The 144,179-nt window shown below is 43.2% G+C and overlaps 3 protein-coding genes across 5 annotated transcripts; 1 reads left to right on the forward strand and 2 right to left on the reverse strand.

Moving 5' to 3' along the window:
• Positions 1-4,461: 4,461 nt before the first annotated feature.
• On the reverse strand, positions 4,462-72,685 carry MACO1 (macoilin 1). The gene is made up of 11 exons (XM_069575014.1): positions 72,281-72,685; positions 57,707-57,848; positions 56,009-56,135; positions 52,173-52,296; positions 50,263-50,441; positions 48,558-49,059; positions 23,040-23,198; positions 21,361-21,543; positions 19,073-19,193; positions 11,349-11,523; positions 4,462-6,352 (listed from the first exon to the last, which is right to left on the reverse strand). The coding sequence occupies exons 1-11, from the start codon at positions 72,358-72,360 to the stop codon at positions 6,150-6,152; spliced, it is 1,995 nt and encodes a 664-aa protein (XP_069431115.1). The 5' UTR covers positions 72,361-72,685; the 3' UTR covers positions 4,462-6,149.
• A 9,718-nt stretch (positions 72,686-82,403) lies between these two features.
• Positions 82,404-122,612, forward strand: LOC138434388 (RH-like protein). 2 transcript variants are annotated; one of them, XM_069578997.1, is made up of 10 exons: positions 82,404-82,622; positions 93,756-93,942; positions 98,763-98,913; positions 102,242-102,389; positions 103,329-103,495; positions 104,230-104,367; positions 107,208-107,341; positions 113,636-113,715; positions 118,396-118,469; positions 122,044-122,612. In XM_069578997.1, the coding sequence occupies exons 1-10, from the start codon at positions 82,475-82,477 to the stop codon at positions 122,068-122,070; spliced, it is 1,254 nt and encodes a 417-aa protein (XP_069435098.1). In that variant the 5' UTR covers positions 82,404-82,474; the 3' UTR covers positions 122,071-122,612. The 2 variants fall into 2 exon arrangements, with proteins under 2 accessions (XP_069435098.1, XP_069435099.1); XM_069578998.1 differs by lacking the exon at positions 113,636-113,715 and having other exon boundaries at positions 82,410-82,622.
• A 1,230-nt stretch (positions 122,613-123,842) lies between these two features.
• On the reverse strand, positions 123,843-139,276 carry TMEM50A (transmembrane protein 50A). 2 transcript variants are annotated; one of them, XM_069579000.1, is made up of 7 exons: positions 139,149-139,276; positions 136,876-136,980; positions 135,095-135,207; positions 133,934-134,001; positions 131,693-131,785; positions 129,134-129,194; positions 123,843-124,344 (listed from the first exon to the last, which is right to left on the reverse strand). In XM_069579000.1, the coding sequence occupies exons 2-7, from the start codon at positions 136,966-136,968 to the stop codon at positions 124,299-124,301; spliced, it is 474 nt and encodes a 157-aa protein (XP_069435101.1). In that variant the 5' UTR covers positions 136,969-136,980; positions 139,149-139,276; the 3' UTR covers positions 123,843-124,298. The 2 variants fall into 2 exon arrangements, with proteins under 2 accessions (XP_069435101.1, XP_069435100.1); XM_069578999.1 differs by having other exon boundaries at positions 139,036-139,212.
• Positions 139,277-144,179: the final 4,903 nt, after the last annotated feature.

The following is a 144,179-nucleotide window of genomic DNA, read 5'->3' on the forward strand; positions in this document are numbered from 1 at the left end:
GCAGGCAGACTTTACCACTGAGCCACCTGGGAAGCCCCAGACAGCTGTTTGGCCAGGTAAAAGTCCCTTCGGTCCTGGCCCAACCCCAGACCCACAAATGCCCATGAGACCTGTCTGAGGCCCCAGGCCCCAGCCATTACCCTCTAGTTCTCAGCCCTGGTTGTACATTAGAAACCCCTGTGGAGTTAAAACAAAACAAAGCCCAGGTTCCTCCCAGCCTGGTGAGATCCGGCTCTTTGGGGGCAGGCCCTGGGGATGAGAATTTTAAAGAGCTCCCCCCGTGGTGCTAACGAGTGAGGGACGAACTCCTGAGGCCTGTTTCCCACCACCCTCACCCCCTGCCACCAGACTCTGCAGTGCCTGGAGAGGAACGCCAGCCCCCCGGGATGCCAGATCTGTAGATTTTCGAAAAAAACAAAAAAACAAAAAACAAACAAAAATCTGGATAGTGTGAAATCTCTCAATTCTCAAATGTTGAGTTGTTGTTTTGGCTTTTAATTCCATTGAAAGTCTGTTTTAAAAAACATCTTATTATAAAAGTAATATTAGTTTATTGTGGAAAATTGGGAATATATATAGTGAGATACAAAGAAGGACAGGCTTCCCAGGCAGGACCGTGGTAAAGAAACCCCCTCTGCCAGTGCAGGAGACATGAGATGCGGGCTCGATCCCTGGGTTGGGAAGATTCCCCTGAAGGGAATGGCTACCCACTCCAGTATTCTTGCCTGGGAAATCCCATGGACAGAGGAGCCTGGCGGGCTATGGTCCATGGGTCGCCAAGAGTCGGACAAGACTGAAGCAACTTCACACACACACATAAAGATGAAAATGAAAGTCACTTCTAATCTTAAGTGCCTCTTAGGTTCTGAATAGGCAGCGATTCAGACCATTCTGAAAGAGTGTGCTGGGTGAGCGGGGCCCCCAGAGGTCTTCCTATGGAGACGGAGCTCCACATCTTGAAAGCCTGGCCATGCACCGCCTTAAAAAGCTGGCCCCTCAGGCCATTGATGCTTGTCAGAGACAGGCTTGGAGAACCTCCCCTGCTCTTCAGATCAATATTCCTTCTTCTTTATACATAATAACAAAAATTACATTTAGAAAGAAAGAAATCTTTAGGGCAGAACTTCTATCCAGTGGCGCTGGCTTGGAGGGGAAGCTCTCTCGCTAGGCTCGCTTGTGCCCCCTGGTGGCAGCTGGAGGGATGGCGTCACAGGGCTGGGCGCCAGGGCCCGCCCTGGCTGCTCTCCAGTCAGTGGTTCTCAAAGTGGAGTCCTGGGACCCAGGGTCACCTGGTAACCTGTTAGAAACAAAAATTTTCAGGCCCTAAACCTCAGTTCTTCTGCATAGAAACTCTTGAGGGTGGGGCCCAGCAATCTCTGTTTTAACAAGCCATTTAGGCACTTCTGATGAAACGTCCAAGTTTGAGAACTACGGTTCTAGATAAATTCAGGCCTGGTACCAGATACTGTGTCAAAATGGCCCAGGCTCTGAGGGCAAAAGGCAATGACCGTGCCGAAGGGGCTGGTGCTTGGTTAACACACCTCCTCAGCCCCATCTCCCTCTCGGCCCTCAGGTGTCTGGAGGCTGCAGAGCTGGGGAACGGGCGGAATGGACCACTGCCCAGAGTAAACCCATCCTGGCTTCTTGGACACAGCTCAAAAGACCACACCATGTTGTGTGATGCTAAACCTGGGATTCTTAGGACAAAGATCAGAGGTATAAGGGCAGGATGATTCCAGAACTCTCTAGCAAGCCCTTCCTGAGGGCAAGACTAAAACGTCAGCAGAGGAATGAAAAGAAACACTGAGGTAGGAATAAAGCAGAGACGAGGGAAGCCCAAGGGAGGAGACCAAGGAAAGTGCGGTCCCCTTGGGCAGATGGATCCGTCTTTAACCAGATACCTTCCAGGAAGAAATGCTTCATAATTCGATTACTGTCAAAATGAAAAAGCCACACATTGACTCAAGATGTAGCTGAACTGGCACCTGGGGAAATTTGATCTGGGTAAAAAACACCTAGGTCCCCAGCAGGTTCCCTGCAACAAGGCTTCCCTGACAGAGAAGTGGCTTTGCAGGGCATCGAGCAGTTAAGGAAATCTTGGCACCTGGAAAATTCAAGGAGTTTGTAGAGAAAATCTGACAAGAAAAACACGGTTTGAGCAAAAACCAGAGACAGGGAGATAGAAGAAGTCACAGTAAATATGCTACTTCAAATTTCCCCCTCTCCTAGAAACAGTTGTTTATACTGTCATTCTAACAGTAAATACTATTACAGAGATGTTCTGATTTAGTTAAGACATCATATTTCAGGTTACATGTCTCATCCAATAGTTAGCTTTATTCATTTAATAAGGATTCATTGAGCACCCGCTACGTGGCACTCATTGTTTTAGGTGCTGGGGTTACAGGGTTAACAGATGAAAATCCCTGCCCTCACAGAGTTTGCATTCTAATGAAGAGCGGGGAAAGGTAATACACACAATAAGCGAAAGGTGTAACACTCTGGGTTCTTCCTCTCCAGCTTGCCCCTCATCAATTAAGTTCTCATTCTGAATTTTCAGGGATGGACAGTGTTGAGGCTTTGGGTTGGGAAAACCGGCTCAGGTAGGGCAACAATTCACAAGCAACGGAATCACCTGGAGACGTTCGAGTGCGGGTTTAACTGGAGGCCTGGAGCAGAGCTCCCGGGTGCTGACGCTGCAAGCCCTGGGTGCAGACCATGTGCTAAGGAGCTCCCTTGGAAGTCAGGCTGTGGGGACAGAGTCCCCAGTGTGCCCAGTCAGCCCAGGATGCCGATTCCCAGCCAGGCTGGCCTCACGGCTACTCCCTGCGGCAGCTCCAGCTCCGGGCCTCGTCGGAGGCCCTGGCTAGTTCACGGAGCTCTCTTCTTCCTGATTCCCACAGTGTCTTCTTCTGGGCGGCTGGGCAGTCAGGAACAACGCTGCTGCTGTTTAGTCGACCTTCTTAAAGGTGAAGGAACAGCACCCACTGAGAGGCTGTGCTGGTGGCAAAGCTGAGAGCAGACTGCCCTCCCCAGAGCAGATGAGGGCTTCAGAGAGGGAGACGCTGCAGGCCTGTGAAGCCAGCTCAGCGCCAACCACCACTGAGTCACAGAAAACCAGGTGTTTATGGGGCTCAAGGGCCTTTAACCTAAACAGGTCTAGTTGCTGTGGGCCACAGTTGCCTAGTTTCCGCCTTCATTGAATTGGCTCTGGGGTGGGTTTCCAGTTTCCAGTTTTGTCTTCCTCTGGGATGATGTGAGTTTCGCAGGAAGCAATCTGAGAGCAGCTGTTAGAAATGTTCAGCATTCCAGGTGGCTTGCCACAGCTTTGTGGAAACAAACATGTGAGCCTGGGCAACTGGGATGGCAGGAGAAAGGACTATCCCCTTCCTTTTAGGCTGGGAGCCATGAGGAACTGTTCATTCTCGTTTTGTAGGGGGTCTTAGAAAGATGATCAGAGGGAATGGGCACACAACAGCTATTTCCTGATGTCACATTGGGAGACGTCAATAAAGACAGGTTATTCAGCCAATCAAAAGGCATGCAGGCCGCTTTTTCTGTAAATCATCATCCAGAATGGCAAACGTTATTTTTTGGCCTGTAACAAATGATACTGTACTAACATGGAACCATTTCATGATGGCCCTAGAATAACAAAGACCACTGGAGATATCCTTGGTGGAAAAGAACACGACAGTGAGAGGCTGTGGGCAGACACATTCCTTCAGGGAGGGTGAAGGCAAAAGCCAAGTGGAGGGGTCTCCCCTGGGGAACCTGGCTCGCGGAGTTAAGTGTGGTATGTTTGCAGCAGCCTAAGTGGCCGAGACTCAGGAAGGCTGTCCAGCCATAGGGCCAGGGCCGAGGTGCCAAGAGCAGAATTTTCCAAAACTGGAGCCAAGGTCAATTGTAACAATGGCCAAGAGAGGAAAGGAGCGGCCCAGAGGGGCAGGCAGCTGGCTACTCAGAGGATGAAAACAGGCGAAGCCCCTAGAAACAAGGCAGGACTACAGACGTGGTTACCCTGGAGATCAGCTCAGGATGCGCAGCAGAAAGGAAACCCCCACACAGCCGCCAACAAAACCCTGGAACATGGAGAGGCAACGTGCTCTTAAAAGTTTCTCACCAACTACCTACCTTCCGACTCCACCCCTAACTTGCTTTTTGTACCAGAAAACAAGTCAACTTTGTTTCTAATGCCACAGAGAAAGGAAAAGGCGGGGAGGGAGAAGGAGGGAAGGAAGAGGGAGGGTGAGGGGGTAAGAATGGATGCATCCTAAGTAAGACTAGAAGGGAAACCGCCTGAGAGCTGGGGTGGACTCGTCCCATTTCCTGCACCTGAGCCCCACTACACTTGCCACGGTCAGGGCGCAGAACCGAGGACAGGAGAGTGACAATCCAAGGCCCATTCAGAACAATCTACTTTGTGTGCCCTCCTGAAAAGTTAAAAAGGCAGAAAACTAGTTTTTATCTGTAAGAAAATGTTTATTCTTTTGAACCCCACAGGAAAAAAAATAAGAATGCAGCCAAGACCAAGTATTTAACCAAAGTAGTGTCCCAAAAGGCAGCAAAATGGGGGAAACCTCAACACAAAGTCAGCAACAATTTTCCATGTTTTCGCACAAAGATGAAAAAAATCTATGACAATTCCAAGTAACACTTTCATGGTGACAGTTACACAAGATGATTCAAAAATGCAAAATGGCAGCAACATGCACACCTGGCTAAAGCTAGAAGTTTTTAATCCCAAAATAAGATCTGTGATTAAAAGGATGATTCTTTTTAATACTTCTATTTTGCTGACTTGCTTGTCCTACTTAATTTGCTTTAAATGAGACGTACATGCCAATTAACAGGAAATTGTAGAACTATGTGCTTCCAGAATCCACGGCAAGGAAGCCAAGCCAATCTGTTTGGTTTCTGAATTTTCCTAGTTTCCAAATACAGTTTTGCTTTGCCCCTCCCTCTCCCAGACCCTCCCTCCACCCCCACCCTGATTCTTAAAACACTTCCAAAGGTTGCCAGTGCAAACACTTTTCTACCAATGTATAATACACACTTGAAATCGAAATCTTTGTGCAGAATTTTGAGTTTTAAACTCTTTAAAAAAAAAAAACCCTCCTTGGCACAAGAGCTGAGGAATTGTCAAGTTTCTTTTAAATCGTCAAACACAAGATGACGAAGACTGGAAAGCACAGTTAAAGGAAATTAAAACAAAAACCAAACCTAGAACTGCAGCTTTTATTAGCTGGCATTGCAGTCTCTCGAACACAACCACCACCCAGCTCCCCCTCCCAGGGTGCCTGCCTGGAGACCAGTTCAGAACACTGTGGTGCTTTCTATGAAAGGAAACAGAAGGTGTGGCTTGGCGGTAACAAACAGCCCAGCTACCCACCAGTTTCACAGCAGGATCCGTAGTGAGCTTGATAGAGAGAGAAGACAGATGATGGTAAAGGGGGAAATCGTTTAAAATCAAGTTTCCTCTTGAATGTCTTTTCCCAAGGCACTGTGAACAAGACTGCTGCTAGCTAGTTTCCAGGAGTAGACACACCGATGGGAATATACACATTTGAGACACGAACCCTGTGACAGTCTCACAGCTGGTCTCATCACCTGAGTCTCTCCCCTCGGCTGAAATGATACTCCTTGAATTTGTTTGGTCCTTGGAGGGGTCATCAATTTTTGTTTTCTGTAATATCTTCAATGCAGCTATGGGAACCTTTTCACACTAAAAACTAAAATTTTTCATTATCATCCCATGTGAACCCAATGTGCAGGTTTTGCTTGCTAATTTAAGAACAAAATTAAAGGGCTGAGAAGCAAAAACTCTTTTTTTTTCTTTTTCTTCAAGAGGAAACTGTAAGAATACATAAAAGGCAAAATTGGCTACTTGAAATCCAAGAATGGTTTTAATGTATTGGCCGAGAAAAATAAACTGCAAAGTTCTGTGAGGTCTTCTAAAAATTTACAAGAAAAACTGATGGGCAGTTCTAATCAGACTTGGATGTTATCTTCCCCCCCCCTTTTTAAAAACGACAACATATACAGTCCCACAAAATACAATATCAACTTTTTTAATCTTGACTGCCAGAGACGCTCCTTTGTGATGCCTTCTGATAACCAAATGGCTGAACAAAACACACTGTTGGCCTTCATTTCTTCAGGGGCTGGTAAACAGAGGCATTGGGGTCGAGTCCAGAGGGGCTGGTCTCCACGAATTTGGAAGAGTAGTGGGGGGAGACAGGGCTCAGGGGGCTGGCGGCAGCGCTGTATGCTATGCTGGGCATGACGGCCATGACTTCAGCTATCTTCTGTTTTAGGTCCTTGATTTCCTGGTCTTTCTGAAGAATTTGTCCTGGAAGATCAAAGACCCACCATTAGTGAGAAGGAAGGGCTCACCCAACACAGTGGCCTTTTGGGCCCATCAATCCCAAGTGGGTTCAACTCCAGCTTTGATGGTTTGCAAGGGGAGACACTTTTCCTGTAATGGGCCAGTAAATATTTTAAAAACTGTGAGCCACATACTGTTCCTGTCTTCTTTTTTCAAGACCATAGTAAAATGTAAAAACTATCTGCAGCCCACCAGTGGTACAAGAAAAGCTGGCAGGCAAGACGTGGCCCATGGGCCGTGGTGTGCGAGTAGAAAGCAACTGTGTCTAGGCAGGTGTGATGAAGCACAGAGCTCGGGCACCAGGAGCCACGTGCTGAGCTCGGCAGCAGCAGGGTGGCCTAAGAGGGGGCTGCTCTTGACTTACGGCTCTGCCTCGCGAGCTGAAACACTGCTCTGGGAGGACAGAGCATCTCTGAGTCAGGGCAAGCAAGGCACCCAGCTCCCGCCTGCCGCACGGCCGCTTCCCTTCTGTGCTCTGTGTTGTTGACTCCGGAGGTTTCTGTTTCCACTGTATCACAAAGCTGTCCCTGCTCCTCCCATCTAAATCAGACCCTCGCCCCAGCCCCCAACTCCTCGACTCTCAACACACCATAACTTCCCTTTCTGTCACTTTCTTCTTTGTAATAATGCTAATAATCACTATAGCTAACACATATGTGCCAGACACTGTTCTAAGTGCTTGCACAGACAAATTCATTTACTTATCAAAACAACCCTCTAAGGTGGGAATTATCATCATCATCCATTTTATAGATGAGGAAACTGGAGCACGGAGAGGTGAAGTGACAGATCTAGGATTGAACACGACGCAGTCTGGCTCCAGAGTGTGCATTCTGTCTCCTATGAGTGTTGAAATGGGCGATGGTTAGTGCCCCATCGGAGAAGGCAATGGCACCCCACTCCAGTACTCTTGCCTGGAAAATCCCACGGACGGAGGAGCCTGGTGGGCTGCAGTCCATGGGGTCACTAAGAGTCGGACACGACTAAGTGCCTTCACTTTCACTTTTCACTTTCATGCACTGGAGAAGGAAATGGCAACCCCCTCCAGTGTTCTTGCCTGGAGAATCCCAGGGACGGGGGAGCCTGGTGGGCTGCCGTCTATGGGGTCGCACAGAGTCGGACACGACTGAAGCGACTTAGCAGCAGCAGCAGTAGTGCCCCATACCTCTCCCCTGGCCCACGAGCTCTGTGAGGGCCAAGACTGTTCCCCCTTTTTCGTCTTTGCCAAAACCTTAGTGTCTGGGTCAGTGCAGAGCTGAGACCCTGCAAGGTATACATCCTACCAAAGTCATTCAGTTATCAATGGCTGAGCAGGATTTAAACCCAGGATCACTTGGTTCCAAAGCCCACACAATCTCCATCATGCTTTTGGTCCACTAGGGGAAGAACACTTAGGAGGAGCCCTTTTGAAATTTAAATGCTGAAAAAAGTAAGAGGTTGCATTTGAGTTGCACTCATTTTGAGTCCTACAGAAGATGGTAATGTATTCGAAATGTAAGAGAGTGTGCTGGCAGATTTTAAAAAATGATATAGTAGAGATAAAAGCCATTTTGGAACCAGGATGAATCAAATGATAGAGAAAGCAGGAGAAAGGCAACCAGGGATTTGATTTAAATTACAAAGTTGGGTTCCTATTAGAATATTCCGAGCATGACAGAAGAGAGAGGTAGTGGGGAAGGCAGAGGCAAAGAGCCGCAGACAGGAACTGCTCCCTCCGGCTTCCTTCACGTCCCCTCAGCTTCAAGTGAGCATCAAATACCCTCCTTCTCTTTGAACAAAGAAAACCTCAGATGAATAAAATACCTAATGGCATCTGATATATAAGCCACTGTATCTTCTTTTCCATGCAGATTTAAGCTTGGTTTCTTTAATCAGTAACGTACAAACATTCCCAGAGCTTTGGCAAAGACAGCTCTCTGCTTCTCTGTGGCTTTACAGGAATTTCCGGGCCAACAAGGAAGTATAATCCGTGTTGAGAAGCCAAGCTCCCCTTGGCTACTCTGAGACCAGGTGCTGCTTCCCTCCAGGAGGTAACCTCTTTCGAGTCTGTAATTCCAAGCAAACGGGAGGAGGCAGAGAGAGGGTGGCCACCTCTCAGGGAGCTGAGCCAGGCAGGCAGAAAAATACAGTGTGCGCTCAGAAGTCTGGCTCTAAAGCAGGATTCCCAGGAAGCTTCTTTTCAAATGTCTTTCCTTGAATCCGCAGATTCCTAAGTCTGATTCCCAACCCTCTTCTCTTCCTGCTCCGTCGCTGCCATCCCAAGCCTCTCCTATGGCTTCACTGACCCCGCAACCCCAAGGGGCCCCAAATTCCCACGGACTGATGAGGACCTTCAGCTCAGTGTCTGGGAGGCAACTTCAGATCAAAGCATCCCAAAGCAAACTCACTTTTTCTTCTCGTTCCTTAAATCTGTCCCGCTCTTCTTCCAAGGTTTTAGCAGCCCTGTTGAAACATGTCACCCTCTTCCCTCCTGAAAATCCAGGAGTTACATCCTCTAGTACTGTTTCATTCACGGTCCCCCTAATCCACTCTCTTCTTCCACATCCCTCAGCTAGAGGTCACTGGACTGCTCCCTTGGACGTTCTCAGCACTTTCTTTCCTTCGCTTACACTGTTCCCTCAGGTAACAATGGTCTTCCCTGCCATTCTCTTCTTTCGGAATTCACCCTTCAAGGTCATGTACCTACTGCTATATTCAAAATGGATAATTAACAAGGAGGCCCTATTGTATAGCACGTGGAGCTCTACTCAATTTTATGTGTCAGCCTGGATGGGAGGAGGGTTTGGGGGAGAATGGATATATGTATATGTATGGCTGAGTCCCTTCACTGTTCACCTGAAACTTCCACAACATTCAGTTCAGTTCAGTCGCTCAGTTGTGTCCGACTCTTTGCGACCCCATGAACCTCAGCACGCCAGGCCTCCCTGTCCATCGCCAACTCCTGGAGTCCACCCAAACCCAGGTCCACTGTGTGGATGAAGCTATCCAACCATCTCATCCTCTGTTGTCCCCTTCTCCTCCTGCCCCCAATCTTTCCCAGCATCAGGGTCTCTTCAAATGCGTCAGGTCTTCACATCAGGTGGCCAAAGTATTGGAGTTTCAGCTTCAACATCAGTCCCTCCAATGAACACCTAGGACTGATCTCCTTTAGGATGGACTGGCTGGATCTCCTTGCAGTCCAAGGGACTCTCAAGAGTCTTCTCCAACATCACAGTTCAAAAGCATCAATTCTTCGGTGGTCAGCTTTCTTTATAGTCCAACTCTCACATCCATACATGACTACTGGTATTAATTGGCTATATCTCAATACAAGATAAAAAATTTGAAGTATGAAAAAAAAAAGAATTCACCCTTCAAAGTCCATTCAACAGCCCCTCCCTTAGGAAGTTGCCTTGACCCCTCCTCTGGCCTTTCAAGCCGCCTGCCTCTACCGTGTGGTGGCAGGCCTTATGCGTGGCTTTCCCTGGTATGGCACGTCTCACAGAGTCCATGCTATCCTCGCCCTCGTACTAAGACATTATCTGCCTTCTTCATGTGCATTTCCTCATGAAACTAAGTGAAATCTTCCATAAACAACATGGAAAATGAAAGTACAACATACTGAATGTAGAAACACACTTGAAATACGCCTCCCTGGGACACTCAGTTTTAACACTTTATTGACTGGAGACAGTAACACCACAGGCATTAGTTCCTGCAGAAATCCCCTGGTCAATAATGTGTCAAGAGTGTAAAGAGGTCCCTAAGACCAAAAAGTCTGAGTGCCACTACCTGAGTGGAACCTCAACTAGAGTATGTCTTGTTTATCTTGTCTCCTTTTCACCTTCTAGTAAATGGTTCACGTAGAGCAAGTGTGAATGCTCTGCAAGTACCTGTTGAGATATTCTTTTCCTTCCACTAAGTCAACTGCTTGAAAAAACTTTTCTTTAGTCATCTATTTGTGGCTTATCAACTTCTGGAACAAAATCTAAATTTCTTTTCATTAGGTCATGTCAGGTCTCTATTCCCAAGCCTTCCAAAGCTTCCCAAGGCATTTGGAATAAAGTCCTTTCCATAGGCGGCAAAGCTTGGCAGAATGTGGCTCCTGCTACTTTTGATCCTAAAAACTCTCCCCGTCACTCAGGCTGCAGCCCCACTGGCCACGACGCAAGTTCCCTCTAGACACTTACCTGCTCCCTCTCTCTCTCCTCCCAGTCTCTGCTCAAACGCCACCTACTCAAAGGCTCTTCCACGTCCCCCATGTCAAACTGGCAGTGCCCCCTCCACCCCAGCACAGGCTCCCTTGCCACTGCTTTCTTTCCTTCACTGCACCCCGCCATGTTATACGTCTGCCTGTTACCATCGGTCCCCTCGGGGATGCTCACAGTGTTTGGTACACAGCGAGTTTCAGTAACATCTGCTGAGGAAGAGCCTGCCCTCCAGGCCCTCCTCCCTCCTGCCCTTATCTGCAACCTTTGCTCCGGTCAAACAGAGCCAGCAGCGCCTCACTCAAGCTGCTTCTTCCCTTTAGACGGCTCTCTTCCCTTTCCGCTCACTACACCGTTTCTTCACTGGGCTAACCCCTTCTCATCACTCAAGACCCAGGGGAGACATCAGTTCCCCTGAGAAATGGCCCTCTCTAACTCTAGACCGGCTGAGTACCTGCCGGTGTTCCCAGAGAGCCCGTGCATCCCGTTCCACTGGCAGCTTCTGGTGACCCCGCAGTTCTCTACACACTTCTACAGCACTCTGAGCCCCTTGAGCACAGAAACTCGTACTTTTCCCTGTGTGCCCTGCTGGACATGTTCTCATCTCAAAATACGTCTGCAAAATGAATTAATGTGATGATTCCCAGATGCTCATGATGGGCACTTATCAAGCGACTGGAACTGCAAGCGCAAATGCCCTTGGTTAGAGCTCTAAGGAAGCTCTGCTCTGTGTGTCCCCAGGCCTCCCTGACCTGGGCCTGCTGCTCGCCTACCTTGGGCAATCTCGAGCTGTCGCTTTGCGTCCCCCAGTGCAGAAAACAGGTCCAGCTTGATTCTTGTCTCTGCACTCAGGCTGTTCTCCAGGTGCTGTGTTTTATCTTGCATGGCCGAGAGGGCTGACATTAACACCTCAGTATCCTTCTCATTTTCCTTATACTTCCGAAGCTCCTATCAATATCATCAAAGCAGCAATGTTACAAGACAGTTTTGGCATCGATGTCTACAAATTAGCCTGAAGTCACAAATAAAATCCCACCATTACCGACCTGGCCCCTAGAACACAACATGCTGCTTCATAGGTTTAGACCTTACCCCTTAGAGGGAGTGCAAAATGTATTTACGCAGTGATGTGCACACACAGAAACAGTGACTGTGTTGGGGTATTTCGAGGTAACAGTGGACTCTGTCTCCACATAAAACACTTTCTTAAAATCCTAAATCAGAACCACAAAGACCCTGCTGCCAGTTGCAAATGGTGCTATAATGCTCCAGTTAAATTAGCCAAAACTATATTCTCAACTTAAAACTAAAAACTGTAAAAACCTTAAATTATTTTGATTGGGTATATTCCAAAATAAACCCACTTAAAACATCAGATGAACACACCCACACACATATACACTGATATTTTAATATTTTCATTTTAAGAGAAACTGAAACTTATTATAGTGAATTAAAAAATACTTAACAGTTCAAAGAAGAAAATAAAAGTCACCCAAAATCCCAATGCTGCAAAAAATTTGACATATCTTCTTCTAGTCTTTTTTAAGCCTATGTATCTTTTAGCATAATTGAAATCACACTAAATGTACAATTTTCTAAAAACTTATATGATCTACAGTTCTTTCAAAATACAATTTTTATTGACTAGATAATATTCCTGAATGTATCAGTTCAGTTCAGCCACTCAGTCGTGTCTGACTCTTTGCAACCCCGTGGACTGCAGCACACCAGGCTTCCCTGTCCATCACCAACTCCCGGAGCTTGCTCAAACTCATGTCCATTGAGTCAGTGATACCATCCAACCATCTCATCTCTGTCATTCCTTCTCCTGCCTCAATGTTTCCTAGCATCATGGTCTTTTCCAATGAGTTAGTTCTTCGTATCAGGTGGCCAAAGTATTGGAGCTTCAGCTTCAGCATCAGTCCTTCCAATGAATATTCAGGACTGATTTCCTTTAGGATGGACTGGTTGGATCTCCTTGCAGTTCAAGGGACTCTAAAGAGCCTTCTCCAACACCACAGTTCACAAGCATCAATTCTTTGGCTCTCAGCTTTCTTTATGGTCCAACTCTCACATCACATGATTACTGGAAAAACCATAGCTCTGACTAGACGGACCTTTGTTGGCAAAGTAATGTCTCTGCCTCTTAATATGCTATCTAGGTTGGTCATAGCTTTTCTTCCAAGGAGCAAGGATCTTTTAATTTCATGGCTGTAGCCACCACCTGCAGTGATTTTGGAGCCCAAGAAAATAAAGTCTGTCACAGTTTCCATTGTTTTCCCATCTATTTGCCATGAACTGTTGGGACCAGATGCCATGATCTTCGTTTTTCGAATGTTGAGTTTTAAGGCAGCTTTTTCATTCTCCTCTTTCAAGCAAAAGGCTCTTCAGTTCCTCTATGCTTTCTGCCATAAGGGTTGTGTCATCTGCGTATCAGAGGTTATTGATATTTCTCCCAGCAATCTTGATTCCAGCTTATGCTTTACCCAGCCCGGCATTTTGCAAAATGTGACAATATACCCAGCCCGGACGTACTCCTTTCCCAATTTGGAACCAGTCTGTTGTTCAATGTCTGCTTCTAACTGCTGCTTCTTGACCTGCATACAGATTTCTCAGGAGACAGGTAAGGTGATTTGGTATTCCCATCTCTTTAAGAATTTCCCACAGTTTGCTATGATCCACAAACAACTGAGACTTGCCTGGGGGTGTCCAGGAGTCTCTGGCGGAGGTGTGGGTCGACAGTGGCCTGCTGCAGGGTCAGGGCACTGAATACAACAGTGCCTGCACAAGTCCTTTCGAAGGAAGCCGCCATTACCCCTACCATAGTTTGGCCTCAGGCCAAACAACAGGGAGGGAACACAGCCCCTTCCATCAACAGAAAAACTGGATTAAAGATTTACTGAGCATGGTAACAGGCAAATTTGGCCTTGGAATGCGGAATGAAGCAGGGCAAAGACTAATAGAGTTTTGCCAAGAAAATGTACTGGTCATAGCAAACACCCTCCCCCAACAACACAAGAGAAGAGTCTACACATGGACATCACCAGATGGTCAACACTGAAATCAGATTGATTATATTCTATGCAGCCAAAGATGGAGAAGCTCTATACAGTCAGCAAAAACAAGACCAGGAGGTGACTGTGGCTCAGATCATGAACTCCTTATTGCCAAATTCAGACTTAAATTGAAGAAAGTAGGGAAAACCGCTAGACCATTCAGGTATGACCTAAATCAAATCCCTTATGATTATACAGTGGAAGTGAGAAATAGATTTAAGGGCCTAGATCTGATAGAGTGCCTGATGAACTATGGAATGAGGTTCATGACATTGTACAGGAGACAGGGATCAAGACCATCCCCATGGAAAAGAAATGCAAAAAAGCAAAATGGCTGTCTGGGGAGGCCTTACAAATAGCTGTGAAAAGAAGAGAGGTGAAAAGCAAATGAGAAAAGGAAAGATACAAGCATCTGAATGCAGAGTTCCAAAGAATAGCAAGGAGAGATAAGAAAGCCTTCCTCAGTGATCAATGCAAAGAAATAGAGGAAAACAACAGAATTAGAAAGACTAGAGATCTCTTCAAGAAAATTAGAGATACCAAGGGAACATTTCATGCAAAGATGGGCTCGATAAAGGACAGAAATGGTCTGGACCTAACAGAAGCAGACGATATTAAGAAGAGGTGGCAAGAATACACGGAAGAACTGTACAAAAAAGATCTTCACGACCAAGATAATCATGATGATGTGATCACTAATCTAGAGCCAGACATCTTGGAAAGTGAAGTCAGGTGGACCTTGGAAAGCATCACTACGAACAAAGCTAGTGGAGGTGATGGAATTCCAGTTGAGCTGTTTCAAATCCTGAAAGATGATGCTGTGAAAGTGCTGCACTCAATATGCCAGAAAATTTGGAAAACTCAGCAGTGGCCACAGGACTGGAAAAGGTCCGTTTTCATTCCAATCCCAAAGAAAGGCAATGCCAAAGAATGCTCAAACTACCGCACAACTGCACTCATCTCACATGCTAGTAAAGTAATGCTCAAAATTCTCCCAGCCAGGCTTCAGCAATACGTGAACCGTGAAATGCCTGATGTTCAAGCTGGTTTTAGAAAAGGCAGAGGAACCAGAGATCAAATTGCCAACATCCGCTGGATTATGGAAAAAGCAAGAGAGTTCCAGAAAAACATCTCTTTCTGCTTTATCGACTATGCCAAAGCCTTTGACTGTGTGGATCACAATAAACTGTGGACAATTCTGAAAGAGATGGGAATACCAGACCACCTGACCTGCCTCTTGAGTAATCTGTATGCAGGTCAGGAAGCAACAGTTAGAACTGGACATGGAACAACAGACTGGTTCCAAATAGGAAAAGGAGTGCATCAAGGCTGTATATTGTCACCCTGCTTATTTAACTTATATGTAGAGTACATCATGAGAAACACTGGGCTGGAAGAAACACAAGCTGGAATCAAGAGTGCCGGGAGAAATATCAATAACCTCAGCTATGTAGATAACACCACCCTTATGGCAGAAAGTGAAAAGGAACTAAAAAGCCTCTTGATGAAAGTGAAAGAGGAGAGCAAAAAAGTTGTCTTAAAGCTCAACATTCAGAAAACGAAGATCATGGCATCTGGTCCCATCACTCCCATGGGAAATAGATGGGAAAACAGTGGAAACAGTGTCAGACTTTAGTTTTTTGGGCTCCAAAATCACTGCAGATGGTGACTGCAGCCATGAAATTAAAAGACACTTACTCCTTGGAAGAAAAGTTATGACCAACCTAGATAGCATATTCAAAAGCAGAGACATTACTTTGCCGACTAAGGTCCGTCTAGTCAAGGCTATGGTTTTTCCTGTGGTCATGTATGGATGTGAGAGTTGGGACTGTGAAGAAGGCGCCGAAGAATTGATGCTTTTGAACTGTGGTGTTGGAGAAGACTCTTGAGAGTCCCTTGGACTGCAAGCAGATCCAACCAGTCCATTCTGAAGGAGATCAACCCTGGGATTTCTTTGGAAGGAAGGATGCTAAAGCTGAAACTCCAGTACTTTGGCCACCTCATGCGAAGAGTTGACTCAATGGAAAATACTCTGATGCTGGGAGGGACTGGGGGCAGGAGGAGAAGGGGACGACCGAGGATGAGATGGCTGGATGGCATCACAGACTCGATGGACATGAGTCTGAGTGAACTCTGGGAGATGGTGGTTAACAGGGAGGCCTGGCGTGCTGTGATTCATGGGGTCGCAAAGAATTGGACACAACTGAGCAACTGAACTGAACTGAGCATGGTCCCACCCTTCAGAACAAGACCCAGCTTCGCCACCCCCTCCCCGCTCCGTCCCACCCCAACCAGTCAGTCTCTCCCATCAGGAAGCTTCCATAAGCCTCTTATCCTTATCCATCAAAGGGCAGACAGAATGGAAACCACAATCACAGAAAACTAACCAAACTGACCACATGGACCAGAGCCTTGTCTAACTCAATGAAACTATGAGCCATGTCATGTAGGGCCACTCAAGATGAACGGGTCACGGTGGAGTTCTGACCAAACGTGGTCCACTGGAGAAGGGAATGGCAAACCACTTCAATATTCTTACCTTGAGAACCCCATGAACAGTATGAGAAGGCAAAAAGATACGACACTGAAAGATGAACTCCCCAGGTGCCCAATATGCTACTGGAGAAGAGCAGAGAAGTAACTCCAGAAAGAATGAAGAGACAGAGCCAAAGCAAAAACAATGTCCAGTTGTGGATGTGACTGGTGATATAAAGTCAGATGCTGTAAAGAACAATATTGCATGGGAACCTGGAATGTTAGGTCTATGAATCAAGGTAAGTTGGAAGTAGTGAAAGAGGAGGCAAGAATGAACATTGACATTTTTAGGAATCAGTGCACTACAATGGACCGGAATGGGTGAATTTAATTCAGATGACCATTATATCTACTACTGTGGGCAAGAACTCTTTAGAAGAAATGGAGGAGCCCTCATAGTCAACAAAAGAGTCTGAAATGCAGTATTTAGGTACAGTCTCAAAAATGACAGAATTATCTCTGTTCATTTCCAAGGCAAACCATTCAATATCACAGTAATCCAAGTCTATGCCCCAACCACTAACGCTGAAGAAGCTGAAGTTGAATGGTTCTATGAAGACCTAAAAGACCTTCTAGAACTAACACCAAAAAATGATGTCCTTTTCATCACAGGTGACTGGAATGCAAAAGTAGGAAGTCGCGAAATATCTGGAGTAACAGGGAAGTTTGGCCTTGGAGTACAAAATGAAGCAGGGCAAAGACTAACAGAGTTTTTCCAAGAGAATGCACTGGTCATAGCAAACATCCTCTTTCAACAACACAAGAGATGACTCTGCACATGGACATCACCAGATGGCCAAAACCAAAATCAGACTGATTATATTCTTTGCAGGCAAAGATGGAGACGCTCTATACAGTCAGCAGAAACAAGACCAGGAGCTGACTGTGGCTCAGATCATGAACTCCTTATTGCAAAATTCAGACTGAACGATTATACAGTGGAAGTGACAAATAGATTCAAGGTATTACATTTGATAGACGGAATGCCTTAAGAATTATGGATGGAGCTTCGTGACATTGTACAGGAGGCAGTGATCAAGACCATCCCCAAGAAAAAGAAATGCAAAAAGGCAAAATGGTTGTCTGAGGAGGCCTTACAAATGGCTGAGAAATGAAGCAAAGCAAAAGGCAAAGGAGAAAAGGAAAGGTATACCCATCTGAATGCAGTTTCAAAGAACAGCAAGGAGAGATAAGAAAGACTTCCTCAGTGACAATGCAAAGAAATAGAGGAAAACAATAGAATGGGAAAGACTAGAGATCTCTTCAAGAAAATTAGAGACAACAAGGGAACATTTCATGCAAAGATGGGAACAATAAAGGACAGAAACGGTATGGACCTAAATGTATATGTACCATAATTTATTAAATCTCCACTATTACGATTATTTTCAATTTTTTTTGCATTTATTAATATATACCACTGTGATGTACATCTTTGTGTATGAATCATCGGTGAGATTTAAAAATATTTACCTTAGGCTGGAATCTGAGGAAAATATTTTTAGAAAATACCTGGTCTTTCCAGAACATTATCCTTCCACCAGCAACATATAAGGCCTATTTCATTGCACCCTTACCCAGGCTGTTATCACTGTTTAAAAATTGCTTGCTAATTTCACAGACTATAAATGATACCCAATTTTAATCTGTCTTTGGTGATAGATAAGGACATATTCTTACATTGTTATCAGTCATTTGTATTTTTCCCGTGAATTATTTATTCATATCCTTTGCCTATCTTCTGTATATTTGAGCTTTTCTTGGCAATATTTATAAGCTATTTACATATTGAGAATATTAATCCCTTATTTATAACATTTGTTGCAATATCTGTATCTGCCCCAGGTGATTTAAAAAATTTTTTTTTCCACTTTGTGATTTATTTATTTATTTATTTTTAACAATTTTTTTACTATTCATTTATTTGGCTGTGCTGGGTCTTCACTGCTATGCATGGGCTTCTGTTATTGCAGTGTCTTCTCTTGTCTTGGAGTTCAGGCTATAGGGCATATGGAATCAGTGGCTGTGGTGCAAGGGATTCGTTGTCCCAAGACATGTGGGGTCTTCCCGGACCAGGGATCGAACCTGTGTTCCCTGCATTGGCAGGCAGATTCTTAACCTCTGGACCACCAGGGAAGTCCCCACTTTGTGATTTAAAGCAAAACGCATTTCTTTGCCTGTGGAATTTTGACTTTCTTTGGCATTTCTTTTTCTGTGCTATCAGGTGAGTGTCTAATTTTCTTCTTTCCCGTTGTCTAGCTCTTCCACAGCCCTCACTGATTCACCCTCACTGTTTCATCCATTTCTGCACACTTTAGGCTTTGTCTCTGGGTCATCTATTCTATCTGCCACTGATTTTTTATGAGTCCCCTATAACTCAAATTACTGTAACTTTACAACTTAAGACATTAGTTTTAAATGTCCCTTTAAAGACCAACATCAAATACTTTGTCAAGGTATACACAATCCCCAAACTGGCACTGTCCAAAGAACCGGCAGTTTTCCTCCACTCCATGCCTCGACTGACCATCTGTGAGGCTCAGAGCCATCCAGAATGATCAATTCCCTGGCAACTGATACAGAGTTAGGGCTAAGAAGAGGTGTATCAGTTCCATAGCACACTAATGTGGCCTGTAACCTGAAAAAGTGAAATGAATCTCTGGTAAACCAAATTCTGGTATAAAACATGTCAGGGATCAATATTTCTGGCTTGTCTTAGAATCCAGTTAAATTAAATGTAGCTTGAATGAGCTGGACAAGATGATAGCTTCTTCTGGTCACGTGGAGATTTTCAAATGCGATGGGGTTTGGCTTGTATTAGCAGGGACCATCTCCTCATGGCAGCACAGAGCACAAATCTAAGAGGAATTCAAGTGCAATGAAGTTGGCTGTTCCTCCCTTACCTGAACTTTCAGCTCTAATTCTCTGATCTGGTCTTCTTTAACCTTCATGTCCATTGTGAGCTTCTTGCCCTCTGCTTCTAATTCTCTGATCCGATTCCGTAAGGTTTCGGTGCATTCTCCCCTTTTAAAAAAGAAGAGAAAGGAAAAAGAATTCAAACAAGTATAGGTTTAATCATACTTCAAGACCGATATTTTTCTTGTACTCACAGACTCAGATTTCGGCTTTTGGCTCAGTCTGCTCATTCTCTCTATACTTTTATAAATTCAAAAATGACCTAAAATGATTACTAACTGGGAGTCTTAGATGAGCCAGATGCTAAGCTAGTACTTTTACCCATACTGCCTTCTTCTCCATTTTCCAGAGAAAAAAACTGAAGCTATTTAGATATAATACTGAAAAAGTGAACATAGTCCCAAGGTTGCCAACTTGTCGGTCACAGAACAAGGTGAGAGCTGAGGTTTTCCCACTTTGCCAATCCACCAAGCTTCCCATCAGGCAACATGACCTGGAACAATGCACACAAGCTGAGCAAGACAGAACCAGATGTCTTCTGTCTCCAGCAGAGGGCAGTGAGCTAGAAACATTTTCACTTTTGAGGAGCTATATACACTGCAAACATCACCTTTCTTTAGGCATGATATTTTGACAAGCCTGAAGTAAATAGAAAGAGAAGGAAGCAGCATTAGAGTTGCTTCTCAGGGCTATAATAAGGAAAAACTTAAAAAGATGATGATAACAGCAAGTTCAAAGCTGATGAACTGTTTAGGCCTGGTGGAGTAGGTATCCTTTGCCCACAAAAAGGAAGGTCCAGAGAGACTCTTTAAGGTTTGAGATTTATTTAAGAATAAAACAGCCTCTACATGAATGAGGGCCTTCCCTACTGGCTCAACTGGTAAAGAATCTGCCTGCAATGTGGGAGACCTGGGTTTGATCCCTGGGTTGGGAAGATCCCCTGGAGAAGGGCAAGGCTACCCATTCCAGTATTCTGGCCTGGAGAATTCCATGGACTGTATAGTCCATGGGGTTGCAAAGAGTCAGACACAACTGAGCTACTTTCACTTTACTACATGAATGATGGCAAACAAGAACCATCCAAGGGTCAGAGAGCAAAGGCAATAAGCTTAACTGAAAGCAGAAGAGATTAAGGACAGAGACTGAAACCAACATACTGATTCTCAGGCGTAAGAGACACTAAACAATATGGTTAAGAAAATGTCATATCCACCTAAAGGATTTTTTTAAAAAACAGTAACTGTTAGATGAATTAAGGAGAGCGCAAGCCACACCAGACAACTGTTCAGGAAAATCTCCTGCAATGCAAGTGCTTCAGAAATGCTTACAAATCTTTAAATGATGGACAAACAAAACTCGTCACATTCTAGGCAAGTTAGTAACGGGTCTTATGAATCGGTAAAGATGCTGATGGGCCAAGTCAGCTCAGCCAGCTGTAGTCCAGAGGCTGCCAGGGTAAGGCAGGATCACACAGGGGAAAGACTTCTCCATCCCACTGATACTTCCTAAAAGATGAAATTATGGTTTACCAAGTATTCTGCAAATGCCAGAACTGAAAAGAAGGCTATTAACGTGCCAAATACAAAAGAGCAAAAAGTAGAACTATATCACATAGACACAAATTTGGGGATAGAAATTTAAATGAAATAAATAATAATTTACCCTTATGCTGCATCTGTAAACCCATAACTGACCCTCACTATGCAGAAGAACTTCACCAGTCATTAAGATGAAGAAAAAGTGAAAAAGTGAAGTAGAAGCTAAAGAGAGACAGAGAGGGAGAAAAAGAGGCTCTTAACTCTTTCCCTATCTTTAAGGTCATTTGACAGTTTGCTGATGTCCAACAAAGACAGGAACAGTCAGGACACAGTGCCTGGGGAAATGAGATTTTATCTTTCTTGCATTTTAAGATAAAAACTCCAGAAACACACAGTTTAGTAATGACAGTTCTGCAGGGAACAAAAGTCCAGATAGGCTCTCTCAAAGTATGTAGTAACTATTAGTCTTACAGAAAGTGACTGGAACCGCTTTTTGAGCAGCATTTTGCCGTCCAGGTGTGGAGGGCACAGAAATTCCCTCATCCTGCTTTATAGAGGAGGTCACGAGGGATGAAGCGGTCATGAGCGCCTGAGCTTGCATAGACGGAGTTTAAACCAGTTAACATAACAGTACTTAACAGCAATCCACCCGTGCATGACTGTATTTCCAGACCTGCCCAAGGCATCCAATTCCCATTCTCAGTCCAAGGAAAGCCCGGCAGGCGGCATGGACCTACCTCGATGCAGCAGCGAATGCAACAGCCCGGGCAGCAGTAGCTTCTTCTAACTTCTTCCTTTTTTTCTCCTCCATTAACTGCTTTTCTACAAAACTTCGGGCTTCCTGCTCAGCTTTTAGCTTTTTCTCCAACTGGCTGATATTCTGCTTATCTTTCTGCTTCATTTGCACAGCATTATGTAATCTATATGGAAATGATTGTCATACAGTTTTACAATTAGAAGTGTTCACCATAAACCCTGGAAAGACATGGCTTCTCTTTATCATTTTAAGGCCAAACAGGAGATTTGAATAGCAGATCACAGATGTCAACTCCCAGAGGGCCCAGGGAAAATACAGTCATTATTATTTAACAATTCCTAAAAACAAATAAACAAGCTACTTTACAAAACACAGAATTGGACCCAGCCTCTGTTTTACTGGGCTTTTCTGGTGGCTCAGACGGTAAAGAATTCGCCTGCAATGCAGGAGACCTAGGTTGGGAAGATACCCTGGAGGAGGGAACGGGTACCCACTTCAGTTTTCTGGCCTGGAGAATTCCATGGATACAGTCCATGGAGTCACAAGAGATGGACATGACTGAGCGACTTTCATTTCACTTCTGCAAGTGATCTACAAAAGGCAATCCAAAAAACAGGATAAAACAAGTTTCTAAGAGAGGAGAAGATAACTGGAGAGCTAATTCTACTGCCTCGTAGAACTTCAGTCTGAGATCAAGGAAGAGCAGACGGAACCAGCCCCACTGAAACAGAGGGGAAGGGTGGGAGGGGCAGGTCTTTCTTTGCGTGAATACAATATGCCACAGCCCACTGCAGCCTTTCCTTCCCAGCTGGGAGGTGTTTTCTCCCAGTATCCCAAAATAGAACTCGTAGTTAGAATCACAGGATGCTTAATTTCAGACAGAAATTTCAGCCACATTCTCTGCCTTGCTACTCCTCCTCCTAGCTTTCTATATCAATATAGTGAGTTTTTCTCACTATATCAACAATGTTAGAGCCATCACACACATACATGGGTCAGAAACAATGGAAAGGCTATTTGTCCATAATGCTCTAGCTTTTGAGTTACATTCCCTGAAAATGAGGAAGGAGTCCTCTTTCAAGGGAAAGCCCAGACAGCTCAGCACCTACAGTAGCAATCACTACCCCAGACACCCAATGCTTAGAGATTAAAAAAAAAAAAAAGATAGACGCACATTGAGTCAGAAGTAATTCCAGAATGAATTAATGGAAAGCATAAAAGAAAAGCAGGCTTTTGGTCTGCCTCTTCAAATAAAATCAAAGTTCAATGCCATGTTTAGTTCCAGAAATCAAAGTAGACAGAGTCTAATCCTCTGGAAACTTTCACTCAAAGGAGTAAGAGCTTCAAATTGTGACAGAAATACTTCTGGTCAATTTTACTTAAATTGTCACAAAAGCTCAATGACTATTTTAAACTAAGAGCAGAAGTTATTAAATGAGAGAAGACAAATAGTATTATTAAACTGTTTTGTTAACATTAAATGTTTTTTATAGATTTTGTAACACATTAATATCTCATGCTCAATACTTTTAACATTTTATTTTTAAATAACCCCTCTGCTAGATTCTTTTGTCATCATGAACCTTGTACTCCAATCCCCGAAAACAAATGATACGAGGCTGCTTGGCTCTCTGCCGAAGGCCCACGAGGTGCACGTACTTGTTCTGCAGCAGCTCATTCTCCTGCCGGAGCTGGCCCATTTCTGAGCGGATCCCTCGCTCGGTGCTTGAGAGAGAGCTGATCTGACTGCGGAGCTCCTGTTCCACTTGCCTGCTGGCCTGCAGGTCGGCCTTTAACTTTTTAATGTCTTGTTCCAGCCTAGGAGAAGGAAAAGAGCAGCATCTTCGTCACTGAGGGGGCACCCCTGGGGCTCTGCGGGAGACCCTGGCTGAAGTCCTTGAGGGCTGGCTGGATGGTGGAGCATCCCGCCACCACTGCAACTCCCGTCTGCAATCAGCCTTTGAATGCTTCTGCCTGGGTCCCCATGCCTTCCCACCAGAGGGTAACTTTTGCTTCTCCTCAAACATTTGTGAACTCCGACAGGTGAAGATGGTGACTTGTATCTGAGCTGCTAACAAAGGAAGAGGGGAAAGCAGAGGGAGGGTGGCTGAAGGGGAAGGTCCCCTGCCCACTGGTGAACTCCGCATGCTCCTCAGACAGGAGATATGCTCACAGCAACCAGCTCAGGACCCACCTGCTTTGAGACATCCTGACAGGTCGGAATCTACTCTCTGAGACTCCCTCCCACCCTGGGCCAAGAAGACAAGTGTCTGAGACGAGCTCCTCAAGCTGCTGTCATCCTTGCTAAATGGCGCTCACACTCGTGGTGACTGTGACAGAAGAGCTCATCAGACTCAACAACAATGAAAAAGGGCCAAATCGCATGAGCTATGAGTCGCAAGGAGACTCCATCTGTGAAACGAAGCTCATCGCTTCAATTCTTCACTCCTGTTTCGTCTATTTTCTTTAAAACAGTCATAGTTTCATTTTAAGCGACCTGCACTGCGGAACTATTATGTGCACATGCAGGGCTGAAAGGGTCAACAAGAAGTATGATGCCAGGCCCCTTTCTTCAGGAGAGGACTTTCTGACTTCACTAGAGGCCAATAACCAGACATCTGAAATGATTAAACCGTAACACAGGGAGGCCACAGTTAGACGCATGCTAAAAGGAATGGCTAGTATCTCATGAGAACTTATGTGTCAGACGCTGTCCTGTAGATTTTAACGGCACGGATTCATTTAACCTGTCCAACTATGAGGTAAGCTGAATAACCCTGGCAATTATTAGTCCATTTTTAAAGATGAAGAAACCTAGATTCAGAAAAGTCTTCGGCCTAAGGGCACACAGGCAACCTAGCTCCACAGTCCATTCTCTTCTCCCGCTGGCCAAACTGTGGCTCTATCAGCCATAGTATGGTGTGGGGAGAAGTACCACATGAGTTCTGAGCAGAGAAGATGGGAAGTGAGCTGGGCCTTGAAGGTTGGGCAGGATTTGAAGAAGCAGAAGGGGAGGACAAGGCATTCTAAATAAGGGGAAACATGCTCAAAAGCACCACTAGCCGCAGATATCTGGGGATAGAGCAATCAGTCTGGCCTCTGAGGAAGGCATCTACTCTGGGAATAGAGGGAGAAAGGATAGAAGGGGTTTGGAGATTGGACTGTGGAGACCGGCACTGAAGGTCAGGCCAAGGATGACTGCCAGGGGAGACTCAGAAGACACCTGTTCCTACAAACTTACAGGTAGGCAGATGTCAGTTTACCCTGACAAGACTCCTGTGCATTTCACTGATCCAACATAGCAAAAGAACCAAGATTTTTGGAGGGTAACGGTGATTGCTCCTTAGAAATTGCCAGCTCCACAGCCTAGGGCCTTACGGATATGTTTCATGAAACATTAAATCCCCAGGGCCCATCAATCACTGTGATCAACACTTACTAAATACATGTATCTGTTGCCGGGTATTCCTTACAAAACCAAAGGGCAGCTTTATTTACTTGTCTCCCTTCAGCCACCTGAAACCAAACCTCAAAATCAAAAAGTCACGCAACATCTATTGTTATCTCCAGGTGCAGGAGCCGGGAGAGCACCAAGTAGAGAGCTTGTGTTCCAGAGGCACTGCCGGGTCTCCTGACACAGCTCGGTCCCCAGGGAAGGGTCACGAATGGACATCACGCCACACTTTCCCTATTGCCAGGGTTATTCCAGTTGAATGTACTCCCGAAACGGCTCTAAACAATCACCAACTGGCATTTATACCATCCCCACACCATTCCTCGTTCACCCAAAATAACCCAAGGGATATTTTCCAAAATAGGTCAATGCCATCAGGTTACCCCCACTAAGAAGTCTGGGTGAAAAACGTGTTAGGTAATTTATCTTTTTCAGAAGTCAGTTTCACTGCCTGAGGAGTACACTGCTTTAAGAAGAGACTAGGGACTTGGCATGTTTTAGAAATGGGATAGAGGATCAGGATTCTAGACTCAGCTATGGTGCCAACTCTGGGACCCTGAGCAAGACATGTCACCTTTCAGGACTCAGTTTCTCCATTTGAGGCAAAATGATCTCTAAAGTTCCTCTCAACTTGGTCTAGGATTTCTAGGCCTGACATACTTAGCACTGGCTGCTGATCTGCTCCTTCTGATTAGCAACCTAAGCTGCATCATATGTAGGGCCCAGGAATCAAGTTCCACACAACCTGTTACTGGGGCAAAGCATGTGCCACAGTTGGGAATGAGAGAAAGATTAAATACACAAACGCTGTGTGTGTGTGTGTGTGTGTGTGTGTGTGCGCTCTCAGTTCTGTCTTACTCTTCGCGACCCCACAGACTGTAGACCACCAGGCTCATCTATTCATGGAGTTTTCCAGACAAGAACACTGGAGTGGGTTGCCATTTCCTCCTGCACAGGATCTTCCCGACCCAGGGATCAAACCCATGTCTCTTGTGTCTCCTGCACTGGCAGGAATATTCCTTGCCACTGCGCCACCTGGGAAGCCCCTAACGTAAACATCAGATGTCGATAATTTTGAAGTTATTACTTTTTTGCAGTTTTTAATCTACAAAAACCAAACTTTCCCACCATGAACTAAGAATAACAATATTTTGAATGAAACTTTCAGAGTTCCTTGAAAAATGTAAAAAAAACAAGGGAGTTAGTGAAGTTATGAAAGCAAAACAAGCAGAAATATCAAGAGTGTAACTTCTGGAGATCACAGAATGCTAAACAATATCTTCTGCGTGGAGAGCTATGAAAATTTTGTCAAAGACATATAGCAGTACAACACAAGAGATAAAGAGATATGGTTACAAGGTTATGTTTACTTTGTAAAAATTCATAAGCTGTACAATTAAGATTTGTGCATTTTTGTGGATTGTGTTATACTTCAATAAAAGACTTATTTTCAAAAATTAAATAACTTAAGTTCACAAGGTATAGAATTAAAATACTTCAGGATTTTCATAACTGCTGACAGTAGTTCTGTAGAACTATGAATGACTGTTTTCCAAATCTGTTATTTAACACCAGCATCCCCCAGTTTAAGAAACCCTGGTCTACAGGAAACTATAACAACATGTAAGATAACTTAATGTGCTAAATGGTAAATTCTCAGTAGTTTTTTAAATTTATGAGGGGAAATTTTTCATTGTCTCTCTGCAGAAAGCATTAATTTAATGTTGAATATTCACTATATTCACTATATTTTAAATCTTTACTGAGGCAGGTGGTAAAATGATTTATAATCCCTTACTGGATTTATGTTTTTATTGGAAAAGTGATACCCAGTCAAAATAAAAAACTGCATACAACAGAAAAGAATAAAAATGTAAATAACTCATAATTCTTTCATCCAGACAGAACCACTATTTGCATCTGGTTTACTTCATTTTTGTATGCCTCTCTTTTCTTTCTCTTTCTTAACACACATAGATATTAATATTGCTGAAAGAGTACCACATGTATAGTTTATTTATCTTAAGCACCTTTCCACACTATTAGAAACTTTTCACAAACAACTGCTGCATAATATTACATTGCACAGATGTACTGTACAATCCTACTTTTAAAAATATACCTCAATCCCTGCATATACTCAATAAAAAATGTAAACATGAGTTTTTAAAGAATTATGTGCATTAGTAAATTGAACTGAATTGAGCCAGTCAAATGCCAGGGGCATTTATTAGAAAGGTAACTACCTGTTGTAATGGTATATTTAACCCTTTTGTGTTGAAGATCAGTACTTACTAGGTAAAATGCAGATATATAATTTACCGGTGAGAAGCACCAAGAAGTACTAATTAAATGGTGTTAAGAGGTTAATGCAAAAATCTTCGAATGTATTCATGGGACTGTATTAAAATGTCAATAGCTGCAACCTAAATTTGAAGCAAGTGGTCAAGAAGAAAATGAGACAGAAGTTAATAGTTTATAAACCTTAAAACTAATTTCAGTAAATAGGAGTCAAAAGAAAGGAGGATGCATGCTCTGCAGCCCCTGAGCCACAACTGTGGAGGCCCACACTCTAGAGCCTGAGCTCAGCAGAAGCAGCCTCCCCCCACCACCACCGTGAGGGCGCCCAACGAGAGAGCACCCCCCACTTGCCACAGCTAGAGAAAGCCCACGCGCAGCAGCGAAGACCCAGCGCAGCCACAGATAAAGAGAAATAAAGGATCACACAGATCTTAACCACACTTTGGAAAGGCTTAGGCAGCGTATAAATGCACTCCCTCCTTGCCCAACTCCTGTGGCACTAGTCACCCTTACAAAGGCTGCCCAAGAGTGCTGCCACTTGGGATAGAGACAGGGTAGATGGCAAAGCTGGAGTCTATGGGTTCAATAAATACACCCACTTGTGCCCCGTCAGACAAGCCAGGGGTCTAACCAACTCAAAACATTACTTATTAGGTCCAGGCACCTTCCGAGCCAGTTTATTCATAAATTTAAACTCAACTTCTAAACCTGTGAAGCTACCTCTGAACTCCAGCACACCACCTAACTCACAGCCCTTGACTTAAGGGCAAAACTGACACCCCAAACCTCAACTCTAGCTCCTCTTCTCCTTTAGCCCACTCAACTGAGGTAAATTATAATGTAAATGGTTAACAATTATGTAATTTTAAGGGGAGATTTTACAGTTTAATAAGGGGTAATTTCCTAGCCTACCAAAAAATATGAAGCTCAAACCTCAGTCTTTCAAGGCAAGCTAGGTAGAAAAAATATCTGTGAGTATCTTGAAGCACGCTGGCTGGTAAAAGTACAGTATTCAGGTGTCAGCTTTCAGATGAAAGAAGTATTGTTTTTAAGTATATGAAAAGGTAGGGAGATATCTGACTTCGCTGGTGGCTCAGATGGTAAAGCGTCTGCCTACAACGTGGGAGACCTGGGTTCAATCCCTGGGTCAGGAAGATCTCCAGGAGAAGGCAATGGCAACCCACTCCAGTACTCTTGACTGGAAAATCCCATGGACGGGGGAGCCTGGTAGGCTGCAGTCCATGGGGTCATGGAGAATCGGACACGACTGAGATATTTGTGTCTAAATGTTTGTAATCCTCATCTTTTGTGAATTACTTGAATTACAGCCACAGTACGGACTTCACTGAAAGTATAGAAGTCTCCAATGTGTACAGCCAGTACCTTCACATTTTAATAAAGCCTGAGGTGTTGTGAGGCCTGATTGTGAATACACAAGAACTTTAACACTCTGGGGCAGTAAATTTCTCCAGGAAGTGTGCCTACGTACTAACTCACTTCACTTGTGTCCGACTCTTCGCAACCCTGTAAACTGTAGCCCACCAGGCTCCTTTGTCCATGGGATTCTCCAGGCAAAATACTGGAGTGGGTTGTCATGCCCTCCTCTAGGGGATCTTCCTGACTCAGGGATCAAACCTGAGTCTCATGTCTCCTGCATTAGCAGGCAGGTTCTTTACTACTAGCACCACCTGGGAAGCAAGTCCTGCACAAAAGAGGGAGACCTTTTATTAGCCAGAACTTCACCTGGGGAGGACTAGGTTCCCCACATACTCTGAGTCACACTCCACATCCATTCCAGAAAACAACCTAAGTGTACATGTATGCCAGAACGAGGCATGGCCCCATGAGGCCATCAGGAAGACAAGGAGCCTTGGCTCTGATGGTTATCTCTGAATTCTAAGAAGCCTGACCGAGATGCTGTAGGCCCTGCAAGAAAACACAGAATTTACAATGCTGCTCATTCTGTAAGAAAAGGGGCTTCAAAGCTCATCTCCAAATTATGCAGCCAAGTGACAGAAAGATGAGTTTTTCACACACACCCATCAAACCAGCCAAAACGATTCACTCATTTCCAGACATCTCTGGTCTTTAATTATACCATTCCTCCTGGAGGAAAGGCCTCTAATTTTCAAACCTCACTCATTCAAGGCCCAGTTAAAAAATAAAAACAAAAATGGCAACAGAAACATAGACATCAACAATTACTTGAAATGTAAATGGATTAAATGCTCCAACCAGAAGACACAGACTGGCTGAATGGATTAAAAAACAAGGACCATATATATGCTGTCTACAAGAAACCCACTGTAGACCTCAAGACACATACAGACTGAAAGTGAGACAACGGAAAAATATATTCCATGCAAATGGGAAGCAAAAGAAAGCTGGAGCAACAATCCTCATATCAGACAAAACAGACCTTAAAATAAAGAATACTACAAGAGACAAGGAAGGACACTATATAATGATCAAGGGATCAATCCAAGAGGAAGACGTAACAATTGTAAATATCTATGCACCCAACACGGGAACACCTCAATACCTAAGACAAACACTAACAGACATAAAAGGAGAAATTGACAGTAACACAGTAAGAGTAGGAGGTTTTAACATCCCACTCACACCAACAGATCATCAAAACAGAAAATTAATAAGGAAACACAAGTCTTAAGTGATACATTAGATGAGATGGATCTCATTGATATCTTCAGGACATTCCATCCAATGCAGAGGAATACACCTTCTTCTCAAGTGCTTATTCTCCAGTACAGACCACATCTTGGGTCACAAATCAAATCTCACTAAGTATAAGAAAACCAAAATTGTATCAAGCATCTTCTCCAAACACAACGCTATGAGATTAGATATCAATGACAAGAAAAAAACTGTAAGAAACACAAACACACAGAGATTAAACAACACATTTCTATACATCTAACAAGTAATAACCAGTAATATTTATTATTAATAACTGTTGATATTTACACTATTGGTTATATTATTGATAATATTTTAATATTAATTAATATAATTAATTATATTAACAACATCAATATTATAATTGATTGGTATAATTAATATTACTACTAGTAATAACTAGTAGTAAATAACTAACTAAAGGTTACTGAAAAACATCAAAAGGGAAATCAAGAAATTTCTAGAAACAAATGACAATGAAAACATGACAACTCAAAACTTATGGGATGCAGCAAAAGCAGTCCTAAGAAGGAAGTTTATAGCAATACAATCCTACCTTAAGAAACAAGAAAAATATCAAATGGACAACCTAACTTTACACTTAAAACAACTGGAAAAAGAAGAACAAAACCCCCCCAAAATTAGCAGAAGAAAAGAATCATAAAGTTCTGAGCAGAAATAAATGAAAAAAACAACAGTAAAGATTAATGAAACTAAAAGCTGGTTTTTTGAGGATAAACAAAATCAACAAACCTTTAGCCAGACTCATCAAGAAAAGAAGAGAGAAGAATCAAATCAACAAAATGAGAAATGAAAAAGGGGAGATAACAATAGTGCAGAAATACAAAGGATTATAACAGACTATTATTAACAAATATACAGCAAAAAAATGGGTAACCTGGAAGAAATGGACATATTGTTAGAAAAATTCAATCTTCCATGATTGAACCAGGAAGAAATAGAAATTATGAACAACCCAATTATAAGCACTGAAATTGAAGCTGTGATCAAAAATTTCCCAAAAAAACAAAAGCCCAGGACCAGACGGCTTCACAGGAGAATTCTATCAAACATTTAGAGAAGAGCTAATGCCTAGCCTTCTAAAACTCTTTCAGACCAATATTACTGATAAACATAGATGCAAAAATCCTCAAAAAAATTTTAGCAAACAGAATTCGTCAACACATCAAAAAGCTCATACACCATGATCAAATTGGGTTTATTCCAGGGATGCAAGGATTCTTCAATACATGCAAATCAATCAATGTGATACACCATATTAACAAATTGAAAAAGAAAACCATATGATAATCTCAATAGATGAAGAAAAAGTCTGTGACAAAATTCAGCACCCAGTTATGATTAAAACTCTTCAAAACATGGGCACAGAAGGAACCTACCTCAACATAGTAAAGGCCGTATATGATAAGCCTACAGCAAACATTATTCTCAATGGCTAAAAACTGAAAGCATTCCCCCTAAGGTCAGGAACAAGACAAGGGTGTCCACTTTCACCACTATTATTCAACATAGTTCTGGAAGTCCTAGCTACAGCAATCAGAGAACAAAAAGAAATAAAAGGAATCCAGATCGGAAGAGAAGAAGTAAAGCTCCCATTGTTTGCAGATGACACGATACTGTAAATAGAAAACCTTAAAGACAGTATCAGAAAATTACTAGAGCTAAGCAGTGAATTTAGCGAAGTTGCATGATACAAAATCAATAAACAGAAACCATCTGCATTTCTATATACTAACAATAAAAAAATCAGAAAGAGAAATTAAGGAATCAATCCCATTCACCACTACAACAAAAAGAATTAAATATCTAGGAATAAACTTACCCAAGGAGACAAATGACACCACCCTTATGGCAGAAAGTGAAGAACTAAAGAGCCTCTTGATGAAAGTGAATGGTGCTGCTACTGCTAAGTCGACTCTGTGCGACCCCACAGACAGCAGCCCACCAGGCTCCCCCGTCCCTGGGATTCTCCAGGCAAGAACACTGGAGTGGGTTGCCATTTCCTTCTCCAATGCATGAACGTGAAAAGGGAAAGTGAAGTTGCTCAGCTGTGTCTGACTCTTAGCGACCCCATGGACTGCAGCCTACCAGGCTCCTCCACCCATGGGATTCTCCAGGCAAGTGTACTGGAGTGGGGTGCCATTGCCTTCTCCAAGAAAGTGAATGACGAGAGTGAAAAAGTTGGCTTAAAGCTCAGCATTCAGAAAACTAAGATCATGGCATCCAGTCCCATCACTTCATGGCAAATAGATGGGGAAACAGTGTAAACAGTGTCAGACTTTATTTTTGGGGGCTCCAAAAATCACTGCAGATGGTGACTGCAGCCATGAAATTAAAAGACGCTTACTCCTTGGAAGGAAAGTTACGACCAACCTAGACAGCATATTAAAAAGTAGAGACATTACTATGTCAACAAAGGTCCATCTAGTCAAGGCTATGCTTTATCCAGTAGTCATGTATGGATGTGAGAGTTGGACTATAAAGAAAGCTGAGCACCAAAGAATTGATGTTTTTGAACTGTGGTGTTGGAGAAGACTCTTGAGAGTCCCTTGGACTGCAAGGAGATCCAAGTCCATCCTAAAGGAGATCAGTCCTGAGTGTTCATTGGAAGGACTGATGTTGAAGCTGAAACTCTAATACTTTGGCCACCTGATGTGAAGAGCTGACTCATTTGAAAAGACCCTGATGCTGGGAAAGATTGAAGGCGGGAAGAGAAGGGGACAGCAGAGGATGAGATGGTTGGATGGTATCACCAACTTAATGCACATGAGTTTGGGTAAACTTCAGGAATTGGTGATGAACAGGGAGGCCTGGAGTGCTGCAGTCCATGGGGTTGCAAAGAGTCAGACATGACTGAGAAACTGAACTGAACTGAACTGAAGGAGACAAAAGAACTGTACACAGAAAATTATAAGACACTAATGAAAGAAATCAAAGATGACATAAACAGATGGAGAGAGATTCCATGTTCCTGAGTAGGAAGAATCAATATTGTGAAAATACAAAATGCAATCTATAGCTTCAATGTGATCCGTAGAAATTACCAATGGCATTTTTCACAGAACTAGAACAAAAAATTTCACAGTTCATATGGAAACACAAAAGACCCCAAATAGCCAAAGCAGTCTTGAGAAAGTATAGAGCTGGAGGAATCAACCTTCCTGACTTCAGCTTACACTACAAAGCTACCGTCATCAAGACAGTATGGTACTGGCATGAAACAGAAACACAGATCAATGAACAAGATAGAAAGCCCAGAAATAAACCCATGCGCCTATGGGTACCTTATTTTTGACAAACGAGGCAAGAATATACAATGGGTCAAAGACAGCCTCTTCGATAAATGGTGCTGGGAAAACTGGATAGCTAAATGTAAAAGAATGAAATTAGAACACTTCCTAACACCATACACAAAGATAAACTAAAAATGGATTAAGGACCTAAATATAAGACCATAAACTATAAAACCCTTAGAGGAAAACAGGCAGAACACTCGATGACATAAATCAAAACAAGATCCTCTATGACCCACCTCCAGGACTAATGGAAATAAAAACAAAAGTAAGCAAGGTGAAAAGACAACCCTCAGAATGGGAGAAAATAATAGCAAATAAAACAACTGACAAAGGATTAATTTTCAAAATACACAAGCAGTTCATACAACTGAATACCAGAAAAACAAACACCCCAATCAAAAAACGGGAAAAAGACCTAAACAGACATTTCTCCAAAGAAGACCTACAGACGGCTAACAAACACATGAAAAGATGCTCAATGTTACTCATTATTAGAGAAATGCAAATCAAAACTACAATGATCTATCACCTCATGCTGGTCAGAATGGCCATCATCAAAAAGTCTACAAACAATAAATGCTGGAGAAGGGTGTGGAGAAAAGGGAACGCTTTTGCACTGTTTGTGGGAATGTAAACTGATACAGCCACTATGGAATACAGTATGGAGATTCCTTAAAAAACCAGGAATAAAACCACCATATGACCCAACAATCCTACTCCTAGGCATATACCCTGAGGAAACCAAAACTGAAAGAAACACATGTATCCCAGTGTTCACTGCAGCACTATTTACAACAGCTAGACTGTGGAAGCAACTCAGATGTCCATCGACAGATCAACGGGGAAAGAAGCTGTGGTGCACATACACGGTGGAATATTACTCAGCCGTAAAAAGGAGCACATCTGAGTCAGCTGTAATGAGGTGGATGAACCTAGAACCTCTCATAGAGAGTGAAGTGAGTCAGAAAGAGAAAGATAAACATCATATTCTAACACATATACACGGAAGCTAGAATGGTTCTGAAGAATTTATTTACAGGGCAGCAATGGAGAAACAGACAGAGAATAGACTTATGGACATGGGGAGAGGGGAAGTGAGGGTGAGATGCATGGAAAGAGTAACATGGAAATTTACATTACCATATGTAAAATAGACAGCCAACAGGAACTCACTGTATGGCTCAGGAAACTCAAACAGGGGCTCTGGGTCAACCTACAGGGGTGGGATGGGGAGAGAGATGGGGGAGGTTCAAAAGGGAGAGGATATATGTATACCTATGGCTGACTCATGTTGAGGTTTGACAGAAAACAACAGAATTCTGAAAAGCAGTTATCCTTCAATAAAGAATTAAATAAATTTTTAACAACTAAAAACAAACAAGCAAACAAAACTCCCCAGGATGAGGTGCTGGCCTCTAAGGGCCCCGTGCTCTCTATCCTTCTCAAGTCTGAAAGCCCTCCCTGTCGCTGTTTCTCACCTGGCACTGAACCACTGCCCTGTGCTCTGCTTAGACTCGTTTTGGTTTTACTCTTTTCCTGTGCATGTTATCTTATTTCTAAAAAGCGTTTAAGTTCTCTGAAGCCAGGGACTGACAGCACTCTACAATTAGAAGCTGGAAGTGTATTCTCAAGTTTCTTTCAGCCTTTCCAAGACCGCGCCTCTAACCCTCACTCTGTGTGCGTCTCCCCAGTGCTTAGAGCAGAACAGGGTCAGTGTCGTGATACACGAGGCTCTGGAAACAACCTATCTGGAGCAGGCTGCCAGATTTTTAGTTTAAACAGTGGCTGATGGAGACAGGGGTAAAGGGGCGTTTGCTTATCAGGAAGGCAGGTGCACATGAAAAGAATGAGTGAAGAGCAACTGCTTCATCTCGGGAAGTACCTAATTCCATTAGGAGATCCCCAGCATACATTAATCATACAAGACAAGACTTGTTTAGGGACCACACAGCTGTCTCTGCAGGAAACTAAGCTCATAATCAAAGCTCTGTCCCCAGAAGAAATACTGTTTGCCCTCTCCACCAACTCCTTCCTTTCCCCCCTTTCCAGGTCATTCACCCTGACAGGACAGGCCGCACGGGTCATTCACATAAAGACACGAATGTCTCTCAACTTAAATGAGGCCTACACTGAGCAAGTGAAGCTGTTCCAGTATACCCAGTTAACCACAACTTTGGAAATAAGGAAATGAGGCTGCCTCAGGTTTCACTGTGATTACTACAATTGCTTACCAGGCACAAGTATCAAAAATAAGTAACAGCCTGATGACCTGACTGCTAGGTGAAACCATATTATAGAGTACCTTAGGTCTCTGCTCCCTAAGCTGTCCTTTTCATAAAAGAACAAAAAGAGACAGGAAAGGAAATCTAGAGGATTTCACTGGCCACTCAGGGAAATGGGAAAGTGAATTCTTGAAGCCCCTCAAGCATAAAGCTAGGGGTGCCATGAACTAGCGTTTTTAATAAGGTCCTTAAAGGATGTGGTCAGATATGACAGTTTGTATCAAAAGTCTTCAAAATGTTTGTATCTGCTGATACAGCATCCCATTCCCAAACTGGAGATACACACAAAGATTTGTATAAGAGTGTGTTTGTTGCAATAGTATTTATACTAAGAAAAAATCAGTATTCAACAGAAAATTGACTAAATAAATTGGACATTCATGTGTCTGACTGACACACAACAGGAAGAATATTCAATGACATGGGAGAATACTCATGACAGAATCAGTGGGAAAACATAATTATAAAACAGTATACACAGTATATGAGCTCCGTTTTGTGGAAAGAATAAGTATGTATGCAAAAGAAAAAGTCTGAGAGGACGTATATATAAGACAGTGGTCATCTCTACTCTCAAAGTTGGAAGTAATCAACATTTTTAACTTATTTTTAATATTTTAATTATTATTTTCTGATTGAGAGAAAAGTTTTGGGTTTTTTTTAAAAAGAGGAGGCTGTTTATTTGCTCTGCACGGTTTTTCAGCATTCACTGTTACTCTCAGATTTGCCCACATCACAGGCCAGTTTCAGAATAATCTGAAAGCCTTAGGGAAAACCCAACTGTTTTACTTCTTAAACTTTTTAGGTCATTCCAAAAAAGGGGAACTTGACTTTCTGAAGTAGAAAACGCCTCAGTTCCTAAATCTACATCAGCTATTACTTCCCATCCATCAGTCCCTATCAAAGCAACAGTTTGTCTAAGTCCAGATTCAAATCTAGCTGGTCTGTGAAATCTGTGAATAACCAGTCTCATGTCCCCTGTTTTGGTGTCTGCTCCAAGAATATGGCAGAAAAACACCCTGATGTGGAAGAAGTCACCATCCTTAGGCATAGGAGGCCTCTATACTGTAACATTTGAGGAACACCTCTGATAGCTCAGTTGGTAAAGAATCCTCCTGCAATGCAGGAGACCCCGGTTCGATTCCTGGGTCAGGAAAATCCCCTGGGGAAGGGACAGGCTACCCATTCCAGTATTCTGGCCTAGAGAATTCCATGGACTCCATGGGGTCGCAAAGAGTCAGACATGACTGAGCGACTTGCACAGAGACTCAAACTACCCCTTTGATCACAAGACTGCTCCCTTTCCTGCTAAGTGGCCTGAAAGCCCCCTGGTCAGGTGTCGAGGACTGCAACACAACAGGGAGCAGTCTTCGGACTCTGGAGGGGTGCTGTCAACAGGTGCGTGTTTTCCAGGAGCACAAGGAACTCAAGGACAGGAGAAGGTAAAAAACCCATTAATACATGGCAGTTAGCTTGTGGGACTGCCAGACAGCCCCTAATTCAAAGTCCTTTCTACAGAAGTCCAGTCTTGATTGATGTGATCAGTGGGGGATGGAACAAAATACAAGAATCACAGCAAGGGTCAGGTGCACAGGTTATAAACCGGGGAACCAATCTGGCCCATAAACATGTTTTGTTTGACCTTCTTCTACATGAAATAAAAAAAATATTTAACTGTGACATTTCACATAAAGATATCTACTTTTGGCATCTCTTCTAAATATCAGAATATTTAGCAACATTGGGCCTACAATCCCCCAGAGCAACAACTGGCTGTCCTGTCTGGAAGGGCATGTGCTTTCAAACTCCTGGGTGCCAGATACAGTACTGATTATGAATGATTCCAACCCTGGCCCCCAGCTCATGCCCTGCCTCGTTCCTAAATGTGTCTGTCTGCTCTACCCTCTCTAGAGTCAGGGGAGAGGAAGGACAAGGGCCTTCTCAGTTCGCTGCACTGTATTTCTATTTCAAATCTGCTTCAACACTCTACCAAGAAAGGAGAAAGGCACCTGAGAGCAGGGAGCTGTCATTCTTCTCACAAAAAAGAAACTAAGACTTGTTTTAATTCTGAGAGTCCCAGCTGGCTAGCAAAAAGGTTTCAGAGTTCCCCGAGAGATTTGCACAGACTGAAGTATACGCACACTGGCTGTCAAAGTATTCAAATAGCTAGTTTCTAAATGAGAGCGTGAGTAACATATAAAGACCACAGTTCCTTTCCGTTGGAGTTCCTCGCCTTCAGGGAATCCACCCGTAATCCTTAGCTGGTAATCTCAATTCATTATGTGCCAATGGGGCATACTGACTCAGAATTTAACACAAAATTTTATAGCAGTTCCTTCTGAATTCTAGGGAGCAAACTTTCTAATTGTCTAATCAGAAATTCCTATTGTTGGAATAAAATCTCACTACTCAACATAAAAGTGTTTCTAATGTGGACTCACCCCATCAAAAAATTTATGTGTTATTTCATAATTTTATCTATGCAACACAGACAATTATTTCCTTCGATCACCTGAATATGGAGACACTAAGTAAACCACTGGCTTAAATTCATTAATGCCTGGCTTCTGAAGTGCTGAGTGGTTTTCAAGCTGTAAAATAGGCCTGCTTAAGTTTAAAATTATCATGCTTCTATGACTACATTTATATCCCAGAATATTATAGTTTTAAATCACTGCAATGATTTAAACAAATTCAAACTATATTATGAACTAACATAATAAACAAAGCTAACCAAGTAAAACCTACAGGTGCCTTAAATACTATGAGCAAGGCAGAAAATGAAAACAATCACGTCTGACAACACGTTGGCTCAGAAACAATGCTAGACTAATATAAATCAGAAATGTGTTTCCACAGAGACACTTAACTTACTAAATAGAAATACACCCCACTACTTATTTTTTCCACTTAATCATTTCCAAATAAAATTTAGTAATAGCTCTCTTCAAGAAAATTAGAGATACCAAGGGAACATTTCATGCAAAGATGGGCTTGATAAAGGACAGGAATGGTATGGACCTAACAGAAGCAGAAGATATTAAGAAGAGGTGCCAAGAATACACAGAAGAACTGTACAAAAAAGATCTTCACGACCCAGATAATCACGATGGTGTGCTCACTCACCTAGAGCCAGACATCCTGGAATGTGAAGTCAAGTGGGCCTTAGAAAGCATCACTACGAACAAAGCTAGTGGAGGTGATGGAATTCCAGTTGAGCTATTTCAAATCCTGAAAGATGATGCTGTGAAAGTGCTGCACTCAATATGACAGCAAATTTGGAAAACTCAGCAGTGAAGAATTGATGCTTTTGAACTGTGGTGTTGGAGAAGACTCTTGAGAGGACACTGGACTGCAAGGAGGTCCAAACCAGTCCATCCTAAAGGAGATCAGCCCTGGGTGTTCTTTGGAAGGAATGATGCTAAAGCTGAAACTCCAATACTTTGGCTACCTCATGCGAAGAGTTGACTCATTGGAAGAGACTTTGATGCTGGGAGGGATTGGGGGCAGGAGGAGAAGGGGACGACAGCAGATGAGATGGCTGGATGGCATCACCAACTCGATGGACGTGAGTTTGGGTGGACTCTGGGAACTGGTGATCGACAGGGAGGCCTGCCGTGCTGCAGTTCATGGGGTCACAAAGAGTCGGACACGACTGAGCGACGGAATTGAACTGAACTAAAGTAATAGCTACATACAAAATATTTAATCTAATCTAACTAGAACCTCTAAGTGTCTAGTTAAAATCTTCTTTCTGAAATGTCACGTATTTTACTAATTTTACCTCTAGGCTGGAAATGATACTGTTACGAATAAATGATCAAATGCACCTGTAGAAATGGAAAGCCCTACTTTGGCAGCCATCACTCATGGGGACAGTGTCAGGCACGTCACTGGGCAGCACAGGTTGTCAGCACAGGCAACAGGCAGCACACGGACGGAGAGTAGTGAGGGTAAAGGCCAAAGCCCCAATCACTGTCTCCCAAGATCAGATTTTCTTTCACAAACTATTCCGGACAGAGCAAAATGTATTCAAATGAAATGTATTCAGAAGAAAACAAGCCAATGTACCACTTTCTCTCTGGCACCTAAGATGATATACAGGGCAGTCAACACATTTTCTAACCAAGGGGATTTCCTTGGAGGGAAGGTTCTGGAACAGAAATGTGGGATCTGAGTTCTCTCTCTCTAGCTACCACAATGACAAAGAGAACAGCTAGGACTAAGCGGGAAGAGAGAAGGCAAGAGCCAGCAGTAAAGTGGAATAAGACAAGGCAAACAGCCTTTCTCTACGTTCTTGGCTGACATGTGGTTTGTGCCTAGATTCCCTGGCCCTGCAGCATAATCAACCCACTGCCAGAAAAAATGGCTTTTTGACAACTGTCCCTTGGAGTTTTCTTCCCTTGCCCATGTAACTTCCAGAAATTCCTGAATCTCTTGCACAGCAAGGAAGGGGGCTTAAGAGTGGAAACTCTTTTTATTTTTTAGAAATAAAGTCAGTAGCAACTTACTCAAGAACAACAAACAGCTTGACACTAGACAGCAGGTCTCTGGCTTGGTCTAACGTAACACTGAGGTATCCCACCTTCAGAGCCTTTGAGTTACACGGCACTGGCACTGCACTGCAGTTACTGAGGCCCGCCTTTCTTCTCTTGGCCGCCTACCTATTATTTTTCCTGGACAAAGGGTAACATTTGTTCAGCAAGTATTTACTGAGTATCTACCGTGTGCCAATCACCATATATCATGGCAAAGGAAAAAAGAGGAAGACAAGAGCAAAGGTGGTCCCTGGCCTCACTGAGCTTCAGTTCAGTTCAGTCGCTCAGTCGCGTCCGACTCTGCAACTCTATGAAGCGCAGCACGCCACGCCTCTCTGTCCATCAGCAACTCCCGGAGTTTACCCAAATTCATGTCCGTTGAGTCAGTGATGCCATCCAACCATCCATCTCATTCTCTGTCATCCCCTTCTCCAGCCCTCAATCTTTCCCAGCATCAGGGTCTTTTCAAATGAGTCAACTCTTCGCATCAGGTGGCCAAAGTATTGGACTCTCAGCTTCAACATCAGTCCTTCCAATGAACACCCAGGACTGATCTCCTTTAGGATGGACTGGTTGGATCTCCTTACAGTCCAAGGGACACTCAAGAGTCTTCTCAAACATCACAGTTCAAAAGTATCAATTCCTCAGCTCTCAGCTTGCTTTATAGTCCAACTCTCACATCCACACATGACTACTTGGAAAACCACAACCTTAACTAGACGGACCTTTGTTGGCAAAGTAATGCCTCTGCTTTTGAATATGCTATCTAGGTTGGTCATAACTTTCCTTCCAAGGAGTAAGCATCTTTTAGTCTCATTGAGCTTACATTCTACTATGTGCATATAAGCCTGTGTAAAAATTCAAGGCATGCAGAAACAGACAATGTAGAAAGTAAACATCTACTACAGTCAACTATAACTGACCATTTGGCATAAACTATTTCAAATAATCTTCTGCGTATGTAAAGTACAATACTTACCCATATTTTGTAATGGGGTCATACTATCTGATCAGTTTTTCTACTTCCTCCCCTTTAACAATCCATCTTGAGGTCTTTCCATTACATTCTTTTTAAGATATGTTTCCACCTTTCAGGGCTTCCCTTGTAGCTCAGCTGGTAAAGAATCCGCCTGCAATGCAGGAGACCTGGTTCGATCTCTGGGTTGGGAAGATCCCCTCGAGAAGGGAAAGGCTACCCACTCCAGTATTCTGGCCTGATGAATTCCAAGGACTGTATAGTCCATGGGGTCACAAAAAGTCGGAAACGACTGAGCGACTTTCACTTTTCCACCTTTCAAGAGAATCCTTTGTAACATTCCCCACTTTAACTATTGTGATCCCCCATGTAGGACTCTTTAGGGACTTAAGAGAAGGCTGGAAAAGTCCACATAAGGCCGCCTTCCCCCGGGTACTTACCCCAGTGAATGCACAAAGGCTCTACCTCTGGAACTGACTGCACTGTCTTGTTTCCTCCTCAGAGTTGGGTCTCAGCTTTGGATTCTATCCTTGCTTTGTGCCTACAATCTCTAAGATGACAAAACAGAGGCTTCTTGGACTCTCTCTTTATTATGCTTTTTCTTCACAGCTATTCACACCAAAATCATACTGAATCCACTGATAATTAAAAATCAGTATCTAAAAATATGGCCCTTTCCTTTCAGTGGATATCTAACTTTAAATTGTCTGTAGATGTCCTAAAATGGGGCTTCCCAGGTGGCCTGGGGGTAAAGAATCGCCTGCCAATGCAGGAGACTCAGGAGATATGGATCCCATCCAGGGTCAGAAGGTCCCCCGGAGAAGGACATGGCAACCTGCCCCAGTATTCTTGTCTGGCGGGCTGCGTTCCATGGACTTGCAAAGTTGGGCACAACTGAGTGCGTGCGCACATCTTAAAAGGTGGGGAAATGGAAAACTGGCCCAAACAGCAAGACCACACTAAGGAGTCTTCTATAAGGCAGAGGTTACACAACAATTTAAACCACTGGTATCTGGAGACAAGATTTAGTTCAGACTGAGAACTGCTTAGTCAAACCACCTGGGCCATCTGTGCCACCAGCTGAGTCCCATCAAGGAAGAAAGTTGGCTGCTCTTAGCTTTTGCTATCTTTGTCCCTCATAAGAAAAACATAAAATCACAAAACATAAACATAAGATTTATAATGGCTAGAAAGTGGAATGAAGGCCAGTGACATTCTGCTCGCCCACCAGCTTAAATTAGAAAGAGATGAGTCACCAATGCTCATATCACAGCCTACTAAAACACAATACTAATCAATATAGTCACTGATGGACCAGGACATTATAAAGCCTATTTATCAACTATGTTATCATCAATCTATATGCTCCCAAAATATTTCCCTAAGACCCAGAAGTGGTAATATAAGTTAGTTCCTGGTATGAATGTAAATTAAACACTCCTCTGTGTAAGTGAATGGGTTAGAATTTCTTAGAGAGCTCCTCTACCCCTTCAAACCCCTACCCTCCCCCACCTCCGCCACCCCACCGCCACACCTTTGCTGAGGCAGGGCTACCAAACTTGCTTAGTGATTACTGGAAAAGTCCTAATAAACGTTCTCTACCTCTCCCCCAAGGCTCTTAAGTCTCCAACTATGCGGAACTGTGTGAACAAACTAAGTTATAACATTTTGGTATGCCTGAAATAGCCAAATGAATTTAGAGAAGAAAAAAAGAAAGAGTGACTATTCAATGAATTACAGCATTCCCCAGATTTCCATCTTCCCCTGAAGAAAAGCTACCCCCACTTCTGCCCTCAGAACCTACCACGATGGCCATGCCCATGCCTCAGACTTCTCAAGCAGTCACGGTGGCCTTTCCCCAGGGTTGAGCTTTACATCCCCTATCTTAAGTTCCCCAATTCGAGGCTCTCGGGTCTGCTCTGTCAAGGTAGGCCTAGCCCAGGTTTATTCCTAAAGAGCAAATTCCCTGCTAGGGGGCTCCAGGGTGTCTGAACTAGACTAACTCCCACAGAGTCCTAATGAGAGCTGCATTCTTAGAGATCCTATAAATTTTCAAACGGTGGCGGATGGCCACCATCTGTTCAGAAATAAATATACCCCTGTGTCTTTGGCAAGAGCATGAATTTTAAAAATTCTTAAAACAGCATCTCTCTGGAAAAAAGGAAAATTAAACAAATTCTAAAATTCTAAGCATTTCTTCTATACATTTTAGCCAAAAGAGCACAAAGTTTAGCTCTGGTGCCAACCCTTGTGCCAACTTTAGATGTATATATATTTGAAACAAACAAAAACACAAGAATTTGTAAAAAAAATTTAAAAACCAGAACAATAAAGCAGGTTGATATAACTTTTTTTAAAGCAGCACATTACTAACAGCAAAGGCAGAAGTCATGAAACTTTGGTTCTGGTCCTTGTAACTGTCCCTCCAGCTGGTTACTGCTAAGTCACTTCAGTCGTGTCCGACTCCGTGCAACCCCATAGATGGCAGCCCACCTGGCTCCTCTGTCCCTGGGATTCTCCAGGCAAGAACACTGGAGTGGGCTGCCATGTCCTTCTCCAATGCATGAAAGTGACAAGTGAAAGTGCAGTCGCTCAATCGTGTCCTACTCTTATCGACCCCATGGACTGCAGCCTTCCAGGCTCCTCCATCCATGGGATTTTCCAGGCAAGAGTACTAGAGTGGGGTGCCATTGCCTTCTCCAAGCTGGTTACTAGGACTAGTCATTTAATTTTCCAGGACTTGTTTACCTCACTGATGAAACGACAGGGCTGGGGAGGCTGCTCTAAATATCTCTGCAACATTCTAAATTCTACTCAGTTTCATTAAATGCATCCCTTCTAGGCAAAGTGTGGATACTTTTCCTTTATGACTCTTCACACCAAACATTATTCAACTACGTTAAAGAGTTGATATCTTACTAAGAGTAAGTATGAGAAACAAGAAAGATTAATCTGTCTTGAACACAAAAACAAAGAAAGAAAAAGGGGGATGGAAATAAAACAAAGAGACTTCTACTTCAACATTTCTACAGAATATGGATCACTTTACATTTTGGACCCAGTTTTAAATTCTCTCCCTTAACCAGGAAACTGAAACAAGTACCAAATCCCAAACAAGAAACCCCACAGTCTTGGGCTGTGTTTGAGAGGAAGCACTGTGCCAAGCACAAACAAAAGTGCTGGCTCTTCCGCTTGCGGGCCCTGAAACTACAGGAAAGCAGCTCAGGTGTTACGCCCAGACCTACTAGACCTCAGGTCACGGAATGATCACACAGACTGCCACGGAATATGCCACATCAAGTGAAAACCAGGGTTAGGCTAGGTTGGGAAAATGATTTCAATATAATTTAGGTGAAAAATCAGGATAAAAAAACTACACAAACGCTATGGCCACATCTATATAAATTCAGCTGATGAAAACACAACAAAAATTTAAGTGATTTGTGTCATTTATCTCCTTTTTTCCACCTAAATTTTCTATAATTTTTTGCACGCTTAAAATATTTAAAAACTGACCACTGGAGGAAAAAATTGAGCAAACCTCAGTCTAATTTACATGATTCCTTTTTAATCTGCCAGCACGTAGTTAAAATAACTGATCTTTCTCATTGCTTTTTTGTTTATATATAGAATTTTTTCCATGTCAAAATTAAAAATATTTTTGGCTACCAACATTATAAGTCTGTTTCTAAATAACTTGGGTAAAGAATTCAGAAATCAAGCTGGCAGAAATTGGGTCATTTTGTAAGATACTTATTTCTCAAATCAAAAGATGCTTTAGCAAGTTCCCAAACTCTTCCTGGAAAGTGGCCTACAAGCAATGCTTACTGCCAAGTTCCTCACCTTCCCCAACCTGAGCAATCTACCAGCATGCTTTTTAGTTGCTGGCTAGGAAGATCTTTGGCTTGGTAGGCAAGAGAGTTTCTGTCACAACTACTCAACTCTGCCACCATAAACCAGCCACAGACACTACACAAATGGATGAGTGTGGCTACGTTTCAATAAAACTTACTTTACAAAAACAGGCAGTGGGCCAGCTTTGGCCTGTGTGCAGTCATTTGTCAGTCTGTGGTATACAGCACTCTAGAGAACATCCTTGGAGTTTGGAGAGACAATGAAAAGACCCGAAGGACTGCTTGCTCCTTCACAGGGAATGACCATCAGATCTTACTTTGACAGCCATACCAATCTTTAAGACTTCTCTTTGAAAGTGGTATATTAATGAATTCCCCCTGCAAAGACAATGAATTGGTTCCTCAAATATAGCAGTTTTCAACCATGATATTGAGACACACATAGCTATGTGGAATGTGTTGCATTTACTAATACAACAACACTGGTTTTCAAGTGATTTTTAAAAAATTTACAAAAGGGACAATCAGTCTTATCCCTCTTATCCCTCTAGCCAGCCTGGACCTGTACACAGCCCTGGATGTACCTGGAAGAGTGAAGAACTCATGTACAAACTGTTGAAGAGACTTCAAGCCCAGCCTTTTCCATCTGAAGATAACAAATCCACTCTCTGGCTAACAGCTCAAACATGTCAGGTTTGGATCCATTAAGAGTCTTAATATTCATCAAAACATATATGAAGTCAAGCAAGATGTATTTTCCTTTCATAAACTTTCACTGTTATCACAAAAAAAACTTGAAAATGCATGAAAGATGAAATAAAAACTAAAAGACCCAATACTATCAAGGAGAAATTACTATCATCGTTTTGGCTCCTTTCTCGTCAAACCCTTTCTCTGTGTGTATCAGAAAAACAATGCTTTCAGTAAGATTCCTCTCTACTTTCTTCATGAAGTATTATATTATAAGCACTATCCTATATTTCTAACTGTCTCAAAATATGATTTTTAACATCTGTATTAAAAATCCATCAAATAGATGGACTATAAGTATTTAAGTTTCTCACCTATTGTTGGATATTTAGATCATCTATTTTTTATAATATTACATGAAAAGTTGAAAATAATCCCATGGAAGCTTATGAAACTATTTAATATTTTATATTTATGTATTTGACAGCAGGTATACTTGGAGGAATTGGGGGCAGGAGGAGAAGGGGACGATAGAGGATGAGATGGCTGGAAGGCATCACTGACTCGATGGACATGAGTTTGAGTGAACTCCGGGAGTTGGTGATGGACAGGGAGGCCTGGTGTGCTGTGATTCATAGGGTCGCAGAGTCGGACACAACTCAGCGACTGAACTGAACTGATTCCTTAAAACAGAGTAATACTCTGGAGCCCTTCAGATCGAGGCACATCAGAATACACATCAGTGACCACAGGAAGAGGTATATACCCCAGGAGCGGGTCAGGAGCACTGGACCCACGACTAGAAAACAGGCCATCTGAGTTCTTGAAATTCCTTATTAAAGGCAGATGAGGTAGTAGAGATCACTGACATGACAAGTGGGGCCCAAGTGAGATGGTATCACAGAACTGAGCCTTGATTGCTCTCTCTGTAACACCCAACAGAGGAAAATTGTTTTGACTTGACTGCTATTATTAAAATTGTGCAGGAGAGAGGATGTTAAAAAGCTGGTGGCAGATGTTTCATTTATAGCATACAGTAAATTTGTGAGATATTCACTTTGACATAGAAGGTCAACTAATTGGTCTTTTTCCCCTGAGCAAATGAAAGACAGCTATCTGCTGAGAATTTTCTCCGCAGGGCACGACGGGGCAGAATGTCAAAAAAAAACCACATGTGAATGTCAGCCTGGTAACAGCAGCAGCATGGTATGTTTCCAATAGTGGCCAAGGGTTATGAAACCTCTAGAGCCTTAAGGAGTAGAATCCACCTGTATTTCCCTTTATCTAGCTGCCAATCAGAAAACTAAAACAAATTATTAATCTAATTCATATAATTTACAATACTAGAAACTTTCCCTTATAAATGATCTGCTCTGAAACAAGCCAAACAGGAACATGAGATAACTTAGAGGAGAGAAGGAGTCACAGCAGCCCTCTTGAGCTATGTACTTTTTGAAAGGTTCATGAAATAATGCCATTTACAATAATATGGATGGAGATAGAGATTATTACGCTAAGTGAAGTTAGAGAAAGACAAATACCATATGCTTTCATTTATATGCGGAATCTAAAATATGGCAAAATGAATTTATTTGCAAAACAGAAAAAGACACACAGACACAGAAAACAAACTTACAGTAATCAAACAGGAAAGGGGGTAGGGGGATAAATTAGGAGCTTGGGATTAGCAGACACCAACTACTACACATAAAATAGATAAACAACAAAGTTTTACTGTATAGCACAGAGGACTATATTCAATATCCTATAATAAACCATAATGGAAAAGAATATGAAAAAAATATAGAGATATATGTATAACTAAATCACTTAGCTGTATACCAGAACCTAACACAATACTGTAAATCAATTATACTCCAATTTTAAAAAATACTAAAGAGAGAAAAAAAATATAAAAGCTCCACTTCAGATCTCAGTTTCCAAATTGAAAGATATGAAGTACAAGATTCTTGAGAGTCCCTTGGACTGCAAGGGGATCAAACCAGTCAATACTAAAGGAATCAGTCCTGAATATTCATTGGAAGGACTGAGGCTGAAGCTTCAATATTCTGGCCACCTGATGCAAAAAACTGACTCATTAGAAAAGACCTTGACACTGGGCAAGATTGAGGGCAGAAGGAGAAGGAGATGACAGAGGGTGAGGTGGTTGGATGGCATCACCAACTCGATGGACATGAGTTTGAACAAGCTCCAGGAGTTGGCGATGGACAGGGAAGCCTGGCTTGTTGCAGTCCATGGGGTTGCAAAGAGTTGGACACAACTAAGCAACTGAACTGAACTGATGAAGTAAAAGGAACGTATGTGTATTTTATAAAATATATAAAACACAGCAAAATTAAGTCTGAGCCAATCAAGGTAATACAACAATGTTCATCTTTAACTTAAACATGGGAAAAGGAACATTTCTAATTAAAATCTGTATCTAACACTGAACAGTTGACCCTTGAACAATATGCAGATTAAGCCCAGTATAATTTATAGTTGGCCCTCCATATCCATGGCTCCTCCACATCCACAAACTCAGCCAACTAGGGGCTATGTAGTACTGCCATATTTACTATTGAAAAACACGTATAAGTGTTCCCACACAGTTCAAACCCGTTATTCAAGGATTAACTGCATTTACCTATGGAATTTTTAGAAAGAAGATTTTTTGTACCTGTCTGACAAAGATTTGCACGAACAGGCCACAAACTCTTCTTTTCGTGTCTATGCCACATGATCTTTGGATATGCAAATTGAAAAAAGACTAAAGATACGCCTCTCAAAACCACAAGAAAAATCAAGTCGTGTGTAAATTTGTCAAATGTGGGAAGTAACCACTATCACCTCACACTGAGCACACTGGGAAGAGCTTTAGTCAATGCTTCTGGATGGTGCGGGCGACCAACAGACCCGTGGGAAAGAAACACTCAGTGTCCAGCACCACAGAGTTAACTGTCACAGAATCTGATCACAAACAACCCCTGCAGCCTACTCAGAAATACGCTTCTCAAGACCCAAGCCAAGCTCATGGGAAGTGTTAAGGACACAGCACACACACTTACCTTACCAGTGCGTCCGGTTTGCTTAGCTGGTTATTAGGAATACAGTTTTCCATTAAGTCCTTGTGTGCACTTGGGCTCTTGCTAGTGCATTTCTGCTTCTTCTCATTTTTACTAGATGAGGAAGGGATGCTCCCATTTGTGGCGCTGTGACTTCGAGGTGAGGAGTTCACAACGCCACTGGCATTTTTGTAGTTTTTTGAGGAAGCAGTGCAGGAGTCCTCTTTCAAGAGATTTTCTGTACTTCCCACAAGATCATTATTTAATCTTTTACTATTGATATGGTTTTCCATATACTCAATTTCTTGTATTTTAGAGTCTACAGGTTGTAGAATATTGTTGTTGTTTATTCCAAGGTTGTGTTTTTTGGCATCTTTGTCCTTTTCTTTCCCTTTTTCTCGGTATTCTATCTCTGGCAAAGTTGTGGAGAGTTTTTTGTTGGCTGGGATACCCCCGTTGTGGTGTATGAGGATTGAGGAGTCCATGTCAGGTAATCCTTTGGCTGCTACAACACCAGAAACAAACCAACAAGCAAAAAAAACCCACACTGGACTATTTAGTTGTAAAAAACAAAACGGACTGATTCAACAAACAGTGTCATCTACACTTAGAAGCGTATTACATTAAGCTGCCAACTCAACCAGAAGCAAGAACCACACCTCATTATGCTAACTTCAAGAAGCAAAGCTAAATAAATTTGAGAAGCTGCACATTTAGAATATCACCATCATTTCGAAACACCACGTCATTAAAGTTCTGACCTTGAAAAGAATATGAGGATTTTACAATTAAGTCATACCTCATTTATCAGTCAAATCAAACTTGTCTATCACTGGGGTGACAGGACATAGGCAGATCATAATCTTATAGGCCACATTTAAAAAGATGCTTGGATTAAACAAATTTAGTAACTTTACTGAAAAGATAGATTAAATGAAACAAACAGGTGTGATGTTAGCATACAGGGCACCTATCCTTTGTCTTGCCTCTATTGTTAAAGTAATAAGAAGTCTGTTATCATTTACTGGGCCGCTTTACAATGAATCTTCTGTATAGGTCTACATATTCAAACTCGACAAAGTGTACCTGAAGAGGTAATTTTGCACCACACCAGAGAACAAGATTTTGTCATGTGTCAACTAAAAACAAAAACCAAAGAAAACTAGTATTGCTGTCTGTTCACTTATTGAATTGGTTACGTATTCATGAAAGAGGCTGTATTAGAAAAGGTCATTCTAAGATCCATGTTGCATTATACAAATCATTTAAAATAAGACCTAGCCATGTTTACTCTATTCAGAAGAATTCTGATTTGTAAAACAATTGTGTTTACATCTCTATCTGGCTTATACTTGGCTTGCTACAATTACAAATGCACATAGTTGCATATACTATTGTCACTGAGAATAAATATTTTAAAACCTTCATAACAAATAAAATATTAAAATAGAAATAAACTGTAAAAGGAAATGAAATAAGTTTTAAAAATAAATATATTTAAAAGCACATGGTCTTAAGACACTAGGCAGAAAACATCATACATAGTCTGTATTTCATGACCAAGTAAAGCAACAGTCCTAAAGAGGAACACCAGAAAACACAAAAAGCCATGGTAATTTCCCAAAGCCCTAGCAACTTTTCTGAAAAAATACTACTGACAAACTAATAACTAACCTATTGAGCCAACAGCTTTAGAGTAAAGACCTACCTTCCTCGGCCTCTTTTTCTTGCTTCTGTAGCATCTGTTGCTCTGGAGGGAGGGCTTGTTGAAGAAGCTGCATGTAAAATTCGTTCTCTTTTTGCACTTCTTTTTGCTTCCTCAACCGCATTTTGTAGCTTACATAACTTTTGAAGCCAAAGCCCAAAGTCACCACTGGGTATCCAATACTAGAAAGAAGACAATTCTGCTAGTAAATGTAAGTTAAGAAAACAAGCAACACACGCATCAGGCGCAGGAGGACCCTATGACCGATTCGTCATTACAGATGATGGCAACAGCTGAGCATCCAGTAAATACAACTCAATATGTCTGTTGTGGAAATCAGGCAGCTAGCATGCAGAACAAACCCTTGCAGAACAGCAGGACCGGTGGACCATAAGAAGCTGCCCACTAGGCCCTGGCAATCTGCAAATACACTCAAGAGGTTACCACAGAGACTGTTGGATACAGTGGCCAAAGTCTTTGATTAACATGGAGCCTGCCTCATGCATAGTTAGGACTTAGGGATCTGTATGTTTTTAAGAACTAAAAAGGTAGAGATTTTATGAGTGATCATAAGTAAACATTGCAAGCATTAAAATCAAACGCATCATTTGGTTCTGAATACTAGAAGGCAGGGTCAAATTCAGGTGACTCATCTTCTCGCTGCCTGAGAAATGCCTGTCACCAGCTATTCCTGGAAAATTAGTTCATAAACACTCTATCAAACATAAATTAAGAATCATTTAACCAAGTATCTGATATTATCAGAGAAAACATTTTGTTTGCACCAACAAATTAAACCAGCTGTACTTACAACTCTAATCCCTGGGACAAAAAGTTGAAATATTTTCATTCAAGCCATCAGTCTAATATTGTTTCAAAGCCTCTGAAAACACTGTCAAAACTTTTCTCAAGCTTCATCAATGCTGTTATTTCGTTGCTAAGTCATGTCCGACTCTTTTGAGACCCCACAAACTATATAGCCTGCCAGGCTCCTCTGTCCATGGGTTTTCCAAGCAAGAATACTGGAGTGGGTTGCCATTTTCTTCTCCAGAGGATCTTCCTAACCCAGAGATTGAACCTGCATCTCCTGCATTGCAAGAGGATTCTTCACGGCCACCAGGGAAGTCTCATTAACATTAAAACTTATAATTTATCAATTATAATTAGTCTAAATGTGATCACATCACAAATTTAGTGTCAAGTTTATTGACCAAGTCTATTTAATTCACTTGTTTGTGAAGATTTTAAACATATTGGTAACTATTTTTTGGTTGTTGATTTCTATTTGTTTTGGTTTCTGCCATAAATATTAGCAAAAATTGGTGTATTTAAAAGAAACATACGTTAAGTGGTGATTTCTATAATAGGTATAAACAAAAATCAAGCTTATTTTAAAAAATGTTTTATGGTTTAAGGTTAAAAATAATAGTCCTTAAAAATTATTAATAATATTATCTTGCTTTTGTAAACATGCAAAGGAAATTTTAAAATCATTTAATCTCCATGAAATAGTCATATACTTCATCAAGGCTTTTTGGAATCATTATCTGATTACAATAAAAACAGATAACAAGTATCAGACACCTATGTACATGGACCTAATTAAACACTTTACATACATCACCTCATTTCATCTTTCCCATGACACCCCATAAGACAGCTTCCCAATATAAACGTAAGAGAACTAAGGCTTAGAGAGAGTGACATGTCCAAAGCACAAAGCTGTTAGGGGGCACAGCTGGGATTCAAACACTCATCTCCCTGACTAGAGGGCTCATGTTCTTTACCACACCATGTTATGCTGTCTTCTGAATTCATATAATATCTCTAAGAAAAAATTTACAATTAAATTTACCATTCTACATTGAAAACACTTAACTGGACTACAGATTAAGAATATACATAATACTCACCAGTGAGCAGCAAATGGGCGACAAAGGTCTACATGAAAATTTTTGAGATCTTTAAATCTAATTGCTGCTTCAATATAAACAAAGAGTATCCAGAGAGATACTGTGGGCAAACACACTCCCCTTTCTGTGGGAAAGCAGCAGAGAGACAAGCATCAATGACACATTAACTAATATAACAGATGGGTTGTTTGGGAGACTGGTTCAACTACAGTAACTTTCATTTAAGATTTTGAACTAATTAAAAAGCAGTTTGATCCAAGTTGAAAGCTTTCATATAACAAAACATGCTATGGAATCATAGACAAAAATAAAAACTAGTATTCTGGCAGAAAATATTTACAACATATGTAAAACAAAGAAATCATAGCCCTAGCATACAAAGACCTCCTACAAATCAATAAAAAAGGCAACTGAAGAAAAAAAATTGGAAGTTATAAAAAAAATAGTGTGTGTGTGCGCACGCTCAGTGACTCAGTTATAGACAGTTAAAAAACACGTGAAAAGATGTCAACTTCTCTACTGATTAGGGAGATAAAAATTTTTAAATGAGACTCAATTATTTTAACCTATCGGATAAAGCCAAAATTTTAAAGATGGGTAATAGTACAGGGAAGATGTGTGAATGGCTTCCCTCTCATTCTTAGCAAGAATATAAATTGGGGTAACTTTCTTATAAGGCAATTTGGCAGTATAATGAAAAATACTTATACCTTTGACCCAAAAATTCCAATTCCAGGAATGTACCCTATAGACATATAAAAGAGCCCTGGGATCAATGTATAAGAATGTTCAATGTATTATCTGCAATAGCAAAAACTAGAATTTAGAATTAACTTAAGTGCCTATCAATAGGAACTGCTGAATTATAATAAATCTATATAATGAAATATGATGCAACTTTTCAAAAGGATGAAGATCTGTATTATCATACAATGATATGTAAAAAAACACACAATTTTTAAAGAATGAATTACAGCACTAAGAAATGTTTCTGACATTCAAGTATTATTCAAAAAAGTTTTTTTTCTTAACTACAAGCTCATATTCCTTTCGTAATTAAAAGCAATTTTCAACAGAGGAAAAAGCAATTTGCAATAGAATAAACAAGACTCAAATAGTCAGATAATTTTCACTGGGTTTTAGAATCAAAGTCTGTAGGCTAGGTCCATCCATGTCAGGACACGACTAATAATGGGATATTTTATGAAGATGGAACACAAAGACATGAGACCTATAACTCTGGAAAGATCCCCTTTGAGAGTGTATAAAGCAAGCCAGTTACAGAAGAGAAAAATGAAGGGAAAACTCAGTGACCTGAAGAACTAGATGGCTTTTTTCTAAGACTCTTTGGAATGGATGAAACAAAAGAAAAATTACAGAAAAATTAGTCCCAAAGACTAGTCCCACTTAGTCCAACTTCCTCATTTTATGGAAGAGTAAAGTGAGGCCCAGAGTTTATAGAAACTGTGTCCAAATTCACAGAAACAATACTGAATCTGCTTCTAAGGAGAATTCAAGTCCCCACAGACCTAGTCCATAAGATAAGAAGACAGGCAAAGTCCTGTGAAGACAGCTAGTGGTTTCAACCATTCTTATAGATTTAATAAACCCAAAGAGGGTATTTTTGCAAGGTAGGAAAACAAAAGTCAATCCTTAGGATTATCTATTTTCAAATTCATTTTAAAATACATTTAAAAAAATTTACATTCTGTAAATATCTAATTTCTACATTAATTTCTAAAGTTATCATAAACAAAATAAGCATATTACAGGAAAAACAGAAAAATTTGGACAAATTTTTGGACTCATATTTCTACATCTAAATAAATAAAACCACACTGAAAATATTTTTGAACTAGTTTAACAGTTATGTTGTACATACAGTTTTATATCCTGTTTTCTCCCTCTTAACAACAAGGAAAAAATTAGTGACATAATATTTTCATGCTCTTGTGGCAATATATATAGTTTCATCAACCATTCCTAACATTCTTTTTTAAAATGTTAAATTTTAACAACGAAAGAGAAATTAATCCCAACGTATAAAAATTGCACTCATATTTACAGGGCCTAATAAGAACACAGGGTTTGTTCTGTTTGCTCGCTAACCACTCCAAATTAAAACGCACTTCATAACTTAGGTATTCCAACATGCATTTCTGAGCCTAGAGCTAAAGAGAGACCAATATCATTTATTATATTAGCTTCACTGCTGCCTCGTGGGTCACCCACTGAATTCCAATAAGTTCTAATAATAGTTACATGAGTAGCTTTTTCTCAACTAATAAGACACTATTAAAGCAACTTAGAAAATCATTATAGTTCATCAGAGTCACAGATTATCTGAGCTGGAAGGTTCCCTTAATTATTATCTAGATCACTCCACCCTCATATGACAGAAAAGAAGCTGAGATCTAGAGAGAATAAGTGTAAATGGCAACTCACTCGAAACTGAGGCCCAGGACAAGAAAATACAAGTAAAACCTGGTATATAGAAAAATCACTTTAACTAGAGGAAAGCAGACTAAGGAAGAAGCACGCTAGCTTATAAATTCAGTCAGATACGAGAGAGTGCTAAAGATGGAGAAAACCATGCTCACAGCAGATACTTTAAAAATACAGCTGAGTCGTGCCTCCTAACATGGGACAACATCATCCTTCTAGCATTTAGAGAAGAGGATAAATGCTGCTCCAGACAGCTTTTATTAGTTGGTGCTCTTTCAGTGGTCAAAATGCTACAGGTTACAGCTGGGCCTAGGAATCAAGTTTCATGCCGCTTTTGCAGACAAGTGCGACATCCCCACATGTCTGTGAGCCAGTCCTCACATCCCCATGTGTCCTATGCACAGGCTTCGTAGTGGACTGGAGTTATTAAAACAGCTTATCTCATCTTAGTGTGTAAATAGCATAAGAATAGCTCTAAGAAGGGAGGTGACTATGTAGTTCCACTCAAGCCAGAACACACCTGAAATGTACACTGTGGTTTAGAGAGCCACTAAGAATTAGGGAGACCAAAATGGTGAAAGTGCTTAAAATAACATACAAGGAAAAGCTGATGAGATCAGAGATGCTTTGTCTACAGAAAAGAACATGAGAGGATATGACAGTGTGTTTTAGTCTAAAGAAATGTTAACATGGATGGAACACTACACCTATTCAGTGTGGCTCTAACACAGGGGTCCAATGTTTGGATTAGAGGGGATGGTCTGTAAGCCTGCTGAAACTGAAAAAATATATATTCTCTATATTCCCATATATTTTTCTGGAGAAAGCACTTTATCAACTCAAAGTGATCAGTGCACCCCAAGACAGTCAAGATATCCTGGGTCAAAAGCGTAAGAAGGAAAATTCTGGCTCAGTACGAGGAAGAATTTTTCTATTCCAATTGCCCCAAAACAACACTAGTAAGTTCCTTGTCACTGTAGATTTTCAATCAGAGATTAAAACACCATGCGCCAGCAATGCTGTGGGGATTCTTATACTAAGTAAGGGTTCAACTAAATGACTTCTGACATTCCTTTCAATGCAGGAACATTTTTCTTATTTGGCACATGGCTGTCTTCAAGTCTACCTAAATAATAATTGCTTCAATTTTTAAAAAAATATGGATACTTCATAATGAGAGTTGGTAATTGAAATGCCTACAATCAAATCATAAAGGCTTAAACTTTTAATAAAAAAGAAATACACTTTAAAGGTATACTATAATCTATTATGAAAAGGGATCTTTAAAATGTCCACATTAAACTCAATTCTAAATTATTTATTCAAGGAAATCACAGTTTAGAAGTTTGAATCTAAGATTTCAATCCATCTAAGAAACCATTAAGACTTACCTGTGTGCCATACGTATTGAACCCACACATACGTACTAGCAGCAAAAAAAAGCCATTGAATGGGTATAAATAGCAGACATATTATATTTGATGTGAATGCTACACAAACAAAAAATACTGAGAAGGCCTAAAGGGAAAGACAAAATAAAAAGCACATATTAGAACTTGTTCATTTCAAGCAGAGATTATTAAAAGCACGTTGAACAAAATCTCTGAAGCTGCTATGCAATAACTATAGAGCAAGTTACAATAGGAAATTTTAAATATTTAAAATCACCCATATAAAAAGATGTGGTTAATTCAGCATTGAAGAGTAATCCTATTTATGGCCTCAAATCATGAAGAATTGGACCAGAATAAATTGAGGTTGATTCACAGTGAGTTTATTTGGACTCCACAGGTGGGTTACCTAAAAGAAATAGAATTTAACACAGAAAATTCTCCTCTCTCATCACAAAACATTACTAAATAGCCTCATTCTTAAAGGATAGGCTGTTGGAGCACAGATGAGACACAACTATGGTTAAGAATAGCACAGATGTCCAACAATGCCGCCTCCTCTGGACACATCATTGTCTACTGCTAACAGGACACAAGCCCGAAACCATCTTTTCAAGGCAAGGATTTGCTCTGACCAGAGCATCAGGCCTGGGTAGGACAGTTCCAAGTTTAAGATGTGACTGTGGAACACAACAGAACTACAGGTCAATCAAGGGAGCAAGTCCAGGCCTGTGCCCTTGCTCTAATCCAGCAGTTCTCAAAACACGGTCTGGGGATCTCTGGGGATTTCTGAGATCCTTTCAGAAGTCTTCCAAGTAAAATAATTTCATAATAATACTAAGGCATTATCTCTTTCACACTCATTTACTCAGGAGTATGGTGGTGTCTTCTAGAATACATGACATTGATATTCACTGATTAAAATAATTGATTACATGATATTGGTAATAACTGAGTTTAGAAGTAGATATGAAAATCAGCTGTCTTCTATTAAGCCAAACATTAGAGAGGTTTTCAAAAATGTAATCAATCTTTTAATTTCTTTTTTGTTTTAGAAAATACAGCTAGGTTTTCATTTTAAAATTTAATGTGGATTAACATGTAATGGGTTTATTATAGTTATTGTAAGTGATTTAAGTATTAAATTTTCATTTTAAATTTTATTTTAAATAAAAATTTAAATTTTTATTTAAATTAAATAAGCATCAAAATTTTTCCTAGACTTAATTTCTAATATAGTAAATATGGAAAAATGTAACCCACACAAATAAAAGCCTTCTGGAGTCCTCAATAGCTGTTAAGAGTGTAAAGTGTCTTGAGCACAAAAAGTTTGAGATCCACTGGTCTAACTCTAACCCACTCCCTAAGCCAGAGGCTTCAGAGGCACTTCAGAGGAGGGCTGGGTAGGCAACTACTGCTTCCCCTGCTACTCTGCCTCTCCCTCCTGAAAGCCTCCCTCCCTCCCCTTCTTTCCACTGGAATGGGCAAGGAGGAGGGAGTGTAATGATCTGATCAGTGGATTTAGACAAAGTGGCCTGAAAGGGCAGTTTCAGCCCACAGACCCTATTAGCTCAATACAGTCACCTAAGTATTGCTAATAAAATCTACTTTGAACAGTTACACTAGCAGTTATTGAAGACTTTCTTAGAAGGGTAATTAAATCCTTTATACTTGAAAAACATGTATTAATAAACATACCAGTCCCTGGTATCTGAAGGAATCATAGACGCTTCTGATGAAAAGCCAAAATGGCCATAGGTACTCAAATCTGAATTCCAGGACAAAATCTGCCAGGAGGACAAGTGCCCACACCACCAGGAACTTCAGGTATAAGAATGTACTGCAAAATATAAAGAATTCAAGGTCATTGGTGAAGAACTAGAAAACGAAAATGCACTACTTTATTTAAAAGAGAAAAAATATCTTCCTATACTATGAAAACAATGGAGATAAAAGACAAAAAGAGATGCTGCCCTGGCCCATGTAAATTTTAAAAGCTCTGGTGTTCATTCTGAGACCCACAACTATCAAAATAAGATGACGACCCAAAATGCTTAATTCCATTTAAGATGGAAAAAGCTCATTTAAATTTCACCACTATTTTAAAATGTGCTAAGTGTCTGACTTCAAAATACTGCAAGACTCTCAAAATTACAGCTTTCAAGCTGTTCGTCATTAGAAGAAATGTCATGGTTGAGCAGCTTCAAATTTGCTGTTTCCCCACCCCTCTACATCTGTTTGAAGTCTTTGAAATTCTTGATGCGCATCCCTACACGCTTGAAGAATTTTGTATTTTTCCCTCTCGTTCTCCTCTTGCCTCTCTCTATAGCATTCATCTGCATTAACCAAACAAAAACCAAATAACTTCTCCAAATAGGCAGACATTAACTTAGGGAGCAGATGCCAATCACTTCTAAAGGCTATGAGGGTATCAAAATGCACATTAAAGGAAAAACCATGAAGGACCCCAGCACTGCCCTCAGTGAGATACTGATGTGTCCTCCCACCTCCCTTTGGACTTTTGTGAAGTAGGAACACACTCTGATAAGCCAGTCAGAACACCTATCTAACCACTGTAGAATCTCAAAGCAAAGTAAGGGCTTGGATTAAAAAAAACAAAAACACTTTTCATATAATCTAAAATCCCATTCTTTGAATTCATTAGTTGTATTAAAGATAATGAAGCTTTCAAACTATGCCTATTAATAAGTCTCTAAGGTCTTTAAGGTCTTTAGTCTGGTCAGTTCTAGAGCAGGTTAAATACAGGTATTAAAAAAAAGATTTTCCACGATATTCAGGTCGGAAATGCCTAAATTCACTTTGACTTGGGTTATAGCTTTGCAGGGTGTTCTGCAACAGAAACATTCCAATACTGCTGTGATTAAATCAGCTGTTTGAATATACACCACGAAATAATTTTAAAATATATTAAAATAAGGTACATAAAGACTTATACTCTTGGGGGTAAAATTAATAAAGCAGGATCCAGCATAGAGGATTCTTTCGATGCCCTATAAAGCCACACAGGTAAAGAATGTCAGAAACAGACACAAATGACCCTTAATGTTATATAGTGGGGTTCCCTGGTGGCTAAGACAGTAAAGAGTCTGCCTGCAATCTGGGAGATGTGGGTTCGACTCCCAGGTTATAGTATCATGGGGATACATAATTTGCAACTAGAGTCAATTTCTAATACTGATTCTTGGTAGAACTTCTTTAGGCATGACAGTAAGTTCTGATGAAGAGGTTTGCTGTAGAATCAAGGAACCCAAGGTAAACTAGAACACAGGTTTGAATCTTAAGTCCGACTTTACTTTCATTTCACTGGAGTCACATTAGCCAGATGAGAACAGAGCTCTCATTCTCATTCATTAAACCCACTGCTGATCCAGTGAAGAGCAAGGCATAGCTTGTCAGAGGGAATAACTGAGTCATGCAGGCATTCGGGAGCACAGATGTAGTCTGAAACTATATTTCCAAGTTTGGCTTTAAAACTAAGTGGCTTTTTCCTTGTAGCTGAATAAGACATGGCGGGCACTTCCTTAGGCTAGTTGTCGCTACTCCCCAAGTGGAGAAGGTAAGAGTTCTACCAACTACTCTCTGCCCCAAATGCTCCCAAGCATGGCAGGAGCCTAGTCTAGCTGGCAACATTCCATTTCACTGTTTAGACAGCTTTATGGAGAAGTAAATGGCTACCACTCCAGTATTCTTGCCTGGAAAATTCCATGGACAGAAGAACCTGGCAGGCCATATAGTCCACAGGGTTACCAAGAGTCAGACATGACTTAGCAACTAAACAACAACAAATCTTAAGAATGGCAACCAACTTTTTAATAACTCAATCATTTAAAGCTATAAGGCATTATGAAAATGATTATCTTTGTTATAGTGACTACTCATTTTCAATCTGTAACTCAAAGGGGTTCCTTTTGATCTATTTCATTTCTTTTCAAACAACTGCTTTCGTAACTCTGATGTTCCCTGACAGATCTTATGGAGTCTCATTTAGAAATATACATATTGAAGGAAACTTGATCTTTCACAAACATGTGCTATACCTTCAGCTTTCCTCAGGCTCCCCCTTCTAGGTGGGCCTACCTCTAAAATCAAGAGGCAATCTTAACAGTTGATTTTACTCTAGGAGTAGTTTCAAACTTTATAGATTCACTTCAATCTAAGAGAGTTTTAGAATGTTTAAGACAGTTGCCTGATTCAGTATTCACTGAGCCTTCTATATCAGTAAATTATGCCTATTAACCTTCTACAGGTACAGGCACAAAAGTTAAAAGAAATTTAAAACGACTGCTCATCAGTGTAGAAAATCTGACTAATTCCTTTCTTTCCATATTTTGAACATCATAAGATCTTGACAAATCCAAAGAGATGACCTTCTAGGGGGGAGAAAATTTTAGAGTTTTAAACCATTATTATAACATTCCAAAATATTTCTATTAAATCATGAAAAAATATGCTATACTTAATCATATTTTTTCATGATTTAATAGTTCATAATATGACTTATGGCTAACTTGTTATTTTAATTCTCCAATCCAAACAAATTTACTAATTACTGTAAACTATCTTGAACAAAAATGTAAAGCATAATTGCAACAAAAAGATATTTTCCATAATAATATCCTGAAATAAGGGCAGACCAATAATATCTTTTGATAGTCTGATAACTTCTACTCTAGGTGCCAGTGAAATACAGAAGAAATATCAAATATTAGGTTTACTGTTGGTGACCTTTTCACAGTGGATATTAACCATAAGATTAATTTTTCTCCCCATTCTATTCCTACCCTTGCCACTTACAACCATTTTTAAAAATTGAATCTATTTAGAAATATGTCCATCTATGGATTAATCACCTATGATTAATGAGCGGTAGTACTGAACATTCTTTTTTTTTTCCCCCAACTAAAAGTGCACTTTCTCTCTAGAATCTCTTGCAGCTTGTCACTTAGATCATTTTCTGGAGTCACACAATTAATTACCATAGGGTGGCCATAAATCCTCAGTACCTGACCTTTTCCCTAGGCAGACTAATGGCCATTTAGTTCACTTGGTCCTCACCACAGAAATGAGTCTGTGAAATATTTCTCTGGCTGTGCTAAAAGTGAAAAGTGAAGTGAAAGTTACTCAGTCATGTCCAACTCTTTGTGACCCTATGGACTGTGGCCTACCAGACTCTTCTGTTCATGGAATTCTCTAGGCCAGAATACAGGGGTGGGTAGCCATTCCCTTCTCCAGTAGATCTTCCCAATCCAGGGATCAAACCCAGGTCTCCTGCATTGCAGGTGGAGTCTTTACCATCTGAGCCCCCAGGGAAGCCCCTCTGGTCGTGCTAGTCATCATCTACTGCAATGCCAAGCTTTCCCGTCCTCTCTGTAATGGCAGCTGTGAATCCTCTTGCCTTTCACTATACAGCATGATCGGAGAAGGCGATGGCACCCCACTCCAGTACTCTTGCCTGGAAAACCCCATGGATGGAGGTGCCTGGTAGGCTGCAGTCCATGGGGTCGCACAGAGTCGGACACGACGGAAGCGCCGCCGCCACAGCAGCAGCAGCAGCAGCAGCATGATGCTTCTTGAACCAAATGGCTTTGTCTTCTACTGTTATCAAATACTTCTTCCTATTGGACATTATCTCTAGAATATTCGCCCAGCCTCTTGTTCAGCTGGTATCCTGCTAAAAGTCTTATTATATGTAACTGTAGTCTTGCTACTCAAAGTGTGGTCCATGGACCAGCAGCATCAGCATCAAGTATGAGCTTTTCAGAAAAGCAGTACTTCTGGGCCCACCCCTTATTCAGTCTAAGCTTATGTTTTAACCAGATGCCTAGACTCTTTAAACTCTAGTGTGCATACATTAAAGTTTGAGAAGAATACTATCTTCTGTATAAACGTCTCATAGCCAAAGAACTTCCACTGAATTCCACAATGTCTCAGAAAGAAGACAACAATCTACTCAGATAATCAGTACTTATCTCCAAACTGTTAGCTGTCCATCCCTCAACAGGGAACATGCAAACTGTTCAGGGTCAATTTTTCTACATTTCTTTCTCAGTCACAGATAAGATCCTTAAAAAAAATACAACTTAAACTAAATGAAACACTTCCACTACTACTCATCCTTCAGCATGCAGCATGAACATTTGTTCAAAAAAGGCCTCCTTGACCCAACAGTAAGACTGGTACCCCATTGTATGCTCAGAGTTTCCTGTACCATAAGAATCATACTATAGTTAAATAACATTTTGTATGACCCTTTAAATGCAAAGTCCATGAGAACAATGGAGGCCCATTTTGTTCCCTGCTTTATTCTCAATGCCCAGCACAGAACCTTGCACACCAGAGAAACTTAACAAATATTTGTTGAATGAATGACCTGCCATGCATAACAGTGTTGAGGACCAACAGTAGGGCTTTTATCAAAGCACACACTTACAATAACTCGAGAGGGAGAGATGATGCACAGATGACTATGAAGGGGGTCTGAACAAAGCAACAACAGTGCAGATGACAAATAAAGTCTCTTCCTGAAGGATTACCGCGCACCTGCTCTGAAGCTGTTCTCACCAGTTTCTCCGCAAGGAAAAGAGGCATCTTATCAGCTTTGCTCTGGATGCCAGATCATCACTCCTCCATTTAGCCTACCTGACACTGGCTCTGACTACTATGAGGGCCCTCAAAGTTATCTTCTGTTAAGCCTAATATTAAATAAATCTGTAAAAATGTAAAAGCATACCACTTTTCTCATGGATTTATTATTGCTATTTTTATATGAACTAGTATTTCAAAATCCTTGTCTTAATTTCTAATCCAGCAAAAATTTTAGATATAACCCATATAAACAAAAGCTCTTTGGACTCTCAATCACTTTTAAGAGTGTAAAGAAGTCCTGAGAGAAAATACTTGAGGAATGGTGGTCCACAGAAAGTCGTGCATGAACCTCAAGACTAGAATCACTGCTAGGTTCTGCAAACAATCCTTGTATTAAGTCCAGAGAAGGACAGCAGCCTGAGAAGACCTAAGCTGTTCTGTACTTTCTTTTCTATTCTGGGCCTCCTGCAAGCTGCAACGAAAACCATGCTGAAGTCACACACACACACAGACACACAGACACAGACACACACACAAAGACACACACACACACAGACACAGGAATGACAAATCTTAACAGGATGAAATACATCCAATTTAAAAAGAATGTAAATCACTGAAAAAAGCTTTCAAGAATTGTTTGTACAGCATTTTCCTAAAGTACTTTATGACTCAAAGAGAGGTTTGCTGTAGTTCAGTCACTAAGTTGTGTCTGACTCCTTGCCACCCCCTGGTAACACACCAAGCTCCACCATACTCCACTCTCTCTCAGAGTTTGTTCAAAATCATGTCCATTGAGTCGGCGATGCTATCCAACTATCTCCTCCTCTGCTATTCCCTTCTTTAATGACAGGTACTCTAACCTAATGCAACTGGAAAGTTTAAAGTTTTAGAATTTCTGCTTCAGAAACACTTTCAATAGTGTGGATGGTAGGGATTTGGGATGAAAATGGGTGAAGACATTAGGAGAAAGAAGACAAGCCAGAGGCCCTAAAACCTGTGCTAACATTGTATAAACATTAGAGGTTTATTTCATAAGTGAATCAAGTATTATGCTTCATATCTTCAACAGTAAAGACCATCTACCTAATCACACTTCACATTTACATTGCCCTTGTGCTCAGCTGAAAAAGAATCTGCCTGCACTGCAGGAGACCCTGGTTTCATTCCTGGGTCAGGAAGATTCGCTGGAGAAGGGAAAGGCTACCCACTCCAGTATTCTTGGGCTTCTCTGGCGGCTCAGCCGGTAAAAAAATCCTCCTGCAGTGCGGGAGACCTGGGTTCGATCCCTGGGTTGGGGAGATCCCCTGGAGAAGGGAAATGCTACCCACTCCAGTATTCTCGCCTGGAGAATTCCATGGACTGTATAGTCCATGGAGTCGCAGAGTCGGACACGACTGAGCAACTTTCACTTTCACTGTGTAACCGTTCCAAAAGCTTTCATATTAAAATTATCTCATTTTTATCCCTACAACTATCACATAAGCAGGGCTGTTATTGCCATTCAATAGAAAAGAAACCTGAGGAACACAGAACAGGCTGCAGGGCACTGTTGAAAGAGCACAGGAATGGAAGCAAGGAGACCAGAGGAAACAGAGTGGATTCTCCATGCATTGTTGTGTTGTTACTCAAAGACAGATAAATTTCTATGTATAAAAAAATACATAGAAATTTTCCTGTGGAGGAAAACCAAGAAACTTGTATATGAGACAGAACTCTATTTCTATTAAGAAATACTTGTTTATCTATATGGATCGAAGAAGAAACCATACTTATAAATTATATCACAGTGCTCATTCCAGAACAGAACTAAGGCTTTTTACATCAGACTTACACACTGCCATACTGCTTTAGTTTCTCTAACAAGCATGTGTTACTTAACTCTTCATTTTGAAAGTTTTAGATTTACAGAAAAGTTGCCTAAATACTACAAAGAATTCCCTTCTATCTTTCCACTCAGATTTCACAAATGATAAAACATTTTATCAAGTTTCTGTCATCACTCTCTCCCTATATATGTGTACATTTTCCCCTGAACCATCTGAAATAATTTGTAGACATAATGTCCCCTTACTCATTTTTTTAAAAACAAGAATATTTTCGTATAAACCACAGCACAATTATCAAAATCAGGAAATCAACACTGATTTAGTACTATTACCTGACCTATAGACATTATTCTAATTTCAGTAATTATCTCACTAATGTCCTTTATAGCAATAGACAGACCCATTGATCAAGTCCAGGATCCAGGTCAGGATTCAGTCCAGGGTCACATTTTGCATTGTTGTCACACCCATACTGGATTATTCAATAGAAAGAGATTTTCATTTTGAGAAGGAAAAAAGATTAATGTCCTTGCACAGGACACTCCTGGTAGCTGCTGCTCCACCTGAAACATGACGATAATGACACTTGTTCCGCATGTAGCGGAGTTTGAGAGGACCAAACCCTGCTGTAAGTCACTGCATGTAAACACCATCCAGAAAGGGAGAAGTAGCACAGCAAGCAAGAGAAGGCAGACTTCAGGGTTAGACAGACAGAGGCCTCTATCAGGTGGTGAAACCTCCTACAATCTCAGTTTTCTCATCTGTGAAACTAGCATCTTTCCTGGAACTAAATAACAGAATGAAAATAAAATTATAGTAACAACAGTATAAAAGAAATCAACTTTTCAAGCAACCATGCCTGTGTCAGACACTATGTTAAGTATTTCACATGACTTAGGTCAATTATCCTTATAACAATCCTAAAGATAATATTTACTATCCTCATTTTACAGATGAGAAAACTGAGGGTTAAAGCAGGCAAATGACTTGTTCAAAATCACATAACTAGTGTCAGGGACATTACCTGAACCCAAGTTTGTATGATGTTAAAGCCCATATGCTTAACTATCACATTCGACTTCCCCATCTTGTTACAGGCACAATAAATATTACTGCCCTTCTTTATATCTCTTTGTGTGTATATATTCAAGTTACATAATTCTTTAATTTTCCAGGAGAGCCAAGCTTTAAAAAAATAAGCAAAAACACTTTACAAAATAAACCCTCAGTACCTTAATTCATAAACTATGAATCAGTAAACTTAATTTGTAAACACTATGAAGCTTTAAAAGCAGAAAAAGATGCTAAAGTCAAATGCTCTTTACAGAAACAGCCAAGGCACAAAAGATGGGACAATTCAAGACTGCTGTCCAATAACAGTCATACTCACAGAATGGTCACTGTAATAGAGAAAGTCGTAGTTTAAAAATAAAAAGACGACTCATTTTTTAAAAAAGCCAGAAACACAATGAACCATGAGGTATAGTTTGTCAAGCCTAGAAAAAGACAAGAAAATAAAACTTATTACATCTGTGAAAGAAGACTCCAACCTTAGTACTTCTATCATCTGAGACAGGGGTTTTTGTTTGACAAAGAATACGGTCCCCATTCTCTCCAGAGCTCAAGTGACCTCACTACAAGATAGGCAGAGTACTGACTTTAGTACAGAGCAGCTTATTTGGGTTTTATAAGTGTTTTGAAGATGAGCAAAGTAATAATATAATTTTAAACAAGAGTGTGATTACTTTTAGCCAACTCCCCTGCTCTGGGTAGGAAGCAGATCCCCAACAGCCTTAATGAATCAGTGATTCCTATGGATACACCTAAAGTGGACTGGGCGCACCATTTCAAGCCACTAAATGCAAAACCTCCAAAACAGAAATGGCAACAGAGGAGATGGGTGAGGGATAAACGACTTCTGACGTTATAGCCCTGTGAGTCAATGTCAGCACGTGGCTCTTAAGGGTAGCAGAGGTAAAAATACAAAGGAAGGCAAGCCAATGCTATGCAGGGGCTTCCAAGTCTGGGCATGACAGGCACCTTAAGAAGGCTGATGAGCTGAGGCCAGTTTGATGTCAGTTAAACTAAATGTAAAAGTAAAGACAGAAAGCCTCAAAGAATATACTCTAATAGTTGATTACATTTTTAAAAAAAGTTTCCATTACCAGAATGCATTGCCTGAAGGTGAGAGACCTTGAGGAAATAGTTACTCCTCAGGTATTTTAAGAAATCCATGATGGGGAAAAAAAAGGGCAGCAGAGGGTATGTGTTTCTCCTGTCGGTACGTACCGTTCTACTTATGCAGCTTGTTGAGAAGAAATTTATTTTTCTTCTGGACCTATTTCTTGAAAATGATCCAAGTAAAATAATTACACCCAAATCTGGGAAGCCTAAAGAATAAAGTAATAGCTATATTTGAAGGGCACACTAAATTTCATCAAGAAAAGTAACCCATATTATAGTATTTCACTTTGAGGTTTCAACTAAGTTTATAAAATTTCTATCTGATCCTCCAGACTCCACAAGATGTATGTTCTACCTTGTTATAGCCCCATAAGTATATCACCTGGATGGTAGCCTAGAAAATGACAGAACAAAACACACATATAGCCACATAGAACCACAAAGGGTTAGTATCTAGGAAACCTGGGAGAAATGGCCAAAGAAAAAGACTCTGGAAATAAAAGTGTTTACAGAACATGGATTGGGTCCACAGTATATAGGTATATAACAAGAAAGTGAAAATAATAAGCTATTAAGATTACTATTAAAATCAATCTCCAAATCTAGTGAGGTTCAAGAAAAGCCACAAGGAACCAATATGAAGAAAAAGGAAAGTATCATTAATAAAACAGGATGCTTTTAAGCAAATAATCTGAAGTACTGAAATAGATCATGTTCACTCCCTTCCCCACCTCAACTGATAGCAGCAACTTAAAGTAATTTTCAGAATATCTAATGAAACTAAACTGTCAAGAACACTCAGACAAGAAGAATCATAAATGAAAGCTGGAGGAAAGTACTTTATTTTTTTAAGGTAATACACTACTAGCAAAAATAAAGTACAGAATTCCAGCGTGGAAGATTTGTTTAAATGTATTCCACAGAAACTAAAAATGTAAGAGTTAAGCTAAACACCTCTGTAGAAAGGTTAGTGAAAACACTTCAGTTTCTAAATTTTCCATTGTATTTACCCCTTTCCCCAATATCCCTCTAAAACAATACTGCATTTATCACTTTTCTGTCAAGTCCAGCACCACTGAAGTTAAGGTCTACGAGATGATCAAAATGCTTTTAGACTGTGAGGTTGCAACACTGGTATCTGGGGTTTCAGTTGCAGAACACATGTACAATTAAGGCAGCCAAGGGTCAGGCCCGCCTCGAGTGGCTTTAATAAGCACGGCCCAAAGAAGTCTAAAACCAGGCTTAGGAAAAGACAGTAGGAAAAGCAGTGAGTGAAATCTCTGGAGATGAGATTATTCAGACAAGGGTCTGAAAAAGGAAATTAGGAAGCTGAGAAGTATATAAACTTTGACCATTTACAGAAAGTCAAAGGCCAGAAAATTCTCTGAAATAAAGATGGGAAAAGTTATGGTACATACCAGGGAAGTCCCCAGTCCTAAAATGTAAAAGTCAGGTACAGTATTACGCTGCTTAACCTGCAGGCAACATATTACAAGCAGAACTCGGCACACCATGACAGGAAGTATCCATAAATCCACAAGTGAAGGGGTGCTTCCTTCAACTACCAGTTTCAGATATAAAATAATTTCCGGAAACTTAAAACACACGCATGCCTTACTTAAAATTCTTATTATACGTACTTGGGTAAGCAACGATTTTAACTGCAGAGACTTTAAACATAAATGTTTCTGCCTCCATCTCCTACTCACCAAAGCTTGTCTCCTCATCTTCCTACTATAAAGTCAGTAATTCTCAGAGTGGGTGGGGAACCCGGCAAGATGAAAGATGTGGAACCACACAGAATTCCCTTAAGGCTTTTAAAAACTCCAACCCCATCTCACCTGAACAGCCACGGCGTGGAGCAGTTAGATATTACTTTGGGGAGTGTCTGGTGCGTGTGTGAAGGCAGACACAGGGAGCGTCACTGCCCCCAAAAGCCAAGGGCTTCTGAAATGTTACAGTTAAGTAGACTTACTCATTTTACTTTCTCTTATCAAAAACTTTTTTCATAATTTCCAAAGTGTTTTCACATCAATTTCAGTTGAGTATATGTATTTCCTCACTTAGTGGTGACTGCCTACTTCACCATAAAATAGCACAGGGCAAAGTAAGTCTGTTAATGCATCAGGTAAACCAGCAAGTGAAAATTTAATTCAACTAAAATATTTTTACTTGGACAGAACTTAAAGTTCTCTGGAACCTCAAAATCACTACGCAGATTTAAGAGGGAATTAATATGATCTCCTAGACTGTAAACTCCTTGAAGACAAGGAATCATATCTTATCCTGTATCCTCCGTAATTACCTAAACAATGCAGGTTCTTAAATGAGTAGAATGGATTGGCTTATATGCATTTTTTACTAATTCATTTGTTCAACATTGAGCACTGAATTCCTATTCTGTGTCAGGTTCTGTGTGGGCTCAGATTTTTTCAAAATGACATTGAAGTTTTAGCCCATAATAATGTAAAAGAAAATGATCACAATTCCCATTTCCTTTCTCTTATTTTTGATTATTAACTTGACTGGAATAACATATTTCTAATACATTTCAGTTTTCAAATGATGGCTATATACATAAATGCAGGTAACATTAACATAATGTTAAAAATTCACTTTCCATCTACCTTGCCCCTGAAACAGAATTCTACCACAGCCATACTGATAATAATGGTATCATTAGACAATCACGTCTGTCACAGTTGCTGGATTGCAGCCCATGATTAAAAGCATCTCAGCAACAGGGATTTTTTTTTTTTTTTCCTCAGCAAGACCAAGCAGCAACTGATCCCTTGTTTTGACTACTCAACTTTTGTTGATAGTTGTAACAAATTTTATGGTTTTTCCTGACTCCTTTAAAAAATAAACCAAATATGGTAAACTGTGATAACAACAACATGCTAAATAATTTTGTATTAAGATGCTAGAATTTATACAAAATTTTACAAACTGGACATTATCTCCTTTTAGTCCTCAAAACTCACTTGACAGGTGAAAGAACTAGGGCTCAAAGCTGTGGCTGCCTTGTCTGTCCCACACAGCAGAGCTGGGACACTTGAGTCTGAGCCTAGGTCTCCTGACACTCTCAGTCCAGTGCTCTCTTCGCCACAGCTCCCTCCTTGTTAGCCCAAGCTCAGAGCTGTGCAGACTGAGAACACACAAATATTAAGTCCATGAAAGGTTATGCTGTGAAACAGTAGACAGTGGTTATCAGAACTGTCAACAGAGCCTCAGGAAAAAACAAAGCTCTCTATTTAATGAGACCAAATTGGCCAGACATTGAGACACAAAATGGGCAATAGATGGTGTTACAAACAATTTAGTGTAGACTTAAATGTGATGATGAACAGAAATTTGATACTCACAAATCCTCAAACACCACAATTCAGAACTAGCTCACTCATTCTGTCTGCTTCAGAAATAACTGGAAATTTTCTAAATCTCTTTTTGAAAACAAAACTGCAAAAAACCTTAACACTATGATCTTGTTCTTCAGATCATAATATTCCATAATATAATAATATTCCATAATATTCCATAATATAATAATATTCCATAATATAATAATATAAACTAAGAAATATAAATAATATAAACTAAGAAACAGATGAGTAAATTGAACCGCTCACTTGATATATGGCACTCCAAGAGAAAAGACAGAAATATACGTAGGTCTTTTATTAACATTTAACTTAAAGAGTATCAAAGAGAAGCTTAAACAGATTTGAGAGCTGAAATACTATTGGTTTCACAATCTTACAGATGAAACTGAATAGCTGTATAGCGTATTTACTATTAACCTTTAGGGTAAGAAAATTCAAATTTCAGAAGTTCATTAGTAAAATAATGGACCTTCATTAAACAATAAATTCGTCTCTTCACACTGATGCACACTAAGTGGCAACTATGGGGCACGTACTAAACTGCGCGTGTGTGTTCAAATGCAAGAGAAGCTGAAATACAACAGAAAACATGGAAAGTATGGGATTCTCAGTCTTCTGACTATAAACAGGTACATCATCACACATTACAGTAAATAGCGGCCATTCAAATAGCACCGTTGTCCTTGGTTTACCAACTCTGTTTAATATGCTTTCTCTATTGTGTCCCCATTAATATTAAATTGTTCAAATCATTTTCAATAGGCAGGGGGAAAACCCTTCCCTTATTCAAAAATTATAGTGTGTGTAACTTGAAGAGAACTTTCCCCCATCCATTAAATTTGTAGGAAAAACGTTTTCTGCTTTTACAGCTTTTGCTTAATTGGTCAGGTTTGATTGATTCAGCATGGATTTTTGGCCTGCTTGACTTACTGCTATACCCTTACTAGCTAGAATAGGGCCTGGTACATAATGCAGGTATTTGTTGAATGAATGAACTCTTCCTATGATCTGTGGCTCCTTACATAAGAATATATCCGAGAACTTCTTACTTTAACTGACTTCTTAACTGCTTTTAAGCTTGAAATAAAGAAAACACCCAATGTTTACATCAGTCAGCTGCTTGTGAAAAGGAATCTTTCTAAATGTGTCAACAGTAGCATAAGCAAGGTGCCCAGTTATGCTCAGGCAACTTGGGTGTCATCAGTTACCTCACATATTTCTCTAAGTTCCACAGGTAAAAAAGCTAAACTGTAAAACACCACCAGGACTCAGTTAAGCTTATATGCACATCCTGAGAATTCTCCTTTGTAAACTAACCACTTCTCCTCTAAAATCATTTCTTTATCAGGGCAAGTACCATTTAGAATTAACACAGTGAGAACCAGAAAATAACAGTTGAACACAAACGCTGCTGAGGGAAGCTGGGATGGTCACTTAGTTGCCCGGTGAACCTGTTGTCCTATCCCTCGGTATTGAATTCAATTTCTATTTAAAGGGACACGGCTTTGCTTTGGGGAGGATTAAAAACAAAACAAACAAAAAACCAAAAAACCACGTGAGTTTGGAGAAAAAACCCCTTTTAACGGGTTCGAAGAAAACTATCTGCTTAGAATTGTCAAAATAATGCGGCTGAGAAAAGGGTCATCTCGCCTGAGTCTGGAGCGGGGCCACAGCGCATGATTTGGGGGGTGGGTATGAGCTTCAGCCGTGTCGGTGTCAAGTTTGAGATCCCGTAAGAGAAGTAAAAGGCGAGAGGGGCAACGTGACCACCTGCCCGGTCAGCCGAGGGACCGCGGGGGGGCCCCTGTCTGCTCCCAACTTTGCCAGCCTTCCCCGTCACCGGGGCATATGGTCCACGCGCCTCGCAGCCCGGGCCGGCGACTCCCGGGCCAGAGGGGACTGAGGGGCGGGGGGCCAGAGGCGGCCCGTGGGCCCCGGGAGCGGCCCCGAGGGCCCGGCGGGCACGGGCGGGGAAGGGGTCGCCGCCCCTCCCCCCCGGCGGGGCCGGGACGCTCCCAACGGCGGCGCGGCGGCTCCCTCAGCCCGCGCCCGCCGCGCCCTCGAAGCCGGGCCGGCGGCCCTCGCCACGCCCCGCGCTCCCCGGGGCGGACCCCCGGGGCCCTCTCCCTCCTGGGCAGCACTCCTCCGAGGAGCCCCCGGGGCGGGCGTGCGGCCTAGTCGGGGTTACATAACGGGGCCCGGCCCCTCCGGAGCCGGCCGGGGGGCCCGCGGGGCCCGCGCCGGCGGAGGCGGGGGGCTCCGCCACTCACCTGCCGTAGATGCCCTCGGTGATCCGGTTCCGCTTTAGGGGGCGGCGGAGCTTACTGCAGTCGGCGTTCCGCCGCTTCATCCTCCCGCTGGGGGGCCGGGTGCCCGCGCCGCCGCCGCCGTCTCTCACCTCAGCCGCCGCCGCCGGCCCGCCCCGCGTCGGGCCTGGACTCTACCCCTGGGGCCGGTCACACAGACATGGAGCCAGCACCCGGGGGGGGAGGGGGTGGGACGGGGAGGAGGGAGGGGGGCGCTCAGAGCTTCCTCCGCCTTCGGAAACAAAGAAATGACAATTCCGGGGCCCGCCCGCCCCAGCACCAGCCAGCCGCCTGCCCCGCCTCCACCGCTCCGACGGACGGCCCCTCGGACCAATCGCAGGCGCCGCTACGCTGCTGCCGGCCAATCCCGGGGCCCGCTGAGGCAAAACGGACTCTAGAACCTACCTCTTTGAAGGACAGAAGAGTGCACCAATCATGAAGGTGTCTGGGCCTGCGTCCGAGCCTATCAGAAACGATTTAAATAGAGGCTTATAAATAGGCCCTATAAATATAACATCCTATATTCTGCCTTGTTACGAAGGTGCATTTCTTTATTGTTGGGCTGCATTTCACTGTATGAGAATTCACATTAGCGCATGCAGTGCTTTTTTTCATTATTAAGCTATCCCTAGCGCCCTATGAAATCGCGAGGCCTGGGTTTGCGGCATGTGCGTTTCTGCGCTGAACTGAAACTCCAGTCCGCCGCATCCTTATGTAAGGGGCTGGCCGCATCCTCCTCGTCCGGGAGAAGCCGGGGGCCCTTCCTGAGGATCCTGGAGTGCTCGGCCAAGCCGGCCGCGTCTGCGAGCGACGGGGATACGAATGACAAAGCAAACCGCATACACACACACACACACACACACACACACACACACACACACACACACCGCCAGCTTCCCGCGACGTGGTGGTGACAGCGCGGCGGCCAATCGGAGGAGCGCGGGGCGGGGCCTCCGTGATCCCGCCTCCTGGAGGCGCGTCATAGGGGGTGGGGCCGTGGTGCGCGCTCCGTCGCGCGAGGTTGCTGAAGTGGGTGTGTGTGGGGCGGTGCGGCCCGGGCTCCACGTCCGCAGGGCTCACTTTGGCGGCGGCGGCGGCGGCGGCAGCTTCTTTGGTCACCGTGCTTGCTGGACCTGGCGAGCGTCGACGTCGGAAGAGTCTGTGCCCCCGGGCAGGGTTCTGGTGCCGCGGGGAAGCCGGGTCATGCGACCCTTCTCACCTAACAGTCCTAGAGCGCCCAATGCTGTGCGAAGCACCGCTCTGGGTACTCTGCATCTGTTTGTTCTTTTGCTCCTCATTGCTCCCCTGCAGCATAGGTATGACAAAATAGCAGTTTGGAAAGACAAAGTTGTTTGGGTTTTTTTTTTTTTTAAGAGAAAAGAAAAGAATAGATGTCCAAAAGCGGAATGCATGTCAGTAAAGAAAAACTGGGGAAACGTAGAGAAGTTGCTGAGGGCCTGGGGTGGGAAAGTCACCCATGGATCTCATCACCTTAACAGAACTACTGTTAGCATTCTGTATTTTTCCCTTTCTTTCCACTTTCCTCCCCTTGGATGATATATTACTACTATTACTGTTGTTTTTACTATTATTAAGACTTTCAGTTTTGTAGTTCTGTTCTTTGACATAAGCATTTTTACATGTTATAATGAATTCATCCTTCCTAAATATTTCTGATGGTTGCAAAATATTCTATCACGTGACTATACCAACTTAACCATTCACCAACCGACGACTGTTAGATGGTCTTACAACACACCTAAAAAACTTACAGGAAACCAGATGCCATCTTGTTTTGTCCTGGGATGCATGGACATATCCCAGCCCTGTGATCATTCCCTTAAATAAAAACCCACCCCAAGAAGGAACTTGTAATTTATCTGAAATGCATCATCCTCAACTGCTGCTGTTACTTTATACTGTCACAAATCTTCACAAAGATTACCCAGTGCCTGGAAGAGAAGACCCATTCTGTTTATTATGGCATCCAAAGCTGGTCACAAGGGGGACCCACCCCTCTTCCAGGCCTCCCCAGGCCAGCAAGCCTTAATCTATTCACTGTCCTCAAATCCACTAAGACAACTATGTCTTCCCTCTTACGTGCCTTTGCTTCTACAGAGAACATCTCCACCAGTACTGTTCCTAATTTGTGGTTTCTTGGATGAGGCTTGTCTATTCACCTGGATGAAAAGCTTCTTGGGGACTGGATTCATACCCTGTAGAGATGCATTTAGAAAAATTGCAAGAGTATCTGCTTTTTCAGATCAGGATTGAAATTCCAGCTTGGCCACTTACTAGTTTTGGCAAGTTACTGAATGTCTCAGAGCCTCTGTTTTCACTCAGGTTTGTTTGAAGCCTGTTAGCAGATGATGAACTCTCAGGGCCAGACATGCAGTAGGTTACTGCAAGTCATTTCTGTTAACAGTATATCTGTTTTTCATCCTTCACCTCTACTCCAGTCTGTTGATAAAGTGTCACTGGGCAGCCAAGGATAACAAACTCTGTGAGCTCAAAGTTTCACCAAGGCTACCTATCATTGTGAAAGCATCTGAACCTAATGCTTTGCTTGAAGCAATAGAAAAAGACTTCTGTTGCCAAGTTGCCAAGGTTGGTTGCCAAGGCAGGTTGATTCATGGAAAAGGATACAGGTTGGTTCATGGAGAAGGATACCTAAATCAATATTACTGGAGGCTTGAAGGCATAGGTACATGGTGAGATCATGGCTTCAGACTCCATGGGGTCTGCCAACTGGAATAGCCCTCTTCTCCATGACTGCAAGTTTCCAGATTACCTGGGCCAGCAACTAAGACAGTCAACCCTGCAAGGTTAGAGGCCATATCTTTGGTCTTTCCTACTCCCCATTAGGTCCCTGTTGTCTAGGACAGTGCCAAGGCACACTGTGGAATGGATGGGTTAATAGTCCAAAAAATGAGAGAGGCACTGGGGTCACTTACCAGCTTTCTGAAGCTCTCTGGCTAGCCTCCCATCAACCAGGTTCCTGACAAGGGCATTCCATGCTGTGGAGAAGTATGGAGTGGCTGAGAGTTATTGTTAGTTGTTGGGCTTCATAGCAGCAGAGGAAGGGCAGAGAGAATCCCAGGGTGATGGCCCAAGAAGAAGCAATCTGGAGGTCTGGGTTCCAGTCCCACTTGAGATATCAACTTGCTGGTGTCCTGAGTTGAGTGACCTGTCCACTCTGTGCCAAGATTACCTCCTAGAATCACTTCAAGCCGTATGTTTAGAAGCAGAACATATTAGCTCCATTTTGCGGATGAGAAAACTGAAGCTCAGAGAAAACAAGATCATGCAATTGCTATGGTAAAGGAATTTGGCTTGAGTCACAAGCTAAGCTGTATGTAGCCTTGATGCTCTAGGCAACTCCTCTGGTGCCTGTAAATAACTCTTGACGTTAAGGGTGGTTGATCTAATGATCGGCTGGAATGGAATGATGGGAAAGGCCTTCTTGTCAAGAGTCCAAGGACATACCACTGTAAGTCTTCCCTTCTCCATTCCCTTCCTCTCACTCCTCCTGCCCCAGCTGGACTCTGTATTTTCCTGGCCCACCTTACCCCAAACCCCTTTGGCTTTGCCTAAGTTCCAGCCTTTCAAACTGAAAAGACCTTTTAGGATCTTCAGCACGCAAAACTGGCCTGAGATGAGGCAGGCCTCCTGCCTAACACGGAGCTCCCCAGCTCCCCACACTTCCTCCACCAATCAGGAAGCAGGGGAGATCAGCAGTGGCCATTTAACAGATGAGTAAGACAGGAAAGAGAAATCATTTGCTCTCATTCCAAACACCAAGTGCCAGACAGGAATTCAGGGCTATTCCTCCTTTTCTCTTGGGACTTTCAGATGGCCAAGGGGTTGGAATTGGCGCATAAGTTTCAACTGAGCTCAGAATACCCTAGAGGAGATCATCACATGCTGTTTCACATCCAAGGAAATTGCATGCCCACCTTTTCAGCAGCTTTTATCCCCTCAAGCCCACCAGGCAAGGCTGGCCCACCTGCCTTAGCTTTGTTCCTGTCTCATGGGAGTCACAGGAAAATCCAGACTTGGGATGGCCACCTCTTATACATGTGTCTGCATCCCCCAGAGAACCCTATTAATGAAGTATATTTATAGTAGTGTTTAGAACAGAAACAGTTTTATAAATAACACGATATCCCACAGAGGTGCCTGGTCAAACAAATGATCACATAGCCTTACCATGGAAGTCAGTGTGCCCTGGAGAATGATGACATGTAACACTTATTTTATGTGGATACTCCTCTAAGTATCCTATGCGTTTTGATCTAACCCTCACAGCAACCCTATAAGGAAGAGATTACTGTGCATGCCTGCTAAGGCACTTCAGTCGTGTCTGACTCTGCGACTCTATGCACTGTAGCCTGCTAGGCTCCTCATTCCATGGGATTTTCCAAGCAAGAATACTGGAGTGGGTTGCCATGCCTGCCTTCAGGGGATCTTCTCAGCCCAGGAACTGAACCCATGTCTCCTGCATTGGCAGGCGAGTTCTTTACCACTAGCACCACCTGGGGAGCCCAAGAGATTACTACTGGTGCCATATTACAGATGAGAAAACTGTGGCACAGAGAAGCTAAGTCATTTGCCTAAGGTCACACAGTAAGTGATAGAGCAGAATTCAAATCCAGGTAGTCTAATGTCTGAGCCTGGACCTTTATCTGCCATAATAGTGTTGTAGAAAGATTTTTCCTGGTTTGGAAACTACTTGTGATATACTGTTCATGAAAAAAAGCAAGTTACTAAACACGTGCTGTATAATCTCATTTTTTGTAGGGGAAAAAACAAGGCATAAATTCATATGAATAGAAAAAAATCTGAAAGATTGTGTACAAAAAGAGTAGAGCTGGTTTGGAGAGATGATGAAATCATGGGTGCTCTGTGTAAGTTTTACACACCTCTGCATTTTTGAGGTTTTCTAAGGTAAACATGTCAAGCTTATGCAATAATAACGATTTCTAACATTTATGGTAAGTTCTCTACATATGTGACACTTTATGTTTACTACCTCATTTAATCTTTACAACCAGCCTATGAGATGGATACTGATTTTCTCCACTTTAGAGATAAGGAAACAGACTCAGAGATATTGATCATCTTACCCAAGGTCACACAGCTAATAATTTGCAGAGCTAGGATTTGAACCCAGGTCACCTGACTCCAACGCTCATGTTTGTTAAATAGATAAATAATTGACTTAGCCACACTCTAACTAAGCATGCCCAGGTCAGAATCACACCTTTGGTGTGGACAGGATTCCAGAGAGAAGATGAGGGGCACCTACTTACCTCCTTGGTCCCTGCCCGTGACTGAGTTTTCCAATATTTAACTCAGATGAGGAGGACATGGTAAATGTTCTCATAGAGTTTCTACAGAAAATGGACGATCACACGTGAAAGCTACAGTTCAGCTCAGCCGCTCAGTCGTGTCCAACTCTTTGCGACCCCATGAACTGCAGCACACCAGGCCTCCCTGTCCATCACTAGCTCCCAGAGCCTACTCAAACTCATGTCCATTGAGTCAGTGAAGCCATCCAACCATCTCGTCCTCTGTCATCCCCTTCTCCTCCTGCCCTCAATCTTTCCCAGCATCAGGGTCTTTTCCAATGAGTCAGCTCTTCGCATCAGGTGGCCAAAGTATTGAAGTTTCAGCTTTAGCATCAGTCCTTCCAATGAACACCCAGGACTGATCTCCTTTAGGATGGACTGGTTGGATCTCCTTACAGTCCAAGGGACTCTCAAGAGTCTTCTCCAACACCACAATTCAAAAATATCATTTCTTCGGTGCTCAGCTTTCTTTATAATCCAACTCTCACATTCATACAAGACTCCTGGAAATACCATAGCTTTGACTAGATGGACCTTTGTTAGCAAAGTAATGTCTTTGCTTTTTAATATGCTAGGTTGGTCATAGTTTTGCTTCCAAGGACCAAGCGTAGTCTCTCTGATTTGATTCATCATACCGTAGGAAGTCTGGTCACTCAGACCAGGAGGCCACAGTCATGGCGCCACTTGCCCATCTTCATTTCCAAAACACAGGTTGCCAAGCATGCTTATGTAGTCTCACATTTATAATAACTCTGTGAGGAAAGCAAAGCAGCTCATCTTATTTGACTCATAAGGAAATTGAGACTGTAAGTGGTTTAGTTAATGGAAGACAGAATTGCAAAGCAGTTGAGGGCACAAGCCGTGGCATTGGATGGATGTGGGTTGGGTTCCGACTCTGCTGTTTACCAGCTATGTGACTTTGGGTGCTTGCATCACTTCTCTGAGCAGCAGTTTTCTCATCTGTCAAATGGGAGTGGTGATGCCTGTACTCACAGGTTTGAGGGACAAAGTAAATGAAATAATGTCTGTAAAGTGCTGGGTCCAGTGCTTGGCATTCCAGAATCGGCAGCTGTTATTCAGTCGACAGGTATTTCTTGAGCACCTGCTGTGGACTAAGCACCAGGTGCTGAGGATACAACAGTCAAAAGTCCCTGGGCTCGTGTCGTTTGGATCTGAGTCGATGAGGGCAGGAGCATGTCGATGCCTGGGGGGACAGCAGGTACACACAGAACATTTTCCCCCAACATTTTGTTATGAAAAATTTCAAACATAAACCTAAAAAGTTGAAAGAAAGTTACAGTGAAAAGCTGTTCACCTCCCACCTAGAGTTGACAATTAACATTTGATTTATGACATTTCTGCTCTAGATCCTATATGCTTTCCCAGGGACCCTGCCTTGAAGATTTGGAGTCAGACTATCTGGAACTGTCATCAGAAAACAGGAGCCTTTTGCAAGAGTCTGAGAGGTAGAGAGAAAACTCCCCTTTTGACCAATCTTCTGGGAGAGGCCACCTGTGGGGTCAGCTCCCTTTTATTAAAGAAAGCCTTTCTGTTCATTCAGGAGCTTGGTCCTCTTGTCAAGTGGTCTGTCCCTCACTGGGCAGGATCAGGACACACAGGGCTTTAGGATGCCCCTGTGGGAACCAGCTGCCATCATCACTGAGTTTGCCAGCATGTAAACACAACCATCAGGGGCTCCAAGCCCAGGGGCTGGCAGCGACTGGAAATCTCTAGTGCTCATCTGCCTGACATTTGGTGCCCCTGGGTAGGTAGGTACAGCTGCCTGGTTCACAAACTGCTGGTACAGGACCCAGGCCAACAAGGGTCACATTCACTTGTCCTCCTCATAGGGGAATGTCCTGTTAAGGAAACTTCCATGACCAAAGACACGGAAGCAACCTAAATGTCCATCCCCAGAGGAATGGATAAAGAAGATATGGTACGTATACACAGTGGAATATTACTCGGCCATTAAAAATGAAATGATGACATTTGCAACATGGATGGGCCTAGAGATTGTCATCCTGAGTGAAGTAAGTCAGACAAAGAAGGAGAAATATCGCATGACATCCCTTATATGTGGAATCTAGAAAGAAATTATACCAATGGACTTACAAAGCAGAAAGAGGCTCACAGACTTAGAAACAATCTTATGGTTGCTGGGGTAAGGGAGGAGGATCGGGGAGAGGGATAGTTAGGGGGTCTGGGATGGACATGTACACCCTGCTATATTTAAAACATAGATGAGCGACAAGGCCCTACTGTGTAGCACATGGAATTCTGCCCAATGTTATGTGGCAGCCCAGATAGGGGGGACATTTTGGGGAGAATGGATACATGTATATATATGGCTGAGTTCCTTGCTGTTCACCTGAAACTACCACAACCTCATTAATCAGCTATACCCCAAAACAAAATTTAAAATTAAAAAAAAAAAAAAAAGAAGTACTGATGGCCAGAAAAAGGCCAGAAATCAAAACCGAGGCTGACCATGAGGGCTGAGCTCTAGAAACCGGTACTTACTGCCGTATTTACTGGTGAGGTAGCAGAAGCCTTGGAATCCTTTCTTGCTAGTCTTTCAGAAGTAGAAGAAGACTTAGGAGTTATCTGGGCTAAAGTTAGGTAGTTAAACACCCAGGTGCCCAAGATAGACTGCCCAAGTTGAAATCCCAGCTCTAGTACTTACTAACCCCATAACCTTGGGCAAGTCACCTGACATTGCTGTGCCTCAGCTTGTTGCAGAAAGGCTGACAGTCCCATCTCACAGGCTCATTAGCTGAGTTCACACATGCAAAGTGTCTAGAACGGTGCCTAGTGTACTAAAGTACTTAGTAAATTCTAGCTCCCCAAGATACCTAATCCAAACGTAACCAGAAGTGGTTTGTAGCCAATTTTTTTTTCCCAATGCATGTGTTAACATACAGTGTTATTATTATTTCACAAAAGTGGGGAACATGCACACTGCTCTGTAACTTCCTTCACCAAATAATATATCCCGTGCGCCGTTTTTGATAAACTTTAAAAGCATTTTCTTCTGAATTTTTCTGCATGTTCAGAATGATTATTTTGGTGGCAGATTATGTGTCCTGTAGTTTACTTAACAAGTCCCCTGCGATTGTACGTTTAGGTTATTCTCAATTTTTTCTTTTTTGTAAATAAAGCTGCACTGAGCCAGAAATGACTAATGTCAATGACTGTATGACCTCGGGTGTGACCTTCTGGGTTTAGTTTCATCTAAAGACAAAAAAGACAAGATTCTACCAGGTGATTAACATCTCCCATAATCCACATCTGAATCATTCACAAGACATCTCTGACAACTAACCATCAGCTTCTGCTTGCATTCCCCTAGTGACAGGATGCTCACTACCCCATGAATGGTCAATAAAATATCCACTCATGTTGGGCTGCAGTCTGCCTCCCTGCTACTCCTGCTGCTGCTGCTAAGTTGCCTCAGTCGTGTCAGATTCTGTGTGACCCCATAGACGGCAGCCCACCAGGCTCCGCCGTCTCTGGGATTCTCCAGGCAAGAACACTGGAGTGGGTTGCCATTTCCTTCTCCAATGCATGAAAGTGAAAAGTGAAAGTGAAGTCGCTCAGTCGTGTCCGACTCTTAGTGACCCCATGGACTGCAGCCCACCAGGCTCCTCCGTCCATGGGATTTTCCAGGCAAGAGTGCTGGAGCGGGGTGCCACTGCCTTCTGCACCCTGCTACTCCTAGCCAGGTTTTAGTCTCTGGGCCCTCATAAATTCAGTCTACACACAGTGGCCAGTGACTGGGGCCAGTGTAGAAGGTAAAAAATGTTGATTCCTCCTTCTCTCCCTTTCTCTATATCTCAGATCTTCTACTAAGCAAATGGATGTGGCCATAGGAACAGTTAGCTGCAGGGGCAGAACTAGATCCCAGGCGCCTTGAATCCTATCCTTCCAGGGGACAGTCCTCCATTGTGGGGTGGGGGTACTGAGGCTGGTGACCACCGTCAAATGCGCCGCAGTGCTCATGCCCTAGGCAAGTCCTGGGCTGCTCTGGGAGCAGGTGACCAGAGTTGGGGCCAACTTCAGCCTCGGGCTAGAGCGGGACTTCCACCAGGGCTTTCCTAGAGCTGGGTCACCTCCTCCTTTCATCTGTCACACCTGCCCTTGAAAGACTGAGAAACAGGTCAGACTCTGTATTTAAATACAGATTCAGATAAAACTAATTTCAACGGTGTGGCTCTGAGGAGTTAGTTCTCTGTGGGTCCTAGGTCCTCCCCAGGACTTAATATTGTTCTTTGCTTTCATCCGTTCATTCATTCCGCTTTATCATTTTTAAGAGCCCACTTGGTGCCCTCTCTGACCTGTGGTAAGGTTTTAAAGAGAAATTTTGCCAATCCAAAGCTCCATCTAAGCATCCGTTTCCCCATTTGTGAAATAAGGGTGTTGATCTAGTCTCTGCCTTTCTTGCAAGATGCGGTAAAGGTAAGTGGAAAAAGGGGTGAAGGAGGATTCTCGTGTTTGAGGGTCAAGTGAATGAATGCCCTCTTTTCAGCTGGACACAGTGCCTGCCCTGTGGTAGGAATGTAGCAGCTACTTGTTGAATCAATAAATGATTGAATGAATCAATTACTGTTGGAATAAATGCATTTTCCTCCTCCCTGTCACTGTTCCTCTGCTCCTGTGTTAACTCCACAGATAGATCTGCAGGACCAGCCTTGCAGCCTGAGATAAGCCCTTCCCCGGGTGTCTCCCCTGTCCCTCCCCTTAGTGGGTGTGGGGCCAAGGGTAATGCCCGGTGCTGGTGGAAACGCCGCACAGAGACAGACACAGGATGGGCTCCAAGTACCAAGAGTCTGTGCGGGTCTGGCTGCCCCTGTGGGCCTTAATGCTGGAGGTGGTTTCCATTGTCCTCTTCTTCTTTTTCACCTCCTATTCAGCTTCTGTAAGTGAACAGAAGAAGCTCTTGAGGAACTACCGAGGTGAGTGTCCAGAGGGGAGGTGGTCACAGAGGCAAACAGCAGGTGCAGGGAAGAGGAGGTCCTCCAGGGGCATAGGGCCTCCTTTCCACAAAGTCTCCGAGGAAAGGGGTTCCCTCATTCTCTTCGATCTGTTGCACAAAGACGCAGCCAAACATGCCGTCTCTTCTTTAGGACCAGTGTGGCCATCACCTCTCCCATGAAGCCTTCCTTGATTTGTCAGGGCAGACGGAGGGGCCTCCTTTTCTCTGTTCCTAGACTTCCCTTTGCCAAAGGGTCTTCGCAGTTCTCTGCCTCCACTGCTCCCTTTTCTGTTTCCTTAACAGCAAGGAATTTCATGGTGTTGTTGGGTTTGAGGGATTTTGTTTCCTTTTTTTTTGGTCTCTTTTTCTCATTTCTGTACCACTTTCCTTTTGGAAGCTTCCTTCTTACTTAGAGGCTGGGAAGTCTGCTTTCTGCCTGCAAATCCTGAGGCATAAGCTCTGGCTGAAGGGAATGTAGGATGGTTGTTATTTTATATATATGCAGCTAAAAATACTCATAGACTGTGATGAGAATGACTCTCAACAAGATAGACATCCACAGTGATGTGGCTTCTGCTTTTTTAAAAAACTTGAGAGGAGTTTTCAAGTGCCTCAGAGGGTCAAGATGTTGTTTATGATAATGGACGGATCTCCTTGAGTGAGGTCCCTGAGACCAAGCAGAAGCATGAGCCTGGCTGAGTGCTTGCTTGTTTCTACGTGATGTTAGCTAGTAGACTAGAAGCAAAGGGAAGGCACCCCTGGGCCCTCAGCAGTAGAAAGAAGGACCAGGAGATGACTTGGGGGAGGGAAGTCCCTACACTGCTTCATGAGCTAGCCCAGAGAGGGTGCTCAGTGCTGAACGAGCAAGACCTGGGCACAATTTTCACTCATTTCAACTTACTGTAATTCTTTTCAATTGGGTATGATGTAATTCAGTCCATTCATTCATTCATTTGCTCAATCTATTACAAACCATGTGGGATCCAGACACGTGCTAATCAGAGCTGATATTTATTGATTACTTACTATGTATCAGGCACTCCAGTATTCTTGCCTGGACAATCCCATGGACAGAGGAGCCTGGTGGGTTACAGTCCATGGGGTCGCAAAGAGTCAGGCAGGACTGAGCAACTAAGCATGCATGCACACACCAGACACTATTTTAAATGCTTTACACTGAATCCTCACTGTCATCCTATGAGATAGGTACCATTTTTAAAAAATAATAATTTTATTTCTTTACTTTTGGCTGTGCTGGGTCTTTGCCGCTGCGAAGACTTTTCTCTAAGTGCGGCAAGTGGGGGCTACTCTCTAGTTTCGGTGCTTGGGTTTCTCACTGCAGCGGCTTCTCTGGTGGAGCACAGGCTCCAGGGTGCTCTGGCTTCAGCAGTTGTGGTTCCCAGGCTCTAGAGCACAGGCTCGGTAGTTGTGGCGCAGGGGTTCCAAGGCATGTGGGATCTTCTCAGATCAGGAATCGAACCATGTCTCCTGCATTGGCAGGCAGATTCTTTAGAGACAGGTACTATTATGATCTCCATTTTTCTTAGGAGGAAACTAGGCACTTGGACATGGAGCGATTTGCCCAAGACTGTTCAGCTAGCAATAGCAGAGCAGTTTGAAATTTTGCTGTTGTTGTTTAGTTGCTAAGTCATGTCTCACTTTTTTGCAACCCCTTGGACTTTAGCCCACCAGGCTCCTCTGTCCATGAGATTTCCAAGCAAGAATACTGACTAGGTTGCCATTTCCTTCTCCAAGGGATCTTCCAGACTCAGGGATCGAACTTGAATCTCCTGCATTGGCAAGCAGATTCTTTACCACTGAGCCATCAGGGAAGTCCTTGGTTTAAAGTTAAGTAGCCTTATATTTCAGAGAAGACAAAGGCATCCCACTCCAGTACTCTTGCCTGGAGAATCTCATGGAAGGAGGAGCCTGGTAGGCTGGAGTCCATGGGGTCGCAAAGAGTCGGACATGACTGAGCAACTGCACTTTCATTTTTCACTTTCATGCATTGGAGAAGGAAATGGCAACCCACTCCAATGTTCTTACCTGGAGAATCCCAGGGACGGCAGAGCAGTCTATGGGGTTGCACAGAGTTGACACGACTGAAACGACTTAGCAGCAGTAGCCTTATATTTGGGCTTCTCTGGCGCTCAGACGGAAAAGAATCCGACTGCAAGGTGGGAGACCTGGGTTCGATCCCTGGGTTGGGAAGATCCCCTGGAAGAGGGCATGGCAACCCACTCCAGTATTCTTGCCTGGAGAATTCCCATGGACAGAGGAGCCTGGCGGGCTTACAGTCCATGGGTCACAGAGTTGGCCACAACTGAGCAACTAAGCACAGCACAGCCTTGTATTTAAAATAGAAAACCAACAAAGACCTACACAGGGAATTCTACTCAGTTTTCTACCTAAATGGGAGAAGAGTTTTAAAAGGAATGGACCCATGTATATGTATAATTGAATTGCTTTGCTGTACATCTGAAACGAACACAACTTTGTTAATCAACTATGCTCCAGTATAAAATAAAAATTAAAAAATAAAATAGATTAAGTAAAACTAAATGAAGGGGAAAAAATAAGCAGCCTAGTTTGAATTTCCTCACACTTAACCATGATGCTTCACAGCCCCATTTTACAGTGAGGTTGAATTTCTTGTCATATAATCAGTAGGCATAGGAGCCAATATCTCAACTTTGTAGTTTGGATCCAGTTTTCTTTACCCCTAGGCTGTGCTGCTAACATAGACATAAGTGTCCTCAGATGCTCACGCTCTATGGCAGCATAGAGGAGGGTCCACAATCCAGGCAGGGAGATGGGGATGTCAGGAAAGGCCTCTGGAGGGAAGTGACTGCCCAGCCGGGCCTCAGAGGCTCAGGTAGAGTAGCCATATGAAAAGGGAGGGTCTCGAGCACAGCAGGAACCATTGTGTTAATCAGACTGGACCAGGCCGGAGTTTAACCGTACACAGTGCTGTCCAAGCATAAGGAGGGAAGCAGTGGGTGGACCCATTCCCTTGAGTAAGCAGGCTGATCTATTAGGAAGCAGCAGTGTGATCAGTTTGCATTTGGTTATGGAGAAAGCCATTCCAGGGCTGGCATGGGGGTGGGGAAGGGGCCTGACTTGAGGCAGAAGCCAATGTGGAGACTGTAGTGTTGTGTGGACTGGGGGGCTTCACATTTTTCAAGCATGCCCGTATTTCTATGTTCTACCTAAATCCTGCTGCAGTGATACATTTTGCACATTATCATAGGTGTATGTAAATTAGAAAGTTGGAAAGAAATCAAAAGGAAATAGAAAATATTTTCAAATGACTGATGGTGATGGTGTCAGTCACTCCAGGCAAGGTCCACTGCGACCGTGAATGGCAGTGGATGGCAATTCATTCCTCAGGGTCTTCTAGATAATTTCAAATTATCTTGCTTGACTTCTTGTCAGATGTGATTAGGTGGGGTTTTTCCTTTAACTCTGAATGTGACTGACGGAGAGCGTGCGCAAGAGGTATCCTTCCATCCTTTGTTTCCGTGCTTGCCTGACATTATTCTTTTGCCTTCAATCTGTGGTTTGGGGCAGTTGTCTGAGCTGTTAGTCCATTTTGTGAAGGTTAGTTGAGTTAAACCTAGGTAGCAATCTGTCAATCTGCTTAATCTAATCCAGTCCACGTAAACTAAAATAAGTCATTTAAACCAGCTGATTCTAAAAAAAGACAATTTTGAGACAACCTGGAAATCTGAATAAAACGTGAGTATTAGGTAACACACAGGCATTATTGTGAGTTTTGTTAGGTGTGATAATAGCATAGTGGGTGGTTTTAAACCTATTTAGAAGTAGGTTTACCAATTTAACAAATAGTGAGCCCTATTTGTTAGAGGAGCATACTGGAATAGAACAATGTCTGGGATCTGTTTCATGACAAAAAGAAGAAGAAAAAGAATGTGTGTAAGAATTAAAGATTTAAAAAAAAAGAAGAAGAAGAAGAAGAAAAAGGAGAAAGAGGTAGGGAAGGAGAAGGGGGAAGGCGGAGGGGGGGAAGGGGAAGGAGATGGAGAAGGAGAAAGAGAAGGAGGGGAAGGAAAAAAGAAAGGCTAAGGAAGGAAACAGGTGGAGAAGGATAATAAAAACGAGATTGAATGGGATTAACATAAACACAACTACATATAAAATAGATAATCCACAAGACCTACCGGTTTAGCACAGGGAACTCTACTCAGTAGTCTGTGTTAACCTCTATGGGAAAAGAATCTGAAAAAAGAATGGATATACGTATATGTGCAACTGAATCACTTTGCTGCACACCTGAAACTAACAACAAAAGAAGAAAGAAAGAAAACAAGGGGAGAAGGATAATTAAAAACAGGATTGACCCCGTGTGACAGTCATCAAAGCTGGGAATGGGTACATGATGTGTACCACGCTACTCACTCTGTTTCTGCGTATGCTTAAAATTTTCCATAATAAAGCTGTCAATTAAGCAAAACAAAACCCTGTCATTAGTTGCAACAAGATGAATATGGAGAAATACATGTCACCCCCTATTCAGGGGCCTAATATTCCCTCAGGACACCTTCCAAAGCTAGGGGACTGAGCTGATATCCCTAAGCAAGTCAGAGGAGGCTCCTGGATTCATCTGAACATTAAATGCTTGCAGAGTTGCAAAACCGACCAAGTGCCTTTAGGGGGAGAAGAGCCTAGATCAGTGGTCCTCAGATGTGGTCCCCAGACCAGCCACCTCAGAATCCCCTAAGAAATACCTGGGCCCCCATCCATACCTACTGATCCAAAACTCAAGGGCGGGGCCCAGCAATCTGTGTTTTGCCAAGCCCTAAGTGACTCAAATACGCAGACGTTTGAGGACTGCTGGAGCTAGACTGATTCACATCTCTGCTTCACTTCCTCTTCTTAGCTGTGAGACCTTGGGCAAATCACTCAATCTCTCTCTGCCTCTGGCACATGACGATAGTACTTACTAAGTTGTTGAAACGCTTGAAAGAATGAACACCTACGAAAACTGATAAAGAGTATTAGTTTTGAACTTCCCTTGCAGCCCAGTGGTTAAGACTCCGTGTTTCCAATGCAGGGGGCTTGGGTTGGATACCTGGTCAGGAAACTAAGATCCCATGTGCCACAATAAAGCATTGCCAAAAAAAAAAAAAAAAAAAGTATTAGCTTTTTCTTATGAATAAACTTTAATTTCTTAAATGTTTTAGAAAAAAATAAGTAGAAATAGCAGTGCTAATATCTCTTCTTCTGGTAGCCCCTACGGATTGTCTGGAGAATCTTCTGAGGGGTGTGAACCCTACTCTGGTGACCACTGGCCTGGTTGACCGGTGATGAGGTCAAATGGGCAGGGGCGGTAAAGGAAAAGCAAAGAGTCAGATTCAAGAGTTATTTAGGAGATAAAATTGGCTGTTCTTGGAGAAAACAAGAGAGGAGTCAAGGATGGCTTCAGATGTGTGATTGGCAGATGGAGGTGCCCATTTCTGAGATGAGAGGCACAAGTGGAAGGGCAGATTGTGGGATAAATGAACAATGATATGTTCATTCTGGGCTTGGGATTGAGGTGCCAGTGAGATGCCAGGGGAAAGCGATTGTATCCATTATCTATTGCTACATAACAAACCACCCCCAACCTTAGTGGCTCAAGATAGCAGTCATCTAATTCGCTCTGGATCATGATTCTGTGGTGCAGCAATTTCAGCTGTACTGTGGCCACGCAGTTCTGTCCATTTCACCCAGGGTCACTGTGCATCTCCGGGGCTTCCCTGGTAGCTCAGCCAGTGAAAGACTCCACCTTCAATGCGGGAGACTGGCGTTCGATCCCTGGGTCGGGAAGACCCCCTAGAGAAGGGAAGGGCAACCCACTCCAGTATTCTTGCCTGGAGAATTCCACAGACAGAGGAGCCTGGCAGGCCCATGGGGTCACATAGAATAAGACACGACTGAGCAACTAAGCATCCATGCACATACCATACACCTCCAGCCTGGAGCTTTGACCAGGGCCGAACAGTCTCTCATAGCCTCATTTGAATGTTTGTCAGTTGATGCTGGCTGGATGCTTAGCCCACGTGATTCCAGCAAACTAGCTCAGATTTTCAAATGGCAGCAGAGGAATTAACAGCAGTAAGAGAGGGCAAGCCCCAGTGCACAGGTGCTTTTCAACCCTCTGCTTGTATTGCGTTTGGTGATGCCCCATTAGCCAAAGCCAATCACAAAGCTTAGCTCAGGTGGGAGGGGTCTGTCCTGGAAGGATGATTCACTGGGGCCCATTACTGTGACCATTTGTCACACAGAGCCTGCTTGAACGCTGACACACTGCGGGACTATCCTGGGCCCTGCACTGTGGCTACCACCCAATTACCCTCATACTCTTTAGAAGCAGGAAGGAGAGCTGTTAAAAGACAAGAAGGGCTTTGCTAATGACGTGTGCTGACGTCGTTGGCACTCATTGAACACTGTGCATGCTTCAGTTGTGTCTGATTCTTTGCAACCCCATGAACCAAGCTCCTCTGTCCACGGGATTTTTCAGGTCAGAATACTGGAATGGGTTGCCATTTCCTCCTCCAGGGGATCTTCCTGGCCCAGGGATGGAACCAGTATCTCTTGTGTCTCCTGAATTGGCAGGCAGATTCTTTACCACTGTGCCACTTGGGAAGCCCACATCTTAGCCTTCACAGCCCTGTTGATTGGGAAACCTCTTTTTCTTTTCCCAGACTGCTGTAGGGGTAAGGGTGGGGTGGGAGATTGTCAGGGGGAGGTGGGGAAGGCAGCATGAGGCTCCACAGATGGTTCCAGACCAGGGCTGCAGAGGTACCATGCGAAGTCGGTGGTGGGGAGCAGAGTGTGGAGGTCCAGCCCAGGGTCCGAGGGACAGAAGCTGGGCCTGGCTTCGGAGCTGATGAAGTGTCTGCAGGTCAGAGGGAGGTGGAAGTGTGTGTGGGGAACGGTGGAGACTCCCAGGGGCAGCCAGGCTGAAGGAGTGGGAACAGTCTTGTCCAAAGGCACAGCTAACAAGGGGCAGGCCTGAGATAATTTATAGTCCCTAACATTTACCATGCACCAGTGCTAGGCTAAGCGATTCACAGGAGCCAAGGAACTCACTACTAACAGCAAACCTCTGAGCAGGTGCCATTATTTCAGACCACTTTACAGACTAGGAAGCAGGTACACGGAGGTTGAACCAGGCTCTGAACTCTGACAGCCAGACTCAGAGGCCCACACTCAAATTTGACACTAAGGAGAGTGAAGGATGGAGAGGGAGGCAGGATGGCATAGTGATTAAACCCAGAGCCAGGATTCAGGTCTGCCACTACCATTTGCTAGCTGTGTGGCCTGAGCTAATTTCAGCAGCTCTCTGTGCCTCCCTTTCCCCAGCTGTAAATGGGGATAATCAAAGGTACCTCCTGCATGGGCTTGTCGTTGTCTAAGGCTGGCAGGCACTTGGAAGAGTGTCTAGTTTGTGGAGGGCACCGTATATGTGCCCACTGTTACAATGATGTTGATTATTGCCCTACAGGACTCCCAGGTTAGGCTGGCTCTGAGTTGAGGGTCTTGCATAAACTTCTCCAGACGGCCCACCTTAGATCATGTGTAAAATTCTTCTCTGAGGCCCAGGTATGGGGCCCCTGGAGCAATCCTCTCCTTATCAGCCCTGGACACCTTAGGTCCATTATCTTATCAGACCAGCAGCTAATGCAGGGCACAGCACAGGCTCTGAGAGGTGGATGCTGATACCAGTGGGGATGATGCCCTGAGCTGGGACCCAGTGTTGAAGTTGGGATCCAGTTGTGAGACATGGGAGGAGTGGGGCTGGACCAGAGCCCTGCGAGGCTGGGAGAGGAAGTGGGAGGATACAGAGGGTGAGAGTAGAGGGACCCTGAACTCAAACGTGATTTACTGACCAGTTTGGGGTGAATGAGCTTTGTCAACAGCTCCAAGAAACTGCCACACTAACTTTATCCCCCTGGCTGGAGCACAAACCCAAGCCCACCGGCCCCCCCAGGGATAGTGTGGGATCGTAGGAGGAGGGTTCTGAGCTCTGTACCTGCAGCAGGCATGGCAACTGTGCCTGATAAAGCCCCCAGCCAAGAGCCTCTGACTTTCTATCTTCAGAGCCCCATGGATTGTAGCCCACCAGGCTCCTCCATCCATGGGATTTTCCAGGCAAGAGTACTGGAGAGGGGAGCCATTTCCTTCTCCAGGGGATCTTCCCAACCCAGGGATCGAACCTGGGTCTCCTGCACTGCACACAGGCACTTTACCATCTTTACCACCAGGGAAGCCCTCTTCAGAATCCCACCTCTGACCTAATCCTGGTTCCCTGCCCTTCCCACACGCTGCCCCCTCCTCTGAATACACCAGAGTGGTGAGGTCCTGAGAGAGTATGAAGTTCAAATCCCATGAGCTATAGATAGGGAAACTGAGGCTCCAAGAAGGCAAGGGACTTGCCTTAGGTCCCTTAGTGAGGTGTGGGCAAACAAGACCAAGAGATAGCCGAGCACTGAGGGGAGGGCACTGCCCAGGAGTCCAGAGCTTGGTTCTGCCACAGACATGCTGTGTGCTATTGAGGAAGTCACAGGCTGTCTCTGGATCCCTTCTGTAGAATGAGAGGAAAATGGAAGGACTCCCCTACTCATGGAATCTTCAGTAAGTCTGGACCCTTTACATATAGCATTGCTGCAAAATGAAGGAACGGGTTTTTTTTTTTTTTTTTAACAGCAGTTTTTAAGGAAAGATTGAATTTGCATATCTAGAAACAGGGCACTCAAAGCTGGTACACTGGGACACCCCAGAAGGATGGGACGGGATGGGGAGGGAGGTGGGAGGGGGTTCGGGATGGGGGACACATGTACACCCATGGCTGATTCATGTCAAGGTATGGCAAAAACCACCGCAGTATTGTAAAGTAATTAGCCTCCAATTAAAATAAATTAATTAATTTAAAAAAAAGAATTTGCACATCTAAAGTGGCGTGTGATATCTCCAATTGGCCATAGGCCTCACCACTCCCCAATACACGCTATGATTTTCATTAGGTAGTTTCTGCTCAGCTCCTGGAGGAAATCGAGCAGTCCCAAGAGAAGCCCCTATACAAAATTTGCCCATTCCACCACCATTCCTAAGGGGAGACAAGCGGGAGACGGAAACGTTGCCTCCCCTCCCCCTTCCTCATGTCAGAGAAGAAGGTGCAAGAAGTCGAATCCTCTTGATGGTCCACTTCTCGCCCACTCCACAAGTCCCCACATCCCATGGAGATGCCTGGGTCCCCTGTAATCCGGTTGACCTGGGATATTCACCCAAGTCCTGTGTGCAAGACCCTAGCTACCTCTATTTTTCAATGAAAGTAAATTTCAATGTAAGTTGAAGAGGATTTGGAAAGCTCTGGAAAGAAGAATTTCCTTGTTGCTATCAGACCCAAGGCTGGAGACCAGGTGACTTCTTACCCCTGGGAAAGTGATGATGGTGCTGGTGGTGAATAGCCACTATTTACTGAGCTTTCTCTATGTGCCAGGGACAGTGCCAAGCTCTTGAACAAAACATTACTTCCTTTGGATTTCCCAGTACCCTCTGAGCAGGGATAATTGCTCTTATTTAGCTGATGAGGGGAGTAAGCAACCCAAAGTCCATGCAGCTAAGAAGCTGAAACATACAAATTGCCATTCTTATAGGTCAAATGGTCAGATATTGGCAATTTAATATGATTTAACCTAATAGAGAATGATAGAGTTGAGGTCAGACAAAATTGTCTGGCCTCAAAGCACAGGCTTTTTTTCCTTAAGAAAAAATTACCTACTCTCTTCATAACAGTTGTAGAAAATTTTAACACTAAAAATTTTTTTTAAAATAGAACTCTCCTAAACCCAGAGATAATCTCCTTGGGGGCAGGGAGCTGGGGGCAGAATTCCTGTAAGACTTCACGCCAGGCATTTGCACACATGTGAACCTAGTTGGTGTTTGTTGATAAAATGGTCTTTACTATTCTGGAGCAATTACATGTATTATACCATTTGATTCTGGCAACCTGATGAGGGAGATATAATTATTTTTCCCACTTAATAGAAGGGAATATCAAGAGGGCAGATAGTGTGGTAACTCAAGACACAGGCTCTAGAACAGATCCTCTAGGCTGAAATCCCAACCCTATTGGCTGAAGCAAATGATAACTCCTCTATGCCTCAGTTTTCTCATCTGCAAAATGGTGAGAATAACAGCCCCTACGGTGAAGGATGCTTATGAGAACTAAACGAGATAGTTTACATGAAGTGGTTTAAACAGCGTTGGCATTTGGCAAACATTTAGTAAGTGTAGGCGGTTATTAAAGCTCAGAGACGTTAAATAGCTAGATTAAACCACACAGCTGGACAGTGCCAGAGCCCTGATAGAACCCCAAGCTTATCTAGTTCCAGAGCCCAAACCGTTACCCATTTTGCAAAGTTGGAGCCGATTCAAAGCATCCGCCCTTTCCTCTTCCCGGTCCCCTCCGGAACATCAGCTGAGTCCCTCTCACTCATCTGCCATGGCAGCCGCCGCACAAAGTCTGAGGCTGGGAAAGGGAGGGTCACCCAGGTGGCCCTGGTGCTTTCCGATGGCCCCCAGGTGCCCCTCAGCAGGAGCCAAAGGAGAGAGCTGTTTTTTGCAAAGATAATTTGGTTCTTGCCTGTGAACCTCTAGACCCGCTACTGCCCCTTCTTTTCTGAATGACCTGAGCTAAGTCACCAAATTATGTGGCCTTATTTTCGCTTACGCATGATCAGGAGGTTAAACCTGATTCTCAGAAAGCAAGAGGTCAGTACCTTTACAGAATGTCAGCTATGTGCCAAGGATGGGTCCTGACTCCCTACGCGTGTTCTATTATTGTCTTCAATAATAACAGTAATTGCTACCTTTGTTGAACACTCACTGTGGGCCAGGCTCTGTGTTAGCTCAGTCATTCCTTCCCTCAACCCTGTATGTATTATCCCCATTATTCAGATGAGAAAACTGAGGCTTAAAGAGGGGAAGTAACTTAACCAAGCTCTCTTCAATGATCCTTAATGCCCCTTCCAGCTGCCGTTCCGTAAAACTCTAACACAACCCTCCACCTTGTCTGCTTCTCTTCCTCCTTCTTTCCCCTGAGCAGACTTCCAGGATGTGTTCATCATGGCAACCCTTGGCTTCGGCTTCCTCAATACTTCTTTGCGGAGACATTGCTGGAGCAGCATAGCCTTCAATCTCTTTCTGCTGGCCCTTGGGGTGCAGCTGGCAGTCCTGCTGGATGGCCTCCTGATAGAAATCTCCCTTAGGAAGATGGTCATCGATATGCCCAGGTAACTAGGTGGCTGCTGGATCACTTCTGGGTTTTCGGGGGTCTGGGGTCCAAGAGAGCAGATTCTAGAAGTGCTGGGATGTCTCTTTCTAGCGCCAACACCATGCAATATTCAGGACTTAAACTAAGAAGTTATACATTGTCTAAAATTCATGTTTAACTGGCATCCTCTGTTTAATATGACAACCCTCCTCTGTGGCATCACAAGAGACCCAGATCTACAGCCCTCCTTGTGTCCTTTCTTTTTTTTTATTGATTTTGAAAACTTATACAGTGAATTTTAGTTCAAAGAAAAAAATAACAGAGATTAGACAAAAAGAAAGAAATCTCACACTCAGAAAGGTAGTCTCTTGAAAAGAAGGAAGTACCTTCAATCTTCAAATGCTGGTAGACAAGAAATAGCCATGCCTTTAGTTTCTTTCAGTTGACTTTGATCTATTTAGATGTCTTTAGAAGAACTAGCAAAATTAACCTGTGTTGCTTGATGTCAGAATAATGGTTACCTGAGGTGTTTATTTGGTGAAGGCAACGGCATCCCACTCCAGTACTCTTGCCTGGAGAATCCCATGGGTGGAGGAGCCTGGTGGGCTGTAGTCCGTGGGGTCGCTAAGAGTCAGACACGACTGAGCAACTTCACTTTGACTTTTCACTTTCATGCATTGGAGAAGGAAATGGCAACCCACTCCAGTGTTCTTGCCTGGAGAATCCCAGGGATGTGGGAGCCTGGTGGACTGCTGTCTATGGGGTCACACAGAGTCAGACACGACTGAAGCGACTTAGCAGCAGCAAAGGTGTTTATTAATTAGGAAAAGGCTCAAAAGAAGCTTATGGGATGCAGTGAACGTCCTCTTGGGCTTCCCTGGTGGCTCAGTGTTAAAGAATCCGCCTGCCAGTGCAGGAGAGGCAGTTTCAATCCCTGGGTCAGAAAGATCCCCTGGAGAAGGAAATGACAACCCACTCCAGTATTCGTGCCTGGAAAATCCCATGGACAGAGGAGCCTGACTGGCTATAGTCTATGGGGTCACAGAGGAGTCAGACACGATTTAGCGACTAAATAACAAAAACATTCTCTATGTATTCTGGGTGATGGTTACACAAGAGTATATATGTGCATACACACGGTGCTACAGGCTCAGTCTTGACTCTGTGACCCCGCAGACTATAGCCAGCCAGGCTCCTCTGTCCATGGGGTTTTCCAGGCACGAACACTGGAACAGTTTGCCATTTCCTCCTCCAGGGGATCTTCCCTGACCCAGGAACTGAACCCACATCTTGCGTGTCTCCTGCATTGGCAGGTGGATTCTTTACTGCTGAGCCACCTGGAAAGCCCATATATGCACATATACACATCCATTAAGTTGTACATATCTGCAGAAATAAGTCATTCACAGTCAATAGGAGGAACAAGGTAAAAAAAATATGTTTTTAATTGTTTTTTGGTTTTATCCAGTTCTGAAACTTTTTCTTGCCCATATGATGGTAAATCCTATCTCAAGTATCTGGGGAGCCCCCATCACCTTTCAAGGCCATTCTGCCCTCCACTGGGATACCCTGTTAAAACTCTGGGCACTCCTGTTAAACGCCTCTCTACAAGCCAGGCTCCGTGCTGGGCACTCCACGAACATTATTTGTTTAACTCTCTCATGGAGGGGTCTGATGTGGTGTACCGTCAAGGAACAAGAGGCTCTGAGCTCACAAGACACTTGCCTAGGGTCACACAGCTAAGCAGTGGAAGTGGCTTCAGTTTTCATTCTGTTGCCTTTCCCACACACTGCGCAGTGGTCACGATAAGAAACAGTCTAGCCAGCTCCCCACTGGCCCTGAAATTAACTCGCCACCTTTTTTCTTTTTTTAATTCGGTCTTCTTTATTAAAAAAAAATTTTTTTTTCCCCCATTTTTTGGCCCTGATGTGCAGCCTGCAGAAGCCTAGTTCCCCAGCCAAGGATGGAGCCCTCACTGCCTTCACTGGGAGTGTGGAGTCTTAACCCCTGGACTGCCAGGGAAGTCCCCTCCGCATTTTTTCTTTTAAACCATTTTAGAGCTGATCCCCAGGGGGATTCTATAACCCCACCCCCACCCCCACCCCAGTAAGCACCTGGGAAGTGACAAAGGGCATTCTGGGGGAACCCTGACAGGGTGGTCCTGGTCTGGGGTTTCTGCAGCCGTGGCTTAAGTCACACAAGCCTTTGGCCTCCTGCACCTGAGTCTCCAGGCATCTCCAGGCTTCCCCCTTCTTCTGACGTCCTGCCTGCAGGAATCTGTTTGCTCTTGATTCAATCTGGAAAGACAAGAAGAGGCCGTTTATCGCCTGAGTGAACGCCCTTGCCCCACCCTGACCGCTTGGGTCCTCCTGGCAGTGACCCTCAACGGGACCGGCTTCACAATGTTGAACAATGGGCTCCTTTCCGACCTTTCCTGCTCTGACTGGGGTGGTGGGCGGTGCCCAGGCCTGCCTCCCAGCCGGGCCCTCTCCCTCTCCCTCCTGAGGCCTCACCCACCGGTGTAGACTGACTTGGCTCTAAATCGGTTCTGCCTTGAGTCATCAATGACCAGTCCCTTCAGGGCAGGGGCCTGTCTTATTCAGTCTTCTCCTCCTTTGTTTTCCTCACATAGTAAGGACTTCGTAATTGGTTATTGGAACAAAGATAAAAATAAAAAAGAACCCTAAAATGTGTGATATTTTTAATGCTGTACATTGAGGGCCTATCATAGCAATAACTACCCCCAACTGTGTCTGACTCACTTTGCCCTCCCAACAGCTCCAAAGGCCTTGCCTCTATGTTTACAGATGAGGAAATGGAAACATAGTGTGGTTAAGGCATTTGCCCAAGGCCACACAGCCAGGAAGTGGCTGAGTCAGGATTCCAGCCTTGGCAGCCTGGAGAGAGATTGTCCTAAGCACTGCACTTCACTGTCTCAACACCGCCCCCATCCCTGGGGTCTGAAATCTTGCCACTGGCACAGAATCTCTTGAATTAGCCCTCTGCCAATGAAATGAGCAAGCTCTGGGAGTTGGTGATGGACAGGGAAGCCTGGCGTGCTGTAGTCCTTGGGGTTGCAAAGAGTCGGACAAGATCGAGTGACTGAACTGAACTGAATGAAATGAGTGTTCACCCCAAAGAGATCACGGTCAGCCACGGTGAAACACTGAGTGACCCATTATTTCCAATAATTCCTGGTCCCTCTGAGACTTTTCCCCCATACCCTTTGCCCTCCTCTGGCCTTGCCTTTCTTCCAAAATCTTTGAGCCTTCAGCAGGACACTACCTTGGCAGCAAACAGTGGGAAGGCTGTGTCCAAACGTTAGAGCCCAGGTCAGCTGGGTGGGCTTGAACCTTGTGTTTGTCATTAACTAGCTGTGTGGTCATTACCAAAAAAGTCACCTCGTCTAATCTCAATGTCTTGACCTGTAAAATGGATGTACTGGATAGTACCTAGCACCATCGCTTTGCAGAGGATTACCTGGAGGATTTAAATTTAAGTGAGATGATGTGCTTGCAAGACTATTACCCATAATGCTCAGCAGATGATGATGGTGATGATGGCGGCAGTGGTGATAGCATCATCATCAACTCTTAGGGGGAAAGGTGGTCTCAGCAAGGTGCCCAGAGGAGGGTGGGTTGGCTTAACCACCATAGATTGTCCAGTTTGGTACCACCTCCCCCAGGAAGCCCTCCCTGATGAGTCCAGTTCCCAGTGCTCTCTTTCTCCAATGAACCCCTTTTGCCTTGTGGTATCACATGCCATGTTTGACTCTTTGCGACCCCATGGACAGTAGCCTGCCAAGCTCCTCTGTCCATGGGATTCTCCAGGCAAGAATACTGGAGTGGGTTGCCATGCCCTTCTCCTAGGGATCTTCTCAACCCAGATATCGAACCTGAGAGTCTCCTGCAGCTCCTGCATTGCAGGCATATTCTTTACCCACTGAGCCACTTGGGAAGCTGTGTGATATCACAGATCGTCTTAACTGACAGGGTCGTGATGTCTGCTTTGTCTCCACAGGCCAGTCGTAAGTGCCTTGAAAACAGAAGCTGTTTTCTCTTTCCAAATCCCCACACTAACCTTGTCAAGGGAAGGAAAGAGTCAGTAATAGCACTGAGTTAGTTCTTTGTGCCAGTCCTGGTGTGCTCCACACACGGGCACGACCATTCCTTCTAATCCCTCACCCCGCTTTCATGAGATAAGTACTACCATCATTCTTATTTTACAGATGAAGAAACAGGCTCAGTGAGATTAAATAGCTACTCAAGTGGAAAAGCTGGAACTGGAAGCCAGACTTGTCCTTCTTCTAAACCCAGTCTTTTTTCCACTACAAGGAGAGGGAGAGATGAGGATTCAGTTCAGTTCAGTTCAGTCGCTCAGTCGTGTCCAACTCTCTGGGATCCCATGGACAGTAGCACAGTCAGACTTCCCTGTCCAAAGCGGTGCCTGCATCACGGGAGGGATGGCAGGTGAAGAGCGCCCTCTGTTGAGCATCTGTGTGTGATGACGGCTGAAGAGAAGCCCAGAGCAGAATCCTAGCAGTCAGATGTTCCTATGAGAACCTCAGCGCATCCTTAGCTTGGAAGAGTGTGTCCAGATCAATCTCTCAGCGTGTGGCTGCCACCCTGATGGGAGAAGAGAATGAAAGATATTCCAGACTGGGCAGCATCCATCCCCATGAAAGTAGAAATGTGTGTTTGCTCTCCTTTTCTGTCCCCAGTTTCTTGAAAAGTGTCAGGCAGAGAGTAGGTCCTCAACAAGTGTTTGCTGAATAAATGAATGAATGAATGAGAGGCATTGTTCCTTCTCTGTCATCCCTGTCTTGCCCACTCTCCCCAGGATTCAGAGAGCCACCATGAGTGCTATATCTGTGCTGATCTCCGCGGGTGTCGTCCTGGGGAAGGTCAACCTGCTGCAGCTGGTGATTATGACTCTGATAGAGGTGACAGTCTTTAGTGCCACGAGGCTGGTCGGCATGAACTACCTCAACGTGAGTCCTGGTGATGTGAGGAGGGGTCTCTGGGATAAGGGATGAGGAGGTGGAGCGGGAGGGCTCCATCTCCATTTGCTACAGCTTCTGTGATGAAAAAAAAAAAATAGAGACATGCCAAAATGGGGTTGCAAAAGTGTGGTGTCTGCTCAACATTTAAACACACTGAGCAAATGCTGTGGAAGGGGGTTCCCACAATAAAAACTCGGCTGTCAAGGAAAGAGGTCAGTTCCTCACCACAGGCAGCGCATTATAAGCCTTCTCCTGCTTTGTTATGGTTCTCATAGTGCTTTTAGAAAGCTGCATTAAGCAAAAGCCATCTCCTCTCTTCTCTGCAATATGTCAGTTTAGCTGGTCCAGGGAAGGGTTTAGCATTGATTTTGAGAGTTCACGTCTTCCTAAAAACTTCATTTCAGCCTGGGCTTCTTTTGTGGAAGGACTCGGGGGAAACCAGAACCAGAAACCGGAGCTGTTTCAGCTCTGACACAACTCAAGAAATGAGGATACCAATTTGACAATTGCCAAATGTGGTTTTTAGATTCCTGGGAGACCTCAAAGAGATTTAAAATGCAAGGTCTCTTGCATTCTTACAAGAGAATTCCACAGACTTACATTTTTTACATGTGACTAAGTGTTCCTTACATTTTCATTCATTCATTTCACAAATATTTGTTCTGAGCCTGTTCTGTACCAGGCACTCTTCTAGGCAGAGGGAAAATGTAACTGTCATGGAACTTCCTTGTTTATCGGCAGAGGGAAAGGCTGCCAATAATCAATAAAATAGGCAAAAGAGATAGCATGTTGAAAGTGAAAGTATCAGTCGCTGTCATGTCCAATTCTTTTGACCCCATGGACTATAGCCTGCCAGGCTCCTCTGTCCATGGAATTCTCCAGGCAAGAATAATGGAGTGGGTTACAAGTTCCCTGGGTCAGGGGAACTCCCCAACCCAAGGATTGAACCCACATCTCTTATGCCTCCTGTATTGCACACAGGCAGATTCTTTGCCGACTGCTCTACAGCAGGGCTCTATAGCATGATAGCTAGTGATAAGTACAATGGAGGAAAAAATACAATGAAGGAAGAAATGAATAGTTGGGAGAGGGGATAAGGTGTTAGAGAGAGTGGCCAGGGAAGGCTTCATCGGGCAAATAATTTTTGAGTAAAGAGCAGATGGCAGCAGGTGTGCAAGTCGCATCGGTATCTGAGGACAGGTGCAGATCAAGGGCAGAGCTGTGGGCGTGGTCTGCATCTTTCAAGAGGAGGATCTTATTACTGACACTATTCCTTTGAATTTTTTATTTTATTGCTATTCTTTTTTGGCTGCATCATGGCATGTGGAACTTTCCTAGGAAGAGGGGACTAGGAATCTAACCTGTGTTCCCTACAGTGAAAGCATGGAGTCTTAACCACTGAACCCCCAGAGAAATCCACTGATACATTGTTTAGAATTGTTGGTATATAATGATAATAAGCCTGCAATGCAGGAGACCCTTGTTCCATCCCTGGGTCAGGAAGTTCCCCTGGAAAAGCGAATGGCAACCCACTCCAGTATTCTTGCCTGGAGAATTCCACGGACAGAGGAGCTTGGTGGGCTACTGTCCATGGGGTCACAAAGAGCCGGACTCGACTCAGCGACTAACACTTTCACTTTCAGCTGTAATAAAAAGGAGATGGACTTTTAGTTGCTTTTATTATTGTTTTAAATTCTCAACAGACAACGCATCCCCTTATTGCCTGTACCCAGAGTAGAGCACCCCCTCTACTCTGTACTCCAGGCCGTAGAACAGGTGGTCCAAAGTGGTACTGACGTGAGAGCATGGCTGCGGCTTTGAGGAAGAGCCAGGGAATGAGCAGGAGGGGAAGTCAGAGGGGTTGTGGGAGAGCAGGTCACACAGAATCCTGTTGGTCATACTAAGAACGCCGACTTTGACACTGAGGGAGACAGGTATCATTGGGGGATTCAGAGCAGAAATGTGCCATGAGCTGGCTTAGATTTTAACAGGATCGCTCTGGCTGCTACATAGAGAAGAGTCAGTTGGGGGACAAGGGTGGAAATAGGGAGACCAGTTAGAAGGTTATCACAACAATTTGGGCAAGTATTAAAGTCAGTTTAAACCAAGGTGGGGGTCATTGAGGCATGGCGGTAAAAATTCTGCCACATCTGGATTTTTTTTTTGAAGGCACAGTGGACAGGACCTAACAGTAGCCCACTGAGTTATGAAGGATTACTAAATTTGATATTTGTGTCAGGGGAGTGTGTAATTTCCTTGGTTCAGTCTGCCACAGCAAAAATTTGAAGTGACGGACGGACCAGTGTTACAGCTCCATGTTACAGTGTAGTTTTATTTAGAAAGCCCAAATCCTTGAGGGCAGGTCGATCCAAAAGACAGGAGAAGAAGAGAAACCCTTTCCCTCCTCCTTTTGTATGTTTTTTTTCTCCTCCCTCTGAGCCTGCCCTACGTAAACTGGGCTAGCCAGGAGGGCTGTTTGTTTAACCTGAGGTCCTCACTCCTTTGTCCTATTTTCACGGGCTTTTCCCTTCTTTGTCTTTTAGCCACCACTGGTAAAGCATCTGCCTCAATGCAGGAGACCAGGGTTCAAGCCCTGGGTTGGGAAGATCCCCTGGAGAAGGAAATGGCAATCCACTCCAGTACTATTGCCTGGAAAATCCCATGGACAGAGGAGCCTTGTAGGCTACAGTCTATGGGGTCGCAAAGACTCAGACACGACTGAGCGACTTCACTTTACTCTGGACTCCTTTTTCCTATTCTATCTACCTAATATTTGTAAAGCAAAATTAGCACATAGCTTGAATTTTCTGAAGATTTTAGCTTGGTATTATAAAATCTCTGGCAGCTTCATGTTGCAAAGTTTATGTTACTCATACTCCATGCAAAGAGTTGAAATTCTGCCAAAATGCAAGAAGCAGTGGGGTACGTGTCCATGTGGCTTTTCCCCCAGGTAAGTGGACTTTGGCCCAAAGCAATCAAAGCCAACCAGAGGGGAGTTCCCTGGTGGTCCAGTGGTTATGACTCAGCGCTTTCACTACTGTAGCCTGGGTTCAGTCCCTGGTCAGGGAACTAAGATCCCACAAGCTGAAAGGTACAGCCAATTAAATAAATAAAGCCAACCAGAAAACTACCAGGAATAAATAAATACACAGCAACTCATGGGGCTCTTCTGAAAGGGGGACTGCTGGGTGGAGTCAGTCTCCTGACTTCAAGTCATGCCTCTTGCATGAAGGCAGAACTTCCTAAACGGAACACAGGGATTTCCCTGGGAGCAGAGGCTGCTGATGCTCACTGCTTCCACTGGGTTTTGTTGCAGATGGACAACCATGTAAGCATGATGTATATCCACATGTTTGCGGCCTATTTTGGGCTGACTGTAGTCTGCTGCCTCCAGAAGCCTCTGCCCAACGCATCGGAGGACAAAGATCAGACAGCAACGAGCCCCAGTTTGTTCACCATGCTGGGTAAGGACAAGATGATGTGGGTGGGCTCAGATCTGGGGTGAGCAGGAGGATCCAAAACAACTCTGCAGAAAAATCTCTCTGCTTTTCCAACTTTCCCCGGGGTGTCTGAAGCCCCTTTGTAATAACCCATTTCCTCAAGCAGTATTTGATGAATTCACAGCTTTGAAGGAAGCATTCCCCTCTAGGGAAACTCTCTTCACTGATACCCAGAGGAGAGGAGAGACTTGTTACATCTCAGTTTAAATGAGGTTATCTGGGAACTGCCTTGGTGATCCAGCGGTTAAGAATCCGCCTTACAAAGCAAGGGGGTGAGGGTTCAATTGCTGGTTGGGGAACCAAGATCCCACATGCCCCAACTAAGACCTGATGCAGCCAAATTTAAATTTAAAAATAAATAAATAAGATTAGATTATCCAATCCTTTTGTCCTTAACTTAAAGAAAGGAATTGGATGGATGAAAAAAGGCAGACTTGGGAGTGGAGGAAAGAATGGGAGCTGGAAGAGAGAAGTAATAATGCCTAATTTGAAGGGTTTCAGTAAAAGTGATGAACTTAAAGGCTGGGAGAGGCTTAGAGGAAGGAAATCAGGCAGTGAGACTGCCAGCAGGCAACTGAATACCAGGACATGGGGCCAAGTGGAAGAGTTCCATTAATTAAAAAAAAAATAAGCATGTGGCCATCATAGGCTAGAGTCAGGAGGCTTGGGTTTTGGTGATTTCAACTCTCTGGGCCTTACTTTTCCTTGCCCATAAAGTATGTTAGCTGGGCCCTGCCGACTTAAGAATTCAGAGAGGAGACCAGATTTGTCCAAAGTTGATGAGCAAGAAAGTAGCAGAGACGAGACTGGCCAGGTCTGGGAGCCTCCTGTCTGAAGTCCCCTGAGGCTGAGGCTTTGGAGCAGGAATGCTGGTTCTGGCCACTGACCCTTTCTGGTCCGCAGGCACCCTCTTCTTGTGGATGTTCTGGCCGAGTTTCAACTCTGCTCTGCTGGACATTGCAGAGGAAAGAAAGATGGCCGTGTTCAACACCTACTACGCCCTGGCGGTTAGCACAGTGACCGCCATCTTAATGTCAGCCTTGGTTCACCCTAAAGGGAAGATCAATATGGTGAGGAGAGGGGCTGGCCCTTGGACAACACTTGGGTCTTCTAGGCCATAGTCGTTCATTAGCTTCTATTTTGGGGGGCATTTACTCATGTTCTTTTTTCAGCATTGGGCTCAGAGTTTTACATAATTCTTAATTCACTTAATTCTTACAATAGCCATAGCAGTAGGTACAATCAAAGGGCTTCCCTGGTGTCTCGGTGGTAAAGAATCTGCCTGCCAATGCCAGAGATGTGGGTTCGATCCCTGAGTCGGGAAGATGCCTTGGAGAAGGAAATGGCAACCCACTCCAGTATTTCTTGCCTGGAAAATCACATGGACGGAGGAGCCTGGTGGGCTCCTCTGTAGTCGATGGGGTTGTAAAAGAGTCAGACGTGACTCAGCAACTAAGCAACAACAGTCACAATCAAAGCTCCCTTTTTCTGGTGACAAAGTTAAAGCCCTGAATGGCTAAGCACCCAAGGATACATCACAACTAAGTGTGAGAGCATGGCTAGGCTATTGAGTAACCGTGCTTTCAATCTAAATGACTCTCGATCAGGGTGATTGCTCCCTGAGCCTGAGACATGGGGTGAGATAAGACCACTGATGGAGTCTCAGCAGAGGGGAGGGGCTGGTTTCAGGACTGGAGATGCAGGGAGGATGTTATAGTGTTGTCTTGCTAGCAGCTTACCGAGTAACTTAGGGAGATGATGCCCTCTAGCTTACTCCATTCACCCACAAGCTATTCCTTTGCAGACTCACATCCACAATGCAGCGCTGGCAGGAGGTGTGGTTGTGGGCGCCCCTTCTAACCTGATCCATTATCCTTGGCTTGCCATGGTGCTGGGATTTCTGGCTGGGATGATCTCCATCGGGGGAGTCAAATACCTGCAGGTAAGGAGCTGGGCAGCTAATTCCTGCTGCTTTGGCCTTACGCCAAGGTCCAGGCCCCTAGACCATGGTGGGCCATCACGTATTGCCATGGGCTGCATTAGGCATTGGTTGGCAGCTTCTCAATTTAGCTTCAGAGCTTGGGTGAGGGACCCGTCCAAGTTGGATGGTGCTTTTGCTAAGATTTGGGGAGCAAGTAACAGAACCTGTTCAAGCTTGCTCAGGAATAAGGGGGATTTGTTATAAGGCTACTGGGACACCGCTGAACCCAAGGATGGGAGTGCTGCTGGGAGCCCAGGCATGACGGGCACCAGGGGTGGGAGTGTTGTGGGGAGCCCAAGAAGTTCCTGCTCTTCCTCTTTTGCTTTTCCTGAACATCTGTTTTCTTTTCACTCTTCCTTCCTCTTCTCCTCCACATGGTGGAATGTCATCTTTCTCTTCAAGAAGGCAGCCAGGTGAAATTTCTTGGTACCAATTGCAAGTTCTTTGGAGAAGGGATTCATTGGTCTAACTTGGATAATGTGCCCATCTTTGGCAGGGGTGGGAGATAGGCCACGTGATACATATACAGCTTTTGTCCATGAACCATGTGAAGGGGGGTGGGAAAGGCAGCACCCAAAAGAGGGATGCTGGGTTGATTACCCAGGTCATCTTCACTTCTGATTGTTTAGTTCTTCTTCTGAGCGGATGGATTTATCCTTCTTCAATATTCGACAGATAAGATCACACTGCTCCATCATAGCCCATTTGTTACAACACACTTCCAAGAGAAATATTTAAGAGCAACAAATCTTCGTAGGTTTGAAGACTTGATGGAGGAAGAGGGAATAGATTCTTGGTTGACACAAGAAGCTGAATTTGAATGAACCGTGGATATTCAGGGAGGCAGTTTCAATCCCAAATAGGGAAGAACTTACCAACAGCTCAATCTTACCACAGATGGAGCAGTCTGCTTTTCATCTTTGAAGTGGAAACACACATCTTTTATCTCCTGTGACTTTGAGGCCCTCTGATGAAAGTAAGATGTGCACAGCCAAACATGTATCACAGGAATTTCCTAGAAATCCAGTGGTTCAAACTTTGACTGCCAAGGGCCCGGTTCAGTCCCTGGTTGGGGAACTAAGATCCCACAAGCTACAAGGTGTGGCCAAAACTCGTGTATCACGAGTTATCATCAGGCTCAGTGTCCATCATTTTCTCTGTGCCTCAGGTTGCTTGATTCTATTATCAGGGGATTCAAAGATGATTCACTGATTTTTTTTCATTCATTTGCTCAACACATTTAACAGTTATCCTGTGTCCCAAGCTATAATGTAGTGAAGAAAATGGATAAATAAACACAGCGCAGTTTAAGAACTGCTACTAGAGCACATCTAAGCTGGCCTGAGATGGGTCAGGTAATGCTTCCCAGGGTAGAGGATGTCTCAGCTAAGCATTGACAGGGAACTAATATTCACCAGGGAAAGAAGTGGGAAATGTCCTCCGGGCAGAAGGAACAGTGTGTTCAAAGGCTCAGTGGTGAGAAGAGAATGCGACCCAATCAAGAAACAGAAAGATGTTAAGCATCAAGTTCATCAGGGGGTGTGTCTCTCACCAGAGCTTTGAGAGACGGCTGGTGCTCAGGAACACCTCCTGGGGGAGCTGAAGAGTCTGAATTGTTAATCTGAACACAATGGGGATTCTGAGGAGGGAACTAGCCTGATAAAATTTGCATTGGAGGCCTTTCCTGGTGGTCCAGTGGTTAAGATTCCACCTTCCAATGCACGGGTCATGGGTTCAATGTCAGGTCTGGGAACTAAGACCCCACGTGCTGCAGAGCAGCTAAGCCTGTGTGTGTCACACTACTGAGCCTGCACACCACTAGTGTCCGTGTGCCACAGTGGAAGATCCTGTGTGCTGGAACCAAGACCCAGTGCAGCCAAATAAACAGATACATTTTTAAATTTGCATTGGCATCCATGTCTGTTGGCTCATGGCCAGCTGGGAGGCCAAATGATGAAGTGGAAGGAGTGCTGACTGGGACTCGAGTGGTCAGCTTCTTACCTTTTAATCAGCCATGTAGTCTCTTGAATGGAGTTAAGTTTGGGCTGGACAAATGGGTTTCAATCAACTGCTGGGGACATGGACAATGTCTGGAGACAGTTTTGGTGGATATACTTGGGAAAGGACTGCTTCTGGCATCTAGAAGGTATAGGCCAAGGATGCTGCTGAACCTCCTATAATGCACAGGAGGGCCCCTCAGTGAAAGAAAGTGAAAGTGAAAGTCGCTCAGTCATGTCCGACTCTTTGCGACCCCATGGACTGTATAGTCCATGGAATTCTCCAGGCCAGAACACTGGAGTGGGTAGCCATTCCCTTCTCCGGGGATCTTTCCAACCCAGGGATCGAACCTAGCTTTCCGGCATTGCAGGCGATTCTTTACCAGCTGAGCCACAGGGAAGCCCAAGAATACTGGAGTGGGTAGCCTATGCCTTCTCCAGGGGATCTTCCTGACCTAGGAATCGAGCTGGGGTCTCCTGCATTGCAGGCAGATTCTTTGCCAGCTGAGTTCCCCCAACACAGCCCCAAATGGGAGCAGTGTGGACCATGGCCGGCAGCACTGGCATCACCCGGGACTTTGTTAGAAGTGTAGAATCACAGGCCCCAGACCTACTAAATCCAACTCTGCATTTGGATGAGCTGCCCAGATGCTGTGAGTACACACACAAACTGAGAAGTACTTATTTAGTTGAGCCCTAATGCCCATTCCCCCTGGATGCCCTGGATGCCGAGGGTCTGGGAAAGGGTGGGGAAGGTGTAGCAGTCCCACATGTCGCTCTGCTGATGATAGTGTTTGTCCCCAGGCGTGTCTTCAGCAAACGCTGGAACTCCACGACACCTACGGCGTGCACTACACCTTCGGCTTGCCGGGTCTGCTTGGAGGGATCGTCAACATCGTGCTGATGGCGCTTCAGGCCCAGGGAATCGATAAGTCCACGTGGGTCACTTGGCTCAGTCCCCTATCACCCCATCCATCTCAGGAAGGAGTGTGTCCAGAGTCCTTGGCTGGGAGTGAGGGGCATACACTCTGGGCCAGGCAGTCAGAAGGCCTCAGTGAATATCTGTTGGCCAATTTATTCCAAAATTCCAGATAAGTCCCCACTTTGTATGGACTTATCACCTGTCCAGGTCACTTCTTTCTAAAGCAGTTAGCTTAAGTGAGAGGAAAAGCTGATAGTCCTGAGGCCTCCCCAGATGGAGACAGAGGAGGCAGTCAGGCCAAAACCAACTGAGTCCATTTTTCGGCCCCTGGTGATTTTGGTGGTGGTGAAATAACCATGAGGTCTTGACCTGGGCCATGCTACCTAACCTCTCTGAGCCTCTGTCTCCCCATGGGGAATGAAGATAATGATAGTACTTCCCCGCATAGGGGTGTTGGAAGCTAGGCACTGTGTGGTTAAAAGGATATGATACGTGATATGTTCATGCAGGAAAATGCAGAATACTGCTCATCCCTGAGACGCAGAGAGGGAAAGGGTGTGGTTAATGTCTCAATTGTGAGGTAGGAATGTAAGTTCCTGGACCAGAATCAGGTCCTATGCCCCCCAGGCAAATAGACAGCAATGATCAGAACTCTGACCATAGCTTTCTGAAAGTTGTTATCTTCTTGTTCTCGCTTTCTGGGTTTTTCTTTTGAGCTGTTTATCTTCTGAATGTGGCTCACACATAATGAAAGAGTGACTTGGGCATGATACAGGAATAGATTTTTCCAGATGAACCCATATAGTGATAACAACAATAAATTACTGATGACAATCAGTACTATTTATTGACTGCTTTCTAAGTACTAGGCATTAAGCTAAAATCATTAAGTGCATCATCTTATTTAATCCTCACAACTACCTGGTGAGGTGTTATTAGTTTTCCCTAAGAATTGATACCTTGGGGGAGTTAGCTGTCTGAAGTCACGTGGCTGGAAGCTGGCTGTCGAGGTGGTGATCACCAGCGGAGGGTGATGAGAAATTGTGTTTGGAAGCATCTCAGAGAAATCATGGAGAGCTAGGTTCCTTATAATTCCGACAACAGAGACAGCCATAGCCCCAGATTATAGGAATCATCTATGAGCAAATGAAACATACATCCTTGAGCTGCTTAGGGATGAGGAGTATCCCATTTGGGGATGAGAAGAGGATGGTATATGTGAAGCAAGGCATCTCAGTTAAGGACTCCAAAGGTGTTCCTGCCGCTGTTTTAATAACTGTGTGACTGTCGGCAATCTCTTTCCTCTCTCCGGGGCCCTGAGTCCCCCTCTGTAAAACAACAGGTTAATCTAGCAGGGTCCTACACTCAGATGCCTGTAGGGGCCAGACAGGTAAGGTTAAAAATGAGACCAGCAGGGGGAGGAAACCACGGGCATTTGTTCCCAGTGCCCAGCAGCTTAAACTATCCAGAGACTTGGGATCAGGATTGCCAGATCTAATGACTTTTTAAGAGAAGGCAGAAATCCAGAGTTATGCACATACTCCCCCAAGTACTGGCAAAAGATTCAAAATCATTAGAAACACGTGCGTGCTAAGTCGCCTCATGCCCACCTCTTTGCGACCCCATGGACTGTAGCCTGCCAGGCTCCTCTGTCCATGAAATTCTCCAGGCAAGGATACTGGAGTGGGTTGCCATTTCCTTCTCCAGGGGATCTTCCCGACCCAGGGATCCTACCTGGGTCTCCTGCATTGCAGGCAGATTCCTTACCATCTTGGCTACAGGGAAATTCCCCATTAGAAACAATGTGTGGACCAAATTCTGTTCGTGGGCTGCTGACCTGGAACTTCTGGATCACTTGCCCTCCCCTCCCCCAAATTCTGTGATTCTCTGGCTCTCCCAGAACAGTGGTTCTCAACAGCAACAGTATCTCCTGGGACTTGTTAAAAATGCAAATCCCCCCCACCCCAGACCCACACAATTAGAAACCTGGCGGCGGGACCCAGCAGTCTGTTTTCTCAAGTCCTATATGTGCTTCTCCTGCAAGTTCAGGTTCAAGAACTATTGGCCTACAGCAAAAAACAGAAACAAAGCAAAACAAACTACCAATCCGCTGCTAAAGGATTAACGGCTGGCCTTCTGGTGAAACTAAGCCCTGACTTAGAGCGTTTACTGATTTCTCTGGTGCCAATACTCTCCATGGCTGATTTCAAGCCATCAAAGTGATACTCCCAAACATGGAGTTGAGAGGAGATGAGAGCTGTGGTCCTGTGAGTCTGCGTGAGCCTGACTCCAGCACCGTCTCCAAGTCAAGTCTCATCAGGATGAGATAGCTGAGGACCAAGTATTAGTTTTCTCTCCTCTGCAGGAACTTGGCAAAGGGAAGGGCACAGTGACAGCAATGACCTCTCTCAGGGTGGCCTCTGGTCTGCTGGAAGTAAAGGGCACAGGCCTCGGGGACAAATAGAGCAATGTCACACTTAACAGTTGTGTGACTTTGGATAAGGTATTCAAACTCTCTCTAAAGTCTCAGTTTTCTATCTGTAAAATAGGATGATAAGATGCATGTCCCAGGGCTGCTGTGAAGATTCAGCAACATAAAAGAAAGGGTTCAAAGGCTTCCCTAGTGGCTCAGACAGTAAAAAATCTGCCTACAATGTAGAAGACTTGCGTTCAGTCCCAGGAGGAAATGGCAGCTCACTCCAGGATTCTTGCCTGGAGAGTCCCGTGGACAGAGGAGCCTGGTGGGCTACAGTCCATGGGGTCACAAAGAGTCAGACACCACTGGGCAACTGACACTTTCACTTTCTTACGAGAAAGGGCTCAGGACAGTGCTTGGCACGTAGTAAAAGCTCAACACACGGCCCCTTTCTTTACGATAGTTACTGACGCTGCTGCCTCTGTAAGAGGAGCATCTGGACATAATGGAAAGGTGGCAAGAGGACTGAGCTGGTCGTCAGAGCACTTCCCAGGGAGTGTGGGTCAGCTGCTTTAGTAGTTCTGTGTCATCGGACACATCATTCCAAAGAATGACTTTTCATTCATTCCACGAACAGTATTTGCCCATTTCCCTATTCGGGTGAGTGAGTGTAAATGAGTCAGATGCTGTGCTTGGAGCCTGGATGGAGCGTTTTTCACAAATTGTGGGATTTTAAGTGGTGTGAAGACACACTGGAAGAGCACCGGATCACACACTGAAGGCGCCCTTTTGCAGTTCTCATGCAACTTGTTGATTACATCAGGGGAAAAGGCTCCCCTTAGGGCTGAGTGTCTCCACGCTGTTCCCACCCTCGCTGACCTCCAACTTCAACAGCAGCAGAGGAAACCTCAGTCTGAGATTTGCCCCGGCTGCTGCATCTAAAGGAGATTAAAGCAATATTTTTTTTTCATTGTATCTTGGTTACCTCCTATTTCTCTTCTTTTAAGCTAGTGACACAAAGTTCCTTTTAAATAGGTTTATTTAAAAAAAATTTTTTTAAGTTTACTTAAAGAAAAATATATGGGCTTCCCTGGTGGCTCAGATGGTAAAGCATCTGCCTGCAACATGGAAGACCTAGGTTCGATCCCTGGGTCGGGAAGATCCCCTGGAGAAGGAAATGCCAACCCACTCCAGTACTCTTGCCTGGAAAATCCTATGGACGGAAGAGCCTGGTAGGCTATAGTCCATGGGATTGCAAAGAGTCAGACACGACTGAGCAACTTCACTTTAAAGAAAAATATTAAAAACAAAATAGTATCCCTGGGACTTCCCTGGTGGTCCAGGAGTAAATAATCCTCCTGCCAAGGCAGGAGATAAAATCCCCATGCTAGGTGGTCACTAAGCCCGAGCGCCACAACTACTGAGCCTGTGCTCTAGAGCCCAGGAGCTGCAGCTGCTGAGGCCTTGCACTCTAGAGCCCGTGCTCCACCACAAGAGAAGCCACTGCAACGAGAGGCTTGAACACCACAGCTAAAGAGCAGCCCCCGCTTGCCATAGCTAGATGAAGCCCACTCTCAGCAATGAAGACCCAGTGTGGCCATAAACAAATGAATAAATAATAGCAGCCCTGGAATGCAGATCTGGCCAAATCTGAGAAGGGAGCCCACCGATGCTGAAATTTGGCCACTTTTGTGGGTAGACGGAACTGCCTGGTTTGAATCCCTAGAAACACCCACTCCAAGCCACATGGCAATGCGACCCTTGGTTCACTTTCCTAACCTGCACCTCCCATTTGTGAAAGAGAGACTCTCAGGCGGTAAACCGTAGAGGCTGAAGCCCTGGCACAAGGAGCCCACCCTGCGTGGGGAATGTTAACACAGCCATTTCTGCCTCATCCATTTCTACTCTCAGATGGCAGCAGGGTAGAGCGAATTTGGGTTGTAAGTAGCAGATTTGGGCTTAGCCTTTATCCTACGTGCAATGCAGGAGACCCTGGTTCGATTCCTGGGTCAGGAAGATCACCCAGAGAAGGGAATGTCTACTCACTCCAGTATTCTGGCCTGAAGAATTCCACGGACTATTCCATGGGGTCGCAAAGAGTCGTCACGACTGAGTGACTGGCTTCTTGCTTTTATTCTACCACTTACTGCTTTTTAAAGAAACTTTTTGCTTGTAATACAGTCTACTTCCAGAGTAGTCAAGTATCATAAGGGTTGGCTTCCCTGATGGTCCAGTGGTAAAGAATCCAGCTGCCAATGCAGGAGGCACAGGCTCCATCCCTGGTCTGGGAAGATCCCACACGGCACAGAACAGCTAAGCCTGTGCTCCGCAGCTATTAAGCCAGCGCGCTAGAGCCCGTGCTCCGCAAAAGAGAAGCTGCTGCTATGGGAAGCCCGCATACTGCAACCAGAGAGCAGCCTCCACTCGCCGCAGCTAGGGAAAAGCTGGCGTAGCCCGCGTAGCACCAAAGCCCCAGCGCAGCCGAAACAGAGAAACAAACATTTTAAAAAATGTATCATAAGAATACCACTTAATGACTTCTGACACGGCGGATAACCAGCACACAGAAATCTGTGTCCTGTCCCAGGGCAACCACTAACCTGACTTCTAAGAGCAGCAGTCTCGCCTGGTTTTGTCCTTTAAATGCATAAAATCATACAGGAGGTCTGCTCTTGTGTTCTTCTTGGCTTCTTTTACTCACCTTTGAAGTTGTGAGATCCATCCATGTCGTTGAGTATCTCTGTAGATTGTTCATTCTCATTGGAGTATAGCATTGATTTGTGCTTGGGCTTAATTGATAAAGGCAGCTGAATGACAACATGGAGAGGCCAAGGTCATTGAACGGAAACTTCAGTGTTCCAATTGCCATGGAAATGAGAGGCATGGCATACCATGCAGGGACACGTGAAAGCTTACCACACGCAGGAGACTATGTCTTTAGGACTAGAGTGGCAGGGGAGGGACACAGGGATGTCCCCTCTAGGCCGAAAGTGAAAACACAAATGTTAGAGCTTGCAGTTGGGGGTTTGTAATGAAAGTTGACTTATGAGAGATCAAGGTAAACAATGTTGACGCTTAGTTTGGCCCTGCAATAAATGAGTGGCAAATACAAAATTTAAGAAAACATAGAACAGAGTTCCATTATATGAACACAGCACGATTTACCCATTGTCGATGAGCATTTGGGTAGTTTCTAGTATGGAGCTAGTATTGTTGTTATGAATGTTCCAGCACTTTTTTTTTGAACCTACAAATGCATTTCTGTTGAGTATATGCCTAGAAGTTGAGCTGTTGGATCATACAGTTTTCATGCAATCTGCTTCAGTGGATACTTTCAGTTTTCTATTGTGGTTTATACAGTAGAAACTGAGAGCTTCCTTTACCTCATATATAATTTAGACATCAAACTTACTGTTTTAATTTTCATTTCCTTGATGACTACTTAAGCATTTGAATACCTCCTCTTTGGAAATGTCTGTTCAGTTTCTTTCGCCTACTTAGACATAAAACCTTTCTTCTTCTTGCCCTGAGAGACATAAAGCCTTTATCTTTAATTGCCTAATGAGGAAACTCAGGACTTCAAGGTTAAGTGCCTAGGGTCACACAGCTAGTGACAGAACTGGGACTTGACCTTGGGTTTTCTGACTTCTGGTCTAGTTCATTATCCATGAACTAAAGTAAGCCAAAGAGGATCTTGAAATCCCTTCTTCCCCTTCTACGTGTCTGAGCAGCTTTGCAGGAGAGCGATGGAAGGTACTGCCTGGGGAGGGGACATTCGTTCTCCTGGTGGCCCTTGCTGACAGCGTCACTACTGATGCACAGAGTCCTTTTGGTCCCCAGTGACCTTTGCAGCCTGATGCTCAAATGTGACCACATCTGCTTTGTCATTTCTAGGCGTGGCTACCAGGTGCTCATCAACGTCGGGGCATTGGGCTTCACCATCATCATGGGTGTGACCTCTGGTCTCTTGACAGGTCAGTGTGAGACCACCCTTCTTCCACCATTGTCCAGGGTGCAGAGTCTGGGCCAAGATTTCAACTGCCCCATGGTTGGACATATATGTGCCCATCTCCTTCCCCATGAACCCACCTCCTTCAGCTCCAGCCAAATGAGGCAAAGGTCTCATATCTTGATTTAAAAAAAAAAAAAAACAAATGAACACAGAATCACAACAGTTCAGAATTGGGAAGGCCCTCAGAGGTCACCTGAACACTGTAGCCTCTTGAGCCCAGGACTGGTGATTTCACTGAATTTTGTACAGAAGACTAAAGAAACCCTGAGGCTTACAGAGCTTACCTCTTATTCCCTGATAACACCTAAACTGCTATTTTGTTCAGCAAATAGACCAGGTACAGGGACACAGCAGTGAACAAACCAAATTCCCTGGTCACACCGAGTTAATATTCTAGGTGGAGAGGGAGTTTTCACCATAAACAGGAAAAAATATGGTACATCAGATGGTGATAAGCACTATGAAGAGAAATAAATCAGGGTAGGGAAATGCAGAGTCATGGCAAGAGTGGGGTGCTCTTTAGGCAGGGTAGTAAGGAAGTCCTACCTAAGAAGTTGACCGTTAAGCAAGGACTTGACTGCAAAGAAGGAGGGAGACATACTGCGTATTTATTTGGGAGAAGAACTTTCCATGAAAAGGGACAGCAACGCCAGAGGCACTGAGGCAGGAGCATCCTTTGCCTGTTCGGGGAATAGCAAGGATGTCAGCGTAGCTGATGTAGCTGGAGAGGTGGGGAGAGGGGAGGGGGCTGGAGACAGAGCGGCAGCAAGGCGCCAGATCATTCTGAAGATGGGAGGCCATTAGAGATCCGTAGGCAGAGGACTGAAGTACGTTTTTACTTCTGCAATGTGACAGAAGAGCAAAGAATCTTGTGAATGTGACTGTGAGGGTCGCTCAGTCATGCCCAAATCTTTGCGACCCTGTGGGCTGTAGTCCACCAGGCTCCTCTGTCCATGGGATTCTCCAGGCAAGAATACTGGAGTGCATTGCCATTCCCTTCACCAGATCTTTCTGACCCAGGGATCAAACCCGGGTCTCCCACATTGCAGACAGATTCTTTATCATCTGAGCCACCAGGGAAGCCCCCAAAACACATATGGCATGTGGGATCTAGTTCCCTGACCAGGGATCAAACTGGAAGTGCAGAGTCCTAGCCACTGGCCCACCAGGGAAGTCCCAGAAGAATCTTCAGGAGACATCAATCTGTCTGTCTTACTTGCACACAAGATGAAAACATGCATTCTGTCCAGAATTGCTCACTGTTATTCTACAGGTAAATATCTTTTCTTGGTTAGACTCTCACATATTGTGTCTCTAAGCAGGGAGTGAATGCCAAATAAGAGACAAAATAGCCAAAGCAGACACTAAAGAATGGTGTGACCTTGGGTGAATGGTGTGCACTGGGCATTGGCTGGCTTTCTGTAAAGTGGATGGATTATAGTAACTAATCATTTGGCATCCTTTCAGCTCTAAAACATGTATGATAGTACTTTTTTTGGGCCACACGGCATGGTTGGATGGCATCAGCGACTCAATGGACATGAGTTTGGGCAAACTTTGGGAAATAGTGAAGGACAGGAAAGCCTAGCATACTGCAGTCCATGGGGTGACAAAGAGTCAGACACGACTTAGTGACTGAACAGCAATGGCATGAGGAGTCTCGGTTCCCTGACCAGGGATGGAAGCCACATTCCCTGCATTGGAAGCACAGAGTCTTAACCACTGGACTACCAGGAAAGTCCCGAAAGTACTTTCTGGAATTTTCGAGAATGAGATTGGCTGGAATTGCTTTAATGTACCAATTGGCCTCAGCTTTCAACAGAGTCTGAGATGACTGATTAAACACAGATGAGAACAAGGCCTCCTGCCCTAGGTTTACATTCTATTGGTGGTGGCAGTCCAGCCCTGAAGAGAGTTGCCAGATTTAACAAGTGAAAACACAAGGCACCCAACTCAGAATTCAGAATGAACTGAGCATCCTGCATCGTATTTGGCAGTCCCACACCTGGGCCCTCATGCCATTCGCCACTGTCAGCAGCGTAGACAAACGACGCTGAGTGGTGCTGCCTTGTAAAGCAACTCAGAGGGCTTCCCACGCTTCACTGAGATCAAGAAAGAGAATAAAGACACTCCTATTACTCCTTTAAGAGTTAAGAACAATGAGCTTTCATCTTTACATGTTGCTTTCTACTTGAGGAAACTGGTGATTTAAAAGCACTTAGACGGGATTTCCCTGGTGACCCAGTGGTTAGGACTCTGCACTTCCACTTCAGCATCTCAGGTTCAATCCCTGGTCGGGGAACTAAGATCCTGCATGCCACTTGGCCAAAAACTGAAAAAGAAAGACAGCTTTCTGTGTGTTGTACACCACAAAGACATTCCCTAATATTTCCCCAAATTAAAAAAAAAAATTTACTTGGAAAATGTAAGGGGAAAGAGGCCTCCTAAAAGCCAGGATGGCACCAAATTGACCCCTTAAAATCAAGCATTTTACCCATGAAGAGACTCCTTTCTGTGAAGCCCTCCTATAGGCACTTAGGTAAGAAACAATCTTGGCGACCTCCCTGGTGGTACAATGGATAAGACTCTGTGTCTCCACTCCAGGGGCACAGGTTCCATCCCTGGTCAGGGAAGTAGGATCTCACATGCTTTGTGGTACAGCCAAAAGAGAGAGAGAGAGAGAGAATAAAAAGAAACCATCTTATCAAGCATGGTTAAGGGTTTTCCCAGTTCAGGCAGATTAAAAATAGCAGATTAGAGTTAGGTTTCCAGAGGTAAGACACACTGGTAGAAGTGAGCAGTGAGAGCAAAGAGCCTAGCAGGAGAAAGTAAATTCTTAAAACCAGACACAAGAACATGAGAAGCTTGGGCTGCCAGAGAACAGGCCAGTAACTTTCAGCAGCTGTGGCCCTTCTCCACATTATATAGTGCCTTTGATAAATGGATATTCCTGTCAACAACTCTAATTTTTTAAAAAAGTCTAATTGTGTTCAGTGTTGTCTCACAAGACAAGAAAATATATTTTAGATGGATTTTCATCAGTGATGAGTAAGCCTCAACTATCTGAAAAATATATGTAGGCAACAGAGGTTCATTTATGAGTAATTCTAGCTAAACGAGGCGTGTCGATTACACTCTCCATGCCAACATCAGTTAAAGGCACACACTGTAAGAGGCGAGTGTGAATGAGCACACGCCTACTCTTGTTAATCTTACTATTTAATACATTGGGATGGATCATCATTAAAAATACACAGATAAGTCTATCAGTGGCATTTCCCTGCTTCACATGAAAGGTAAGCACGACTTTATGCGCTGGAAATGCCACTCTGAGCAGCTGGGGGAATGCATAGGGCCCTAGCTCTCTGGGCAGAGGTGGGATGGCTGACAAGAACAAGCACAGGAGCACATGTTATTACCTGCTCTCCTAACCAGTGGAATCTGGAGCTGAGGTCGCTGTGACTTTCTTGGAACCAGGGAGGATGAACCTGCAAGGGTGGCTGTTTGAGTCGCTCTCCATGGTAGCTCTTGTGTTTAAATGAATCAGCTTTCAAGTGGGGCTTTGTCCAACAGGGTCCTTCTTCTCTGTCTCGGGAAGCGTGTTAGATCCGTGACTATCACACACCTCTCAGCGTATCTAAATCCTTTGGATATAATTGTTCTTAAAGTGAAGTGAATTCGCTCAGTCGTGTCCGACTCTTTGCGACCCCGTGGACACCAGGCTCCTCCATCCATGGGATTTTCTAGTGGGTTGCCATTTCCTTCTCCAGGGAACTTCCCAACCCAGGGATAGAACCCAAGTCTCCTGCATTGTAGACAGATGCTTTACCATCTGAGCCACCAGGGAAATCACGAGGGCAGTCTAATTACTCTAAGACATGTCTATATTAGATAGATCAACAAACAAACATTAATATCAGATATTTAATACTAAATATTTCCCAGTTCACATGAACCTGGAATTTATTGTTTAATTTAGAATTATTTGATTTGTAAGCACTTACCTTTTTTTAAGCCAAATAAATAGAGCTTATTTACAAATTAACATCAAAAATATTACCCAGAGACAAAGACATACCAAGACATATTTAGACAGACACAGTGCAAGATCTAGCTTCATTTTCTAAGTTTAGTCATGAATTAGATATTACAAGGAGAAGGCAATGGCAACCCACTCCAGTACTCTTGCCTGGAGAATCCCATGGACGGAGGAGCCTGGTAGGCTGCAGTCCATGGGGTCACTAAGAGTCGGACACGACTGAGCGACTTCACTTTCACTTTTCACTTTCCTGCATTGGAGAAGGAAACGGCAACCCACTCCAGTGTTCTTGCCTGGAGAATCCCAGGGACGGGGGAGCCTGGTGGGCTGCCGTCTCTGGGGTCTCACAGAGTCGGACACGACTGAAGTGACTTAGCAGCAGCAGCAGATATTACAATTGTTCTTACCAGTTCCTTTTAAAAGATCTCTATAGAATTAATTAAACTGGTCCAGGAAGGACAGTGCTTCAGTGTGTCTATCTCCTGGTTGTGGAAGATAAAAGGATTTTTGTTGAGTTATCATAGGTGAGATAAGATAGTCTGATTAACTTTGAGATAAATGCAATCCTCTAAATGTGTAACATTTATTCATGAACTTAAACAGGTTTGCTCTTAAACCTCAACATATGGAAATCAACTCACAAGGTTCACTACTTTGACGACCAATCTTTCTGGAAGGTAAGATTTTCACCCTATTAATGTCATAAGTTTGGAGTGAATGGACTTAAAAAGATACCTGGGGCATGTATGTTAACTTGGTATTTATGGAGAGTAAAGTAAAAAACAAATGAAAATGAAGTAAGGAGCACTGGAGAAGAAGCAAATCCATGATACGTGTGTGCGTGTGTGTGTGTGTGTGTGTTGGTGGGGGGTGGGGAGGTAGTAGATGTTCCCATTTCCCTGATGCCTCAAAGTCACTGAGGGTCAGGGATGTGGGAACTGACACTGGCCACGTCTCCTCCCCATCTGGAGTCACCAAAGTGGGCTAATAGTTCGACATGAAGGTGATAGAATCCTGCGTTGCAAACGCCAGAAGGCCCGCAGGGGCCAGCAAGTCCAGTCCCCTCATTTGCTAGACTTCTGAGCGGAGTTATGACTGTCTAAGTTCTGAGAGGAAGAGCGGGGTAAATTACAGCCAGTGGACACGAAAAAACTTGTAGTATAGGAATCTGGGGTCAGTGAGTCAAGAGACATACAGCTTGAATAATTCAGCGACCACTGACAGTCTAGGTGACATTGTAGGGCTAGGAAGAAGGTCGGGCTCATTCCCTGAGACCCCACTGCCTTCCTCCCTTTGAGCTGCACTCGCAGTTCACAAAGTACTCTGATGTGTGTTGCCTTAGGTAATCTTCCAGCTGATGCTGAGGTTGGCTTTCTCACCCAGCAGGCCAAGATACTGACCACTGGTGGGACACAGAACCAGCCTTACTATGGACCTTGGTATTTAGGTCTGTAGGGGCCAAACTGAGAGAACCTACAGAGAAAACCCACTTCTTCTCCTTTTCCTTTATCTCTGTGCTCCTCTTCTTCTTGAAACAGCTTTCTGGAGGTATACTTGACAACAAACTGCACATATTAAGTATATAATTTGATACCTTTAAACATATTTATACACCCCTGAAACCATGACCACATCGAGTAAGAACATATGTGTCAGGACTTGCCTAGTGATCCAGTGGTTAAGAATCTACCTTCCAATGCAGCAGGTACTGGTTCAACTGTTGGTCAGGGAACTAAGATCCCATATGTCCCGGGGCAGCTAAGCCCATGTGCTGCAACTACTGAACCCTCCTGCCACAACTAGAGAGGCAGCGTGCCACAATTAAGAGCTGTGCGCCACAGTGAAAGATCTCGCATATACAACGAAGATCTTGCGTGCCACAATTAAGACTTGATGCAGCCAAATAAATAAATAATATGTTTGAGGGAAAAGAACATATTCACCACCAAAGATTTCATCCTGCCTCTTAGAAACTGCTCCCTCCCAACTCCATCCTGTTTCATCCCCAGGCAACTACTGAACTGCTTTCTGTCCCATGGATTAGCTTCAGTTCAGTTCAGTTCCATTCAGTCACTCAGTCGTATCTGACTCTTTGCAACCCCATGAACCACAGGATGCCAGGCCTCCCTGTCGATCACCAACTCCGAGTCCACCCAAACCCATGTCCATTGAGTTGGTGATGCCATCCAACCATCTCATCCTCTGTCGTCCCCTTCTCCTCCTGCCCTCAATCCTTCCCAGCATCAGGGTCTTTTCCAGTGAGTCAGCGCTTTGCATCAGCTGGCCAAAGAACTGGAGTTTCAGCTTCAACATCAGTCTTTCCAATGAACACCCAGGACTGATCTCCTTTAGGATGGACTGGTTGGATCTCTTTGCAGTCCAAGGGACTCTCAAGAGTCTTCTCCAACACTACAGTTCAAATCATCAATTCTTCTGTGCTCAGCTTTCTTTACAGTCCAACTCTCACATCCATACACGACCACCGGAAAAACCATAGCCTTGACTAGACAGACCTTTGTTGGCAAAGTAATGTCTCTGCTTTTTAATATGCTGTCTAGGTTGGTCATAACTTTCCTTCCAAGGAGTAAGCGTCTCTTAATTTCATGGCTGCAGCCACTGTTTCCCCATCTATTTGCCATGAAATGGATTAGCTTACCTTTTCTCTAACTTTACGTAAATGGAACCACATAGCATGTACTTGTCTGGCTTCTTTTACCAAGTGTCATTATCCTGGGATCACCCATGTGGTCATGTATAATCTGCCTCATCTTGAACCAGCTTCTCTCTATAGCCACTGGCTTCTCCCAACAGCCAGTCTCTCCCAGGCCCCTGCAAGTGCTCTTGTCCCTTTAGCAGAAGCAGAGTAATCCAGTGAAAGGACTCAGGAAACTGGTTTAATCTACCCATTCATTCCATAAGTATTTATTGAGCAACTGTTATATATGAAGCACTCTGCTCATGAAGATATCACAAATAGGACAAATGTCCACCTCAATTATTTGAGCTGCAGTAAATCCTTGCTGAACAAATGAAGGGAAACCGGGGGACCCCATCTAACACTAGCCCCTGTGGGAGCAGGTGAAACAGAGTGTGTCCCTGGTACAGTAAGACCTGGATTCTAGTCACCTCTCTGCAAGGTCTGATGTAGGCAAGACCTTGACTTCTCTCACTGGTTAAAAAAAGAAGACTAACCTTTGTTCTACCTCAGGGGGTTGTTCTGAAACTCAAATGAGGTCATGATATCTGTGACTACATTCTGTCTAATGCAAGCCACCACGTGATCATGAACGTTTACGACTCAGGGTTTAGACAACCACAATGGAATGTGTTAAGTCTCACAGCTATCGCTTACTGCAAGCCTACCGTTTCCGAGTCTGTGCTGGATGCTTCTCAACATTATCTGATCTTATCCTCACAAAAACCCTGCGTAAGAATAAGTCTCCCCATCTAAAGATGAGTCACTTGTCCAAAATGAGAGCTAGCAAATGGTGCAGGAGGGAGCTGAATCGGTGTCTGTCTGGCTCCGGAGATACGTGTGTGTGTGTCTTATGTGTTATGGTCAGCTACTAGAGAATGGCTACTTCCCCCATCATCTTCTGATTTTTTTTTTTTAACAGCTGAGTAGAACCATTTTTTCAGCAGGATAATACTTACAGCTTGCATTTGAAATACAAGAATATGAACTTCCCAAGCTGATAAATCCAGGAATGATTTTTTTGTAAACTATCCAAAAAAGACATCTTAAACATTATAAAATGCCCTTATTATATGTCATAGAAGCAGACTACTAGAGGTTACAAAGGACATTCCTTCACTGACTGCCCAGACCATGCTCGGTGCTGCGTAGGGTGGGACACTCACCAACCCCAAGGATACCCATCTCATCCTTGGATGACAGAGGACACTATTGGGTTGGCCAATTAAGTTCATTCAGGTTTTTCCATAAGATGTTATGGAAAGAACTACTTTACATGTTGATGAGTCTCCTTCATTGGAGGTGTTCAAACAAAAGCCAGGTGACCATGAATGATCCATGTAAAGAGCTGAATGAAATGAGATTGACCCAAGAGGTCTTCCAACTCAGATTTTTTGAAAGAACTTTGTGATAAAGGTTATTTGTGATAAGACCTTTATGATTAAGTAACATTTTGGGCAACATAAGTTTCAAAAGGTCAAATCAGAATCAATATGTGTGCAATATTGAGTGTGTAAGGATTCATCTGTAATAAAAAGTTCACTTTCCTTTTACAGTTTCGACGTTTGGCTGTCGGATATTAAGGGAAAGCATCCAAGAGAAACAAGGCCTGTTTGAAAACAAGACAACTTTCCACCATTGCCCATTTGTGTGTGTATGTGTGTGTGTGTGTGTGTACAACCACTTATTATAGCAAAGTCTCCTTATGTACAATGAGACAGGTCAGAGATAGATTTGATACTAAAAAGACTAAAAACTTAATAATCTTATAATGATCTTAAATAATTATGTTTAGTTTCATGAAAGATGATGCTCTCAATACCATCTTGGGTACAGACACATGGTGGTGGTGGGTTAGTTGCTAAATCGTGTCTGACTCTCGCGATCGCATGGACTGTAGCCTGCCAGGCTCGTCTATCCATGGTTTTCTCCAGGCGACAGTACTGGAGTGAGTTGCCATTTCTTTCTCCAGAGGATCTTCCTGACCCAGGAATCGAACCCAGTTCTCCTGCATTGCAGGCAGTTTCTTTACTGATTGAACTATGAGGGAAGACATTAAGGTTTTGGTTCAATTTTATTGACAATTCCTAGATTCTTTCTTGTGCTTAATAAAGTATTAAGCTAACTCACCTGTATCAGCAGAGCAGCTGACATAAAACAGGGAAAACCTGAAGACTCAGATTTAATCCTTGCTGACATTATGCTTTTACTCCAGTGGTTTTACAAGGAGCTCTTATTCCTTGAGCACATCCTCAATTTAACTGTAGGGAAGACATCTGTGATCCAATGTGGAGACAGACTGCCTCAAGATTTAAAAACTAGTCCTATGACCCTGAAGATATCATTTAAATCGCCAGGGTCTGGGTTCCCTTATCTGTAAAAAGAGAAGGTAAACTTCAATCCCTAAGATCTCCTCCAATTCTCACACGCGTGGATCTAAAAAGCAGTGATTTGATGGTGAGATGACAGTGATACAGTCATTTCCTTGAGTAGCTGATGACCAGGCAACATTCAAAACATACACAGTAGGGACTTCCCTGGCGGTCCAGTGGTTAAGACTCAGTGCTTCCAATGTAGGTGGGGGTGCAGGTTCGATCCCTGTTCAGGGAACTAAGATCGCACATGCCACACAGTGTAACCAAAAACTAAAAAACAGACAAAATAAAACATATACACTGGGAGAAAACTGTGGCTGACATAGAAAGGGTACCACAATCCAAACCATCTGAGAGGTATTTGGTGGTTAATGAACAGCTGCTGATCGTTGCAAGCTTTATTCATATGACAGAACATTTCAAGCTTTAGTTCCGAAGAACATGTACCCACATAGTTAGCTAGCTCGTCAAAGGAAAAAAAATTCCCATTTTGTCAAAGTGGGGAGCCTGGGGGATACAAGAATTCCAAAGAGGAACAGACTAAGAGTTCCCAGTAGCTGAACACTTGCCATTATAATTGACCTCAACCTCACTTGGTCTATTTTGAGCTTAGGGGTTCAGTAGAGATACAACGAAATGGAATTCAATTTATTATCAAACCAACAACAAGAGTCAGTCACCGGAGTAAAGAGCCAGTCCCCATCCACTTCCTCTTTCCTTCCATGGCGGCTGTGGGGTGACTGTCAGCGTCCCACCAGGCCCAGGGTCACGGCTGAGTCATTACCACTGCCCTTCCCCGCAATCAGTGGCACTGAAGGGACACGTCTGAGGAAACTGGTGGCTAGACTATGGGACTTCTCTCTTTCAACAGGGAGACCCTCAATAACTATTTACACTGAAATATTTACAGAATTTTGGCCAAAACCATACATTAATAAACCTAACACAAAGGATAGTGAGAAAGAATTCTGACCACTGAATAGTTTTTAAAAACAAGAACATGTTTATATTTCATCTAATATTTGACACAGAACAGGCCACATTTAAATAAACACATTAAATCTTCAGAACATTTTAATTGAAGTTTTGGACCTTGGATATGACAAATACTCATATAAGATGCTCCCATGATTTCTTTTGTGATTTATTTTTATACACATGATAAAATGTAATAAAAATTTCTCACGTGAAATACTTTTCTGCAACATTTTACAAGTTAATCAAATGTAATCAAATGTATATCACAATAGATTTTGCTGTGGTTGTTTAAAGAGAGAGTTCTCATGATTTTAGTATTATACAAATTTAAGTTGAGACTATACTCAGAAAGAAGTTTAGAAAATGGCATTACAAAAGACTGGGAGTGAGTAGTAAAAAAAAAAAACAAAAACACAAAACCCACACAGGGCTGCTGGGCAGTGACGAATCAGAAGCTTTCACTGCCATAAGTCTTCAGTGCGGCCAAACTTAAAAACGAGTCCTCTGTAAAAAGAACAAGAAATATCACATGACTGGCTGAGTTTGGGAAAAAAAGACGACGAGAGATTTAGAATTGTGGGGAACTAGCGACAAAGAATAACTGATAAGCTGTATGGAAAAAACCACGGGATGTATCAGAACAGAATCTGATCGTTCTATGGTAGTAAGCTCTGCCAATGTAATCAACTGTGCTGTTTACCACAAGCTACCCTGCAACCTGAACTTCTGTTGTCCCTCTTAAGAAGTGTTTAGTGTTTAACCATTGTTTAAACAGTGTTTAGTGTGTAACCATTATATGTCTGATATCATCTAATTCCTTTAACAAGCCTTTTCTGAGTCAAGACGGCAGTGCGAGAAGCTAGGGTTATAAAGGCAAAGATGCAGTCCCGGCCTTCAAGTTGCTTATGCTCTTGATGACACAGCGTGGTAAGTAAAGGGGGTCAGGGGTGGGGAGAGGCATATATACCACATGTTAAGGGAGCAGAGAACGTATGGGGATTTTTTTTTTTTTTTTAATATTTATTTCTTTGGCTGTGCCAGGTCTTAGTTGTGATGTGGGATCTGGGATCTGGTTCTCAGACCAGGGATTGAATCCAGCTCGAACTCTGCATTGCAAGCGCAGTCTTAGCCACTGGACCACCAGGAAGTCCTGTATGGGGATTTATTTTGCCTGAATGTGTCAGGAAAGGACTTACAGAGGTGGTGATATTAGAAGAACATGGAAGGATAGCAGGAGTTTGAATGGCAGGGTGGGAGAAGCAGGAGCTGGTGGGATGGTGAAGATGTTTTAGGGGAGGAAATGGCAGATCAAAAGGCAAAGAGGGGAAAAATAAAAAAGGCAAAGAGGAATAAAAGACCACGGGTCCTCAGGCAAAGCCCCAGAGGTGGACATGTCAGGAAATGCCCTCACAGAGCCTACACTCTAGGTTTTACTTTGGGAAGTGTCTATAGCTATTTTTTACGGCTTCAATTTAAGAGGGGAGATGCATAAGAACACATACACACGTTCGTTTGGGTTTTCCTGTATGGTCTTATGGAAAAACCTGAACAAGGTTTTTGGCTAATTTATATATACCTCGATATAAATACCTCTGGTGTAGTAGAGCAGGGGAGAGTCCAATATGGATAGAGTACAGTTTAAGAGACAGGAGAATAAGAAATGGCAGCGGCCAGGATTTAGCAAGCCAATTGACCAGAGGGGCAAACTGCCCACAAGGGCCTTTGGGAGCCTCAGATGAGTCAAGCGGGCGGGCACCAGTCTGTGATCTACTAAAGGCAGCTCGGGCCCAGGCAGTGCAGGAGCTGGGACTACGCAGAGACGCATCTCCGGGTAAAAGAAACAACTTTGGCTCCAGACGATTGTTGCTGAACCAGGGCCCAGGATCGGCAGATCCTCTAGTTTTTCAAGAATTCAGATTTTTAGGTAAAATACCTTCACTTTTAAATGTCAGCTCAATAAAACAAAACAATACTGTTTTGAATTTTGCTGGATGGCCCCTGGTGGCAATCTCTTCTATCAAAGTGTTAGTCACTCAGTGGTGTCAGGCTTGTTTGTGACACCATGGACTACAGCCCATCAGGCTCCTTTGACCATGGAATTTCCCAGGCCAGAATACTGGAGTGGGCTGCCATTTCCTAGTGTTTTAGAAGGAACACTGATAGAGGAAAACTGGACCCAAGAGAGATATCAGTCAAGAGTGTGAAGTGCTCACGAAAGAATCAGAATGACTGAACCTAACGAAGGAAATGGACACAAAGAGAAGAGGGTTAAGACAATTCAGAAGGAAACTCATCAGGGCTTGGATGCTGGGGGGCTAAGGCAAGGGAGAAATGAAAAGTAGACACTACAATGGCTTCTGCTGGTTCTCATCTGTTTTCCAATTTCCAGTGTATACTCAAAGATATACACTCAATCAAAATGGTCAATTTTAAAACGTTTCGTAGGAAATTTCCTAGCGGTCCAGTGGTTAGGACTCTGCACCTCCAGTGCAGGGGGCCTGGGTTTGCTCCCTGGTGGGGGAACTAATATCCTGTGAGCCGCTCAGCACAGCCAAAACAAAATAGGTTTCACAGGCCTTTATAAAGGTAAGCACTTGAGTGTTTTTTGATGGGAAAAAAAAAAAAAGCAACCAGGAAGTCATCTATACCCTCTCATGGAATTCTCCTTTATAAAGGATTTCATAAACCTCCAAAAAGTGATTGATCTGTGTTCTTCCAGGTAATTTCAAAACTACTGCTACAAAAAAAGAAAAACCAGAGTTGGGTATGAGGGGCCCCTACTCCACAGAGAACTTAAAAGAGGCATGGCTTAACTTTAAACCCTAGCCACCAGATGCAATCTGCAACCTTAAGAGTTTCTTAGGCAAGAGTCAGTCCCTTTTGCGTTGTCAGATGGTTACCTTTGGTACTGATTTCTGTTTCTGATTTCTGAAACAACAGTTTCTAAGTTTGTTGCTAAGAACTGTTCTGTTATAATTCAAAAATGGTAGGCAATCTGCTACAACTATTCTGACAATGGTGTCTATTAGTTGGATTTAACTTCTATTTGCTTACAGTATTTTCACAAAACCGAATTAGTTTTGGATTTAATGAGTACAATAGCAATACATGAGAAATTAACCAAACTTGCTGCATAGAAAAATAACGTTTTATAACTAACTTGAGACAAGCCAGCAACTGGTTTTTAAGGTTTTGTGAAATGTGATAACTATTGTATGAACTTACGTGTTTCTTCCCTCATTGAAAAAGATAAAAATTTCCCACAAATCTCTCAATCCTCTGGCTCCTCCTCCCTGCTCTGACAGAGGAACTTCTCTGCCGGAAATAGCATCTCAAGGTGGAACTTACTTTATCCTCCACCTCTGCTCGAGTAAATAATGATTATAACACAGAAGGCTGCTGTTTGCCCTTCCCTGGCTGGTTCTTGGTAAGTCCCCTCCCCACCACTCCATCCTGAAGCTTTTCTGACCCCTGCCTCTGACCCTGTTATGCTGCTTTCCATTGGCTGAAGTTGTGGGACACTGAATTCCCATTAGCACCTCTAACCCTGTGGAGATTCTGGAGTACTGAGCTCGGATGCCTGGTCCTTCTTTAAAGATGCTCAAGCCTCAGTGTTATAGCTTGAAAGGAAAAGAAATTCTAAACATCAAAACTGTCCCTCTAATAAACACATGCTATATAATACATCACCCTACAAAGTAACAAATCTACCCATATTTACCAAATTTACATAACTTGGGGAGTGAGGTTGGTTCACTTCCTATTTTTCAAGTAGAGTGTTACATTCGTTAAAAAAAAGAGACGGGAGGGCAGGAAGGAAACAGAACTAATATTAAGTAACTGGTTGAAAACTCAACAAAGGAGAAAATGTTAACTAAACTCATTCGAAATTCCACCCTCCTGGAGCCTGAACTTCAGAGTCAGATAGGCTGAATTTTAGCCACACGGTCTGAACATGATCTCTGTGCCTATTTCTCACATATAAAATGATGGTAACAATGGAGCCACCTTCAGAGTTTGGGGAATCAACTGGCAGCATACATGTAACACACTAAGAATGGTGCCTTGCACATAAAAATTGCTCAAGAAACTTTGGGCATTATTATTTTCTGCACAAAAATCAATGGCTTAACATTAGAATTAAAAAAAAAAAAACAAAAACAAAACTCTTCAGTTTTCTCCACTAGCTTCAAGATGCAAGGTGTGACCCAAAGAGGCTGTATATCTTGCCACATGTAAATTCACATTTTTCTTATTTCTAAACTGATTTTATAACTGATTGCAAAAATGCATTGTGGTGGAATGGAAAAAGTGTGAATACCAACTGCTGGCTATTGTTAAAGGGTAACTATTAGCATTCCATGAGTGGTTCAAGTAGACAGGGGTTATCTATCTCCTTTCAGGAGGTGGGTGGGAAGGGACAAGGAAGGGAAGGGACAGTCCTAGAACAGACTGTCCTAGAATATACAGCAGTTTTGTTTTTTTAAAAAAACCTTTTCTGGATTAAGGACATTTTTGAAAATTTGATGAAAGCCATAGGCTCTCTTCCCAGAAATAAACAGAAAAACCAATGTCTTACATGCAGACATGTCTGGTGGTTCTCAATCTTTAGAAGCCTACCCATGGAATGGGAATTAAGGACTCCCGATACATAGGATAAAGAGAAGTTTCTGTTGTTTTCTGGGGAGGTGGGGTGAAGAGGGAGGCTAGGGAAAGGAGAAAGGGCATGCCCTATACGTCCAGAAAAGAATGAACATTAGAAAAGATTAGTGATGGAAAGTATTAAGGTTTTTAGGGTCTAAGTAATCTTTTAATTTGTCACTACATCAGAAGGATAAAAAAAGGTCAAGGCTTTACACCTCAAATATCACATACAAATTCAAGTGACACCAAGGACAGAAAGAACCATAAAATGCATCCAGAAACAAAACTTTAAGGAGAAGTGGTTTTAAGCAGGCTTTCATTAAAAGCAACTGTTAAGAGATACAAATTTTAAATGAACAGTGTCAGTGCTAGGTAACTAAATCTATATGAATCACAATTCTTCATTAAAGGGGAGGTGGTGGCATTAAAAAAAAAAATCAATGTATATTTCCAAGGTTGGCAGTAAACCAACCCACATATTAAAAATATCTGTCTCAGTCTCATTCTTCATATTTTATGACAATAACATGGGGGATAGGCATTAGACAGGGGGAGATTAAGCAACTAAATATGGTAAATGACATAAAATTAAGTATTATTTTTAAAAAAGAAAAAAATATATAGGATGAAGAATGCAAAACAAACTTACCCAAAAAAGATGAAGGCATTTTGGAAAAATACAGCAATCCCAGGGTATACTATGGCTTTTTCTATAAAAGTAATTGTAACAGTTAGAGGTGCATGATCTTAAAACATTCAGTTTCTGATAAACTGGTGAATATCAGTTTTCCTGCCTAACATAATCGATTTTTCTGGCAACTATGATTGGTGTGGTTATTAAGTGACACAGTACATACGAGTGTAGTTCTGGTTTAATAAACGGTAGCTTCCTTCATTTGTTTAATAAATATCGAGCGCATATTGTGTACTAGTGCTGCTGAATGTGCTGAGGATAGTGCAGTAAATAAAACAGGCAAAATGTTTGCTTTTGCGGCGCTAAACACTGTTGAGAATAAATAAAAAGTCAAGCAGGAAAGATACTGGAAGTGTACTGAATGAGAATATACAGGTGGCCAGAAAGACCTCATGGGAAGGTGACGCATGGAAAGGTGTTAAGGACGTGAAGAAAGTGAGGGCAGGAGCCATGCAGAAGCAGCAGAACAGCAAGCGCAAAAGCCCCGGGGTGGGAGCGCGCCGAGTGCATTAGAGGAGCAGTCGCGTGGGCCAGAGAGACGGAAGCAGGAGACGGTCAAGAAGGACGCGGCGCAGGGTGGGGGCGCGGTGCAGATCCTGCCCAGCCTCACAGTCGTGCTGAGGACTCTGATTTTCAGTCTGGGTGAGAGGACAATCACTGAAAGGTTCTGAGCAACAAAGTGACTTGAGCTGACACCCTTCAGCAGATCTTCTGGCTGCAGTGCGGACAGCAGACTGGGGTGGGGGGCTGAGGGGGGCGAGGGAGGGTAGGGGACGAAAACAAGCTATTTTAGGAAAGCAGGCCGTAGACTATCATGGATGGAACCAGGGCGGGAGCAACACAAGAGATAGAAAGTGGTCATATTCAGGATGTACTTGAATAGCAGAATCAACAGAATTTGTGGATGGATTAGGCTGTGGGATGTAAGACAAAGAGATGTCATCTTTGACGGGCCTTAACCACCTGTGTTTCGGGCCTAAACACCTGGATGAAGAAAGTAGCCACTAAGATAGGAAAGACAGCCAAAGGACCATTTTGTCCCGATTTTATCCTGGACTGAAGTTGAAATTCTCCTAAGTTTTTACTATTGGAGCTGTCAGTGATCACTCACTGACAAACCGAGGAGTGATAAATAGCAACTTTTCCTCCTAAGAGTTTTAAATTAATCTGACTACCACAATAGCTGGTTTGGATAGGCCCTCCGTACTAGAAAGCCACATTAAATAACCATTACCACTAGAATGACTCATAAAGATTCTATATAAAGGCACTTCATAAAATTACAGATTTGCTGCTAATAATTCTCAAAGCATAACTTGGCTTCAGAAGCCTTTAGGAAAATAACTTCAAAGTCTATGAGATGAACACATTTCTATAAGAAGGGGCTCTGTATTAATAGTTGTTATCTAGGAAAGAAGAACTATCAGTAATTTTACTTTCCTCTTTGAGCTCTTTTATATTCTCAGTTTTCTACAATGAATAACAATTATGCAATTCACATGATAAAAAAGCAACATTTTTGTTTTTAAAATATGATGATGATAAATTTTGTAGCAGCAAGGGAATTTCGTATGATAGGCATAAGGCCAGGTTCAAAACTATATTTATACTATGATTACAACTATTTGAGAAACAAAAGAAACCAAAGAAAATATACCAAAATATTTAAGAGCAGTAAGATTATTAGTTTTTCTTTTCTGTCTTTTCTATGTTTTTAGCAACATGGTTTTATAATAAATTACATAAACAAAAGAACTATAAATATTTAAAACTGCCTATCATTCCTACCTGCAAGATTTAAACAATTTGAATTTAAAAAAAATCAGGAAACCAATCATTTTAATCCAAGAAATTACATTTTATCCAACAAAGTGAAGTGTTAAAATATGAGCTAGATTAGATTTCTGCTGGTCGGGTTTGGCAAATCATTAATATTTTATTTTTTACTATGATAAGCATAGTCGATTTTACCTAGAACACTGAATGAATTTCATATTTTTCTGGGGTCCCTCAAGGCAAAAATTCAATCAGGGACCTAAGAGTAGGTCTCCTCTTAGCTTGTCTCAAACTGGTCTTATATAGCAGATATGCATTAAGTGTTAATTCGCTTTTTTATCTAAAAGAAGATGATGATATATTAGCAAGGAGGCTGAGCTCAATAAATTTCAATTCTAGGATGTTAAAGCTTTGCCTGCATATTTTTCAGCAAGTCAAGACTTGCCAAATAGCTGGACAAGGTATGTGTTCTGCTTTTGAGGTTTCTGGAAGCCAAACAGAAACAAGGTATGGAGCTCTGCCCCATTCCTTCCAGGCTCTAGATGAGAAAGGAATACTAAAAACACAGCAAACAAACAAATACAAATATAGATTAGGGAGGGGGGGTTCCTGGGCACAAATGCATTGCTAGTAGTTGGCTGAACTATACAAAGAAAACTTTATTCTAAGAAAAAAACAACTTTAATGCAAAATTTCAAAATTCCATTGAAGTAAAAGGTAAACCGTGTTTTCTCTTACCTTTAGCAACATACCCTCCAAAAAGAATCCACATCGATGCAATCAGAGAGCCAAAGGCCAACATGAAACCAATGAACAGCCAAATGCGAGCCCCTTAAGAGAAATAATATTTTACCAGAATTGTTTCTTATATGGCAGCACTCAGTTCAATTAGCTTTTCAAAAGAGGTCAAAAACCCAGAGAGAAAAACATGTGCAGTTGCCATCAGAGTCTAAAGCAAAGAACAGTGGGAACTGCGCTAAGGGCAGTCAGTGTGGACGCTGGTCGTTTCCCTGTCCACTTTTGTCTTTACATTTTAAGTGCCTAGATTGCATTAAAATTACGTTAACAGGGAAAGACAATCAACTTACAAATCACATTTATATAATATTTATGAAGATTTACTATAAAACAAACAGAGCATCCGGTCCCATCACTTCATGGCAAATAGATGAGGAAACAATGGAAACAGTGACAGACCTTATATCCTGGGCTCCAAAATCACTGCAGATGGTGACTGCAGCCCATGAAATAAAAAGACACTTGCTCCTTGGAAGAAAAGCTATGACCAACCTAGACAGTATATTAAAAAGCAGAGCCATTGCTTTACCCACAAAGGTCCATCTAGTAAAAGCTATGGTTTTTTCCAGTAGTCATGCATGGATGTGAGAGTTGGACTATAAAGAAAGCTGAGCACCAAAGAACTGATACTTTTGAACTGTGGTGTTGTAGAAGACTTATGAGAGTTCCTTGGACTGCAAGGAGCTCAAACCAGTTAATCCTAAAGGAAATCAGTCCTAAATATTCATTGGAAGGACTGATACTGAAGCTGAAACTCTAATACTTTGGCCACCTGATAGGAAGGACTGAGTCACTGGAAAAGACCCTGATTCTGGGAAAGATTAAAGGCGGGAGAAGGGGATGACAGAGGATGAGATGGTTGGATGGCATCACCAACTCAATGGACATGAGTTTGAGTAAGCTCTGGGAGTTGGTGATGGACAGGGAAGCCTGGTGTGCTGCAGTCCATGCGGTCGCAAAGAGTCAGACACAACTGAGCAACTGAACTGATTGAAACAGAGTCATTAGTTCACCTAAAGTGAATTCTGAGATGAGTGTATTTAATTAGAACAAATGCATTTTAATAAAAACCCTGCCTTGTTCAATAAAGCACTGCAAATAATGTTATATGTAAATTTTTGATTTCATACCCAAGATATAAAACAATAGTTCTGAAATAATAAGCTCTTATTTATAGATGTGATATGATACACAAATACAACCAGCTCTGGACCCCCAGAGCTGTGCTAACATTTATCTCTTCATTTAGATTTTACAAGGTCACAGTCTATCAGTATATCTGTATTGCTTCTACTTAAGTTCATCTATTGGTAACAGAGAGTGAACCAGAGGGAGTCTGAAAACATAGACCAGAATTGACCACTGCAGTTCTTTTTATTTCATTAGGGCGGGGGGAAAAAAAGTCACCTGAAACTTGCCTATATTCAGGTTTATTTTTTGTATGGATATAAGTTTACCATTTAAAGTGCTCAATCAGTATCTGTCTCCTCAAATTTTTGACTACATTGGACCCTACAGGAAGCTGTGCTACAAACATCCTGTACTCTGCCTACCTTGGGCACATGGCCATGGGGTCCAGGGGACATGAATTCCTTAGGGGAGAAAGGCAGGCCTAGGTAAATCTAAGCACTACAACTCTATTATCCTATTCAGTTTTGCAAGATTAAAAGAGTTCTGGAGACTGGCTGCACAATAAACATGAATGTACCTACTACTGAACTGTACACTTGAAAATAGTTATGATAGTAAATTTTATGTTGTGTATTGTGAAACATGCCAAAAACTATGAATCTAAGCTGTATCAAAATGCTAATTCAATCAAGTAAGGTTGGCAAAAAAGGGAAGAAAATAATTTATACAGTAAAGCTTCAAGTACTAGAAAGTCTGTTTTGCACTTGGCATAATGCACTTTATTATATACTGTTTTTTACTATACACTGTATACATTTATATCTATACAGTACTATTACTGCACAGGGTTATATACTCAAAACTCTGTATTCTGAACTATTTGGCAACCACTGACCAAATGCGACTTTTACCTTAGGCCTTGGAACCTACCACCTCTCCTTAGACACATCTCCATCCTCTCCCTGATCTGAAGAAGTCAGACAAGTGGCCCTTACATGTATATCCCTTGTTTTAAGAGTGCACAGTAAGATGTTGTTTGCACCTATTTACCTGTTTGACCCAGGCAACCTTCACTGTAACCATCACCTCGGACTTGCCCATTTGATACTGCGTTAATCCTGCGAGAACAAAATAAAACCGACAAATCAGGGCCTCTGACTCTAAGAGGAAATTGTCCACGGCATCAAACTGCCAGGCACAATACGCTGTTGTTGCTGAGGCGCTAAGTCAGGTCCAATTCTTTGCCACCCCAATGGACTGCAGCATGCCAGGCTTCCCTGTGCTTCACTATCTCCTGGAGTTTGCTCAAATTCATGTCCATTGAGTTGGTGATGCTATCTAACCATAGAGTTCTGCAAATTTAAGTCTTCAGGAGTCTTGATACAACAACAGGCAAGGCCCCTCAATCAGTATCCTGTAATGTACTGGATATAGTCCCCAGACCAGCAGAATCAGCATCACCTGGACATGCTTTAAAATGAGAATTCCCTGGTTCTACCCCAAGTTTATTGAAGCAGAAATTCTGGGTGTAGGGCCCAGCAATCTGAGTTTGAACAAATCCTTTAGATGATTCTGATTCTTGTCAAAACTTGAGAATGAAATTCTTAGAATTATATATTGCTAAGATTGGAATGATCTTTAGCTTGGTTCTATCCAGTTTTCTGTTTGTACACATCAGACATACTCAGCACGAAGAGACGCAAGCAGTAAAATCTTGCTCTGTCAATCCCTGACACATGTTCCAAACATAAAAAGTCTTTCACTGAGCTTTACAGAATACCACTCTAAATTGAGACAGCCTTGCTTTCTCTAGAAGTCTGCTCTGGGGACTTCCCTGCCATTTCAGTGGCTAAGCCCCTATACTCCCAATGTGTCTGGGGGCTGGTGGGGGCGGGGGGCGGGGGTGGCAGGTTGGGGGTGGGGCCTGGGTTCAATCCCTGGTCAGGGAACTAGATCCCACATGCTGCAACTAGAGTTCCCATGCTGCAACTAAAGAGCCAGCTCAGCCAAATAAACAAATAAACAAAGAAGAACAGAAGAAAGAGGACCGCTGTTTTTCTTCCTGAGTCCTTTTCGGTGATCTGACATTTCAACCGCAACCCATATGTTAATTTGGTAATATTTAAAAATCTTAACTCTACTCAACTATATGTAAAACATATTTCTTTTGTGACAATCTGTGCAAGTCGAGTCACTAGCGATGACACTTACATTAAGAAGGCTACGGTTGCTATAACACCACACGCGTGGTAGGAATGGTTGAATTCGTCCATGTGGGGATAAATGACAGCTGCATCTATGATAATCCACCAGCCTGTAAAAAACTAAGAGAAACCACAGGAGCAGAAATGACAGTCATTTCATCTCTTACTGGCTAAAAAGCAAAGAATCTAAGTGAAGAGATCCCTTCTAATAAAGTCCAAAATTTTCTTAAATGTTCCAGCAGTTTCTTGCATATAATTAGCACTTGGCCTAGTATCTGATGAAAGACTAGATACCCTAAAGTCCCACAGCTATTATTTATTAACACAAACTTCTTTTCTAAGATGATTACAATCATTCTTTTATACTGTCATTTAAAAAGCCTGTGATCTAATTTTTGTGAACTAGAAGTAAATTATATTTCATGGCAGGAGAAAGGAAAAAAGTTATGTAGACTTGAACTGACAAGAGGAGTGGCCTGTTGCTGATGATAAAAGCCTCCAGAAAGATATTATTGAAAATGAAAAAACAGTACTCAAAATAATATGGGGAATAATTATTATTGATAGAATTCTAGCTAGTCTCTTACTGCTGTGAAATAAACAATGCGCTGTGCAGCACTGCTTCCTCTTTTGATGAACTATAGTGCAGTCTACAGATGCTTTCAGGGGTGATGCTAAATTCAATTAAAACACAAAATTATACTTATCTTAATTGAATTTGGCCCTGGAAATTATCAAGGGCAAACATAAAATGAAAAAAGACATTAAAACTGCATAAATATTTTTTATCACTTGAACAGACACTTACAAAAAGATAGTACCCATTTTCTGACATGTAGTTTAGCAGATTTGGAAAGTAAATCCCCTTCTCTATCCCCACTTCCAACCTTGACCTAGTTAGCTCTGGGAACTGCCATCTTTAGGCAATTATTTATAAATAACTATTTTAGGTTAATCAAATTATTTTTCCAGGTTACAGACAGATCTATACTCTAGTAATGACATTTTTACTGGGTAGCACAAGTATTCTTTTGCCTTTTTTTTTTAACCCTTTGAGCCCAATATACTCAAGATATTTTCCTCAGAGACTAAAATTCAAAGCTTTTTTTTAAATATAAGAGCAGAATTTCTATAGTAGTTTTATATTTTGACATTACTCTGGAAAAATTTAGGACAATTATTTTTCATAGATTGTAACTTTCAAGAGGCTAGGCAAAGAGACGTATTTAAACTTAGATTTTTGTTTGTTCACTTAAAATTCACTCTTTAGAGTATATGTCAACATTAAAGCACAAAAAAATATCACATGCCTTGAAGGATTTGTATTATAAATAAGAATTTTACTCTATAAATTACTTCTAAACAATATATTTTAATGAGCTCTTTATTTATCTAATGAGACTGAAAAGTTAAGTTATGGAGAAATGCAGTCATATCTTTTGAATGGTTTTGACCTGATTGTTTCTTGAACACTTTTTGGTAACTTCATGCATTCATTAAGAGGAGGCATAATCCACGTTGTGAATAAATACATAAAATATACTCTCTCACTATACTACTCTTTATGCAGTAAAAGAAAAATAATATCAAATTTCAAGCCACAATGTCAACTCTTTAAATGGAATACCTAAATCCTCTCATAAATAAAAACATCAACATTTATTTTTAAAAATTCAGTGGTCAAAGATAAAATACATAGTACATACTTAAAGAAATCACACAGAATTCAAAATACATAAAAACAAACACATCAAATTAAGGAAGGCCCCAATGATCAAGGACACTTACTAGAACACCAGCAGCAATGGAAGCAATAGTATTGCGCTTTTCCCCCCAATCAATGCACTCTGAGCACCTCAAGCCTTCCAGAAATCCAGACATTTTTTCAGGTCACTTAAACAAACAAACAAACAAACCTTAATATAGTACTTCTAGTGAATTGCTTCAAATCTGACTTATGTTTCTAGAAAATAACAGTTTAGGAATAATTTAATAAAAATGAAATTACAAATACTTTATTTGCTACATATACTTCAGAATATTTGGGATTCAGCTTTTGATGAATTTCCCCAAAACTCTGGGAAACAAAGTGTGGACTCATTTAGTTGTGTTTTTGTTTTTTTTTTTAATTTAAAAAGATGATTTTAAGCAAAAGTGGGTATCCAAATATTGAAAAAAATTTATAATGATTATTAACTTTAATTCCAAACTAAGTTATTATGTGCTTTAGATATTTAGAGTCCAGGAGCACTAGCACAGTGAAGAGACAAATGATAAAGTTTTGGTTCTGAGTTAAAGTATGGACTCAGATGAAAAATATTTCTCTCAGCAATTTACACATTTTATCTATAACATGTTTCTTCACGTCAAGTCCTTTCACTTCATTATTTTTTTCCAAGCCTGTCTTTTGGCTTCATTTCTATGTAAAAGTGAAAGTGAAAGTCGCTCAGTCGTGTCCGACTCTTCGAAACCCGATGGACTGTATCATGGAATTCTCCAGGCCAGAATCCTGGAGTAGGTAGTCTTTTCCTTCCCGAGGGGATCTTCCCAACCCAGGAATCAAACCCAAGTCTCCCGCATTGCAGGCACAATCCTTACCAGCTGAATCATAAGGGAAGCCCTCTATGTAAAGAACAGCCATTTCATTTTAATAATCTCTACCTCTGATTCTAACGTTTTCCAGCCAAAAGAAAGCACAAAATTGAAGTCAGTATTAATTCAGACCATTAAAAAAGGAAAAAGGGAATAACGGAAGGACAGGAAAGGAAGGAGGGGCTTCCACTATGGATCAGAGGGTAAAGAATCCGCCTGCAATGCGGGAGACCACAGGACACACGGGTTGGAGCCCTGGGTCGGGAAGATCCCCTGGAGGAGCAGGGCATGGCAACCCACTCCAGTATTCTTGCCTGGAGAATCCCATGGACAGAGGAGCCTGGTGGGATACAGTCCAAAAGGTCGCAGAGTCAGACACGACTGAGCGACTAAGCACGCGCGCGCGCGCGCGCACACACACACACGAAAGGAAGAATGAAACCAAAGAAAGAAAAACGAATCCACTGCTAAATTACCACGGATAAATTACCATAGACGATTACACAAAACATTCCTTTGAGCTGGGCTATACAGACCTGGTGTGAGGCACATCCATATTATCTGTCTCAGAATATGAAAAAGCCTGCCTTAAGTGTAAATTGTTAATAATCAAGCAAACATCCCAATTCCTACAGTGAATCTTAATCTCTATGAAGCTACTCTGTAGTTGGCAACCGGGGTTGTTACAAAAGTAACGAATTCAGTTGGAAACTCCCTTTTAAGAATTAAATTTAAAGCTGTGTTAATAGGCCTTGAGGACAAGTCTAATTTTGAAAATTAACTTAAAAAAAAATTCTTCCCTGGGAGGAACAGCAATCCAGTATGTTTTGCTTTCATCTACCCCGATGACTCCACCCCGAATTCTCCGTTTTTTCTTGGTTTACGACCCGCACACTCAACCCCAAACTCCGCCCCTCCAGATTCCGGGGATGTGAGGTGTAGAGGGTGGCCCGCGACCGGGAAGACGTGGGAACTAGATCTAGCTCTTCGAGCTCGGCCATGTCCCTCGCCGATGGGACCAGCCGGCTTAACCTCCTTCCCGAGTGCCAGCTTCCCCAGATCAAAAGTAGCGGAGGCGGCGGGGAGGAGCATGGTGATTTTCGATTTTCAGGGATCCTGCGACGTCCAGGGGAGGGCACTGTCCGGAGCGCGGAGGCGGTCGCCCTCTCCCGCCCCCGGCCGAGCACAGGTCAACAGTAAGTGGGCAGGAAAGAAGGGTCCAGCAAGGCGCTGACTTGAGCCTGCAGCTTCTCCAAGAGGATGGATGCAACGACCCAAGCAGTATCAGCCGGGCAGACGGTTCCGGCCTCAATCGGCCGGCCCCTCCCCTTCCCCCGACTCCGGCCTCGTACTTACAGTTTTAAGTCCAGCCTGGCCGGTGCAGTAAATCCGGAGCCCGGTGTCGCGCCGGGGCCGGGCCTACTACTACCTACCCCTCCAAGTTCCAGCCAAGAAAACACAACACCTACCGGCCGCCGGATACCCGGATGGAGCAGCCCCACCCCCAGGGCTCGGTCGCGCATGCGGAGACCGGGCAGAGAAAGCGGGGCGTGGGTAAAGAGGACCGGCTGGAGGAGGGCCGGAGAGAGCCACGCCCACCGCGCGGAGTCTCTGCTCACGCCCCCACGGGCTGTCAGTTCAGTCGCTCGGTCGCGTCCAACTGTTTGCGACCCCACGGAGTGCAGCACGCCAGGCCTCCCTGTCCATCACAAACTCGCCGAGCTTACTGAAACTCATGTCCATTGAGTCGGCGATGCCATCCAATCATCTCATCCTCTGTCGTCCCCTTCTCCTCCTGCCCTCAATCTTTCCCAGCATCAGGGTCTTTTCAAATGAATCAGTTCTTCACATCAGGTGGCCAAAGGATTGGAGCTTCAGCATCAGTCCTTCCAATGAATATTCAGGACTGATTTCCTTTAGGATTGACTGGTTTGATCCCCTTGCAGTCCAAGGGACTCTCAAGAGTCTTCTCCAACACCACAGTTGGAAAGCATCAATTCTTGGAAAGTCAGCTTTCTTTATAGTCCAACTCTCACATCCATACATGATTACTGGAAAAACCATAGCTTTGACTATACAGGCATTTGCTAGCAAAGTAATGTCTCTGCTTTTTAACATGCTGTCTAGGTTTGTCTTCCAAGGAGCAAGCATTTTTAAATTTCATGGCTGTGGTCACCTTCTGCAGTGATTTTGGAGCCCAAGGAAATAAAGTCTTTCACTGTTTCCATTGTTTCCACATCTATTTGCCATGAAGTGATGGGACTGGATCCCATGATCCTCATTTTTGGTAGCCGTTCCCTTCTCCAGGAGATCTCCCCAACCCAGGGATTGAACCCTGGTCTCCCACATTCCAAGTGGATTCTTTACCGGCTGAGCCACCAAGGAAGTCCAAGAATACTGAAGTGGGTAGCCTATCCCTTCTCCAGTGGCTCTTCCCGACCAAGGAATCGAACCAGGGTCTCCTGCATTGCAGGTGGATTCTTTACCTGCTGAGCTAGTTTGTTAACATGATACTAAGTCCAGGAAATGCTCAAAATTGGCTTTAAGAAATATATTGAAAAGACCCTGCTTTGCAGAAAGTTTTCACTTTCATCTCAAGTTCAAAGGATTCGTTAACAAAATAAGCCTCTCTTTCTATACAAATAGATCATATTAATACTTATTAGAGAATTATCTAGCTTACTTTCAATATACTAACATTAAAAGAAAAGAGAACTAATAGAGGATACATCACTAAATAGGATTTTGACCAACTTACAGAGTTAAACAGTGCTGGGAAGTCCCGTAACAGCACATCTGGAATTCCAATTGGGAAAAGGTACTAGGAAGCACTCCTTGGGGTGAGAGAGTTTTGGAGTTCTCACTTATAACCCCAGGACATAAACTGATATCATCATCAATTTGTAAGCAAATTGCAGCTCTGGTTTCTTGTTAATGCTGTTTGTTTTGTCATGTGAAACTTGGAATGTTGTTAAGCCTGGAACTTGGTTTACCAGACCCCCTCTAGGGGCTCAACAATCTCAAGATTCATCCCCTGTCTTATCTATGGTGCTACGAGGCTTGCACCCACCTCAGGCAGTCCAGGAAGGTTAACAAACAAGATCAGAGGCCTGCTCTGCTTTGTCTCTGAAGTCTAAACAAGATTATCTATTTCAGTTCAATCCCTGGGTTGGGAAGATCCCCTGGAGGAGGGCATGGCAACCTACTCTAATATTCTTGCCTGGAGAATCCCTTGGACAGAGGAGCCTGGAGGGCTACAGTCCATAGGGTTGCAAAGAGTCAGACAGGACTGAAGTGACTCAGCACGCACAGTCTCAAAGATCTGAGGACTAGTTTTGCCTTGCGTGCCCATTTTGTTAATAGGCTTCATCCAGAGACCATGGTTTGTTACGGGAACATAAATTAGAATCGGAAGTCACTTCCCTCCCAGAGCTTCAACATTTTGCTGAACATTTTGAAAGAACAGTAGAACAGAAAAAGGCTATCAGGCAAATAAATTCGAGGTAACAATCCTGACCCAACTTCACGTAGTACATTCCTACTCCATGTTTTGACCCTATTGGTAGAGATACTTGTAATCATAAGGGACATTGGTAGATTGGCCCACTTTTAACAATCCAGTTGCCCTATAAGAGAGCCCACAACTCCCAGATTCTTGTGATGACTGTCAACAATGATAAGGCTCCAAGAAGTTGCCCAGTAAGATACTTCCAATAATTCCTTTAACTTAAGAATGAAAATTAAAGTAAACTTAAATAGAGAATTTCTACCATATTGATAGATACCAGAGCAGCTCTATTTACTTATTTCTTTTCTTTCTTTTTTTTTTTTTTGGCTGTTCCACATGACTGGTGGGATCTCAGTTCCCCATGAGGGACTGAACCCAGGCCATGGCAGTGAAAGCCTCGAATTCTAACCACTAGGCCCCCAGGGAGCCCCTTCCCACCCCCGACTCCCTAACCCTATTTACTTTAAAAACTTTAAAACTGTCATGGCGGCTTCCCTTATGGCTCAGCAGTAAAGAATCTACCTGCCTATGCAGAAGACACAGGTTAGACCTCTGGTCCGGGAGGACGATTCCACATGCCACAGCGCAGCTAAGCCCATGCGCCACAGCTATTAAGCCTGTGCTCTGGAGCCCGGGAACCATAACTACTGAAGCCTGCACCGCAGTGAGAAGCCCACAGACTGCAACTACAGAGTAGCCCCCACTTGCCACAGCTAGAGATACGCCATTGCAGCAGTGAAGACCCAGCGCAGCTGATACATAAATAAAAATTTAAAAATATTAAAAAGAAATAAAGCCACATGATACATGAAGAACTGCCTCGAAGTAATGTCAAGTTCAAAGAATTCCTTTATTGAAACCCATAACTGTTGGCTCTTTCTCTGAAAATGATGTTTTACTAATATATGATACTACCCCTGTGAATTTCCTAGATACAGCTATTTATGATTTACAGTAGTCAAGATGTGGGAGCAACCTAAATGTCCATCAACAGTTGAATGGATAAGAAGTTTAGTATGTGTACACACAGCACATAAAACGGACTCACCCCAATGGAATATTGAAGTGAAGTGAAGTGAAGTCACTCAGTCGTGTCTGACTCTTTGCGATCCTATGGAGCCTACCAGGCTCCTCCCTCCATGGGATTCTCCAGGCAAGAGTACTGGAGTGGGTTGCCATTTCCTTCTCCAGGGGATCTTCCTGACCCAGGGATCGAACCCAGGTCTCTCACATTCCAAGCAGACGCTTTAACCTCTAAGCCACCAGGAAAGCCCCCAATGGAATATTACTCATCTGTAAAAAAGAATGAAGTCATGCCATTTGCAGCAACATGGATGGACCTAGAGAGTATCATACGGAGTGAAATAAGTCAAATAAAGACAAATATCATATGATATCACTTATATATGGAACCTTAAAAAATGATACAAATGATCTTATTTACAAAACAGAAATGGGCTTTCCTGATAGCTCAGTTGAAGAATCCACCTGCAATGCAGTAGATCCCAGTTCAGGCCACCCACTCCAGAATTCTGGCCTGGAGAATTCCATGGACAGTCCTTGGGGTTGCAAAGAATCGGACACCACTGAGTGACTTTTTCTTTCATTTTTGCTTTTACAAAACAGATATAAGCTCACAGAAAACAAATTTACAGTTAGCAAAAGGGAAAGGAAGAGAGAAGGAATAATTTAGGAGTTTGGGATTAAGAGATACAAACTACTATATACAAATAGATAAACAATAGGACCTACTATGACACAGGGAACTACATTCAATATGTTGTAATAACCTATAATGGAAAAGACTCTGAAAAAGTATCTATCTGTAAGTGAATCACTTTGCTATATACCTGAAACTAACACAACGTTGTAAATGAACTATACTTCAACAAAAAGTTGTTTGTTTTGGGTAGAGGGAAGACTGGCTTTCTGCATTATAAAGCCAAGTAAAATTTTCATCAGGAGAAGTAACCTTAGAATTTCCAGACTCATCTGACACTGAGGCATTATGTATTCTCCAAGCCCAAACTGATTGTCCTAAGGAGACTACTAAATTCCATAAAGTAAGGATGCTATTTGGCCACCTGATGAAAAGAACTGACTCATTGGAAAAAACCCTGATGCTGGGAAAGATTGAAGGCAGGAGGAGAAGGGGACGACAGAGGATGAGATGGTTGGATGGCATCACCGACTCAATGGACATGGGTTTGGGTGGACTCTGGGAGTTGGTGATGGACAGGGAAGCCTGGTGTGCTGGAGTCCATGGGGTTGCAAAGAGTTGGACATGACTTAATGGCTGAACTGAACTGAGCTGATAGATCTCCCTGAAATCCCTGATAACTCTATGGGCCTCTTTCACGGATCTGGAAATAATAAAAAGTCCCAAACTCATTAAAGTTCAGAATGATCCTTCTAAACCACTTCCTAATTCACCTCAGTACTCCTTGAAGCCTGAAGCCATGCACAGGCTCACCCCTATAACAGAAGATGCAGTAAGTCAGAGGCTTATTGTCCCCTGTATCAGTTCTTGCTGTGTTCCTATCTTGCCTTTAAAGAAACCCTGTAGACTGGGATGGAGATTTGTTTTTTTGTTTTGTTTTGTTTTGGATGGAGATTTGTATAAGACCTTAGAGCTGTAAGCAAAAGCCATTGTGATACTGAAGTTTCCAGGGGTACCAAATCTAATTACTTTGTTGGCAAATATACTAGCCAAGTCCAAATGCTTTAGTAGTTGTAGACTTATGCTCTGCTTTCTTCAGCATCCTTGCGGACAAAGTAAGGCAGTGTTTGCTTTTACTTGGAGAAACCAAGAGTCTTACTGGACAGCAGTGCATCAGGGGTTTACTGAGGCTCCCTCATACTTTTCACAAATTTAACATCGGGATTTAAATACTCTTCCAGAAGTTCTCAGAGACTCTGCCTTGATTTAATATGTAAATGATGTGCTTCTTTGTTCCTCATCCCTGGAGAACTCAGGAATCAATTCAACATA

The sequence above is a fragment of the Ovis canadensis genome, chromosome 2, assembly GCF_042477335.2.
Source record: "Ovis canadensis isolate MfBH-ARS-UI-01 breed Bighorn chromosome 2, ARS-UI_OviCan_v2, whole genome shotgun sequence".
Classification (NCBI taxonomy): Eukaryota; Metazoa; Chordata; class Mammalia; order Artiodactyla; family Bovidae; genus Ovis; species Ovis canadensis.

What these genes read in the sequence shown, in the direction of transcription:
- MACO1 (XM_069575014.1), bottom strand. Translation starts at nt 72,360, where the DNA reads ATGAAGCGGCGGAACGCCGACTGCAGTAAGCTCCGCCGCCCCCTAAAG. An exon ending in ACCGAGGGCATCTACGGCAG is followed by an intron (nt 57,849 to 72,280) that starts GTGAGTGGCGGA and finishes TATATTTTGCAG; the next exon opens with TACATTCTTATACCTGAAGT. An exon ending in CGCCCATTTGCTGCTCACTG is followed by an intron (nt 50,442 to 52,172) that starts GTGAGTATTATG and finishes TCTTCTTTCTAG; the next exon opens with TATTGGATACCCAGTGGTGA.
- LOC138434388 (XM_069578997.1), top strand. Translation starts at nt 82,475, where the DNA reads ATGGGCTCCAAGTACCAAGAGTCTGTGCGGGTCTGGCTGCCCCTGTGG. An exon ending in ATGGTCATCGATATGCCCAG is followed by an intron (nt 93,943 to 98,762) that starts GTAACTAGGTGG and finishes CACTCTCCCCAG; the next exon opens with GATTCAGAGAGCCACCATGA. An exon ending in CAGTTTGTTCACCATGCTGG is followed by an intron (nt 102,390 to 103,328) that starts GTAAGGACAAGA and finishes TCTGGTCCGCAG; the next exon opens with GCACCCTCTTCTTGTGGATG.
- TMEM50A (XM_069579000.1), bottom strand. Translation starts at nt 136,968, where the DNA reads ATGTCTGGATTTCTGGAAGGCTTGAGGTGCTCAGAGTGCATTGATTGG. An exon ending in GCAACCGTAGCCTTCTTAAT is followed by an intron (nt 134,002 to 135,094) that starts GTAAGTGTCATC and finishes TTGTTCTCGCAG; the next exon opens with GATTAACGCAGTATCAAATG. An exon ending in AGGTTGCCTGGGTCAAACAG is followed by an intron (nt 131,786 to 133,933) that starts GTAAATAGGTGC and finishes ATTTCTCTTAAG; the next exon opens with GGGCTCGCATTTGGCTGTTC.